Raw genomic sequence first — 125,000 nt, 5'->3', positions numbered from 1 at the left:
ACACATTCTGGCAAGGTAGGTCATTTCATTATGTGCACTAGTGTTGTCCCGATACCAATATTTAGGTACCGGTACCGGTACTAAAATTATTTCGATACTTTTCGGTACTTTTTGGTGCTTTTCTAAATAAAGGGGACCACAAAAAAATTGCGTTATTGGCTTAAATTTAACAAAAAATCCTAGGGTACATTAAACATATGTTTCTTATTGCAGTTAAAGGCCTACTGAAAGGCCTACTGAAATGCGATTTTCTTATTTAAACGGGGATAGCAGGTCCATTCTATGTGTAATACTTGATCATTTCGTGATATTGCCATATTTTTGCTGAAAGGATTTAGTAGAGAACATCGACGATAAAGTTCGCAACTTTTGGTCGCTGATAAAAAAGCCTTGCCTGTACCGGAAGTAGCAGACGATATGCGCGTGACGTCACCGGTTGTGGAGCTCCTCACATCTGCACATTGTTTACAATCATGGCCACCAGCAGCGAGAGCGATTCGGACCGAGAAAGCGACGATTTCCCCAATAATTTGAGCCAGGATGAAAGATTCGTGGATGAGGAAAGTGAGAGTGAAGGACTAGAAGGCAGTGGAAGCGATTCAGATAGGGAATATGCTGTGAGAGGCGGGTGGGACCTGATATTCAGCTGGGAATTACTAAAACAGTAAATAAACAAAAGACATATATATACTCTATTAGCCACAACACAACCAGGCTTATATTTAATATGCCACAAATTAATCCCGCATAACAAACACCTCCCCCCTCCCATCCATATAACCCGCCAATACAAATCAAACACCCGCACAACACACTCAATCCCACAGCCCAAAGTACCGTTCACCTCCCCAAAGTTCATACAGCACATATATTTCCCCAAAGTCCCCAAAGTTACGTACGTGACATGCACATAGAGGCACGCACGTACGGGCAAGCGATCAAATGTTTGGAAGCCGCAGCTGCGTACTCACGGTACCGCGTCTGCGTATCCAACTCAAAGTCCTCCTGGTAAGAGTCTCTGTTGTCCCAATTCTCCACAAGCCAATGGTAAAGCTTGACTGTCATCTTTCGGGAATGTAAACAATGAAACATCGGCTGTGTTTGTGTTGCTGCAGCTGGCCGCTAATACACCGCTTCCCACCTACAGCTTTCGTCTTTACTGTCTCCATTGTTAATTGAACAAATTGCAAAAGATTCACCAACACAGATGTCCAGAATACTGTGGAATTTTGCGATGAAAACAGACGACTTAATAGCTGGCCACAATGGTGTCCCAAAATGTCCTCTACAATCTGTGACGTCACGCGCAGGCGTCATCATACCGAGACGTTTTCAGCAGGATATTTCGCGCAAAATTTAAAATTGCACTTTACTAATCTAACCCGGCCGTATTGGCATGTGTTGCAATGTTAAGATTTCATCATTGATACATAAACTATCAGACTGCGTGGTCGGTAGTAGTGGGTTTCAGTCCTTAAATAAAATAGTGAACATACTAGACAACTTGTCTTTTAGTATTAAGTAAACAAACAAAGACTCCTAATTAGTCTGCTGACGTATGCAGTAACATATTGTGTCATTTATCATTCTATTATTTTGTCAACATTATTAAGGACAAGTGGTAGAAAATGAATTATTCATCTACTTGTTCATTTACTGTTAATATCTGCTTACTTTCTCTTTTAACATGTTCTATCTACACTTCTGTTAAAATGTAATAATCACTTATTCTTCTGTTGTTTGATACTTTACATTAGTTTTGGATTATACGAGAAATTGGGGTATCAATCCGATACCAAGTAGTTACAGGATCATACATTGGTCATATTCAAAGTTCTCATGTGTCCAGGGACATATTTTCTGGGTTTAAAAACATAATATACATTAAAACAAAAAACGAAAGAAGATGTTGTGATGCCAAAAAATATTGATGTAATCATAGTAGTATCGACGAGATACGCTCTTGTACTTGGACCGGCACTTTTCAGAGGCGGTAAAGTACCAAATATGATTAATTAGTATTGCGGTACTATACTAATACCGGTATACCGTACAACCCTAATGTGCACACTCTTATACTTTTATATTTATACTGTGCATTAGACAAAGCTTCTCAATGGACAAGCGGTAGAAGATGGATGGATGGATGGATGGACCCCTTGGAGGATAGAATTTCCCGCACCCCCCTTAATTAAATTGCTATTGAAAACTTGATCATATTGATGTATTTATCTTTACAACCATGTAGGGGCTAGTGGGGGCAGAGCCCCCTCAAATAAATGTCATGCCTCCTCAAATTAAAATGTTTGAAGTTGAGAAAGTACATTTTTCAATATACCCACAAAACGTGTATATTACAAGTAGACAAATCATCTGTCAGGTTACGCTAGTGTACACACACACACACACACACACACGCACACACACACACACACACACACACACACACACACACACACACACACACACACACACACACACACACACACACACACACACACACACACACACACACACACACACACACACACACACACACACACCTCCCCTCAGTAAAGCAGTGTTGACCAATTAAAGAACAATACTAAAAGTTGTCACAAACAAAATCCAATCATATTGAATATCGTCATGTAAATGGGTAAGAAAAGTTCAGAATATATCCAATCACAGTTTTTGAATAGCGTACACTGTGACAAAGGGTGGAAGTTAGCGAGGAAGGTGGTAAGTACATGGGAACATATGTGTACTTGCTATATCTACTCAATAGTAGTAGTAAGTAAATATGTGTTGTACTTACTACTTCTACTTAGAAGTAGTGCGTACACACATGTCACTGTGTACTTACTACTTGTATCCAGTAGGAGTAGTAGGTATACATGTGTCTCTGTATACTTACTAATCCTACCGGTTAGTGGTAGTAAGTAAACATGTGTTCCTGTGTACTTACTACTTTTACTGGGTAGATTTAGTCATTACACGTGTTCCTATGTACTTACTACCTTTATTTGTTAGAAGTAGTAACTACACATGTGTTCCTGTTTACTTACTACATCTACAGAGTACGGCAGCACAGTGGTACAGGGGTTTGTGCATGTGCCTCACAATACGAAGGTCCTGAGTTCAATCCCGGGCTCGGGATCTTTCGGTGTGGAGTTTGCATGTTCTCCCCGTGACTGCGTGGGTTCCCTCCGGGTACTCCGGCTTCCTCCCACCTCCAAAAACATGAGCTAGGGATAGGTTGATTGGCAACACTAAATTGGCCCTAGTGTGTGAATGTTGTCTGTCCATCTGTGTTGGCCCTGCGATGATACCCCGCCTATCGCCCGAATGCAGCTGAGATAGACTCCAGCACCCCCCGCGACCCCAAAAGGGACAAGCCGTAGAATATGGATGGATCTACCTAGTAAAAGAAGTAAAATAATTTGCTACTTCTACTTGATAGAGGTAGTGAATACCCATCTGTTCCTGTGTACTTACTACTGCTATTGGATAGAACTAGTAGTACATGTGCTCCTGAGTACTTACTACTCCTACTGGGTAGAGGTAGTAAGTACACAAATCCTATGTAGTTACTACTTTTACTCCATAGAAGTAGGAAATACGCATGTGTTTCTGTGTATTTACTTGTGCTACTGGCAACAACATAGAGGCTGTTGATTCAATTGAGCACTATAGGCTGTAGACTTGTGTATCGTTCTAACACGAAAACTAGAGCAGGCACAACAACAACCTTCTAACAAATATTGTAGGAGTATTCCTACAAACAGATAAATGATTTAGGGTTTTTTTTCAGTAAAAAATAAGATAATTATCTCACATTTTTTACAACTACATTTATATTTTTGAATTTTCACATTAAAAAGGCTTAAAATTATATTTATAACTAGTGGTGATTGCTCTAAGATTGCAAGGGAAGCTCAGCAAATGTCCAAGAAAAATGAGCGATCAGACTCCAATGTGTACTTTTGTGTTTACATTTCATTGACTAGATATGCGCTAAAATGTGTTCAGCTTTTGTGCAGAATCAGCTACTTTGGCGACAGCTAACGCGACTTTCTTCTCATTCACTGTGGTAGTGTTAAAATGCATTAAACAGTGTTGAAACTGAGTGTCCATTGACTTCAATTGGGGAGCATAGAGTGGACTGCTCCACTGCAGCCAAACCAGACAATCATTGGATGTCGAGCGTGCCTGGAAGTGTATGGAAAATTAGCATGTCTTTGGCTGCCCTGGACGCCGGGCTTTGGCATGATGATTGGATGATCTGTCTGTGGCTGAATCCCTTTTTGATTGACAGCAAAATGAGCAAATGAGCAATCTTGAAATATAAACCACTGCCAGAGCATTTTTTAACTGTCATTCCGTTGTTCCAAGTTGATATGGCAAATTTTGCAATCCTCTAAAATCTAGCACGCTTTGTCTTGTATCTGTTATTGGAGACTGTATTTGTTTTTGAAAATGAGCTTAACCTATTTGAAAGAGAAGCAGCTGCGTCTGTTTATAATATATATTATAATATACTGTATTTCTGTTTTGGTAAAACTACAATAAAAACACAAAAAAAGACCTAATTTACTGAATGTTTTTTTTAATATATCACTGACCTCTAGAGGGCAGCAGAGATTCAAAACAAGCGACTGCTTCATGTTACACGTTAGAAACGGACAAGTAAAAAAAAGGGATAGGACAATAATGAAAACTATTCATAATTATTATGAATATCGTGGTTATCATTATAAATAGTATTAATATGTTATATATTAATTAATATTACTATTATTATAAACATTATTATAACATTTTTATTATAAATATTATTTAATAAAATAAATAAAAATTACATTGTACCGGTGTACCTGTCTAAGTACCTCTATGGATAAATACTGTAAATCAATTACATTTTCTAATGTATATATATATGTGTGTGTGTGGGAAAAAATCACAAGACTATTTCATCTCTACAGGCCTGTTTCATGAGGGTTTCCTCAATCATCAGGAGATTTTAATGGAAGCATTCACATACCATGGTTTATATGAACCCACCCACAGTTGAGGAACTAAAGGATTTTGAGAACGACATGCTCAAAATGATACAATCAGTCAAATTCAAGCCAGTTTGCAACCCACTCCTCACCAAGCTGAAAAATGACACGGAGCGCATCAAGAAAGTAAGCAAAATCATCATAGCCGCCGATAAAACCACAAATTTCTACAGAATGAACATACAAGAACATAACACTTTACTGGACAGAAGCATCACCAAATCATACAAAAAAGCACAACCCAACACTTTACAGAGCATCCACCTGGAAAACAAACGGATTGCGGCTGAACTGGACATCGAGGACAGGGTGGACGCTACAGCCAACAAGGAAGCCTTCATCACATTGAAGGACCACAAACCCAACTTCGCAAATAACCCATCATGCCGACTAATAAACCCAACTAAATCCGAAATAGGAAAAATCAGCAAAATAATCCTGGACAGAATCAACACAAAAATTACGGACAAAACACCACTCAACCAATGGAGAAATACAGCAGCAGTAATCAAATGGTTCAGCAACATCCAAGATAAACAACAGCACAACTTTATCTCCTTCGATGTCGAAGAATTTTACCCTTCCATCAAACAAGACCTACTGACCAAAGCACTAGACTTTGCCTCGGACTACGACTCAATCACAGGCAACGAAAGAAACATCATCATCCATGCAAAGAACTCCATACTCTTCCGCAACGGTACACCATGGCAAAAAAAGAACAATTCAACATTCGACGTCACTATGGGGAGTTTTGACGGAGCAGAAACGTGCGAACTTGTTGGGAGTTTCCTCCTCTCCCAGCTCGCTAGCCTCAACCTGAACCTTGGTATTTACCGTCATGACGGACTGGCAGTGTGTCGCGCCTCGCCAAGGAGCAGCGAGAATACCAAGAAGCGTATATGCCAAATCTTCAAAGAGAATGGCCTACGGATCACGATTGAAGCCAACAAGCATTGATTGATTGATTGAGACTTTTATTAGTAGGTTGCACAGTGAAGTACATATTCCGTACAATTGACCACTAAATGGTCAATATATATATATATATATGTATATATATATATATATATATATATATATATATATATATATATATATATATATATATATATATATATATATATATATATATATATATATATATATATATATATATATATGTATATATATATATAAATGACTAAAGGGTAAATATAAAAAAATATGTGTAATGGTGTAGCTTCAGAAGCGTCATACACAAAAGTGCATTAAGCAGCTCATTCATCACAAAAACATCCTTTAAGACCTGCTAACAATCACACAATGGTTAAAAAATCATTCACAGTGATAGTACAAAATGTACTACAACAACTGTCAACACTGGTTTACTGAGGGGAAGTGTGTGCGTGTGTGCGTGTGTGCGTGTGTGCGTGTGTGTGTGTGTGTGCGTGTGTGTGTGTGTGCGTGTGTGTGTGTGTGTGTGTGTGTGGGTGTGTGTGTGTGTGTGTGTGTGTGCGTGTGTGCGCGCATGTTTTTTAACAAGAAGTATAGTTTAAGGCAGTGGTGCTCAAACTTTTTTCACCAAATACCACCTCAGAAAACACCTGGCTTTCCAAGTTCTGCCATAATGACCAACATTAAAATACAATAGCGTAGTAGGCCTAAATATTCATTAAAAACAAGGCAGAGGTTTTATTTAACAAGTATATTTAATAGTTTTGGTTACTGTACTATTACACAGTTTGAACATAACACTCTGAATATTTAATACCTTAAGTGATTATTAGGCCACCCACTTGATGGAGCCCGCGTACCACTAGTTGTATACGTACCACAGTTCGAGAATCACTGGTTTAAGGGATGTCCATGTTGACTTCAACACTAATTACCTCATTGAGTATAGATGATATTTAGTGCAAGGATATGATCAGGTGTACACTGCATCCTAAATCTATTCACGTGTCACCTATTCCACTTTTTGATATGCTACAGCCTTATACCAAAATAGAATACATTAATTTTTGTCCTCAAAATTCTACACACAATACCCCACAATGACAATTTTGATTATTTTTATTTTTTATTTTTTTTCAAACGTGTTAAAAAATAAATAAATAAATAAATAAATAAAAAATCACATTGACATAAGTATTCACAGCATTTGCTTAATACATTGTTGATGCACCTTTGGCAGCAATTGCAGCCTTAAGTCTTTTTGAATATGATGCCACAAGCTTGGCACACCTACCTTTGGGCAGTTTTGTCTATTCCTCTTTGCAGCACCTCTCAAGCTCCATCACGTTGGTGTTTATACCAGACATCATGTTTGGAGGAAACCAGGCACCGCTTATCACCCGGCCAATACCATCCCTACAGTTAAGCATGGTGGTGGCAGCATCATGCTGTGGGGGTGTTTTTTATTAGCAGGAACTGGGATACTGGTAAGGATAGAGGGACAAATGAATTCAGCAATATACAGAAACATCCTGGATGAAAACCAACGCTTCCCACCCAACCTGATGGAGATTAAGAGGTGAAATGGGTGAAACTGCCCAAAGATATTGATAAATATGCAATAAAAACAACTTTTCACATTGTCATTATGGGGTATTGTCTGTAGAATTTTAAGGCCCAACAGGAAGCCCAACATGAACTTATTCCATTTTAGAATAAGACTGTAACAAAATGTGGGAAAAGTAAAACGCTGTGAAGACTTTCCGGATGCACTGTATTAAAACTACAATAACCGTGGCAACAACTTGTTAACAATTAACCCTTTAACTTATTGTCTTTTTTCCATGACAGCTCAGTTCATTAATTAGCATCTCTGTGTTACCACTCCCATCTGCCTTCTGACCCCGCACACACACACACACACACACACACACACACACACACACACACACACACACACACACACACACACACACACACACACACACACACACACACACACACACACACACACACACACACACACACACACACTCACACACACACAGTTACAGTATATCTAAGGAATCCAAAGAATGAAGTCTATCATTGTCCTCCTTTCGTCTTTATGACAGCTTGCACAAAAATGTTTGTATGTTTCTCTGTGTAGACATCTTAAAATCATCCATTACTAACGGCCATAAAAGTTGGAATTCCACGTCTTAGTCAACTATAAAGTTGCGTATTTGTCATAAAGAGGATTTTTGATGTTTTTGCAGTAGGTACACAGTACAAGTTGTTAATTTAAACATTGTTAGAATAATTAATAAATATTTCATTGTGGCCACATGATCGTGGAACAAATGAAAACTATTTCCATGTTGTCCAATGAGACAGTTCCAAAAAGTAATAAAACATTACAGTATTATTTTTTTTTTTTATTTTTTTTTTTTTATTTTTTATTTTATTTATTTTTATTTTTTTTATAATGTCCTGCCCAGCTTCTCGGGCAAATCATATAGCAGATGTAGATGCCCATATCGGCTGTTCAGATTTACTTTACAAAAGAGAAGTGTAGGATACTTCTCTTGTTGCCTTACTTGTATTTTGACTTTATTAAATGTATTTATATTATCATTTGGTGCAGCCGGGCCGGAGCAGGAGGGGATAGAAAGAGAGAAAAAGGAAGACAGAGGGGGGAATTGTGGGGACAAGAGGGGGATTAGACAGAGAGACAAAAACAACAACAACAACAACAACAACAACAACAACAACAACAACAGAGCAACATCAGCAAATATGACATGTACAAATATGATGGTAAAAGTAATAGCAAATAAGCAGTTAGCGAAAATTAAAAAAAAAATAAAAATACAGAAATGACAATGAGCATTATTACACTAAAAATGGAGCAATATGAATACCAATAGAAATAGTGCTATTGATAATAAACAATACCAGTACTTTACCTTTATTATCAACAATACAATTGTTCAAATGCAACAATACATATACGTAATGATAACTTGAGATACGAAAGAATGCAGAAAAATGGAGGGGAAGAAAGAGAAGCAACCTTAACCTTGTAGATTGTTATAGTAGCAATAGGTTAAGCTTTGTCAGTGTGCCATGTGTTATACCCAGTTTACCCTAGGGCAACAACGTTAATATATGTTTGATGAAACGTGATTATGTGCATGAGTGTATGTGTGCATATGTACTTGTATATGTACAGTATGTGTATGTGTGCTTGTACAGTGAATGTATATGTACAGTATGTGTATATGTATGTTTGTACAGTGAATGTATATGTACAGTATGTGTATACAGTATGTGTGTTTGAACAGTGAATGTATATGTACAGTATGTGTAAATGTGTGTTTGTACAGTGAATGTATATGTACAGTATATGTATGTGTGTGTTTGTACAGTGAATGTATATGTACAGTATGTGTATATGTATGTTTTTACAGTGAATGTATATGTACAGTATGTGTATACAGTATGTTTGTATAATGAATGTGCGTGTGGATGTACGAACTTTGAGTGTGTAAATATGTACTGTATTTATTTGTATATGTATGTGGGAGCGTAGGTACCTATGTATGTCTCTATGTATGTGTGTGAGTATATGTGAATTTGCATGTACAATACATTTGACTCCAGTGTGTGCGGGAGCCAGAGTACGGCCCCAGCCTCCCCGAGAACCCATCCCACAAACAGTAGGTGTGGTGCCCAGGGAACCAGGGGCCACCGCCCCCACGCAGCCAAGCCGGACAGCGACAGGAACCCCAGAGCCTGGCCCACCGTGCCGCCCACAAGGGCCAGCAGCAGGCCGCAGACAGACGCACCCGGCAGAGGACAAGGCACGAGAAAAACAGGGGGAAGCCAGACCCCAAGCCAGCGAGAGACCACACCCCACACGGACAGAAAGGCGGGACGCCCCGCCCGAGGGGCCCGGAGACCCCCCGCAACCGGACGGGAAGACCGCCCCCGCCCCACCGGCAACAGGGCCCCCACGAGCCCCCCCCCCCCCCCCCCGGAGAGCGCGGCGAGGCCAGCCCACGGCCACCCCACCCAAGCCGGCCGCCACAGGACCACCCAGCACGGGGCCACAGGAACCACCCACCCCACCCGCAGGGACCCCAACGATGGAGATGGAACAACCAGCAACTGCCCCGCCGAGTCCCCCCCCCCTGAGGTAGGGGAATAAATAAATAAAATAAATAAATACATAATAATAATAATAATAATATTAATAAAATATTTTTTTTTTTAAAAAGGGGAAAAAAATAAATAAATAAATAATTAAATCTATTTATAAAATAAATAAATAAATAAATAAATAAAAAAAGAATTAAAAGAAGATCACAGACATGCTGACACACAAGGTCGCTACCCCAACAACTGGCCGACTCTCAGCACCTCGGAATACCCTGCAGCACCAAGCCACCACAGTAGACGCAGGGACCAGACCCAGCAGGCCCCAACCAAGACGGGCACCCGGAAGGGATGGACGGCGGGACCCAGGAGCTCCAGACACGCAGTCCGGATGCAGTAGCCTGAGGCGCCGACCCCCACCCGACAGGCAGGCCCAGAACGTACCCCCAGAAATATACATACATATATATATACATACACATAAACATACACATGTACACATACACACACATACACATGCATACACATACACATATATATACATACATACATACATACATACATACATACATACACACACACACATACACATACATATACATAGTTTGTCAGCCCCGACAACCACCACGCGCGCGCGCTGCCACCAGTCACAACATCAGCCACCCCCCTGCACCAGACCCAGCAGCCACGGGCGCCCACACCACAAACAAACAGCAGCAGAAACAGCAGCCACAACACCCACAGACAGCCAGCACCACCCAATCAAATCAAAGCGATCAAAAAAAAAAAACCCGACCGGCAACCACACGCCAACAGGATCACAGATACCAGCCAGCGCCAGCCCGCCTGCAAGCCCAAACACCAACACGCAAACAAGAGACACCAACACCCCCCCCCCCCGCCAAAAGACCCCACCACCCCAACCCAAACCCGCACAAACACACCACCGCCCAGACAACCGAGACACAGTATCCAGACCAGACACGGGCGCCGCGCCGCCACCACATCAAGTCGCCAACAGAGACCCCACAGCGCAAGGTCGGGCCACACGGGCACGGACCCCACCCAACAGGAAGCGAGACCCGCGCGACGCCACACACAAATAAATAATAATATTAAACAAAAATAACAATAATTTAAAAAAATAAAATAAAAAAATATAAAAAATAATAATAAAATGAAATACAAATTAAATTAAAAATAACAAATACAAATAATTAAATAAAATAAAGTAAGTAAATAATAAAAATTATTAAAAAATAATAATAAAATAAAATAAAAATAAATAAATATATATATATACATATATACATACACATACATACATATACACATACACATACATACATACACACATACATACATATATATACATACATATATATACACATAAAAAAAAAATAAAAAATAAAAAAATAAATTAATTAATAAAAGCCTGGCAGGCCACCAGAACGCAGTCCCCGGAATCCGCGCCGGCCGACGAGGCAATGAGGGGTGCGCCGAACCCCAACCCCCCCACATGCATGTGTACAAGGCCCCCAGAGTGTCTACTGTGTAGTTAAAATTAGGAGGTCAGCCATTACAGCCGACCTCCAGTCCCTATTGATGCGTGTACTGTAGCGTGAGTGAGATATGTATGCTTGTGGGAACTAATAATGCGATTAAAATTGGGGGACATCAAGGTCTTGGTGGGTTACAGTATTATTTTAATAAATGCTTCATATAGTTTATATATTGGATCTATGATTAAGTGTTTACTTCCTTCTGTGTACTATTCTCATATAAAACTTCCTTCTGTTGACAAACACACACATCCATCACACAAAAACATGCATCTCTCTGCTTTCTCACCACAACTAAGTCACTTACACAATACACATATATTTTTTTCCACATCAGGAGATAAACTCAAAATCCGCACTTGTCTCCTTTTTCCTTGAATTGCAGGAAAGACTGGATATCTGTGTGTGTATGTGTGTGTGTATGTGTGTGTGTGTGCCTGTGTGTAACAATAAGTCAAGAGGGTGTGTGCACGCATGTCCCCTTTATGCCACAAAAAGGAGCAAAAGGGAAGTGATGGGTTATTTTAGGGACAAGTCCTTCCTGGAAGTTCAAGGAAAAAGGAAGAAAATGCAGATTTTGTGCTTATCTGTGGATGAGGGAAAAAATATACATACATTATATTAGGGCTGTCAGACAACTAGAGTATTTAATCGCAATTCATCACCTTCTGTCCATAGTTAACTCATAATTAATCATGATTAATCGCATATAGGTCAAACGTTTTTAGCGTTCTCGCCTGGTTCTGCCCCTAGTCACTCCCCTTTATATTCTGGTGTTTTCCCTGTCTTAGTAGTCTTTGTTAGTTGGTTTTGTCGTTTGTGTCACGCTATGTACGTTTTTTCACTCTCACTATTTTCATGCCAGGCTAAACTAGCATCCAGTTTATGTTATGTTGCCAGTGGTGTGCCGTCAGGGCCAGCAAGGCCTTCTCTGCTGGCCTAACATAACCAGAAATCATGATCATAATTAAAGATCAAATTATTTTTTTATTTACTTTCCCTAAATATCTAAAAGTATTCATATTCTCTTCATGTCATATTATGCTTCTTACAGTAATGTTGTTTTTAGGTTACAGAGTTTTTATCCAATCAGAACTCAGACATATTATGTAGCCATGCTGTACCAAATATGTCAGAGGTCTTCAGAATCAACAATGCAGGCATCTGTGCACTGTAAGTGAACGGACACATACAGTTGATAGACAGTTGTGATAGCCAATCAGATCACGAGTTGTTGTCAGTTAGGCCTTCTCGATGGTCTAAGGTTGAACATGACATTTACGCGTCCTGTTATTGGAGACCGTTATTGGAGACCGTTAGCGGATGAATTTGGGAACACATAGAGTTGATAGACAGTTGCGATAGCCAATCAGATCACAAGTTGTTGACAGCAGCCTATCTCAGTAGCCTGATGTTAACGAGACTGGGATTGGATACTCACTTGTAACTCCAAAGTGAGTATCCATTCACAAGTTTCAATGTAGCAGGAAGCAGGATGTGTTGTGTCGTAGCCAGACGGGGATAGCAGAGAAGGCGAACGAAACGTTGATTAGGTGGCAGATATATATCTGCAAGGCCATTTTCAAGAAGGAGACCATGTTGGCCAACCCCGGAAGCTAGCTCAGCTGTTCTGGCGATGAAATGCTCGCCATTTCCACTCGAATAAGCCGATGACGAGGGGTACCACTGGCGTATACTCCGTTGAATAGGCCCTACTATTGTGAGTTCAAATATTTTATTTTGTGGGGATAACAATATCATAACTTTCAGCTAAAGCACAATTGCAAAAGCCACGACAAAAACAAATGCCACAACACAATGATAAAGCCGCAACAAAACTTTAAACCACAAAAGACGCAGCCGACACAATGGAAGTGATGGAGGTTATGTAACTTGTGCTGGGACAGTACGGCGTAGAGGCACCTTCCCCGGGTGGTGGATGAAGAAAGCCCTCTATTTGGGTGTTGGACGGAATACGACTGAAAAAGGTGCTGTGAACCCACACTGTCAAGGAAAAGTAAAACTCTGATTTCAAACCTGGGTAGGTGAGCTAATTAGCCTTGTCAGGCAATTCATGTAGGAGAAGGAAAACTCCTAAAGACAAACCTGGGTAGACAGAGCCCATGGCCTTGATAGGCAGTCTGCCCAGGAGGAGGACAACTCTGATTCCAAACCTGGCCAGATCAAGGTCGTTACAAGGTTTGAAGTTGGAGGTGTCGGGCCATCAGGCGGCCTGGATAAACCACAACACCACGCGTTATCGGCATAACAAAAATGTTTGGAGACCAGATCAACGTGAATTGTGCTTGCTTTGTGAGGATACCCCAGGCAGGTGCAGTGCCGGGCTCTCGGCCTTGAAAGAGCCCACCCATAGCCACTGGAGGTCCCTTTGTCTCATGTTGTGGAGTCAGGGGCACGAGCAAGTCAAGTCAAGTCAAGTCAACTTTATTTATATAGCACATTTTCAACAACTGTTTAGGTTGCACCAAAGTGCTTTACAGGTTAAAAAAGCATGGAGCAAACAAAAAACCAACAAAAAAAAAAAAAAAAAAAAAAAAAAAAAAAAAAAAAAAAAAAAAAAAACAACAACTAAGCAAAACAAAAAACAAACAAACAAAGAACATAAACAATGAGTGTGCTAAACAAGACAATGCAAATGCAATACGGTAAAAGGGGTCGAATAAAAAGTTTAAAAAAAAAAAAAAAAATTTGCAGGAAAAAAAAAAAATAATAATAATAATAATAAAAGTGCTACAAATTGAAAAATACAACTAAAGCGAAGGGGTGGGAGGGGGGGGGGACTAGAAATGGTGGCCTAGTGGGCGGACTCAGCTCGGGTCAAAGGCCAGCGAGAAGAGGTAGGTTTTAAGGAGGGTTTTGAAGACCCCCAGGCTCCGGGCTGACCTAATGTGGAGGGGAAGGCTGTTCCAGAGCTTAGGGGCGGCAACGGAAAAGGCTCTGTCCCCTCTGGTCTTTAGCCTGGATCTGGGGACCGCCAAAAGCATTTGGTCAGCTGACCTCAAGGCTCTAGACGAGGTATGGTGATGCAGCAGCTCGGTCAAGTATTGTGGGGCCAGACCATTTAGGGATTTAAAAACAATTAAAAGTAATTTAAAATCAATGCGGTGACGGACAGGGAGCCAGTGGAGTGAGGCCAGCACTGGGGTGATGTGCTCGCGTTTTTTGGTACTGGTGAGGAGACGGGCAGCCGCGTTTTGCACAAGCTGCAAACGGCGGAGTGATGCCTGATCAATGCCAGCGTACAGTGAGTTATTGTTGTCTAGCCGGTGTGTGATGAAGGCGTGGATAGCAGTCTCCAGGTCGCTCTGGGAGAGATAGGCCTTGGTCTTTGCTAGGGTTCTGAGATGGTAAAAGCTGGTACTAACCACTGAGCTGACCTGTTTGGTGAATTTGAAGGCACTATCAAAGATCACACCGAGATTTCTCACGGAGGACCGGATGTTTACACCCAGAGGACCAAGAGCACTGACAGACGAGACTGGAGATGTATCGCCGAAGATGATTATCTCGGTCTTGCTCTCATTAAGGTTGAGGAAGTTAGCACTCATCCATGCTTTAATGTCAGTCAGACAGTCAAGCAGTGGTTGAAGTGCGACCTGTCCTGTGGCCTTAAGAGGTAAATAGATCTGAACATCATCGGCATAACAGTGGAATGGGACATTGTGCTTGACCAGGATTTCACCTAAAGGTAGAATGTACAGTAGGAAGAGTATGGGACCCAGGATTGACCCCTGAGGAACACCACAGGTAAGGGGGGCCACCGAGGAGAGAAAGTCTCCTAGCTGCACAGAGAAACTCCGGTCAGTTAGGTAGGACTGAAACCAGCTTAGGGCTACACCTGAGATGCCCACGTACTGCTTCAGTCGTGACAGTAGAATCCTGTGATCCACTGTGTCAAAGGCAGCTGTGAGGTCCAGAAGCATCAGGATCACAGGACTACCAGAGTCAGCGGCAGAGCAAGGACAGCGACTGACCACAGAAACCGGAGTGATGCAGTGGCCATCCCTGGTTGGAAGACTGGGACTGACAGAGGAGTCGCCGCTGGAGGGACGGTTAGGGACGGCCAGAGGATTACCACTGGTGGAAAGGCCAAAGAGAAGCCCAACACTCAACATCATGCAATGGGATGCAGAAGGGGTTACTACCAAGAAGGAAGATCTACAACACTTTCTATGCGAAAAGAGTATTCACATCTGCTGTATCCAGGAAACGCACCTGAAAGAGGGGAAGCCCTTTAAGATCAAAGGCTATTAGATGATGCGGAACAATTGACCAGAGCAAAGTACGGGAGGAGTGGTAACTCTAGTGAGAAACAACCTACATGCCAGAGAAACATCCAGATACATGGGAGAAGCAGAATACTTAGTAATCAAGACCACCACCTCAGATCACACCTCACTCCTACACACTTCTCCAAAGTGGGCTGGCTCAGGGTGGAGGACAGAGTAAAACAACTTGCACTGAGCGTAGTCTATAAAATCTGCTACACCTCCTTGATACCGAAGTAATGTCAAACTACTTCCATAACGTAAATGACCGCCATAACCACAACACCAGGGGGAGCTCCACTATCCACGTTAAACCCAGATTCCGATCTAACAAAGGTCTTAACTCATTCTCCTTCTATGCCACATCGATATGGAATGCACTCCCAACAGGTGTAAAAGAAAGGGCATCTCCATCCTCCTTCAAACCCGCACTAAAAGAACACCTCCAGGCAACTTCAACCCTAAACTAACACCCTCCCTTCCACATCCTACCTCCCCGGATTGTAAATAATCAAATGTAAATAATCAAATGTAGATACTTATTCTTATGGTTCCTGATCTCTCTCTCTATGTCCACTACTTGCTGTACATATCCTACCAAGTCAGACCTACTCTGTTTCAATGTTCATTTCTCTGATGATGCAATTGTTGATGACTGAAGTGTTGATATCAACCAAACCTAACACCCCCCCCCCCCCCACCCCCCACCCCTCCCTCCACATCCCACACCCCGGATTGTAAATAATGTAAATAATTCAATGTATATACTCCGATGATTAACTTGTGTGATGACTGTATTATGATGATAGTATATATCTGTATCATGGATCGATTTAAGTGGACCCCTGTCATGTCTGTGTGATCATGTTTTGTTTTAGTCATGTTCGGTTTTGTTTTTGGACTTCTTGTGCACTTTTCTTTGTGTTGTCACCGTAGTAACCCATTAGTTTTCACCTGTCATGTCACGCACCTGTTTCACGTTTAGAGTCACGCACCTGTTTTCACTGATCATGTCACTATTTAAGCCTGTCTGTTTCTGTTGTTCGTCCTGGTGACATCCTCTATCATTTCATACCATGCTTCATCTATCCATCCATGCTACTGCTACCCACGAGATTAATGTTTATTATAGTTTATTCTTCATGCCATGCCAAGTAAGTTTTTGTTATTGTTCATAGTTTTTTGCCTTTGTGCATGTCTTTTGTTTTCATAGTCAAGTTTTGTACTTCCGCCATTGGGCGCGCTTTTTGTTTATTCTTTTTTTGAGTGTTAATATTAAATCATGTTTCTACATTCACGTCTTGCCCGCACCAACTTTCCGTTGCCTTCTGGAAAAACAAATCCCAAGGACCAAGTCTTGACAACCCGACTTAAACAAGTTGAAAAACTTATTCGGGTGATACCATTTAGTGGTCAATTGTACGGAATATGTACTGTACTGTGCAATCTACTAATAAAAGTTTCAATTAATCAATCAATGTTGAAAGGAGACTTTTATTGCAAACAGTCGATCCGACAATAAAACATGTCAAGACACTTTCTCAAAACAATCACACACTTTTCCGGCTTCAAAACAAAAGCGCTATGCTATACATGCGGTTTAACTACATTTAGGGTTTTTCCTTAATGTACGGCCTCATATTAGCTGCCACACCAAACAAAATAAAGTAATATATTGTATTGTAGCGTTGAGGAGAAAACAAACAAACTCTGACGCTCTTTTCAGCTTTTATTGCCAATTTTATGATTCCCAATTCCAACAAGTATTTCCTCCGTGCACACACGTCTGCGTCTGTGCTTCACTTCAAGACACACAACACTTGTTTATTCTCTGCCGACACGGTGTGTTCACAGACCATGGGGAAAATGACGACCATAACACACTAACATACACATATGCACAGGGTAGTCTGGAGCGGAGGCAGCGTGTCCGCACTGTGGACATACTTTAATATAATCGAGATGTACCAGCAGACCGCCATCTTCGCTCGATCACACTGGTGGCTTTTAATGAGAGAAAGGCTACCAGCAACGCGAAGCAGGTGTGACGTCAAGCTCTCTGCAACTCGCTTTTCGTTTACAGACATGACGCGACAGAAGTTTATAAACATGAGTACAGTCTCCAATAACACATACAATAGATGCTAGTTTTTATTACAGAAAAATGGACTAAAAGGATTGGAGAAAGCTCTTGAAAAATAAATAATAATAATTATCAACAAAGTACATTGTACAATAAGCAGCAACAACTTAAAAATAGAACAAAACAATATGTAAGAAAACTAGATGTTTATACTATACTTAATAATAACAGATTTGTTTTAAATGTATATTCAAATTTGATTTGCCTTTTTAAAAAATATATGTATCATAGCAAATCATGCAATGAAGTCATATCGACCACGCCCCTAACCACGCAAAACAAAATAAAAATGTCTTACATTACGATCATGCTTTGTCAGAGATGTTTTATAATGTTGTTCTGTGATATTTGCACCTAAATAAATGCTAGTACATCAGTTTAAGAATATGGGGGTTAAGGGGGTGGGGATTTTTTTGGCTGGATGAAATATTGTTTAAATTCTTTTCTTCTTTTAATACATGTTCTGGTCAAGTCCTCAATTACAGAATGATTAGCAAACTCAATATTACATTTAATTAATGAATGGAGAAGGTTAAAACGTTGTAATGCAGCAATATGAAGCCCCCCCCCCCCCTTTCCTGAAAATTATGTGTCGAGGGTACACTTATTAATGATCCATCCATCCATTTTCTATCGGGCGGTATAGCTCGGTTGGTAGAGCGGCCGTGCCGGCAACTTGAGGGTTCCAGGCTCGATCCCTGCTTCCGCCATCCTAGTCACTGCCGTCGTGTCCTTGGGCAAGACACTTCACCCACCTGCTCCCAGTGCCACCCACATTGGTTTAAATGTAACTTAGATATTGGGTTTCACTATGTAAAGCGCTTTGAGTCACTAGAGAAAAAGCGCTATATAAATATAATTTACTTCACTTCACTTCACTACCGCTTGTCCCTTTTGGGGTCGCGGGGGGTGCTGGAGCCTATCTCAGCTGCATTCGGGCGGAAGGCGGAGTACACCCTGGACAAGTCGCCACCTCATCACAGGCCCAACACAGATAGACAGACAACATTCACACTCACATTCACACACTAGGGCCAATTTAGTGTTGCCAATCAACCTTTGAAAAATTATATTTTGATTCATGTTGAGTTAACTATGACCAAAATGCGATTAATCGCGATTCAATATTTGAATCATTTGACAGCCCTAATATATACATATATAGATACACATTATTGTGTGATGGATGTGTGTGTTTGTTAGCACCAGGGAGTTTTACATGAGAATAGAACACAGAAAGAAGATACAAATTTATCACAGATCTAATATATAAACCACATGAAACATTTATAAAAATAATACTGTAATGTTTTATCACTTTTATGAATTGTCTCATTGGAAGTCATGAAAATAGTCTTCTTCTGCTCCAGGGTCAAACTGGGGCTTCAATGAAACCTTAATGGGCGTTTTGTTGAGTAAGACGTGGAATTCCAACTTTTATGGATGATTTTAAGATGTCTCCACGGAGATATATGCAAACTTTTTTGTGCTAGTTGTCATAAAGACATTAACGTAAGGAGGACAAAGATAGACTTCATTCTCTGGATTCTTTAGAAATACTGTGTGTGCGTGTGTGTGTGTGTGTGCGTGTGTGTGTGTGTGTGTGGATGTGGATGTGAGATGGTCAAGGCAAGACTGACAGGAAGTGGCAAACAGGACCAGAACTTCCTTTGTCACAGGAGCAAGTGATTCATCTTTCCAGCTTATACATTCACAAACGCACACGCATGCACGCACACACACACACAACACACACACACACACACACACACACACACACACACACACACACACACACACACACACACACCGCACGCACGCACGCACGCACGCACGCACGCCTGCACGCACGCACGCACGCACAAGCGCACGCACACATACACATGCAAACACACTCACACACAACCGCAGTGTCCACCCTGAGATCGGTAGGTTGTGAGTTCAAACGGCCGAGTCATACCAAAGACTATAAAAATGAATCAAAAGTGAAACCTTACTATACTTTCGAGTCCCTTCTTCTTGCTCTGTTGGCATGGACATTTGCAACATTACGCTACAAATAGGGCTGTTTGCTCGCCAACGTCATGTCACATGTAACAAAGAAATATAAATATTCTACCATTCAATTTCACGTAAATTGCATCTTGGTAGTATCAATCAATCAATCAATGTTTATTTATATAGCCCTAAATCACAAGTGTCTCAAAGGGCTGTACAAGCCACAACGACATCCTCGGTACAGAGCCCACATACGGGCAAGGAAAACTCACCCCAGTGGGACGTCAATGTGAATGACTATGAGAAACCTTGGAGAGGACCGCATATGTGGGTAACCCCCCCGGCCCCCTCTAGGGGAGACCGAAAGCAATGGATGTCGAGTGGGTCTGACATAATATTGTGAAAGTCCAACACATCAGCGAAAGTCCAGTCCATAGTGGGGCCAGCAGGAACCATCCCGAGCGGAGACGGGTCAGCAGCGTAGAGATGTCCCCATCTGATGGACAGGCTAGCGGTCCACCCCGGGTTGGGAGCAGAGTAGAAAAGAAAAGAAAAGAAACGGCAGATCAACTGGTCTAAAAAGGGAGTCTATTTAAAGGCTAGAGTATACAAATGAGTTTTAAGATGAGACTTAAATGCTTCTACTGAGGTAGCATCTGTAACTTTTACCGGGAGGGTATTCCATAGTATTGGAGCCCGAATAGAAAACGCTCTATAGCCCGCAGACTTTTTTTTGGGCTCTGGGAATCACTAATAAGCCGGAGTTCTTTGAACGCAGATTTCTTGCCGGGACATATGGTACAATACAATCGGCAAGATAGGCAGGAGCTTGACCGTGTAGTATTTTATACGTAAGTAGTAAAACCTTAAAGTCGCATCTTAGGTGCACAGGAAGCCAGTGCAGGTGAGCCAGTATAGGCGTAATATGATCAAACTTTCTTGTTTTTGTCAAAAGTCTAGCAGACGCATTTTGTACCAACTGTAATCTTTTAATGCTAGACATAGGGAGGCCCGAAAATAAAACGTTACAGTAATCGAGACGAGATGTAACGAACGCATGGATAATGATCTCAGCATCGCTTGTGGACAAAATGGAACGAATTTTAGCGATATTACGGAGATGAAAGAAGGCCGTTTTAGTAACACTCTTAATGTGTGACTCAAACGAGAGAGTTGGGTCGAAGATAATACCCAGATTCTTTACCGAGTCGCCTTTTTTAATTGATTGGTTGTCAAATGTTAAGGTGGTATTATTAAATAGATGTCGGTGTTGAGCAGGACCGATAATCAGCATTTGCGTTTTCTTAGCGTTGAGTTGCAAAAAGTTAGCGGACGTCCATTGTTTAATGTCATTAAGACACGCCTCCAGCTGACTACAATCCGGCGTGTTGGTCAGCTTTAGGGGCATGTAGAGTTGGGTGTCATCAGCATAACAGTGAAAGCTAACACCGTATTTGCGTATGATGTCACCTAGCGGCAGCATGTAAATACTAAAGAACCGAACCCTGGGGAACTCCGCACGTTACCTTAACATAGTCCGAGGTCACATTGTTATGGGAGACACACTGCATCCTGTCAGTAAGATAAGAGTTAAACCAAGACAAGGCTAAGTCTGTCATCCCAATACGCGTTTTGATACGCTCTAATAAAATATTATGATCAACAGTATCGAAAGCAGCGCTAAGATCAAGAAGCAGCAACATAGATGACGCATCAGAATCCATCGTTAGCAATAGATCATTAGTCATTTTTGCGAGGGCTGTCTCCGTAGAGTGATTTGCCCTGAAACCGGATTGAAAAGGTTCACAGAGATTGTTAGACGCTAAGTGTTCATTTAGTTGCTGTGCGACAATTTTTTCGAGGATTTTCGAGATAAACGGAAGGTGGGACACCGGCCGGTAGTTTACCAGGAGATCAGGATCGAGGTTAGGTCTTTTGAGTAGAGGATGAATAACCGCTTTTTTGAATGCTAGGGGAACAGTGCCAGAGGAAAGTGATACGTTTATAATATTTAACACTGATGGACCTAATAATACAAAAAGCTCCTTGATAAGTTTCCCAGGAATTGGGTCAAGTAAACATGTTGTTTGTTTTGTCCCATTTACACATTTTGACAATTCCTCCAATGTTATTTCATCAAAGAGAGAGAAACTATTTTGGAGGGCGGTATCCGTCGTATATACAGTCGTATTTGTGTTAATAGAACCCAGTTGTAGCTGAGATGCATTGTCTTTAATCTCTTTTCTAATGACTTCAATTTTCTTATTAAAGAAATTCATAAAGTCATCTGCTGAGTGGGTGGAGCTACTGGGAGAAGTCCCTTGTTGGGTTAGCGATGCTACTGTACTAAACAAAAATTTAGGATCATTTTTGTTGAGGTGGATGAGATTTGAGTAATCAACTTTAGCTTTAGCTGAGGTAAGCATGCGTTTATAAGTTATTAAACTATCACACCATGCTTGATGGAAAACCTCAAGTTTAGTCGCACGCCATTTGCGTTCCAGCTTTCTACATGATAATTTCTGGGCCTTAGTTTCTTCTGTAAACCATGGGGTACGCCTTTTAGGGGCCCTTTTTAGCTTTAGCGGTGCTACACTATCAATGGTGTCGCGCAGGGCGTCGTTAAAGTTATTAGTGAGGTTATCAATAGAGCCCACATAATTTGGGAATGGTGCCATTACCGAAGGCAGTAGGTCAGTAAGAGTCGTCGTTGTGGCATCATTAATGTTGCGGCTGCTATAGTAGTTATTATTATTATTATTAGTTTGTTGACAATGAGTCAGAACTTCGAATTTTATAAGGTAATGATCGGACATTACTTTAGTGTACGGGAGTATCGTAACTTTAGAGGTGGTGACACCCCTGACAAGCACTAGATCTATCGTATTACCGTTGCGACGCGTGGGTTCATTTATTATTTGTGTAAGACCACAGCTATCAATTATAGTCTGGAGCGCCACGCATGGAGGGTCCGATGGGGTATTCATATGGATATTAATGTCCCCCATTATGATTATATTGTCAGCGTGCGTCACTAGATCAGCAACAAACTCTGAGAATTCACTGATGAAGTCCAAATAGGGCCCAGGGGGGCGGTAGATAACAGCCAGGTGGAGAGGCAGCGGTGTGACAAACCTCAAAGTGAGCACCTCAAACGAGTTATATTTATTATTTAGGTTAGGTGTAAAATTATAGTTTTCATTGTATATTAGTGCGACACCCCCTCCCCTTTTCACTAGAAGTCCCAGAGAAGGGTCAATTTTACCTAGAAAACCCACAAGAGGGTCATTTGACCCATAGTCCCCCCTGTGGACACTCCTTTTGTTATGAAAATGTGGCTGTTAGTGGCACATGGCAGGGGCCACTTGAGCCTGTGTGGGGGAGGGGACCTTACAGCTCAGGAGGTTCTTTTGAGAGCAAGCTTTAGTTCTGAGGTAGGTTGTGTGTGTTTTTGCAAGGATCAACAAAGGATCAACAAGAATGAAGGGATCAACACTCTGACATTTATTGTTAAAAAAAATACAAAACAAAACATATTTACAAAGAATGAAAAAGCAACTGTTTTCCCAGTTTTGGTGTGGAGGGTTGTTGCAGAAGCAATTGTTATTTTTGTGTGCCAAAAATAGTTTAAAAAAAAATATTTACAAAGAAAAAAGCATATTTACAAAGAATGAAAAACCATGTCCATGTAAACGTGACTGACAAACATTTGAGCAGTCACTCACAATCCTGGCACTGCCATTGCTCCTTTCGGCATTTCCCACATGTATAACGGTAGCAGTCAACACAGCGCACAGTTGCACGATTGTCCTTGCATTGGATTTTAGCCTGACACTTGGCTCTTTTTCCTAGTTGTGGTGTGGAGGGTTGTTGCCGAAATAATTGTTCCTTTTGGGCCTTTTTCATACCCACGTGGGAGTGAGCCAACTCTTTTGCAAGTTCCAGCAGGAAATCCACCCGTCTCTCCTGCCTCCCGGTGCATAATTGATAGAGCACGTGGGCATTCAGTGCTGCAATATCAATCATGTTATAGAACACTGCTACTGGCCAGCGCCGTGTTCTGCGCGGACAGTGTACTCCCGCACCATCTGGTCCATGACATCGACGCCGCACTTTGTTGTGTTGTACTGTGTGATGATGTTTGGCTTCTTTTTGGTGGTATCCTGTGTCTGAATGGTGCTGTGCATGCTGCTGAGAACATATACAGTCTTCCTCCGCTTGGGCGCATACACCGTCAGTGTGGCACCAATGGTTGAAAATACCTGGGTGGTAAATTCATCGCGGTACATCTGTCGAGTTGACGGTGGAATTTCTTTACGAATCTTGTTGACTGTGCCGAGGATGGTTGTATTCCGGCTAAGTAGTCGTTTTGCAAGTGACAGCGATGTAAAGAAATTGTCCGTGGTAACATTTCTGCCCTTGTCCAAGAATGGTTCCATCAGCCTCATGACTACACTCTCAGACACTCTCTCCCCACGAGGCAGAGTGTCGTCCTTGCCAAGATATGGGAGGATGTTGCAAACGTATTTGGTTTTCAAGTCACACGCCACCCAGAACTTGATCCCAAACTTGTCTGGTTTAGATGCAATGTACTGTAGGAAACAGCAGCGAGTCTTGGACAGGAAAAGTTGTTCGTCGATGGTGATGTGTTGACCAGGGATGTAGGATGTGATGCAGTTGGTGGCAAACAATCCCCATATGTTTGAAATTGCAGCAAACTTATCGGTCTGTGCTCGCTCGCTGCGGGTGTCTCTGTCATCAAAGCGCAGGTGATGCATGATGTTTTGGAAACGCCCTCGGGACATGGTTTCGATGATCTGTGGGCTTCCCAGGTTTTTCGACCAGCAGTCACGCAGTGATGGCACCCTGATGATTCCCCGCATGATGGTGATGGAAATAAATGCCATTAGTTCAGGGAGGCCCATGAACCAATCCACATGCTCCGTTTGCTTTGCATGTTGAACTGTACAGTCTCGAATGATGCCAAGCATGTCCAGAGTGATGAAACACAGGAAGCTCTGAAGACGACTTGTGATTGACCTCCTGGCCTTAGCTGTTGGCTCTCCATCTGCGCTGTATGGCGATGGCGGGGTGAAATGTGGACCCGTTCCCACCTGTTCTTCATGCCATACTGTGCCATCTTTCACAGTCTCTGTCACATCAGTCCCCAGCCGAGCTCTCTTTGTTGGTTGGGGAGCAGTCTCCTCATCTGTAGTGTGAAAAAAAAATGTAATTATGAGCAATGGGAAAGTCAAATGATATCACAAATGCAAGCATAGAAGCAAATAATAATAATAATAATCACAGAACAAATTAATATATGGGAATTGGGAAACACTGATGATATGTGTCTGCAGGCAGTAGTACAGTATATATATTTATTTATATCATCTATTTATATCTATTTAATATATAATAACTAAATATAAATAATATTAAAAAATATTTATTTATATCCATTTATCTCTCTATATATTTATTTATTACATCCATTTATCTATATATATCCTGTCCATTTATTTATTTACCTATACCTATGTCTGTATAAATGTTCAATGAAAGTTTTGTAGTTCAATTCAAACTCTGTGTATATCTATATACTATATACTATATAGTATATAGATATACACAGAGTTTGAATTGAACTGAGTATTCGAACTGCGTGTTTTCTTGAGCCCCCCCCCCCCCCCCCCCTGAGCTGAGACAGCTCGGAGTCTGAATCCTCCTGAAGATTGATGTCTTCTCCATCCGAGTCGACAGGGTTAACATTGGAAAGGAGCATTTCCAATGCTTGTTGAGTGCTGAATCTCTGCATCTTCGTTCCTTGGAGAGAAGCTTCTTTCACCACAAAATTCTTGAGGGAAATGAAGCTATAGTCCACGTAAACTGGTATTTATGTCTTGGCCGTTACCTGTCTTGCCTGTAAGGTGTGACCCCCTCACCCCACAAACTGCCCCTAACAGCCTCAGTACCATAACAAAATGAGTGATTAGTGTATTCGGGAAAAGCGTCGGGCCAAATGACCCCTCTCTGGGTCTTCTAGGTAGACAGAAAAATGCTGGGACTTCTAGGTGGGGCAACATGTGTATTGGTATAGTTAGGAGGAGATGCCTCATTTAGCGCAAAAAAATCGTCTGGTTTGAGCCAGGTCTCGGCGAGACCAACGACATCAAGTTTGTTGTCTCTAATGATTTCATTAACTAATAACGTTTTGGAAGATAATGATCTTATGTTTAAAAAGCCCATATTATAGGTAGTGGGCTGTTTTGAGGATTGTTTGTTGAAATTATCCGAAGTAGCAATATTAATAATGTTGCGTTTATTATGCGTATTGCACTTTAAATAGTTTCGACCATATCTAGGAATTGATACGACGGGGATATTCAGATTGTTTGCTTGATGTTGCGATAAACTGAACGCATCATAGTTAGCTACCTCAGTACAATGTATGTCTGCCTCTGACACGGTCACAAAAGAAAAAACATTATGTGAGTGGTGTTTTATTCTAAGAGAATTGCTATGTGTGCAGGGATTATCCAGCCTGACGCCGGCTAGTTCTAGTTTAAATGGCTTCTTACCCGGAGACTCCACGCTTCTTTGGTTAGCTTTTCCCTTTGTTGTTAGCCCCGCTCGGCATCCCCGCGTCTGCTTCCGCTCACACCGCTTACGTCATCTCCATTGGCGGTCACCGCTAGCACTTGACTCCGCTGCTACAAAGGCCGCTCGATGTAGCCCGCGAAGTATTCCCATGCTAGCGAGGAGGTCCACCGTACATGCATCTTTCAGTCTATAACAACCCGATCCATCCACATCCAGAATTGTCTGTCGGTCGTATGTGATCACAGAGTGTTCACGCTTTGAGCCAGCCATGAAATTGACAGAAATGACGGTTGTTTTTTGCCAAATCGCTCTACACTCCCAAGAGCGTTAGCAAGCCGCTGCATAGCAATGCGCTGCCATCTTGTACTGACTGATACCTATAAAAGTAACAAATTTGATACCCACCCCTAAACGTGATAAATGTCTTAAATCCCGTACAACAACATGCCATTAAGGAGTGGGACACAAAAGCTAGCAACACTAGCACTGCTATGTGAGCTACATACTAACGTTATGCTTTAACATCATGCTAGGTTAGCATATTCGTTGAAGAAAAATAAAATGGTAAAACATATAGTTCCCACACCTCTAACTGACTGATTGTTGGCAGATATTTATTTCAAGATGTGTAGTGAAGCCTGCAGAAGGTCGTTTTACGACCATAATTTAAACATCACTTTTGCGTAAGAGGACCTTTAAAAAAAAAAGTGTGCAAACAATACTTTTGTGTCGATTTGTCGTTGTACAAACGTACTTTCACGATTGTGTTTTGGAGTTCAGACTTGAGATGGAACATATGTACTCTTTAGCCCCACCAATTGGTTCGGATCAGTTTGGATTGGTATGGTAATTTTTGTAAATATAATTGACAAACTTTGTAAAGGCAATAAAAATAACTGATTGGTACTACACCACTTTTTGGGACTCATTACCTCCCTGCTTGGCACTCAGCATCAAGGGTTGGAATTGGGGGTTAAATTACCAGAAATTATTACCGGGCACGGCCACCGCTGCTGCTCACTGCTCCCCTCACCTCCCAGGAGGTGATCAAGGGTGATGGGTCAAATGCAGAGAATAATTTCGCCACACCTAGTGTGTGTGTGACAATCATTGGTACTTTAACAGAGTGACTTAACTTTAACTCACACAAACATGTACTTGTGTTTATATTATTTTCCTCACCACCCTTCTAATATATAACACCGAATAATTTTCTTTGAACATTTCCACCCAATGGAAATATGAGTCATCTGTTCCAGGTTCAACAAAACCTTTATCAAGTGTACAGGCAATATATTCATTTATTAACTGTCGTAAAAGTTAAAAAAAATATATATATATTGTTGTTACAACTTAAGAAAAAACGTGTTCTCCACCTTATTGTGTGTGCTTAACTTCTTTTTACACTTTTAAAGGTGCGGCCCTCCCTTTACACAGATCACATGCTGTGCGCAGGGCTTCACAATCCTTGGGGTCCCCCTTTTTGCGTGAATAAGCACATGTAAAATGTCAATTAATGAAGGACAGGGCGCTTTATATGACATTTTACTACAAATGTATTCTTAGCCCCTTCCTGCTCCGTCACCGATAAAAATATGAGTGAGTATTCTCATTGTGACATGCAGCCCTAGTGCTATTTTGGTAAAGCAGTTTTACTTGGTGTGATCTCTGGTTGAAGGTATGTCAGGTTAGGTTTGGTTTGTGTTCTATTTATGTTCAATTTGTTATTTTGCACTAAATAAATATTGAACAATAAATTTTTTATTTATTTGTTTTGGTACAAAACTTGCATCAAATTAGATTCAAACTTGATAATATAAAAACAGTTCAAATAAATAAAAAAAGTGTTTAAATAAAAATGCAATTCTGCTTCGGGCCCCAACTTAGCGAGGGGCGTCACAGCACTTGTATGCCAATTAAGAGCGGTATAAATACATAGTTAGGTGAATTAGACGTTTAAACAGTGGTTATCCTTTTATCCTACACTTGTGTATGTCGTTAAAATGTGTAACCCACCCTATGAAAAAAAAAAATCAATAAATATCAAAAGTCATATTTGTTGTGGCGCTGTCACGTTAGCCATTGGCCTTGTACTGAGCAGCCAGGACAGAACAGTGCTTGTGTTTCCTTTCTGCTACATTAAATATGTGAATGATACAAACAATCGTCTCAAAAAACTGTGCTATAGTACTTATTTATTTCATGAGCAATTTATTAACTAATTTCATACATTCTTATAATTATTTTAAAAAAAAAAGACAATTAAAACTTTTAGACGTTGGTCCTGTTCATGATGCAGTTTATTGTGCTGATGCGACGAAACCGTAAAACCCACAACACAACATGGACCTCAGGGCGCACACACGAGCACACTTTACATTCACATTAAAGGAGACGCACACATACTGTTGAGTGCATTACATCAGTGTTGCATGGAAAAGATTAAAGTTTATTGTTTTAGTAGCAGTCAATTGTCTTAACAGCATGATATTGTTTCAGTCATATATGTATTAGCACGCTAAATATTAGTTTTGCATTCTTAAATGTGTGTATACTGGCATATTAGGACAGTAATGCAATTGATTAGTACTGTATAATAATCAGTCTGTTAGTCTTAATAATCCATAAATGGTATTGAAAACAAACAGAAGTTAGCCAAAAAATGATTAGCACAATGCATCAAAGATAGGATGAGTGCACATTTTCATACATTTATACTTAATGATGGTCACAGTATCTCATAAACATGTTTATTCATTGACACAACATTTGAGACATTTCCCTTACCTTTTACCATTCTTGCTGAACATTTGCAACACTTTTAAAGCGCTTCTTTTCCCACTGACTATCCCCTCAGTCCCCTCCTAAATGTTTCTTTTCTCAAACTAACAAGCATGAAGTCATTGAACATTTTGAACACGTTTGAGGCTCTTTTTCTTCCACACATGTGCTTAATTACCCCTCTCTCCCCTCTTAAATGTGTTTGTTACTCAAATTAATAAGCAGGACTTCAGTGGACATTCAGAACACTTTTGAGGCCGTTCTTGTTTAACGCTTCTGCTCACTAACTTTTTGTCCCCTCTTAAATGTCTTTTTCTCCCAAAGCGAACAAGCAGGAAGTCAGTATTGACCATGAAAAAAAAAGGCAAGTGTGCTTGAGTGGTGTCAGGACACCAAAAATAATCCGCTTTTTATGAGAATAAAACTATTTAAACCCCCTCCCCCCAAAATATTTTCCCCATCATCAAAACATTCTTCACATTGTTGCATGTTGTTATCTCCTGCTTGCAATTTGCTATTTCCAGTGTTTCTTGTTAGTAGATAACTGCAGACTAGTTCAATAAAGCACACTTTCTTATACACACACATTTCTTTTAAAGGTCCCATAATATTTAAAGTAAGACTGCAAACGTACAACAATAGTCAAGTGTGTTACTGTAGTCAGGAAGTAGTCTTTGCCATTAAGTTGAATGTGCCTGCCTTGTTTTTGTTGGGTTTTACAATGTTGATAGTGTTTATACTGTAAGTATTGCACTTATTACACACCAGCTGTTTGATTGTGACGTGCATGTTAGTTGTAGTTCTCATTACGAAATTTGAAGGAGTTGAAATCGCCATGTAAAATCACTAATGCTAATCGGTAGCATGTACATGGCAAATCCAATGTATATTAGTGTTCAGCTAACGCTTAATCAAAAGTGAAACCTTACTATACTTTCGAGTCCCTTCTTCTTGCTCTGTTGGCATGGAAATTTGCAACATTACGCTACAAATAGGGCTGTTTGCTCGCCAACGTCATGTCACATGTAACAAAGAAATATAAACATTCTACCATTCAATTTTACGTAAATCGCATCTTGGTAGTACCGACTGATACCTATAAAAAGTAACAAATTTGATACCCACCCCTAAACGTGATAAATGTCTTAAATCCCGTACAACAACATGCCATTAAGGAGTGGGACACAAAAGCTAGCAACACTAGCAATGCTATGTGAGCTACATACTAACGTTATGCTTTAACATCATGCTAGGTTAGCATATTTGTTGAAGAAAAATAAAATGGTAAAACATATAGTTCCCACACCTCTAAGTGACTGATGGTTGGCAGATATTTATTTCAAGATGTGTAGTGAAGCCTGCAGAAGGTTGTTTTACGACCATAATTTAAACATCACTTTTGCATAATAGAGGACCTTTAAAAAAAAGTGTGCAAACAATACTTTTGCGTCGATTTGTCGTTGGACTATCACGATTGTGTTTTGGAGTTCAGACTTGAAATGGAACATATGTACTCTTTAGCCCCACCAAGTGGTTCAGATCAGTTCAGATTGGTATGGTAATTTTTGTAAATATAATTGACAAACTTTGTAAAGGCAATAAAAATAACTGCTTGGTACTAAACCACTTTTTGGCACCTTTCAGTTGGGGTACCAATGGTGATGATGGGTACCAAAAAAGCTAGCCTGGTTCTAGATGTTCTCCATTGTTGTCCTTTGCTAACGTGCTATCCTCCTTTCACCAATCCAAACCACCCAATCCAAACGTATGAGCTGAACTGTACCAGGTGTAAACATGGCTTTGTTTTCATACAGTAGGTCTTCTTAGCGCTAATGCTAACTGCTAATGCTAACTGCTAATGGGTATTTTAGGGGGGCGATATTTACTCAGGTATTTTCCTCTTACAAGGAGGCACCAGGTGCGCTGGCAGCTCCGTGGGAAGTTCATGTCCCTCCAGCTTGACCTTAATCAGGTGATTGGCCAAAGCAAACTCCTCGTCGTCCAGCATCCCGTCCTTGTCGATGTCCGCCAGCTTCCAGATCTTTCCCAGCACCGTGTTGGGCAGCTTGGACTTGACCATCTCCCTCTTGGCGTTGGCGCCCGTCACCTTGCCATTGACGGGCGACAGCGTGTAGAAGATCTCGTCGTAGGCCGGCTTGTCACGCGCCACCACCCACTCGGCCTCATCGATGCCCTCGCCAGCTCCCTCGCCGTAGCCGTGGCCGAAGGGGCCGTTGAGGGTACCGTCGAAGGCGCCGCCCTTGACGACTGCATTGGGCCGCTGGTTCTCCTCCTGCCGCACCAGAACCATCAAACCTGCGATGTCGTGGGCCAGCATGTCTTCCACCGCCTCCAGGAGTTTGGACTTGAGAGGCTGGAACTTGGTGAGGTCCTGAGCTTGGAGTTGGTCCTGGAATAGAAGGAAACGCGTCACCGATAAAGTGATTACAACAACGAGCATGTACGAAACCTCACCTGCATCTTCCTGAGGTTTGGAAAGTCTCCAGGTGATATCTGATGTTCCCTCTCGATGCGCTTGTAGATATCTCCCAGGCTGCCAATCAGCTCCTTCTTCTTGTTTTCCTTGCCGAACACGGACGGCATCTCTTTCTTCAGGGAGCTGATGATGTAGGCGTGCACCTGCATGGCGGCAATACGAGATGCCAATCAGGACAACATGGAACATGCAGAACATTTTCACCGGCCACTTCATTAAGTAAACCTTTATGACTTACATTTAGTCTGGTTTGTGTTTCATTGTTGAAATGTTTGTTGTCGAAAAAAGTGAAAAATATATTTTATTAGTGTTTTATAGTTAACAAAAATACATGCATTGATATTAAATAATTGGATTAACAATTTGTATTTATCATTATTCAAATGTTTAATGACATGATATTGCTATGTCATTTTGTCAATACTGTATATAGTTCATATTTAATATATATTTTTAAACAGTTTCTTAATTTTGGTTACTTTTTTTTTTAAGGTACGCCATTCGCCAGCTGTCTGCAAATTTATATGTTTTTAATATGTATTAAATAAAATGATATATAAACCCAGTGTTTAAAATAATATTAATAATTTAATAATATTTTATGTATTTAATGTAAGACTCATGTGTATGTATTAAATATTGAATTTAATCGATTAAAAATATGAATTGTATTTAAATTGACATGCACCTGGGGATAGGTTGATTGGCAACACTAAATTGGCCCTAGTGTGTGAATGTGAGTGTGAATGTTGTCTGTCTATCTGTGTTGGCCCTGTGATGACGTGGCGTCTTGTCCAGGGTGTACCCCGCCTTCTGCCCGAATGCAGCTGAGATAGGCTCCAGCACCCACGCGACCCAGAAATGGACAAGCGGTAGAAAATGGATGGATGGAATTGTATTTAAATATTAAAACTATGGTATTATGAATGATTGGATTTGATGCATTTTATACAATTGTGGTTTAAAGTGTGCACTGTACTGTATAGTTCATGTATATTTATGTAGGACACAATCAGCTGTCAGACAGGAAGTGTGCTCTCCAGTCACTGAGTGAATGGGAACATCCTCCCTCAGGAAGGAAGAAATCATTGAGAAAAAGTCGTTATTAAAGTGACAAGGCTAACAGCTGGGTGGCAAGAGGAAATGTTTCTATCCTGGAAATGCCACGCGATGATGTTGACAAAAGAATTGGGGCACGTGGGCGTCACGTCAAAGTAAAGATGGATGGAGATAAATCAATAAACGTGTCTGCGTTACCTTGGCCAACCTGGCCCGCTTGATCAGGTCGTTAAGTTTCCTCAGCGCGGCGTTACGGGGCAGCGACTGAATGTCCTTAAAAAGATCTTGTTCCTCCGCCTCGAACAGCTTCCTGTTGTCGGGAATCAGCAGAGGATGCGACCAAAAGGATCCGATGTAGACGCGGATCACCTGCATGGATGGACATTAAGTTGAGTACTTTGTGAACATTGTCAAGGCAAGCGAATAAATTGCGTTAAAAAACTGCGCTGTGGTTATGTTTCTTCAAGGATGAGGTTGTCAGGTAGTCATGGTTGGTTGCATTGTGCCAGTTGCTGCCGCTCACCTCGGGTGTGTTGACGATTTTTCCCAGCGACCACATGAGCGCACCGTACACTCGCATCAGCTGTTGGGTCTCGATCTGGTCCGCCTTGTTCAGCACAACCCTAAACACATTAGGTTCACAATAATAACAGGATAATAATATCGATGATGCAGTAGTACTTCAGGATATGAGCTGTCTTTCGGCTAATTGTTATGCTTTAGGTTGCAATCCAAAAATTGGGTCACCAGCCTCCCAGCCCCTAGTTGGCATAGCGGATGTCACAGTGAACCAAAACATTTGGTTTAACTCGCTAGCATTAGCTTATAGCTAGAGATGGACATATAACGTTGCTTTCCAAAGCATTAGAAGCGGGAAAGTGAGTGCAAAAGACAGTGCTGAAAAGAAGTGGATGATAATCATTGAATTCAAGAAAAAATCATCAAAAACATGACAGCTTGTAGCTAGCTACCTTTTCTAAATCAGTTGGAATGTAGCACTGCCAGCCTTCACCATACCAAAGCAGAATGAGTCAAAAACGCCAGCCAAGGACGTTTAAATAATATCTAAACATTTATCCCAAAAAATATGGAGAAGCTGGTGATGGTGTTTGAAGAAGAAGCAGTTGGAAGGAGATACCGCTGAAATCCCCTCTCCAAAGTAAATGCTGTACATTGTTATTACATTACTTCACAAAATTACTGTACTTGTTTTGTACTACATTGTATTGTATTGTTTTTCATACAATATTTATTATCTAAGAGTTAGTTATGTTCTTTAAAAACATGTTACATGTTAAAATTGTGATGTTTTGGGGGTCTAAACACCAAATAAATTGATGGTAATTCATTTCAATGGGCGATGCTGTTTTGCAATGAGAGTTTTTTGAGATCTTCTACACGCGGTCACCAAGATAATACTGTACATACATGCATTCTTTCAATGCTTTACTTCAATTGGTGATGTTTTTGTTTTGTAAAAAAGGTCCAGTCTTGCAGTTACCTGATCTTGTCTTCGTGGTTCTTTAGGGCCTTGATCACTTCGGAAAACTCGTCGGAAATGTCCAGTTTGTGGGCATCGAACAGGAGGATGATCCTGTCCACCCGTTCTGCGAACCACTCCAGCACCGCCGCAAAGTCGTAGCCTGCGGAACATCTCTAACTGTTAGCATCATGAACAACACACACGTGCGCTTACCTGCAGGGCAACATGCTGTATAGTGGACACACCATGCAAAGTTAACTTTGTTAGCGCAGGAGTGTCCAAACATTTGACACTAAGGGTTACTTTGATACATTTTGTACTTTAAAGTCTTCCTATTTTACATAAGTTTAAAATGTTGTTCTACATAATGTGGAAGTAAAATATCATGAGCTTGTGTTTTTAAAGGATCCCTGATTTGGTTTTCATACCACTCCTAAATGTCCTGAACGGTCAGCTTCGAGAGCTTCACGAAATGTCCACCAGATCCTGTGAATTATGTCACGTCACAACTTTAGGAAGTTTGTTTATGACAACTTTTGGGGTGCAAAAAGTGTTTTTTCAGATGCAAAATGTGTTTTTAAGCAGGTGTAAGGCAGTAATGGGAAAATGTTCTTGTTTTTGGGGAGCTACTACTTCCTTACTCATGGTTAGAGTTGTCCAGATCCAATATCGGTCCGACCTCAGCAAAAAAACAAACGTGTGCTTGCATGTAAAATGAGTGATTTATTAATAATAATAATATTAATAATAATAATAATACATTTTATTTATAAGGCGCCTTTCTGGGCACTCAATGACACCATACAAAATCACAACAATAAAATCAAATTGGCTAAAAAAAATAAAATAATAATAATAATAATATAAATGCCGATACCAGCAGCCCTGCAGTGTGTTTACTTGTGCAAAGCTGGACAGCCAGTTAACATCTAAATGTTCTCCAAAAGGCACACAAAGTTGGTCTTGTATTTCTTGTATTTTAGTCAAGTCATTTACAAACGGTAAACATGGTAGCAGCTACACAACAGCTAAGCACACACACTAGACATATGTAAGAAGTGTCCTTTATTTAACTATGCTGCAGACTAAAACAGCACATTTGTCAATATAAAGTATCAAATAATTTTAGTTGCATATTACTTACACATACAATGTCTACAAGGCTGAATCGTGTTAGAATGTATCCAGTAACAAACGTGTCCACATCATTCAACTTACTGCCTCATGAGCATAATTTCATGAATGACTACTAGATGTTACCAATAAACAATTACCACTCAACTTCAACTTAAAGACAGCATAAGTCCATTTCAGACACTTAATATTAAATAGGCTACCGTTTGTAATACCTATCATTGTTTTCTGTCTGACTAAATTCACTTGATCAAACATTTTCTAACATAATTTCCACACTACAAAATTATAAAAGTATTTATGATTCCTGCTAATATCGTATCGGCTCAATACTCAAGGTTCAAATATCGGTATCGTATTGGGAGTGAAGAAGTTGTATCGGGACACTCCTACTCAAGGTCACTGCTCCTCTGCTCCCGCCAATTCATAGACAAGTGTTTGGTGAACAAAGCACCGTTCTTTGCCAAATCTTCCAATATTTGTCCAATATCCAATCTTTACTGTCTGCTGACAACCATTAGCACGTAGCCTCTGAGATAAGGCGGGAGGCTGGAGCAAACACACAAGCCTTGAACAATTGCAACAAAGTAGGCTTGGTCAGGGGAGCAAGGTACACAATTTGAGCATGTCAGCCAAAAGGGGAGGAATGCAGATTTTCCCTGTACACAACTTGATGTTTAAAGCTATTAAAATATTATTATAGTTTCCCATATCGTTTTAGAAACACATGAAATGAGCGCAATATAACCCTTTCAAAGATGCTAAAAGCAATTCAGTGTTGTTCAATATATATGCTAAGTTATCTTAGCATATTAGCTTTGTGTTATAGATATATTGTAATATTTATAAAATAGAGCTCGATAATTAGAGGGCCAATTAAAAAAACGCTGTCGGGCCGTACTTTGGACACCCTGTGTTAGTGTATTGTTAAGTATCACATATGAAAGTGAGCTGCATGGTAGTACTAAGTAATAGTAGTAGTAGTGGTCACAGCAACAGTAGTGTTAGTAACGCTTTTTTGAATGTTATTGCTGAGTTCCTTGTGCAAACCCACAAGGACCTTTTGGAGACCTTGATAGTTTTCATCAAGACTGCGAATTTGGTGGAGTAAATCTGCACATGGCATGACAAGAAAGGACAATTTTGCTGTTCATTTTTGAGGAGACCATGTGACAAGATTCTTTAAAAAACAAAGTCCACAAATTCTTCAAGGCTAATTTATCACATTATTTAGCAGCACTTTGATGCCTGCTTTGATAGACAATACCTCCATAAGGACATCTATGTAGGCAGCTATAGCCTGATAACACCTCCTCTAGACACACACAGAGGTACAAAATAAATGAACAGATAAATAACTGAACAGCATATCCACAACAAAAAAACATTAACATTTTATCATCCTGTTTTTCCAGAAGTAATGTCAATTTAGTGCTACCGTGAACCCTTGTATGTTGCTGTTAATTAGTTCCAGGCCTGATGGTGGTAAGTTATTTTGCACATATGAGACATTATTGATTATAAATTGAATATTTTCATAGCTAAAGCATACAAAACATAAATATGATCGTCTAAACATGTTTTTTACCATTATGAGAGCTCTCCCAACATGAAATAACACCCAAATATTACCTTTTACATTTGTGTAATCCAAATGAAGAAGTGTTTCGTCTGAAATTTAACCGCAAATGTATTTTTTTTAGCCCTTTCCTTCTCTATCACTATTATGAATATAATGGTAAATATCCCATAACAATCACATTGTCCACTGTGGCGTGCAGCATTACTGATAGTCTTGTAAACAGTTGTACTGGTTTAATATCTGGTTAAAATTCTAATTAAATGTGGTATTTTGCACTATATATATATATATATATATATATATATATATATATATATATATATATATATATATATATATATATATATATATATATATATATATATATATATATATATATAGAGCAATTTATTTACCATTAATTCGTTTTACTACAAAACATGCATCAAATTAAATTCAAGCTTGAGTCAAAACTGAATAAAAAGCATTTTACAGGAATAAAATAATAGTTTAATGGGGGGGATGAAAGGGGGAGGGGGGGCGGGGGGGGGGGGGGGGGATTCTGCTAAGGACCCCAATTTTGGCCCTGGCTGAAATATTCTTAACTGCACTATGCGTTTATAAGTCATATTCATATATGAAAACATGACACTTTCACATACAGCAGAAGTTCTAGTAGAACTCTTGTGTTAGACAGAGCGTAGGGAAAATGACTACAAGCGTGTGTAGAAGAAGAGTAGAACATTCAAAGATGGCGCCACAGTGAAATATCGCCGTCTCGGATTATCCTGATGCTTTTGTTGGCGTTGGTCGTTGTTATGGCGATGCTGTGCTTTAACTTTGAGAATGCTGGTCAAAGTTGAGACTGAAAGTATGTGCGGAATTTTTCTTTTCTATCTCTGTTGCGTGTTTGTTCTCTTTTTGCAGTCTTTGATTTAAAATAAACAAACAATTATTGAACAAAAGCTACAATATCTAGCATGTTTTCTTCTTCTTGGTTGAGCACCACATGAAGTAGTAGCACTTGAACATGAGGACACAAACATGCAAAGTGCCTTCAAACTTTTGACTGCTACTGGCTTTGTCCATCCATCCATCCATTTTCTTCCGCTTATCCGAGGTCGGGTCGCGGGGGCAGCAGCCTAAGCAGGAAGCCAAGACTTCCCTCTCCCCAGCCACTTCGGTGTGTCTTTACCACTTTTAAGCTATTTTAGGTTAAAAACAAAATACAAAATATTGAGAAGGGAATGAAATATAATATATTACAAACAAACAAAACCTTTTAAAATGTATTCCTATGTTGTGATTTAAGCTATATACAGTAGCTAGCATATACATTCATTACATTAGGATATTTAGCTTAAAGAGGTCATATTATGGAAAACCCACTTTTTTGCCTGTTGGCAACGGTTTTGTGTGTATTTCAGATCCCCATATGTGCTGCAAAGGTCAAATCAAACCATGGAGGCATTGAGGAGATTTTCAAAAAACATTTTTCTCTTCTTCCAAACAAGCCATTTGGGATTTTCCCCGACTTGTGACATCATAGTATATATCCATATATGGTAAAAGTTGGCCGCGAGACCTCAGCACGAACCCACCCTTTTTAATTCCTGTATCGCAGTTGTAATCCAAATGAAAATGCTTTGTTATTGTTTATATTAAAAATGTGCTTAAAATGTGCCTTTTGTTTGTCGTGGCAATTTACCTTCTCTGAATATTGGACGCTGGGCTCAGTGAGACACATGGAGCTTGGCTAAGAAACTTGCCTCGGCCCGATCGGAAACCTACAGAAGGATTTACCCAACACGACTACACCTAATCACGGGGAGAGTTCTCAAGTGCCAACTGAAGTGGTAAGTCCAATAACAGTAGATGACAATTTGTAATGATACATTAACATGAAGCATCCTACTGACCATTGATCCATCCATCCATTTACTACCGCTTGTCCCTTATGGGATCGCGGGGGGTGCTGGAGCCTATCTCAGCTACATTCAGGCGGTAGGCGGGGTACACTATTAGCAAATAGCAAGTAGTTGTTACAGAGTCAAGGTTTAGCATACATTGTTTGTTAGATTTTTATATTACATTCAAACAGTCTTTTTTGTCTGCACTGCACTATATAACTATTACTAGATAACTAGATTGACAAATGTAATGATATGTTAGCGATATAGCATTAACTTAACTTCACTACATATAGATGAGATAAACAGACTACGTATGATGCTATATTATTGCATGGATGTACATTCAAGTAGAGAGACAGGCATTGTACTAACACGTCGCCTATATACTTATAGCTTTATGGACTGTAAGGTGCTGAAAGAGAAAACTAATTAACCAACCTTTGAGATGCTTTCATCTCCTTGGTTCTGAAATGTGTTCTTCTTTACATTCCTCTCGCTGCAGGTCAGACTCTGGCTCGTACATGTAGGGTTGGATGATAAAATCCTACGCTGATGTCAATACAAAAGTGCACCACTAAAACTACATTGAGGGGGAAAAGCATAGAGGATGTCTTTTGCATTTAAATTTGCCTTGTATTTGTAGACACTCAAAAAGTGGCTTAAAGGTGGTCTTTGAAGCAAAATGTATTCGAAAATTGGACCAAGGTACCACCATTACATGTTATGTAGATGTAGACCACAAGGAAGTGTTTTAAATGTATATTTAAAAAAATAATTTATTTTTCATTTGAAAGTGTCACTGAACACACACAACTCTTCATTATTACTTTCATTTCATCAGCTACCTTGATTTGGTAACTTGGCAAAAAGTTGTGCGCATGAGTGGACATATTGACCATGACTTTGTGGCCAGAGAGCATGCACGGTCAAAGCTCATCTTTTGGCCGCCACTTCCTGTTCTTTGCAGGCAAAGAGAGGCATAATCCTCCTGATGGTGGCGGACACCAGCATAAACACTGAAATGCTGACGTTGTTGCTCAGTATTCAATGAGACTGGACTGTTGTTGCTGAGTGCGTCCATTGAACACACGCACACACGTACGCACACGCACGCACACGCACGCACACGCACGCACACGCACGCACACGCACGCACACGCACGCACACGCACGCACAGCGGGAGGTAAGAGAGAGTACTTTACCTCGGCTGATTCTCTGTTTTTCTCCTGACAGGATCCCTGGGGTGTCAATCACACTGATGCTCTCCAGCACAGGGTTAGGCAGCTGGGCGCACACAAACCTGTGTAAGATCACACACACACACACACACACGCACACGCACACGCACACGCACACATCGCACACACAGAATCAAGACAGTGAAAAGTGTGAAAACAAACTTCACCCAGCAGTCAGCTGAACAAATACAAATACACAGTATTGTGCACACTTGGGAAAACATTGGTCATAGTCATAGACAACCACAACGTAACCCACCAAACCGCCTCCCTTCTGAGGTTATTCCTTGATCCAAACTCAATAAGGAGATCCCAAGTACTTTTAAATACACACTAAGGGCCTGGGGCCTCCAGGTATGTGTGAGCACACTTTGAGGAAAAAAAGAACATTTCTATCAGCACAAAGTGCAGCTACGTAAGCCCCAAAAGAACATTTTGAAAATCAAGACTACATTTCCTGCAATTGGGTGCATTTCTACACTATATTTTACCTTTTTTATTCTCATCTACCAACCTCTTACGGCTGTCTTTTTGACACTTACATGTCACATGTAATGTACCACATAATTTTTAGTTTTTTAGTAGATAATCTACTAACCTTATTACCATTGAATATGTAATGTAAAATGTTATAACATGCATGCAAAGAACTCAGACAACATACCAGAGTTTATATTATGAAGTTTGTAGAGCAAGGGTGTCCAAACATTGACTGGGGGGCCGTATTGGGCTTAAAAATTTACACATGTGGAGTTATGTACTTAACAAAAAGAGGTGAAATAACTGAAAACATGTTTTATATTCTAGTTTCTTCAAAATAGCCACCCTTTGCTCTGATTACTGCTTTGCACACTTTTGGCATTGCCTTGATGAGCTTCAAGAGGTAGTCACCTGAAATGGTTTGGTTTTCACTTCACAGGTGTCATAGTTTTGATGCCTTCAGTGACAATCTACAAGGTAAATAGTCTTGAAAATAAAGAAAACGCATTGAAATGAGAAGGTGTGTCCAAACTTTTGGCCTGTACATTATATATATATATATATATATATATATATATATATATATATATATATATATATATATATATATATATATATATATATATATATATATATATATATATATACATGTATATATATATATGTATATATGTATATATATATATATATATATATATATATATATATATATATATATATATATATATATATATATATATATATACATATATATATATATACATATATATATATACATGTATATATATATATATATATACATATATATATATATACATATATATATATACATGTATATATATATATATATATATATATATATATATATATATATATATATATATATATATATATATATATATATATATATATATATATATATATATATATATATATATGTATATATATATATATGTATATACATATATATATATATGTATATATATATATATATACATATATATATATATATATATATATATATATATATATACACACATATATACAGTATATATACATATATACATTATATATATATTATACATGTATGTATGTATGTATGTATGTATGTATGTATGTATATATATATATATATATATATATATATATATATATATATATATATATACATATATATACACATTCATATAAATATAATTTATCATTATTATAATTGGTTATTAACAGGGTGTGAGAGTTCAAACTAAGGCTGAAACGACGCGTCGACGTAGTAGACGTCATCGGTTACGTAAATACGTCGACGCCGTTTTTGTGCGTCGACGCGTCGCATATTTACGTCACACTACCGTCATGGCAAACCGCAAAGCAGACGATCAAAGCAGACGATGCGAGCGGTGCGAGCGGTGCGAGCGAAGGGGAAAAGCATGCCAAAAGTGGTCAAAAGTGTGGGAGTATTTCAATAAACGGCCTAATAATGTTGTTGTATGCACACTGTGTCGAGCGGAAATGGCCTATCATAGCAGCACAACGGCTATAAACGAACATTTGAAAAGAAAACCATGAACCATCAACTAGTCAATCGTCTGCGCGAGCATACGTTGTCATCATTACACAAAAACATGAATGTGTCATTTGTATCTGCTAGGGGTGTAATGGTACGTGTTTTGTATTGAACCGTTTCGGTACGGGGCTTTCGGTTCGGCACGGGGGTGTACCGAACGAGTTTCTAAGCTAAAGCTAACTTTAGCTGCTAAAGTCTTAACAAGCTGCTTCGCTCCTCTGCCTCTGTCTCAGCACGCAGCATTGTCTCACCCACACAACCATCTGATTGGTACACACGCAGCATTGTCCCACCCACACAACCATCTGATTGGTACACACGAAGCATTATCAGCCAATCAGCAGTGTGTATTCAGAGCGCATGTAGTCAGCGCTTCAGCGTGGAGCAGATAGGTAGGGATGGGCGATACCACACTTTTAGGATTCGATACGATACCGATACTTTTTCTTGCATTTTCATCGATACCGATACCGATACCGATACCGATACCAACAATTTCTTATTGGCAATTTTTTGTCTGTCAAAAATATTATTACTATTGTTATTATTTAAGACAAATCACAAGACAAATACAGACCATTTATACCACATTTATTATGGTCAATATATAATACAAGTAAAATTTAAATAAATAACATAAGTATGAAAAATAAATTAAATATTATATATAATAATAACTATATATTATATATAATAATAATTAAATATTAGGGCTTTCCAATTAACAGTCAAATCCGAATTGCAAGAAGCTGCAGTTATTTTTTAAAGTTTGTGATATAATTAGCAATTAATGAAATATTAAATATTAATATTAATATTAAATAGGCTAATGTTTTAAATAGGCTAATGTATTAAATAGGCTAATGTTTTCGAAATGTAAGAAATCATGTTACAGATTAAAACCAAAATCACATTCAATCATATATTCAAGATTTTCTTGGAAAAAAATAAAACTGTAATGCAAAGATGAACAATCTCCAAATTGTATCTCTTTCTTATCTTGTTTTAAATACTCAAGCAATTTTCAACTAACAGTAAATTCCCCTGTGTGGAAATTATTTGAATTTAGGATAATCATTTAAACAAAAATATTCAGTAAACATTACTAAAAAAAAACAAAACAATGCCTGTTTTAAGTCAACAATTGGACAACACTGGATATGCCTGGCTGCATCGCTGTCGGCTGGCTGTGTGTGTGTTGCACGTTGACGACGCTCATTCGCTGTCTCCTGTCACGTGACTGGGCCAGCTCTATACTCTGCCAGGTACAGGGGTGTCCCAGCACTTAGTAAGTTAAGTAAGTAATCAAAAACATCTGAAAGTGATGCTTGCACCCCCCACACGCCGTTTTTTGGTTTATATCGATACTTTTTTCAGAAAAGTGATGCCAAATGAGTAGCGTGTGAGTATCGATACATCTATACCACAGGATCGATACGCACATCCCTACAGATAGGTGTTTAGCAGGTGAGCATCAGGCAGCGGACTCTCCCCAAATGATAATAAACACCTCCCAGTCAACTACTAGTAACATCACTATGAGCCCGTTGACCTTCTAGAAATATAAACTGCAGCTCAGCTCACTTGCAGTCCTGGCTTGAGGTGAAGGCTACCGGTAATTACCTCTCAGTTCCAGCCACATCGACCCCTTCTGAGCGCTTATTTTCAGCTGCTGGGAATATTGTAAACAAGAAAAGAACCAGAGCATGTACACATGCTAACCTTTCTTCATTACAACTGTTAGTCACTCACTGGAATGAGTAGAATTGGTTATTGTGTACTGTGTTGGACTGGATGTTTTTTTTGCACATTTTAAAAGCAATACTTAATGTTAACAGTGCTCCAGAATACTTAGATTGGCAATTTTTTGTATTGGATGTTTATCTTTATTTTTGCACATTTTAGCAAATAAGCAATACTTTCACTTTTGTTGAAATGTTTACACTGTTCTTACAGAATATTTCGTTTTGCACTTTTTTGTATTGGATGTTTATCTTTATTTTTGCACATTTTAAAGCAAAAGAAGCAATACTTTTACTTTTGAAATGCTTATACTATTGCAGAATATTAAGATTTGCACTGGATGTTGACTTTTATATTTGCACATTAAAAAGCAAATAAGCTACTTTTAATTTTGTTAAATGTTAAAAGTTTTAAATGTTTACATTGTTACAGAATATTTAGTCATGTTGTTGTCAATGTTGACTGAGTGGCCATACTTCTTTTTTTTTTGTAAATAAAAGCCATGCCTTTTGAAAAAACGGGCCTACATTTATTTTTTCATCTTAATTTTGAATAAAAAATAATCGTTAAAAGGAAAAATAATCTATAGATTAATCGAAAAATAATCTATAGATTAACCGATTAATCGAAAACATAATCTATAGATTAATCGATAGAAAAATAATCGTTAGCTGCAACCTTAGTTCAAACTCTACCTTGTTTACTTCTGTGACAACCTCCTTAAGGTTTCCAGAAATATCAAGCAGCTAAAATGCGCCAAACATGGATAAGTGTTGACCGAGTGTTTTGCATTTTACCCTATCATCCCTTGTAATGAATGGGTGGCATTTTTATTTTTTTTATGTTGATTGGACATTGGACATACAATGAGCAAGATGGGTTATGTGTGACCATGTTTGTTGACTTTTTGTACTGGTTGATTTTTTTTCTGTATCGTGACTAGGGAAAGTTGTTTGGATTGGGTCATATAAATTAATGCTGCCCTTTGGTGTCTTGAAAGAACAATTAATGGCAATTAATACTTTCGTTGACCACCAGGTGGTGACAAAATGGCAGCAAACAGACATCTTGATATATAGGAGATATGGATACACGCTCATGGTCAAATTGCATATTAAACTCGTGCTGACTGGTGGGCCAAATTGAAGACAACGGCGGGCTGCATTTGGCCCGCGGGCCGTAGTTTGGACACCACTGTTCTAGAGCTTCATGCTTTTTCTTGTAGTTGAAAACAAAATCAGTTCACAGTTTCCCATTATCTATTTCCTTGCGGCAAATCTTACATTTCGCAAGAACGGTTTATCAATCTTGTCAAACACAAGACTTAGTTGTGTTTTATCAAAACAGTTTTCCAGCCAAGCTTTGCGCCAGGGATTTTTTTTACTCCCACATCAACTTTCGTAACATTAGAATTCCAGTTAACTTTCGCCATGTTCGTCCTTTGTTTAGGTTGAGCTCGCAACCTTGCATACTCCTTGCTTACTACCAACAGTACTGTGATATTGCCTCGGGCCCAATCCAAACAATCCCCCTTTCCCCTTGTCTTAGCCCTAAACACTTGGTTTTGCGCGTTCACATCAATCAAGTGGTGTCTGAATTCTCCCTCAGGTAAGGGGAAGGGTCAAGTTTAAGGTCCACAAAGCCCTTGAAACCAAGTGAGCTTGAATATCTCTCTAGATATTGAGTGTTGTACAGCTAACAAATGAATCACAAGAGTGTCCAAAAAATTTATATAATAATAAGTTAAATAGTGGACTTCATAAAATCTAGCCAAAACTTACATATAATAACTTCCCTCAATGAAACACATTTTACGTGCTGTAAGCTGATGTGCTAGCACTTTCATATTTCACAGAAAATGTTCTCTTCTCAACCGTCATCTTCTTGATGAAGACAGACAAAAGAAAATGAAAAGAGCCCAAACAAGGTCGAAAATCGCGTGTGACGGTATCTTAAAAGTAAACAAATATTTGTCGCAGGGTTGATGACGAAGCGAGACTCAAGTGTATTTTCAACACTTTGCCATGGCGCTAGATTCTAAGGGCCAAAGGGGAGGTTTATATGTCCTAACAGTAACGTTTACGACAAAGAAATGTGCTTGGATTTGTGCGTGCACACACTTTAATATATCAAAACATTTTCTTGCATATGTAGTTTTCTGGACTTAAATGTAGCCTATTTTTAGTAGGAAATACAAGCAACTTTTAATACATGAGGCTCCTGGTCTACTAAAGGTTTGCGTGAACTAAAACACGTGCAGGCTTGTTAGCAGACGCAAAGCTGATTTACTAAATGTGTGCTCAATAAGAAACACGATCCATTTAGCGTGTTTGTCTCCATGAATATGCAGAATATATACTGATTCTCAGAACACCCAAAATACTGGGATGAGAAGATGCAAATATAATTACTAGGGCTGTGAATCTTTGGGTGTCCCACGATTCGATTCAATATCGATTCTTGGGGTCACGATTCGATTCAAAATCAATTTTTTTTTTCAATTCAACACGATTCTCGATTGAAAAACAATTTTTGCCCAATTCAAAACGATTCTCTATTCATTCAATACATAGGATTTCAGCAGGATCTACCCCAGTCTGCTGACATGCAAGCAGAGTAGTAGATCTTTGTAAAAAGCTTTTATAATTGTAAAGGACAATGTTTTATCAACTGATTGCAATAATGTAAATTTGTTTTAACTATTAAACGAACCAAAAATATGACTTATTTTAGCTTTGTGAAAATATTGGACACGGTGTGTTGTCAAGCTTATGAGGTGCAATGCAAGTGTAAGCCACTGTGACACTATTGTTCTTTTTTAAAGTTTTTTTTATAAATGTCTAATGATAATGTAAATGAGGGATTTTTAATCACTGCTATGTTGAAATTGTAACTAATATTGATACTGTTGTTGATAATATTCATTTTTGTTTCACTACTTTTGGTTTGTTCTGTGTCGTGTTTGTGTCTCCTCTCAATTCAATCAATCAATCAATCAATGTTTATTTATATAGCCCTAAATCACAAGTGTCTCAAAAGGCTGCACAAGCCACAACGACATCCTCGGTGCAGAGCCCACATACGGGCAAGGAAAAACTCACCCCAGTGGGACGTCGATGCAATTGCTCTGTTGATTGCAGTTCTGAGTGTTGCTGGGTCGGGTTTGATTTTGGAATTGGATTGCATTGTTATGGTATTGCTGTATATTGTTTTGTTGGATTGAATAATAAAAAATAAAAAATAAATAAATTTAAAAATAAATAAATAAATCGATTTTTTAAAAATGAGAATCGATTCTGAATCGCACAACGTGAGAATCGCGATTCGAATTCGAATCGATTTTTTCCCACACCCCTAATAATTACTGTATTTAGTACAAACCGTGTGATTTACATACTTGCCAACCTTGAGACCTCCGATTTCAGGAGGTGGGGGGCAGAGGGGGTGTGGTTGGGGGCGTGGTTAAGAGGGGATGAGTGTATCTACAGCTAGAATTCACCAAGTCAAGAATTTCATATATATATATATATATATATATATATATATATATATATATATATATATATATATATATATATATATATATATATATATATATATATATATATATATATCCTGAAAATATGCAAACAAAACTGTGTTTAGATAATTGATACTTCAAACTTGCATAAATAAATCTTAAGGAATATAACATAACTTGGCTTCTGAGAGCTTCAAAATGTAATGAATAAAATGCTAAAGTTGTTGATAAACAAGCAATTATTTTAATAAATAAATATGGTCATTTTAAATGAATTATTATGATCAATTAAAATGATTATTTCAAATATGTTTATTTTAAAGGCCTACTGAAACCCACTACTACCAACCACGCAGTCTGATAGTTTATATATCAATGATGAAATCTTAACATTGCAACACATGCCAATACGGCCGGGTTAACTTATAAAGTGCAATTTTAAAATTCTCGCCACACTTCCGGTTGAAAAACTCCTTTGGATATGATTTATGCGCGTGACGTCACAAAAGCAACGGAAGTGGTTGGACCCCATCGGACCCGATAGAAAAGCCTCTTGTTTTCTTTGACAAAATTCGACAGTATTCTGGACATCTGTGTTGGTGAATCTTTTGCAATTTGTTTAATGAACAATGGAGACTGCAAAGAAGAACGTTGTAGGTGGGATCGATCGGTGTCTTAGCGGCTAAGTACAATACTGTAATATCTGCGATATTTGCATGAGTGTACTGTGTCTTTAAGGGTTTGGGGAACGCGCATGCGCGAGTGAGTTGGCGGAGAACTTGAGTGTGTGTGAGCGTGAGTTTTGGCTAACAGCAGCTCGTGTATGTGTGTGCGTTACTTTTTGAACTACAACCAGTTACCGCTTGTTAATAAAGCGATTGAGCAGCGCATCCTCGTCTGTGTGACTCCTTCTCCACTGCGGGGCATTACAATACTTACAGCAACACAACAAGGACTACTTACTACGCCTAGCCGATGCTTGCCGCCAAACCCACGGATGAAGTCCTTCGTCGTGCCGTTGATCGCTGGAATGCAGGTGAGCACGGCTGTTGATGGGTTTCTATCTTCATTTGAGAACGATGCTATCGCGCTAGCTCAGTAGCTAAGTGTGTCACCAATGTATTGTCTTGGAGATAAGTCACTTTAAATGTCCATTTCGCGTGCTCGACTCTCATTTTCCAGTTGATATAGTATCCGAGGTGGTTTAAAATACAAATCCGTGATTCACAATAGAAAAAGGAGAGAGTACATAGTTCTGTGAGGTCTGGTTGCTAAGTTAGCTTCAATGGCGTCGTTAGCACAGCATTGTTAACCTTCGCCAGCCTGGAAAGCATTAACCGTGTATTTACATGTCCACGGTTTAATAGTATTGTTGATTTTCTATCTATCCTTCCAGTCAGGGGTTTATTTATTTTGTTTCTATCTTCATTTGAGAACGATGCTATCGCGCTAGCTCAGTAGCTAAGTGTGTCACCGATGTATTGTCTTGGAGATAAGTCACTTTAAATGTCCATTTCGCGTGCTCGACTCTCATTTTCAAGAGGATATATTATCCGAGGTGGTTTAAAATACAAATCCGTGATTCACAATAGAAAAAGGAGAGAGTACATAGTTCTGTGAGGTCTGGTTGCTAAGTTGCTAAGTTAGCTTCAATGGCGTCGTTAGCACAGCATTGTTAACTTTCGCCAGCCTGGAAAGCATTAACCGTGTATTTACATGTCCACGGTTTAATAGTATTGTTGATTTTCTATCTATCCTTCCAGTCAGGGGTTTATTTTTTTTGTTTCTATATGCATTTAAAGCACAATGCTATCACGTTAGCTCGTAGCTAAAGCATTTCGCCGATGTATTGTCGTGGAGATAAAAGGCACTGAATGTCCATTTCGCGTTCTCGACTCTCATTTTCAAGAGGATATAGTATCCGAGGTGGTTTAAAATACAAATCCGTGATCCACAATAGAAAAAGGAGAGTGTGGAATCCAATGAGCCAGCTTGTACCTAAGTTACGGTCAGAGCGAAAAAAGATACGTCCATCACTGCCTCTCAAGTCCTTCACTGTAACGTTCCTCATCTACGAATCTTTCATCCTCGCTCAAATTAATGGGGTAATCGTCACTTTCTCGGTCCGAATCTCTCTCGCTCCATTGTAAACAATGGGGAATTGTGAGGAATACTAGCTCCTGTGACGTCACGCTACTTCCGGTACAGGCAAGGCTTTTTTTTTTTTTTTTTTCTTTATCGTCGATTTTCTCTACTAAATCCTTTCAGCAAAAATATGGCAATATCACGAAATGATCAAGTATGACACATAGAATGGATCTGCTATTCCCGTTTAAATAAAAAAAATCATTTCAGTAGGCCTTTAATGTATAATTCTATGGCTGGATGTAATAAGGAGTCAGAAAAAATACAAATAAAAATACAATTAATTTTGATGTTTTTAGCAAAATATAGTAAAAAAGTATTTAGGTTTTTTTTTTAAATTAATAAATATTTTTATTTTTAGGTAAGATAAACATAATAATACAATGTATCTCTAGTCTGGATGATTTAGTTCTTGTCACCCTGTTGTCCTCCCGTCTCTTCCCCGAGGATGGCTCCATGAGCTGGGCAAACGCCTGGAGATGCCCTACGTCAACAACACGGTCGGCGGCCCGTCGGTGCGCAGCTCGTACATCGCCGCCCTCTACTTCACCCTCAGCAGCCTGACCAGCGTCGGCTTTGGCAACGTGTGCGCCAACACGGACGCCGAAGAAGATCTTCTCCATCTGCACCATGCTCATCGGCGGTATGCCGGACGCCTCGTATGGAATAACGTGATTGGGCAGGCACGCTGTTTATATTGTGAGAAAGCAGAAGTGAAAAAAGGCTGTCCTCACTCAGGTCCGCACGGAGCTGGAGGGGGCGTGGCCTCCAGCTCCGGCTGAAAATCGGGAGATTTTCGGGAGAATATTTGTCCCTGGAGGTTTTCGGGAGAGGCGCTGAATTTCGGGAGTCTCCCGGAAAATTCGGGAGGGTTGGCAAGTATGGTGATTTATCAAGAATAAAACTCAACAGCGTGCGTTAATTTGTGTCTTTATATAGAATGTCTGAAAAGTATGTGCAAACTGACATAGTTACACACGTGGCTGTGAGAAAGGAGAGGATTGTGCTGCAGCTCCATCCTACTATGCTTGCCAACATACTGTACAGACGAGGGGTGTCCAAACTTTTTCCACTGAGGGCCGCACATGGAAAAATTAAAGCAAGCGGGGCCATTTTTATATTTTTCATTTTCAAACCATAACAAAATATATGGATTTTTTTTACCTTTAGGGTAAAAAAAAGGGTCTCAGTCATTAAAATGTTAAAAATAAGTCAAATTATTATTTTTCATTTTAACGCTTACAGTAAATCTCTATATCAACTTCAGGTTGATATGAAGTAAAAAAAAAAAAAAGGTTTTATTCCTTTTTTGTCAAAGACAACTTTGTTTTTTATAGTAAAACTAAAATATGCAGTATTTAGTAATTAGAGCCATAAAAGATCAATAATGCAGGACACCATTGATTTTAATTCATTATTATTTTTGAGTTATCACAGTGTAAAGATGAATAAAATCCCATTAAATATATTTGGGATCCAAAAGGTGCCCCACTCATAAAGTGATACATTTTTATTAGTTGTTTTTTTTACTTTCAACACTTAAGTTACGAGATCAACTTCAGATATATCTGTCGATTTTACGTTTGAACTATTATTTTGTTTGTTTTAAAAAGAACTTTGATGTTTTTATATGGCAACCACACAATATATGCAATATTTTCTCCACATAAAACATTTTAAAGTGACATTTTTGAAGTAATTGGAGCCTCGAAAATAATTCATTATAACATTGATTTTTTTGTCTTTTTTTGAGCAATGGCAAAAAAAGAAAAATTAAGACAAAAAAAAAAAAACAGCCTGCATGGCAGCTTTGTGTCAACATTGCAACTTTTTCTCGTTAGATTTCACCTCATTCCACTTTTTTAAATGTTTTTTAAAAAATTGCAATAGCTGCTCGCTGTACATATCATACGAAGTCAGACCTACACTGTTTCAATGTCCATTTCTCAGATGATATAATTGTTGATGACTGAAGTGCTGATACCAACCAAACCTAACCCCCCGCCCCAACCCTCTCCACATCCCACCCCCCGGATTGTAAATAATGTAAATAATTCAATGACCAACTTTATTGGATTTTTGCGTATTGATTATTGCTTATTGAAAGACATTACAAGTTAACTGGCTGCCCAGCTTGGCACTAGTAAACACACTGCAGGACTGCTTGTATCGGACATTATATCTGAAAGTTTAATGCAAGGCAGCCGATACTTATTTTTTGCTGATATCAGACCGATATCAATATTGGATCGGGACACTCCTGCTTTTTACTGCACCACGTTCCTATAAAGTGAGCATTAAAATGTATTGATGCAAATACTGAATTAAATTATCTGACCCCTTTAAGTCCGCTCTCTTCTGTATTTCATAGAAAGATGTGAGCGTTGAACTTAAAACGACTTGGATGGAGAGCGCTACAAAACAAATAAAAACATGTCTTCCATTCATTTGAGCGAGGACAACACTTTGTCACAAAAGCAAAAGTGAATTTAGAATTTGTTTTCTTTTCAAGTGTGGTATTACAGACACACGCACATGCGACACACATGACGCAGACTGACCGGTGGAGGGAAATTCAATCACACAGGAATGTAGAACCATGCTGTGGATTCTCACTTTCTCGTTTTTTCCACCTCCTTCCCTCCCTAAATGGGCGTCAGAATGAGGAGGAAGAAGGCGTACCTGTTGAGGAAGGCATTCCCAAAAGCATTCAGCTTTCTGAAGGGTTTCTTTGGGTCCACGACCAGGGCGTTGCCGGGCACCACGCCCTCGTTGTCGCCGTGCATCACCGCGATGAAGGAATCTGTGGTGGGTTCGGGGCCGATGCGCATGCCGGGAAAATCCTGCTCCAACAGGTAGCTGTGGGCGAAGTGAGGCGTTCAATGACAAGATGTTGCAGATAAGACAACGTGAAAACTATTAAAACAACGTTCCAAAGTCACCAACAAGCAGTGCAGTTGATTTCAGGCACTTTTCAGCACCCTTCGCTTGTCTTTTGTTTTAATAACCACTTATGTAGTCTACATTCAAGTATAAGATACTATTTTCTAATATGTCATTTATAATATCTAATATCCTATTTTACCTCAACCTAATATGTATAATGAAATTTTTACTAAGCATGTGTCGCATTACTGATTTTTGCTGGTCATGTGACGCTGCTAGGCAGAATTTGTGGGAAAAGGGATTTGGTTTTGCAACATCTACGGTTTCAAAATGTGTGTAAACAAAAAAACATGGCTGACGGCTACAATAAGCTTGTATGTGACAAAGACGATCATAATTTTTTGTAAATAATAAACCAATTACCATGCATAAACTCTTTTATAGTGTATTTAATTCATATATTTTGATACAAATATATTTGCCTTAATTTGCCCTCGACAGTTGTTTCTGCTCATAGTCAGCAGTGCAGGGGAGTTTGTGTACTAATTTAATGCAGGAAATAACCAGGCATTGACTCATGCTCTGCTTTACAATGTCACTGGATATGTTGGAATTCATGCATCACTGAACCACAGCTCCCCAATGCCGGCAGCACTCATGCAGCTCCAAACCATTACATAGCTTGACTGTAGACACGACACAATTATCTTGCTACTCACATGTGTAATGTATCTGCTTCATAATGTCACAGTACATGCTGGAATACATCCAACATGCTCCTCAAGGAACCGCAGCTTCGCACACAATTATCTTGCTACCAGTTTGTGTTGTGTGTCTGCTTCACAATGTCACGGTGCATGTTGGAATACATCCAATAAGCCCTTCACTGAACCGCAGCTTTCTAGTACCAGCAGCACTCGTGCAAGCTACCACCACCATACTTGACTGTAGGAATGACAAAATGATCTTGCAACTTACGTGTATTGCCAGCTATTCAGACAACAACTGTGTATTGACAGTCCATCTATACATGCAGTACACTGACTACTCTAAAATATACCCAAGTTAACTTTCTATATTACACTGAGAGTAAAGTCTTTCCTTGGTAACCTGGGACAGATGGCTCCTGGTGGCTTTAAAGGTTATGTCTAATCCCTGGTAGAAAATCCCAATTGAAACTAATGCTCTTTAGTGACAAGATGTTTTAAGTCAAAGAATAAAAGTCCGTAAACAAACCACAGCACAGTTAAAATGCATCGCTTTAAACAACCTCATCTGTGTGGTTTCCCTTCAGTCCACAGCAAAAAATATTTGGAAGAACTCCACTCAGCGTGTTTAGATGTACGGCTGCTGATGATGCAATAAAACAGTGGTCCCCAACCACCGGGCCGCAGCCCGGTACCGGTCCGTGGATCGATTGGTACAGGGCCGCACAAGAAATTAAAAAAAAAAAATAAAAATGTATTTTTTATTTTTTATTAAATCAACATAAAAAAACACAAGATACACTTACAATTAGTGCACCAACCCAAAAAACCTCCCTCCACCATTTACACTCATTCACACTCATTCGCACAAAAGGGTTGTTTCTTTCAGTTATTAATATTTCTGGTTCCTACGGCATATATCAATATAGATCAATACAGTCTGCATGGATACAGTCTGTAAGTACGCATGATTTTATTTTTTTATGACAAAAATGGGTTGTACTTGTATAGCGCTTTTCTACCTTCAAGGTACTCAAAGCGCTTTGACAGTATTTCCACATTTACCCATTCACACACTGATGGCGGGAGCTGCCATGCAAGGCGCTAACCAGCAGCCATCAGAGGCAAAGGGTGAAGTGTCTTGCCCAAGGACACAACGAATGTGACTAGGAAGGTAGAAGGTGGGAATTGAACCCCAGTAACCAGCAACACTCCGATTGCTGGCACAGCCACTCTACCAACTTCGCCACGCCGTCCCTAAAAAGATAAATAAAAAAATGTCATACCACACCCCACCCAGTATGTGCTCCATTCACTCTATCACAAAAAAATAAGAGTTATAGAAATTATTGGAAACTCAAGACAGCCATGACATTATGTTCTTTACAAGTGTATGTAAACTTTTGACCACGACTGTATATGTATTTATACATTCATATCATGTTAATTTTGTTATATGCCACAGTTAAATTGGTACATATTTCTTTTTTTTAAATAAGTCATGTGCTTAAACTGATCTTTTTTTTTTTTATTTAAAGAAATATCTTAAAATTTAACTATGCAACAATTCTTGAGGCACTATATTAGAAACTTGTTTTTATGTTATAAGTTTGATATTTCCATTAGTTTCCTTTCCCCTGCCTCCACAGTCTATTTTTACAGACTAAGGTTACTTTAAATTATTTTTTTGTCCAATAATTTATCCGGAGTACAAGTTGTACATCATGTCTAACATGTAAACACTGGCCTGCGTGTGACTTACGACCTTAAAGCCAAGGGATTGCTGTCAGCATTTTAAGTGCTAACAGATCTAAGGATGGTCGTCTTTTTTAACGTCTATACCATAAACACTTTGCTGAACAGCAAGCGGTGCCTGGTGGGGCCATCACCAGCCCTCCTGCCGACACGTTGTGTAAGAACAACGTACATGTACGGCTGCATACCACCTTAAAAGTGTTTGATAACACTTCACATTTATCACTTTTCCTTCCCTTCTTAGTTTGTTTTCTGCTACAAATGAAGCTTTCAACCCCAAAAAGATTCACTGGAACGCAACAATGGAGCATCTGCTAGGATTGCTGTTAATGTAACAATTCAAAACCTCAAGTTATCACTTTTATTTTGATAAATTGATACTTTTTTAGGTGTTGGCACCAAGACAACCAAAAAAAGTGACCAAAAAATGAACTTCAGACTGTTAGCTGACAGGCCAATGTCAAAAACAATTATAAGATCACTTTTTAAAGTGGAAAAATACATTGGTAATGGTGTGAAAAACCTGAAAAGCCAAAGCCAAACAGAAAGGCTAACAGTTAGATCGTTAGCCAGACAACGTCACCAAAATATGCGACTCTTCGGTCTACACCTACGAAATGAGAAAAAAAAGCTTGCTTGGTAACAGCATGCGTGAAGTAACAAATATTTGACTCCGATGTGTATACCTACTCAACAAGGTACAAAGCTAGCATTCTAACTGTTAAAATGTTAGCATGCTAACTGTTAACATTTTTGCATGCTAACAGGTAACGTGTCAAATAACAACATATTTGACTCTAAATGCTAAAATGCTAGCATGCTAACAGTTAACATGTTTCAGGTAACAAAATATTTGAATTTGAGGTGTATACCTGCAAAATTAGCTAAAATACTAGCATGCTAACAGTTAACATGTTTAAGTAACATATATGACTTTGAGGAGTATGTCTGCACAAATAAGTAAAAAACTTGCATGGCAATGTTATATGCTAGCTTTTTAGCTAATTTTGCAGGTATACACCATCAATATGATTGTATATATCTGTATCATGAATCAATTTAAGTGGACCCCGACTTAAACAAGTTGAAAAACTTATTCGGGTGTTACCATTTAGTGGTCAATTGTACGGAATATGTACTTCACTGTGCAACCTACTAATAAAAGTCTCAATCAATCAATCAATCAATCAATCAATACATCCATCCGCAGATGAGCCATCCTAATAGTGGCCGTTGTGTCTTGGATTTATATATATATATATATATATATATATATATATATATATATATATATATATATATATATATATATATATATATATATATATATATATATATATATATATATATATATATATATAGTTGAGCTCATACGTTTACATACCCTGGGAGATATATATATATATATATATATATATATATATATATATATATATATATATATATATATATATATATATATATATATATATATATATATATATATATATATATATATATATATATATTGGATATATATATATATTTTATATATATTTTATATATATTGGATATATATATATATATATATATATATATATATATATATATATATATATATATATATATATATATATATATATATATATATATATATATATATATATATATATATATATATATTTTATATATATATATATATATATATATGTATATATATATATATACACACAGTTGAGCTCATACGTTTACATACCCTGGGAGATTTTATATATATATATATATATATATATATATATATATATATATATATATATATATATATATATATATACACAGTTGAGCTCATACGTTTACATACCCTGGGAGAATTTATGATTTCTTGGCCATTCTTCAGAGAATATGAATGATAACACAAAAACCTTTCTTCCACTCATGCTTAATGGTTGTGTGAAGCTATGTATTGGCAAACAACTGTGTTTACTCTTTTTAAATCAAAATGACAAAAGAAAGTACTTAAATGACCCTGATCAAAAGTTTACATACCCCAGTGACTTTGATCTTATAACATGCACAAAAGTTGACACAAACAGGTTTGAATGGCTAATCAAGGTTCCAATCCTCACCTGTGATATGTTTGTTTGTAATTAATGTGTGTGTGTAAAAGGTCAGTGAGTTTCTGGGCTTCTGACAGACCATTGAATCTTTCATCCAGTGCTGCACAGATGTTACTGGATTCTGAGTCATGGGGAAGGCAAAAGAATTGTCAAAGGATCTGCGAGAGAAGGTAATTGAACTGCATAAAACAGGAAAGGGGTATAAAAAGATATCCAAGGAATTGAGAATGCCAATCAGCAGTGTTCAAACGCTGATTAAGAAGTGGAAAATGAGGGATTCAGATAGACCAGCAAAGATTTCAGCCACAATTGCCAGGAAAATTGTTCGAGATGCAAAGAAAAATCCACAAAGAACTTCAGCTGAAATACAGGACTCTCTGAAAAATTGTGGTGTGGCTGTTTCAAGATGCACAATAAGGAGGCACTTGAAGAAAAATGGGCTGCATGGTCGAGTCGCCAAAGAATAAACCCTGAATGTCCTGAATAAGTGGAATGTTTGGTGGTTGAATAGTTGAACAATGGGAGCAGTTTTTTGAAAGAAAAAATGGTGGAAATAGTGATACTGAAAAGCGGGAATTTGGGGAAAAGGAGGACTTTTTGGAACTTTGAAAATTCTTAAGATTAAATGTCATAAAATATTTGAATGTGTTGATGGTGGAATGGTTTGAATTGGTTGAGAAATGTGACATTTCAAAAATTGTCTTTTAATTTTGAATGGGAATAAAAAAAAAATGGTAGTGCGTGTGACATTTTTTATTTAAAAGTGGAATAGTTTGTGTGGGAGAGGAAGTGGACAAAAAAAGGCCGGAATACTAATTTGAATACTATATGTGTGAATGTTGTTTGCTCTTACAAAAACAATTAATTAACCTTAAAAATCTATTTTTAGTAAAAATGCTTTGCACTTCCCGGTCAGTGGAGCTGTGGCTTGCTGTAGAAAGACAGCAGCTCACGTACCCCCTGCACTCCTTTACAGTGAGGAAGGAGAACTGTCATTGCATGACATCACCTGCAATTTGTAGTTAGATTAGCAAGAAAAACAATGTCATATTGTTGCTGAAGACCAAATTAGACAGGCTGTAGAAAGTCGAAATGCTTAGTAAATGTTTCTGCAAACATATATGAGCGACGTGCTGACAATCTGAAACGAGTACTCGCCAAAACTCACAGGCTGGCCCATTGCAGCCTCATGTCAGGTTTCTGCCCTACATTTGATAAAAAATGTGCAAATTCAGCAATTTTTACTTAAAATGTTTAAAATGATTGGAATGATACATAAAATACATATATAACACAATTCAATTCATTTGATGTGATCATTATTCATTTTTTTATTTTTCATCTCTCTCCCCATACAGTACATCACTGCATCCCGGCTATAATTAAAGCATTTACAGTATTTGTACAATTTTGTAATGACATTTGTAAATAAATACACCTGAGAGTGATGGAATGATTAGCACGACAGCGGTTGTTGTGACCGAAGGTTAACTCGGCCTTTTGGAAATTCCTCACTGTCGCGTTACAATGTCACTGCTCAGTATGCTGACTGGTGGCAGGCGGGTTGGGGGGCAGGGGGGCGGCATTCAAGGGGATTTTCGCAGGGTGCTAGTAAAGGAGGAATGAAGAGAGAGAAAGAAAGAGAAGGGAGGAGTAGGGAAGACGACAATCAGGAAGTCAGTAAGAGCATCCTCTCTGTCTTCAAACCACTAATTAGGCTGCCTTGGTGAGTCTGTGCATGTGTCAGAGGCCCGACACCAATCTGCTAATATTGTATCTTCCTGTTAGACGACCCCTATGTGTGTTCTTCAGCTATAGGAATGATGGAAACTGATTTCATCTGTCCCAGGGTCAAACTCCTGCCATCGTGAAACCTGTATTAGCCCTACATGACATGCTTAAAGTAACATTTTGACATTTTTAACAGCCCAAAAAAGTGTGGAAAGACGTTAACTTCTGATGTTCCAAGTGACAAACATACATAGCGACCACCCCGTGTGCCTGGGAGGGAAGTCCCTTTATGTGAAGACTAAGCACAGCTGACGTGATGTGGAAAACGCAACAAAAATAGGCAACCTAGCTTTGATAACAAGCATGTCTCTTCACACTGGTTCACGTGACTTAATGTTAAAAAGTTAAAGTACCACTGATAGTCAGACACACACTAGGTGTGGTGAAATTACTCTCTGCATTTGACCCATCCCCATGTTTGCCCCCTGGGAGGTGAGGGAAGCAGTGAGCAGCAGCGGTGGCTGATGCTGAGTGCCAAACAGGGAGGTAACGGGTCCCATTTTTATAGTCTTTGGTATGACTCGGCCGAGATTTGAACTCACGACCTACCGATCTCAGGGCGGACACTCTAACCACTTCCCTCCACACTTACACAGTTTTTGGGGGTTAAAAAAAGCGAAAGAAAAATCCATTAACCTCCAAAATGTGTTTTTTTTGTGCTCTTGTGTTGTAAATAATAAATGATAAATGGGTTATACTTGTATAGCGCTTTTCTACCTTCAAGGTACTCAAAGCGCTTTGACAGTATTTCCACATTTACCCATTCACACACACAGTCACACACTGATGGTGGGAGCTGCCATGCAAGGCGCTAACCAGCAGCCATCAGAGGCAAAGGGTGAAGTGTCTTGCCCAAGGACACAACGGACGTGACTAGGAAGGTAGAAGGTGGGAATTGAACCCCAGTAACCAGCAACACTCCGATTGCTTACACAGTTTTTGGGGGTTAAAAAAAGCGAAAGAAAAATCCATTAACCTCCAAAATGTGTGTTTTTTTGTGCTCTTGTGTTGTACACTTTTTTCTTTTTTTTTCACATTCAAACAGAGGGCTTTAATACTGTAGAGAAGCCTCTCTCAAGTGACATTCCCCAAACATCCTGCTTAGGGTCAGTTTGAATAGACATAATTCAAATGTCCATTTTGGTGACACTCCTAAGACTTCCTGTGCCTTTAGGGACCCCACACATCCGGCAAAATGTTGATCTTAAAAAAAAAATATATATATATATACATTTTACAATAAAAATCTGTCAGTTCAGTCATAAAATTCATGGTGTTTTTTTTTCACTGAAAATGGAAAAACAGTACAACTTTTATTTTTACAGTAAAAATTCTGGCTGCCAGTTTCTTAAGAGTAAAATCCACTGTTGATGTTTTTACAGGGCATTATTGTAAATAGAAAAACGGCCACAGTTTTATTTTTATGATAAAATTCTGGCAACTGAGCTGCCAGGTTTTTTTTAAACTATAAAATCTACTGATTTTTTTTGTTGCTGTTGGGATTTGTGCCCTGAAAGACAACAAACTATAAAATATTGAAAACAAAATAATGAAATAGCTGCCTACTCCACTGGACACTTTAATAATAATACACGATTCTACCTTTACAAAGATAACACGAAGGAGTGTGTGCATGGGATTTCTTCTCACCGTATGAAGCTAGTCTTGCCCGTGGAGTACTGACCCACCAGCAGGACCATGGGCTTGTTGTCAAAGTCTGCATCCTCCAAGGCCGGCGAGTGGAACTCGTGGAACTTGTAGCTGTCCTCGAGAGGCAGCAGCTTGGTCTTGTAGAGCTTCTTCAGGCCTTCGCTGACCGTCTGGAAGACTTCAGGCTCCTTCTTCCTGCGGTCATCGCTTCCCAGCCAGCTGAACATGGTGGAGGCTCTTCTACTTCTGCTTGGCTTTTTCTGTGGGAGTCCTAATCTTTGAGGTCAAGGGTGCGGCTCCTCATATACGAGGCATTAAAAAAAAAGTAAAAACTCTAATCAAACAAAGCACTAAGTTGTTTAACTGCAGTCACTTCAAGGGGTTAGTTTTAGCCTTTATCTCTATTTTTAATCTATTTATGCTAGATCATATCTGGAATAGAACATCAACTAGTAGACTCACTGTTGTTTAATTGGTGCAGATTGTGGTTCTCAGCTGTAATTGGGATGCTGTTTTGAAAAAAACTACTCATAAACCAGACTGTGTTGTTAATTAGAGACAATAAACTAATTGCATTCCCTTCATCCGGGTTCTTCTAGACTGTAATGATCAAAAAATGACTTTTGCTCTTCAATTTGATTCAAAACCAAATATTGTTGAATAATACCGCTAACGGGCCGAGGGCGAGCACAGGAATCCCGTCAATGATGCTCCGCCAAGCTCCGTTATCCTCCTTTCAAACAAAACCGGAAGCAATCAAGATGCTCACAGGCCGAACGATTATTTTAATGGTATAGGATACAAGTTAAAGAGGACATAAACACCCGCCAGATGAGCCGTTGGTGAGTGAGAGCAGCTTATATCCTCTCCTCAGCAGCTCTTATTTAAATGCCGACTCGCTGCTGCGAAACCCGAGTCCTACCGGAAGTGGACCACAGGCGGCCAATGGTCCCTCCCAGTGATGCGGCAGCTGGGTGGAGCTGAGAGAGAGGTGCGCCATCTAGAGGCGAAAAGGCACTTTACATAAATGTAACAGTACGATTGATGGTTTTCAATCGATTGATTGCTTGAAACTTTTATTAGATGATAACAAATATGAATGAAGTGGCAAACGGATTCAATTCTTTTTTTGTGAATGTTGGACCCAAATTGGCAGAGAGTATTGGAGAACATAAAGATATACAGAGTGGATGGAGAGGGGGAAGCAAAGTGCTACAGTCCATGCTTCTAGGAGATGTTAGTGAAAATGAAATTGTATCGGTGGTAACAAAACTGAAAAATAAGACATCAACAGACAGTGATGGTATAGACATGATAATTGTAAAAAAGACTATTGACTATATCATCAAACCTCTTTGTTATATTTTTAATCTTTCTTTTCAAACAGGGACCTTTCCAAATAAAATGAAGGTAGCAAAGGTAATTCCACTCTTTAAAACGGGAGATAAACATAGATTCACTAATTACAGACCAGTGTCACTGCTGTCACAATTTTCTAAAATAATTGAAAAAATATTTGTAAAAAAATTAGATAGTTTTATTGAAAAGAACATGCTGTTGAGTGAGAGCCAGTATGGATTCCGGACCAATAGATCCACTGCTTCAGCTGTAATGAATATATTTGAGGATATAGCAACAGCAACTGATAATAAGAAATACACTATAGGGGTATTTATCGATCTTAAAAAAGCATTTGATACTATAGATCATTCTATATTATTGTCCAAGTTGTATTCATTTGGTGTGAGAGGAGTAGTTTTAGACTGGCTAAGAAGTTATTTAGATAATAGACAAGAGTTTGTGGATTTTATGGGTAATACAGCTGAACAAATGAGGATTGAATGTGGAATTCCACAAGGTTCGGTTTTGGGACCAAAATTGTTTATTTTATATATTAATGATATATGTGAGGTATCAAAGTTATTGAAATGTATATTATTTGCGGACGACACCAACTTTTATAGTTCGGGACTATCTTAAAAGCATTATCAAAAATTATTGAACAGGAAATGATTAAACTTAAGAGATGGTTTGATGCCAATAAATTATCATTAAATGTAGAAAAAACAAAGTTCATGATTTTTTGTAAGAGGAAAAGGGAGGAAACGATCAAATTGTCAATAGATGGAATTGATATTGAAAGGGTTTCTGAACTTATATTTTTAGGAGTGATACTGGATGACGGTCTGACATGGAAATCTCATATTGCACATGTACGGAAAAAGATGTCTAAGAGTATTTTGATATTAAATAAGGTAAAATATGTGTTAGATTATAGGGCAATGCGCATATTGTATTGTGCACTTATATTGCCATATATCAGCTACTGTGTGGAAGTGTGGGGGAACACATACAAGAGTAACATAAAGGCATTGTATCAACTACAGAAAAGAGCTATAAGGATTATTCATAAAGTAGATTACTTAGAACACACTAACATATTATTCATTAATTCAGGTTTATTGAAATTACAGGAGCTAGTAAAGTTACAGACATTATGTGTCATGTTTAAGGCTAAAAGCAAAACATTACCAGCAAATTTACAAAAAATGTTTGTCATCACTTGTGAGAATGAAGAGCATAGAAGAAAAGGTCATTTCCAACATCAGTATTCAAGGACAACTTTAAAACAAATGTGTATATCAGTGGTGGGGGTTAAACTATGGAATTCTCTTTACAATGAGATAAAAGATTGTAAAAATATATTCCAATTGAAAAAAATATATAAAGACAGAACAATAAAATCATATGGACAGCCATAAGTGTTTACATTTTGCTTTATATTTATTAATTTACTTGTTTTTTGCCTGGTTTTGTATTTGTTTTGTATCATCCCGTGAGGTGTATATTACTTCTTTTGTTTTTTTGTTCGGTTTGTACTTCATGAAGTTTTGCACTTGTGTTTTTTGTTGTTGTTTTGTTTTGTTTTCGTTATATTTGGATGTAATTGTTGGTTCACATATCATTAAGTAAGACTATGTATTATGTGAAGGGGGCGGGAAAATATAAGATTTTTCTTCATCCTGCTCCTTCTCAGGCATTGGTGTGTAACGGTGTAACTGAATAATTGTGTTATAATTGTCTATCAAAGATGCACATCAATGAAGGAGATAAATAAAAATGAAATGAAATGAAATGAAACTTTTATTAGTAGATTGCACAGTTCAATACATATTCCGTACAATTGACCACTAAATGGTAACACCCGAATAAGTTTTTCAACTCGTTTAAGTCGGGGTCCACGTTATGCACGCTATGTAGGAATATGTATATTTTTAAACAACATAACGATTATTTCGGTTTAAAAAATTAAATAAATAAATATATATACAATGCAATAATATGTTTTGTTTGCATTTTCTTAAGTTTTGTTTCCATCTCTTCAAGTTTGGATATTGGCTAAAAATACAAATTAAAACATTTTGTTTGCTTTAAAAAAAAAAAGATTTAAATCCATATAATTGATTTTTTTTTACAAATCAAATTTCTTGATTTCATGAAAGCACGGTGGGACAGGGGTTAGTGCATATGCCTCACAATATGAAGGTCCTGAGTTCAATCCCGGGCTCGGAATCGTTCTGTGTGGAGTTTGCATGTTCTCCCCGTTACTGTGTGGGCTCCCTTCGGGTACTCTGGCTTCCTCCCACCCCCAAAGACATGCACCTGGGGATAGGTTGATTGGCAACAACAATGTCAGTCTACCCCAGGGCAGCTGTGGCTATGAAAGTAGCTTACCACCACCAGGTGTGAATGAATGATGGGTTTTTAACATGTAAAGCGACTTTGGGTACTTAGAAAAGCGCTATATAAATCCCAGGTATTATTATTATTATTATTATTAACACTAAATTGGCCCTAGTGTGTGAATGTGAGTGTGAATGGTGTCTGTCTATCTGTGGTGGCCCTGTGATGAGGTGGCGACTTTTCTAGGGTGTACCCCACCTTCCGCCCGAATGCAGCTGAGACAGGCTCCAGCACCCCCCGCGTCCCCCAAAGGGACAAGTGGTAGAAAATGGATGGATGGATGTATTATGAAAGCAGTTTTCTCAGAACTTGCAGTAAATGTCCTGCCAAAAATATTTTGGATATATGATAAACAGGATGATAGATATGCATATAGGCGCCAAAATGTCTACCTGGCAACAGTGGTAAATTAAGACAACCCCTTAATAACATAATTAACAGGGGTGTCCTGACTCCCGATACAACTTTTTCACTTCCGACACAATACCAATATTGAAGCCTTGAGAATTGGCCTATACTGATATTTAGCCGATACGATATCAGCAAGAATCATACAAAATTGTATTACTTTGTAGTGTGGAATGTTAGAAAAGGTTTGATCAAGTGAAATTAGTCAAACAAAGAAAAATGGTGGGCATAAAAAACACTAACTTATTTATTGTCAGCCATCTGGAATGGGCTTACGCTGTCTTTAAATTGAAGTGGTAATTGTTTTAGGCTACATCGAGTGGTTCAATAGTTCATGACGTTAAGCTCATGACGCAGTAAGTTGAATGATGCGGACACGTTTGTTACTGGCTACTTTCTAAAAGGCTTCTGCCTCGGAGACTTTGTATGTGTAAGTAATATGCAACTATAATTATTTGATACTTGTTTATATTGACAAATGTGCTGTTTTAGACTGCAATATTGTTCAATAAAAGACAATTGTGTACGTGTGTCTGGCATAATTTTTTTCTCTGCTTTCGTGTGCATTATGTGCATATTCAAAGGATAAAGTGATCTACAAACCTAATCGAGCTAAAAACGCTGCTGTCATGACTTCTAGCTAAAGTACGGTTCCCCTAAAGAGTCATAAATCCTCATACAGAGGACAGAGGGGCCACAGGGGTACAAGTAAAGCTGTTGGCATTAGGGGTGCTGGAAAAAATTGATTCCCATCACAATTTTTATTTATTACGATTCTGAATTTAGAAAAAGTGTTTTTTAGGCCATGTTTATGCTGTGCATATACATCAGACCTGGGCATTGTACGGCCCGCGGGCCGCATCCGGCCCTTTGCGCAACCCTGTCCGGCCCGCGTGAGGCCAATCATAAATTACAAAATAAATTTCAAAAAGTATCTATGTCGAGTGTGCAATACAACGGTGCTGCTTTTGTTTTGAAAAGCGTTATTTGTATTACTTCCGCGTGTGCGATTGTGAGTGAATTGAACGGCGCAATTACAAATTACAAAATAAAGTTTAAAAAACATCTATGTCGTGCGCGCAATACAACTGTGCTGCTTTTATTTTGAAATGTGTTATTTATGCCGTATGTCCGGGGGGAACCTGTGAGTGAAGGTGCATAGAGACAAGTGATGAGACGCTAAAAAAAGAAAAGTTGATGAGGAATGGCGTGTTTCCAACAAGACATGGACTGCCAAGTATTTCTTTACATAAATTAATGGTAAAGCCGTGTGCTTAATGTGTGGTACACAGGTTGCTGTGTTTAAATATCATTTTAATCGCCACTACACGAAGAAACACGAGGGAAAATACCGGAATGTGTCTGATGAAGCGCGCGCAAGGGAGGCTGATGCGTTGATGGTAAAACTGCAAACCCAACAAGGACTTTGTGCCATATTTCACACCCCCAGAGATGCAGCCGTCAGGACAAGTTTCGTCATTTCTCACAAAAGCGCCAGAAAAAGTAAGGCGTTTTCTGACGGAGAGTTTATTAAGGAGTGCTTATTGGACTTTGTTGCGCTGATAATGCCCGGAGACATGGACTGTTTTTCGCTAACTTTGGATGAGAGCTCTGATGCAGTCAATTAAAGAGACAACCCCAGGTAATGACTTGTTCACAGAAGTAAATGCGTGTTGGGACAAGCTGGCAGGTGTGACAATCCAATCCACTTTATTTATATAGCACATTTAAACAACAAAATGTTTCCAAAGTGCTTCACAACAATATTACAAACAATATTCAAATATTATCCTTAGCTCCACCAATGACTGAATAAAAAGAAAAAACAATTACATATAAAACCAATATAAAAAACAATATAAAATAAATATGATTAAAAACTATTTTTAACAACAGATGGTTGTCCAAATCTGATGGGGAAAAATGTTGGATAATGCAGGATAAAGTGACCATCAAAAGCAATCTGCTTTTGTATAAAGTTAAGTTAGGTTAAATTAAATTATTATTATTAATTATTATTATTATTATCATCATTATTATTTATCTTACGGTATATCAAAAATAATATTGAGCAAAATTTAATTGAAATATTGTCGTGTGGCCCTCCAGCAGTGCTCGGGTTGCTTATGCGGCCCCTGGTGAAAATTAATTGCCCACCCCTGATATACATCAATAGACAAAATAAATTATTTTAACATGCAACCTGTTTTGAAAATGTTTTATTATCATCTATATACCAAATCATAAATTGCCAGACTTGTGTTGAATGGGGAATGGATTCTGAATCGTAGCCTCATCCAAAAAAATGTAATCCAATTAAATCGTGAGTTGTTGCAAGATTCACATCCTTAATCGACATAATCAACCGTTACAAGAGTTTTGCGATACAGAAGTTTTGCAAAAATCCATATCCCGATACGGTATTGATGTGACTGCAGAAAAAAGAAAATGTCTTTATTCACAATAGAATTTAGGGCCTGATCTACTAAAGGCTTGCCTGTGTTAATATACTTGCCTCTCCTAAGTGAGACGAATATGGAACCCAACGCATTTAGCATGACATATTCATAAATATGCAAACTATATCAGAATGCCCACAATGTCGGGAAGAGATGCAAATATTATGATTTAGCACACACAATGTAATTGATAATGTGAGTATGAATGTTGTCTGTCTATCTGTGTTGGCCCTGTGATGAGGTGGCGACTTGTCCACGGTGTACCCCGCCTACCGCCCGAATGCAGCTGAGATAGGCTCCAGCACCCCTTGCGACCCCGAAAAGGACAAGCGGTAGAAAATGGATGGAATGTGATTGATCAAGAATGAAATTGTTCTGCAGCCGTGTTTTACGTATTTGTTTAGTATGTCTAGAAAGGGCGTGCAAACTGGCATTTGTGCAGCTCCATCTTACATACGTGTGGCAACATATATGGAGTTAGTTAGCATAGTTGCGATAGTTGTGACCCCAAGATGCGGAAACAGGCGACAATTTGCAAGTAAGAACATTCTTTAATTCCCAAAAGCCACAGGGAAGCACACATGAAACATGAAGCAAAAATATAATGTCCTTTGCAAAGCATAATTGAAGCAAACATGAAACAAAGGGAGAGTTACAAATCCACATGAATGTTTCAGCCCTGACTGACCGGTGAGGCTGGCATATAAACCTCTCTGATTAGTGACCAGAAGCAGGTGAGCATCGTGATCACTAAACAGAGGCAGGTGTGCTCAATCAGCGCTCAGAGCAAGAAGTGGCAGGTTAACAAAAGGAGGGACGGAGCGCTTTAATAGAAATAAACCCTAAACAGCGGAAAAACAATGTACAAAGTCTGACCTGGCCATATCAGGTCATGACAGTACCCACACTACACCCTCCACCCCTTCCAGAAACGGATTCCAGACGTCCCAGAGTCCCCAAACAAGAACAATATCTCAACTCATGGGAGGGCGCATGGAGGATTTGGTGGCGGGTGTCCAGGCCATGTGTCCCCGAAGCCAGCGGGGAAGCGACAGGTGGCTACGGCGAGTGGCTACTGCGAGTGGAACGCCGCTGCAGCTGGCGAGAAAGAGGACGAGAGGCGTAGGATCACTGTCCCAGCAGCAGCGAAAAGCCGTGCCCAGATCCTGCGTGATGCTGCTGTTGGCGAAGCGATCATCTATGATCTGGCCACATCAAAGACAGACGGTCTGCACAACTTTTTAATTGCACACACAGTCTTAGGAGATAACACACAACACGCTAGGGCTGGGCGATATGGCCTTTTTTTAATATCGCAATATTTTAAGGCCATATCGCAATACACGATATATATCTCGATATTTTGTCTTAGCCTTAAATAAACACTTGATGCATATAATCACAGCAGTATGATGATTAAAACATTCTTCTTCATACTGCATTAATATATGCTACTTTTAAACTTTCATGCAGAGAAGGAAATCACAACTAAAAAAATCACTATTTTTTTCATACGGTGTTGATCTGGAAATGTTTGCCTCTCCATTTTGATGGTGTGGTCGTGTGGCACCGAACGGAGATGTTGACATGCAGAGTAAGCACTCTTCATTCTCTAGCAGGTGACTTTTCCAATGATGCTACATATTAGCAGTAATGCTACTTTTTATAGCAACGCTTTTGCCCCACACTTGACAAATTGCGGTTGTCTGTTCGACATATTCCCACTTGAGGCCAAACCACCGCCAGACGATGGACCCCCTGCTGTTTTTTGGGGGAATTCATTCCTCCTTCATTTGTTACCAGATTCGCACCTTCTCTCTCACGTATTACCACTCGCACCACTCCGCTAGCATCACAGCTAACTTTAGCCATGCTGCTACCTCTCTGCTCCACGAGGGCGTATACGTATGTGACGTATGACGTGACAGTATGTGACGTATGTGAGAAGGTGCGCTTGTCTGTCTGTGAGAAGGTGTGCTTGTCTGTCTGTGAGAAGGAGACACAGGAAAGAGCGAGGAGAGCCTGTAGTGTAATGCCCGCAGCTAAAAGCAACTGCGTGAGAACGTATACTCCAATATCACGATATAGTCATTTTCTATATCGCACAGAGACAAACCCACGATATATCGAGTATATCGATATATCGCCCAGTCCTACAACACGCCCACTAATGGTACACACTATTTTAGAGTTTGCGCATGCTTTTAGTGCGTGGTATTTGGATCTTAGTAGATCAGGCCCTAAGTGTTTTGGCGTATACATGTTTGGACACTTTTTGTAGTAAAACAAGTTTTTAGTTAGTTTTTATTACAGTGGTGACCATTCTATAGTGCTAGATTTATTTTATTTATTATCATTATTTTTAATTTTTCCAAAATAGTTATAATGTAATAATTAAATATGAAAATGTATATTAAACAACATAGAATATTTGTATTTTTCTAAAAACATTATTCTAACTAAATTGATTAAAATAATTTAATAATTAATTTATATTAAATGTATAATTTTGTATTTTATTTGATTAATATTATGATTATTTTAAGTGAGGCAGGTACAGATGTTGTCTTACTCCTCCATGGAGATAACCAAATTCCATTTGCTGACAATATCCTCCAGACACAAGCCTGGATCGTCCGCCTGCTGTGGCCCCGCCTCTTCCTCGGACACCTGTCGAAGGAGCACGTTGTCCAACCGCAGCTCCTCCTCTTCCTCGGACACCTGTCGAAGGAGCACGTTGTCCAACCGCAGCTCCTCCTCTTCCTCGGACACCTGTCGAAGGAGCACGTTGTCCAACCGCAGCTCCTCCTCTTCCTCCTGTTTGTTATCTGTCCCTGGCAACAACAGTTTTCTCAACTGAGGGTCCCAGTTGATGTGGAGAGACACGTCCTCTTCATCTTCGTCCACTGCCATCACCGAGAGGACAGCATAGTCTTCGGTTGAGACGTTTGAGGGTGCACAGTAGGAGCAAGGAAGGAAGGGTTCTCTTGGAACATCTTCGACAAGGGTCCTGTTTGTTTCCACGTCTTGCTCCATCAAACCCTCGGAGGGTGTCTCGACGTTTGGAGGGCTATTGGTCACATAAGACCTTGAAAAGTCTCCCTCCTCCACAATGTTCACATCGGGCACAGGAGAAAACGATGGCGTTTGGGTCTGCACACTTTTTTCTAACACAGTTTGTGTGCACTCCTGCGGGATGTAGCACTCGGAGACGGTATGGCGAGCAGGAACATCCACGGACCTGACAACACCTTTTGATGTGTCGGACAAAAGATCGCTTGTGACAATGGGGATGAGGATAGGGTAGAACCTGTCGGGCAGGAGGGTCTGGGGTCGAATTGAAAGCCAAGGTTGATCCTTAAGGGGACAAAAGAATGAAGTATGAGAAAGTGACAACACTTCCCTCTCATTCAATGGATTAGATAGTCGTCAGTGTGCAGCTTCATCCATCCATCCATCTTCAACCGCTTATCCGGAATCGGGTCGCGGGGACAGCAGCTCCAGCAAAGACCCCCAGACTTCCCTCTCCAGAGCAACATTTGCGACTTCCTCCTGGGGAATCCCGAAGCGTTCCCAGGCCAGAGAGGAGATGTAATCCCCCCATCTGGTCCTTGGCCTGCCGCGGGGCCTCCTCCCAGTGGGACGTGCAACGAGGACCTCCCTAGGGAGACGCTCGTGAGGCATCCGCACGAGATGCCCGAACCACCTAAGCTGGCTCCTTTCCAAGCGAAGGAGCAGCAGCTCTACTCCGAGTCTCTCTCGGGTGACTGCACTTCTCACCCTATCTCTAAGGGAGATGCCAGCCACCCTTCTGAGGAAACTCATTTCAGCCGCTTCTATCCGCGATCTTATTCTTTCGGTCATTACCCACACTTCATGACCATAGGTGAGAGTAGGAATGTAGATAGCTCGGTAGACCGAGAGCTTTGCCTTCTGGCTCAGCTCCCGTTTCGTCACAACAGTGCGGCAGAGAGAGGGTGCGCTGCCAAGTGGATGGCAGTGAAAGTGGAGGCTCCAGACGGACCAGTGTGCAGCTTGAAAAATAAATTCCAACATGTACTGTGACATTGTGAAGCAGAGCCTGATCCCTCCCTGGGGATACTACTTAGTTTTGACAAGGGCAGTAGAAACGAATGCACTTTAGAGTAGTCGTGTTCAGCTTGTATCACAGAATGTGGCCAGGATAAGCGGTATTGAAAATGGATGAATAAATGAATACTTAAGAGTAAATATTTTGCTACTTCAAGCATGCTAATCTTTGAATGTTAAAATTAACATGTTAGCTTTTTAGCTCATTAGCAGGTATACATAGTATAATATTTTGTTACCTAACTGTTAACATGCTAACTTTAACATGTTAATATGTATCTTTTTTCCTCATAATGCAGGTATACACCCAAGGGTCGTTATATTTTGTTCTTTGACGCCACCCTCAACTGGTTCCGGTCGTACCTAACAGACAGGAGTTTTTGTGTAAAAGTAGACAGTTTTATGTCTTCCACAGCTCCTCTACCACATGGGGTCCCCCAGGGCTCAATCCTTGGCCCAATTTTATTTGCACTTTACCTTCTCCCCCTTGGTTCTGTTTTTAGGAAGTACGGTATTGCATTTCATTTTTATGCCGATGATTGCCAGATCTACTTTCCCATGGCACAAAATACCACGGTCCAACATCTTATTGACTGCCTGCACGACATCAAAACTTGGCTTTCAGTTAACTTCCTGAGCCTAAATGAAAACAAAACAGAAGTTAATGTTGTTCGGTCCAAGTCGCTCTCCCTCCACCAACGTTGACCTCTGCACTCTGTCCTAGTATCTTAGTGACTGTGTCACAAACCTGGGGGTAAAGTTTGACTCAGATTTTAAGTTTGAAAAACAAATCAGCAGCGTCATACAAAAAAGCTTTTATCAACTACGCCAAATAGCGAAAGTGAAACCGTTTCTGTCAGTACATGATCTTGAGAAATTAATCCACGCCTTTATCTCAACTCGTCTTGACTACTGCAATGCCCTGAACGTAGGCATCAGCCAGGCCTCCCTCGCCCGCCTGCAGCTCGTGCAGAACTCTGCTGCTCGTCTGCTAACACAGACCCGCAGGCGTGAGCACATTACCCCTATACTAGCGTCTCTTCACTGGCTCCCTGTGCGTTACCGAATACATTTTAAACTCCTACTATTTGTTTTTAAAAGTCTAAACAACACCTCGCTCCAACATATCTCTCCGACCTCCTTCAGCCTTAGTGCCCCCCCCCCCCCCCCCCGATCCTTAAGATCAGCCGATCAGCTGCTATTGACGGTCCCTGACACAAGGCTGAAGCTTAGAGGTGACAGAGCTTTCGCCGCTGCTGCTCCCAAGCTCTGGAACGGCTTACCTTTAAGTGTTAGACAGGCCTCCTCTCTTCCTGTTTTTATATCGCTCTTAAAAACCTACATTTATTCCATGGCTTTTAACACTGAGTGAGCTCCATCCTGCTATGGTGTCCCACAATGCACCTGCTGTGAACCTGTTTTTATGTTTTATTTTATTATTATTTTTGTCGTGCTCTGTTTGTGTTGTGGTGTGCTTGCTTGTTTATTTTGTGTTATCTTTCAACCTGCCCACTGTACAGCACTTTGGCTACCCCTGTGGTAAATGTTAAATGGGCTTTATAAATAAAGTTGATTTGATTTGATATCTGGCTAGCGTGCTAAATTTTAGCATTTTAGTTCAGCTTCGCCTTTTAAGCATTCACAACCAATTTCTATCAAAATTACTTTTTCTAGTTTTCTATAATATTGTCCCTTGACAACATCTACTGGTATAAAACTGCCCATTTTCCGTTTCCCATGGTCACAGTACATGTTATAATGTATCTTTAAACTCAATGAAACGCATCTACCCGGTGTCGGTGGCACTTGTGCAGCCCCAGCTCATGTCTGACTGCAGGAAAGACACAATTATCTTTTTACTCACTTGTGTAAACAACAATGGCTGTGTGTTTCAGTGGATAGCAAACGTATACTCAATGATGGGCAAGCTACTCAGAAAATGTAGTAAACTAAGCTACAAGTTACTCTTGATAAAATGTAGCTACAGGGGAAGATATCCCCAGAGAATTGCAGCGAGCTACACTACAAGCTACACGGCAAAAGTAGCTTGCTACATTAAAGCTACATTATATAAATATTTAACTTAATGTACAACTTTCCACAAAACAAGAGAAAACATTTATTTGTTTATTAAAATAAACACTAGCTACAAACATGCCCTTTGTCTTTCATTTAAATTGCTTACTATGTACAAAATGAGGGAAAAAACAGAAAACAAATTAAATAAAAGACAATGACAAAATAATAATAATGATGAATAAACATCATAATTTATACTTTTCAGCACAGGATAAGTTACTGTTTTAACAGCAGCCACAATGGCAACATGACAATAACCTGGCCAAAGGAACAAACTGCTTGTCTCACAAAAGAGACATTAAAGGGGAACTGCACTTTTTTTTCGAATTTTGCCTATCGTTCACAATCATTATGAAAGACATGACGGGTGGGTTTTTATTTTCCTGCATTCTAACTTGTAAATAAACGTAAATAAAAGTCAGTTTACACCAGAGCCATTGGGAGGTCCTTTATTCCTCCCAAAAACCCCAATAAATAACCATACAAAAAATGCCAAAAATACAACATTTTCCTTATTGTGACTTGAATATTAACCAAGTATTCAAAATATTGTTATTATAAGCGCTAACGCAGACAAACTTTTTATAGCAGAGCCGTGATCACAAGCTTGTGTGCCAATGTTTATATAATCGAGTAGTCAGCTGTTTTCTCGCTTCCCTGCTCCTAGGAAGTTTATTGTAGATCATAAATCTTGCATCTCACCTGTCTAGAAGAAGGCTGAGGCAAATTCCAACAAGTTGGTACATTTTGACAGCCAATTTAGACCAGCTAATGCCGAGAGTGACACAAAAAGACGCTTGGCTCAACATCCACAGGAATATAACAAAATTCTATTAGTCAGCATCTTAAAGACAGCAGACCTTGTAGAGTAAGTGATGTTTTCTTATTTTGTTATGTTTGTTGGCTCTCATGAAGTCTGCAGTGAGCAGTAATTAGTTATGGTGTTGGGAAAAAAAGCAAACGTTGTGATGCGTTCTTGAAATTAATGCGCTGCGCATGCTTAAAATTAGAGATGTCCGATAATGGCTTTTTTGCCAATATCCGATATTCCGATATTGTCCAACTCTTAATTACCGATACCGAAATCAACCGATAACGATATATATAGTCCTGGAATTAACACATTAGTATGCTTAATTTTGTTGTGATGCCCCGCTGGATGCATTAAACAATGTAACAAGGTTTTCCAAAATAAATCAACTCAAGTTATGGAAAAAATGCCAACATGGCATATTTGTTATTGAAGTCACAAAGTGCATTATATTTTTTAACATGCCTCAAAACAGCAGCTTGGAATTTGGGACATGCTCTCCCTGAGAGAGCATGAGGAGGTTGAGGTGGGTGGGGTTGAGGTGGGGGGGGGTGGGGTTTTAGGTAGCGGGGGGTGTATATTGTAGCGTCCCGGAAGAGTTAGTGCTGCAAGGGGTTCTGGGTATTTGTTCTGTTGTGTTTATGTTGTGTAACGGTGCGGATGTTCTCCCGAAATGTGTTTGTCATTCTTGTTTGGTGTAGGTTCACAGTGTGGCGCATATTTGTAACAGTGTTAAAGTTGTTTATACGGCCACCCTCAGTGTGACCTGTATGGCTGTTGATCAAGTATGCCTTGCATTCACGTGTGTGTGAAAAGCCGTAGATATTATGTGACTGGGCAGGCACGCAAAGGCAGTGCCTTGGTTTATTGGCGCTCTGTACTTCTCCCTATGTCTGCGTGCACAGCAGCGTTTTAAAAAGTCATGAATTTTACTTTTTGAAACCGATACCGATCATTTCGATATTACATTTTAAAGCATTTATTGGCCGATAGTATCTGCAGTCAGATAAAATGATCAAAATATGAAAATATTACATCTTATTATACATGTGCCTGTTACTACATTACATATATACTTAGAATACATTAATGTATTATAGAATACATTTAAAAATACATCCGTCATCATCACGTCTTTCATAATGATTGTGAACGGTAGGCAAAACATTTTTTAAAGTGCACTTCCCCTGTAACAAACTCCATCTTTACATGAACGGAAATCAATAAAACTGAACATATTTAAAGTAAACATATTTTTCTGACTGTGGAACAGAGTCAAACAAAAATTCCTCCTCAACTTCTACATTTGAAGTTCTTATATTGATAATAATGTTAATGTAACCAAGAGTGTACATATGGAACTAAATGGCCCAATAAGGGTCCATCCCCTTATTACCCACATATGCGGTCCTCTCCAAGGTTTCTCATAGTCATTCACATCGACATCCCACTGGGGTGAGTTTTTTCTGTACCGAGGATGTCGTTGTGGCTTGTGCAGCCCTTTGAGACACTTGTGATTTAGGGCTATATAAATAAACATTGATTGATGATTGATTACTATTAACTGTCATTTACAACTCCTTCTGGCCCCACACCCCACTGTATGTATTTATTTTAGTGTGCCTTTTCTTTGGCCTAACCCAGGGGTCGGCAACCCGCGGTTCCGGAGCCGCATGCGGCTCTTTGATCACTCTGATGCGGCTCAGCTGCATACTTGCCAACCCTCACGATTTTTCCGGGAGACCCGAATTTCAGAGCCCCTCCCGAAAATTTCCCGGGGCAACCATTCTCCGATTTTCACCCGGATAACAACATTGAGGGCGTGCCGTGATGGCACTGCCTTAAGCGTCCTCTACGACCTGTCATCGCATTCAGTTTTACACCATACTAACTGCGTGCCGGCCCAGTCATATGTTGTATGCGGCTTCTGCTGACACACATGAGTAACTGCAAGGCATACTTGATCAATAGCCTTACAGGTCACACTGAGGGTTGCCGTATAAACAACTTTAACAATGTTACAAATATGCGCCACATTGTGAACCCAAACCAAACAAGAATGACAAACACATTTCGGGAGAACATCCGCACCATAACACAACATAAACACAACAGAACAAATACCCAGAATCCCTTGCAGCCCAAACTCTTCCTGGCTACAATACACCCCCCCCCCCCACCACGCTACCACCAACATCGCACACGCCTCACAGATGACAGTTTACAATCCTGTGTGAAGATAAAGGTGACGTCATACAGCCCTAATGTGGAGACACTGTGCGCTGAGCTTCAGGAGCAGAAATCACATTGACCAAGTATGATAAATATATTAATTTCCTATAATTTTGCATATATTAATATTTTTTAACTGTTCAGTGAAATAGACATTTTAATATTCAGGTTGGCAGCTGACTGCACGGCGCCAGTAAAAGGATGACGGCACAGAGATAGAGGACGGCATTTTTGGTTCTCTGCCAGTGGATAATTTAAGTTTGGCGTTTAGTTTTTTCATTACTACAAGGAGGACTTAAATAGACATTAAGTATTTTACTTAACCTTCAACCCGACGTCTTTTTCGGAGTTAAAAACGTTTTGTTGCATGCAGAAATTCATTTTTTCATTTTCTCTGCAGACGTTCATTGATTTCATAAATGTAACCCATAATAGTTTGTTTATACATAGCACAAAGCAAAAAAAAACTTTATATGCAGTGTTATTTAATTTTAAATTTCAAAAGAGTTTTGTGGCTACCATTGTTTTCTTTAATTTGTGAAACGGGTCAAAATGGCTCTTTGAGTGGTAAAGGTTGCCGACCCGTGGCCTAACCCTATGCTAACGAATGCTATTCATTTTCTCTACCTACAGTAAATGAAAAACAGCATATATCTATCTTAACATAAAAACAATGACTTGCGTGTTGTTTGGGAGCAGTTGAGAATATTTATGTGCCATAACACTTTGAACTCAACTCCCCTTAATGTGTGTTCTTAAATGTGTGTTCTACGTCTTCCATGTCGAGAGCAGTTATGATTTAGGCTTACAAGGTAAACAACTAAAATGAATATTTTGGGCATTGTTTTATCCACACGCATACATTTGTCCAAATGTGGCCAAGTAGACTCATTGTGGGTTTTCTGGACGCCGTCTGCATCGCTAAAAGAAAAATCTAAGGAATAGAATGTTTTTTTTCTTTTATATCGCCCGCTTGAATATTCCCAATTCTCTTCTCCGACTCCATCGTCATCATTTGGGATGTCCGTGTCTGTTGTGATTTCTCTTCATGGTTCGATGACCCACCCTAACTTGCCTCTACTAGGCCTGTCTGTAATGTTTTGCCCTAATCTTAACCAATCGTGACTCATCATAGAAAACATACCAATCATCATGGATTTTCTTATACGTAAACCAACCAATCATCATGAATTTTTCCCGTATTTTTTTGTCCCCTGCCTATGGAGTTGCAGTAGTCCATTTCTCCCTTTCTTTTCTCTTTCTCTTCTCGCTCTCTCTTCTTTTGCAGCTTGTAGCTTTGTATCTATGCTACCCGCTACATGGATCTAAAAAAAGCTAAACAACGGAAATTGCTACTTGTTTAAAAAGTAGCGAAGCTACTGTCAAGCTACTGGGAAATGTAGTTAAGCTACGTAGCTTCGCTACATGTAACGAGCCACCGCCCAACACTGCGGATACTACTATACAAGCTGCACACTGACTACTCAGAAGTTATACTGTAATTAAAATGTGTATGAGAGCTGTAGATAGTGTAACAAAGTAAAATGTGTATGAGAGCTGTAGATAGTGTAAGAAAGTTACCAGAATGAAGGGTGTCTTCTGTTCTTTGCCTGTCAGGTAGTGGTAGAGAAAGTAACCCACCACGAGAGGAATACAGATGCACACCGACAGAACCACAATACCCACAACCACCCTCTGCAGCTGGTTTGATCTGGGATCTAGGGGAATAACCGAGCGATATAAGCATCAGTTGACAGGGTGACAGGCAGATTAATAATTGATTTGCACCTTTGCTGCTGGTTAGGCAGTAACGCTCAGATGGCTGGCACTGAAAGCGCAGGGCGCTTCTGGCTTCGGCGGAGAAGCAGTATTCGGCGTCGTAATCCATCATCCGGTATGTGTACGGGGTGGATATGACTGGGAAGTGATGCTGCCAGCATACAGCCCCACTTTCTTTAAGAACACATCTTTTCATGCGCAGACAATTTATTTTACACTCATTTAAGCACTCACCACCTGGTCATGACGGCTGTTGTGCACCGAGAGGTTATAAGTCATCCTGGGGTACAGTGTTGCCATGTAAATGGGCGGAGCATGGTCATCTGTCTGGTATCTGATTGGACCTTTCAGATGGATGATGGCCTTGTTGTCCTCAACCTCCACTGACAGCAGAGGCGGTCCAAATGTCGCTAAGAAAAAAAGATGTTTACTGTCTGAGAACAATATTTGTACATATAAATATTATATCACAAACTAGAAAATTATGTAAAAATTGCTTGTGAATGCTGAAAAACTGAAGCCGAAGTGATATGCTAACAATTATCACAGTAACTAAATGTATAACTCTTGGGTGTATACTTACACAATAAGCAAATGAAGCAAGCATGCTAACATGAGTGTTCTAAAAGTTAGCATGCATGAAAAAAATGTTTGATTCTGACGTATGGGCCGCAGTGGTGTAATACTCTTTTCTTTAAAAGTGTATTTTAACTAAGTTTAAACCATCAGAAGAAGTCTGGAGCAAAAGTCATAGAAACGTTTCTTAAGCACAAAAAATATGACCAAGTGATTACTGAGTTGTGATTGTTTGCTTGTCACATAAATTAACAGCAACCTTAAACAACGTTAAAAACTATTTCAAGTTTGAATTTGGAGATTATAAGGCTGTATTTGTATTTGCACTTTAATTTCATTGACAGTTTTTAAGATCCCTATTTATTATGTATTTGATATTATTATTTATTTATTTATTATTATTCATTATGAACTTAGTTAAAATATATCTATTTCAGCACTGCATCCGGGATGGCTGTAAGCTTTTTGTGGCCCTCAACAAGTTTTTATTTGTGGCCTCATTTAATATAATTATAAATTTGTCAAGTTACCCTTCACTTCATAATAAGGTAGATATTAGCTGATTCATGTAGGATTATCATCAGGAGTCCAGTGGATAATAATCATATAAATCATTATGATAATAGGAATTATTATATCATTATAAGTGCATCTGTTGGGAGTTACTAGTGAATTCAAACTTTAATCAAGGGTCCTTTAACACACCACAACTATGAGATGAAAAAGTGAAACCTAATCATAACTTTCTCCGATGCTGCCACAAATAGATTAATTATATCCATCCATGCATCTTTTTTCTACCGCTTGTCCCTTTCATTTTTACATTTATTCTATTGTGCTGCTTCCCAAATGTTGGTGGTGTGTGTGAATTCATAAATGTGAGCTTTGATTACATTATTTGTCTTTAATGAAGAGTGAAGTGTTCCATATAGTTATACAGCTATTAATAGTGTTCCACAGTTTAGGTATTGTTCCACATTCATAATTTGAGTCGAACAATTTTATTATTAAACTTTGACAGCAAAATTGTTTTATCTTAACGTCTTATTTTATAACTGTGGGCCTACACAATTGTATAAAGCGGTTCTCAGACTTTTTTAGTACCGCCTCAGAAAAAGCGTGGCTGTCCTAGTACCACAATAATGACCAACATTAAAATACAGTAGCGTATTAGGCCTAGGTATTCATTAAAAACGAGGCAGAGGTTTCATTTAACAGGTATATTTCATATTTTTGGCCACTGTAACATTACACACAGTTTGAACAGTAACACTGTGTTAGAATATAGGAAAATAAAACACTGTACTTTAAAGGCCTACTGAAAGCCACTACTACCGACCACGCAGTCTGATAGTTTATATATCAATGATGAAATCTTAACATTGCAACACATGCCAATACGGCCGGGTTAACTTATAAAGTGCAATTTTAAATTTCCCGCTAAACTTCCGGTTCGAAACGCCTCTGAGGGTTGACGTATGCGCGTGACGTCAATCATTGAAACGGAAGTATTCGGACACCATTGAAGTCAATACGAAATAGCTCTGTTTTCATCTCATTATTCCACAGTATTCTGGACATCTGTGTTGGTGAATCTGTTGCAATTTGTTCATTGCATTATGGAGAAAGAAGCTGAGCAAGCAAAGAAGAAAGTTGTCGGTGCGAAGTGTCTATTTTGCGAGGGAAGTCAGCAACAACACGTACACAGCCGGCGCTTCTTTGTTTACATTCCCGAAAGATGCAGTCAAGATGGAAGAACTCGGACAACAGAGACTCTTACCAGGAGGACTTTGATTTGGATACACAGTTGCGATAACGTGAGTACACAGCTGCGCTTCCAAACATTTGATCGCTTGCTATAACTAGCTCGAGCTAGTAGCTAGGAGCTAGGAGCTAGCATTAGGATTAATTTGTGGCATATTAAATATAAGCCTGGTTGTGTTGTGACTAATAGAGTATATATATGTCTTGTGTTTATTTATTGTTGTAGTCATTCCCAGCTGAATATCAGGTCCCACCCGCGCACTTCCAAACATTTGATTGCTTGCCCGTACGTGCGTGTCATGTACGTAACTTTGATTAAATATATAAGCTTTATGAACCTTGGGTTAGGTGAACGGTTGTTTGGGCTGAGTGAGTGTGTGTGTTGTGCAGGTGTTTGAATTGTATTGGCGGGTTATATATACAGGATCCCGTCCATATTACCCGCTCGAGCTATAACTAGCTCGAGCTAGTAGCTAGGAGCTAGCATAACAAACACCTAGGTGTTTTTATGCGGGATTAATTTGTGGCATATTAAATATAAGCCTGGTTGTGTTGTGGCTAATAGAGTATATATATGTCTTGTGTTTATTTACTGTTGTAGTCATTCCCAGCTGAATATCAGGTCCCACCCGCGCGCTTCCAAACATTTGATTGCTTGCCAGTACGTGCGTGTCATGTACGTAACTTTGATTAAATATATAAGCTTTATGAACCTTGGGTTAGGTGAACGGTTGTTTGGGCTGAGTGAGTGTGTGTGTTGTGCAGGTGTTTGAATTGTATTGGCGGGTTATATATACAGGATCCCGTCCATATTACCCGCTCGAGCTATAACTAGCTCGAGCTAGTAGCTAGGAGCTAGCATAACAAACACCTAGGTGTTTTTATGCGGGATTAATTTGTGGCATATTAAATATAAGCCTGGTTGTGTTGTGGCTAATAGAGTATATATATGTCTTGTGTTTATTTACTGTTGTAGTCATTTCCAGCTGAATATCAGGTCACCCCCGGCTCTCACAGCATCTTCCACTCCCCAGTAGTCCTTCACTTGCACTTTCCTCATTTAAAAATATTTCATCCTCGCTCAAATTAATGGGGAAATCGTCGCTTTCTCGGTCCGAATCTCTCTCACTTCACGCGGCCATCATTGTAAACAATAGGGAACTTTGCGTATATGTTCAATTGACTACGTCACACTACTTCCGGTAGGGGCAAGCCTTTTTTTATCAGATACCAAAAGTTGCGATCTTTATCGTCGTTGTTCTATACTAAATCCTTTCAGCAAAAATATGGCAATATCGCGAAATGATCAAGTATGACACATAGAATAGATCTGCTATCCCCGTTTAAATAAAAAAATTTCATTTCAGTAGGCCTTTAATCAAGTGATTCTTAACCTGGGTTCGATCGAACCCTATGGGTTCGGTGAGTCGGCCTCAGGGGTTCGGCGGAGCCTCCGCTGTGGAGGTCAAGACACACCCGACTCATCGTGAAAATAAAAACGTCTCCCTATCGGCGTATTATGGATACGGCAACAGCAGAAGTCACACTGATTTGCAGGTGTGTAATTTGTTGTGAGTTTATGCACTGTGTTGGTTTTGTTCTTTGAACAAGGTGATGTTCATGCACGGTTCATTTTGTGTTCATTTTGTGCACCAGTAGAAAAAACATAACTTTGTCTTATATTTGAAAAAAACAAAACATTTTATTTTTCACTAAAGAAGGGTTCGGTGAAGGCGCATATGAAACTGGTGGGGTTCGGTACCTCCAACAAGGTTAAGAACCACTGCACTAGATGAAGCCCGTGTACCGTACCACAGTTTGAGAATCACTGGCACAGAGTGTTTATGCCATGGGCTGGCCATGTCAAAAAGGTTAAGAACCCATGATCTAGACCACAAGGAAGTTGTCTATATCAGGTGCCCTTTAATATCTTCATTTATGTGAGATTATTTTCTATGTATTTATTTTTGAGTAACTGAATTAAATATTACAGCATATTATGATCATTTAATGTGAATAATATTTTTTTAATTAATGTAGTTTTTTTATTATTATTTATTTACTCATTTAATTCATTTATTTACATCTTTCTTTCATGCATCCATCCATCCATTTTCCTACCGCTTATTCCCTTCGGGATCGCGGGGGGCGCTGGAGCCTATCTCAGCTACAATCGGGTGGAAGGCGGGGTACACCCTGGACAAGTCAACACCTCATCGCAGGGCCAACAAAGATAGACAGACAACATTCACACTCACATTCACACACTAGGGCCAATTTAGTGTTGCCAATCAACCTATCCCCAGGTGCATGTCTTTGGAAGTGGGAGGAAGCCGGAGTACCCGGAGGGAACCCACGCAGTCACGGGGAGGACATGCAAACTCCTCACAGAAAGATCCCGAGCGCAGGAGCGAACCCAGGACCTTTGTATTGTGAGGCAGACGCACTAACCCCTCTTTCACCGTGCTGCAGTAACTGCATGCAGTAAGCCATTAAACTATTGTTCCACATTCTCTTTTCCTTTCCCTCCCTTAACGGTAACATTTCAACACAGAGTGAACACACAAACGATCAATAATAAGCTCTGCTTTTTCCTACTCCTATTGGAACAGTGAATGATTAAGATGTGATGTTTGTCAATCAAACTAAACCCGTTATTGTGCAAGTCTGCATGTCCTGCGTTTATCTTACTGTCAGACTTCGGATTGAATCTCCTTTGAGTCACAGCCCACTTGGAGAAGACCCTGGAGCCCACAACCGAGCGTACTCTTCCATAGTAGTTGTTCTTCTCATCCCACGTTTCGCGCGTCAAGTCGCAGTGTGTCTCCGTTTTTCCCTTGCACTTTTCCACGGGCCTCCAGTTGACCCTACTCCCTTTGCTGTCTCCGTACCTACAAGGAAAGGAAACATGAAGCTAAAAAGTATTGTCATGTCTTGTCACTTGGCGTCTTTGCTTACAAGGCATACTGCACGATGAAGCGAGTGCCATCCAGCGTCGTGTTTCCAGGGAGCCACTGGAGAACGTTTCTCAGGTTCACCGAAGAGAAGCTGACGTTAACAGGGCTGGGGGATTGGGTGGTGCCTGTCGTAGTGCAAAGGTAGTCAAAAAAAACAATAGGTCTATTGGCACTCTTGTACTTGTGTTGTCTAGGATAACAAAAGTAGGGCAACAAGGACTAATGGCATCCATTGTAAGTAAAAACCTGGGCACACAATCATCCATGGCCGAATTTGTTCTAATGTAGGGGTTCTCAACATTTTCCACATCCCCAAACTGATGGAGAGATGGATCAGGGACCCCCTACCTGTAAAAAAGTGTCCGCTAATAGCTAGCTGGCAGCTAGCACGCTAATCGCTAGCTGGCAACAAGCCCGTTAATTCTTAGCTGTCAACTAGAGCGCCAATCACCAGCTACCTTAAAGGTGTTGTTTGCAACTTCCTCACAATAACATTTTTCAAAACAAAAATATAACAAGAACACCACCCGCTAGCTTATTACCATTAATGGTTTAACAGAACACATTTGTTTGACAATTGTCTATATTTGACCAATTACAAAGTTTATGTAATAAACATTTTTACCGACCTAAATTAAATGATTGATGTTTACAGTGGTAACTCAGTCTGGCTCGTCAACACGTACGCACATGGAGCGCGTGCACACATACAAAAGCAGTCCAAGAGAAGCAAAGAACAATTTAACAGTCATGTTGTTGTTATGATAGAATATACATTTAATGACAGCTAACGCTAGCTATCCAAATTGCTATCATTAGCTAACAACACTTAAAGCTAATGCGCATGCATATGTAACGTACATACATAGTTATGCCGTTACGTACGAGAAGCCGTATGAGGGCGGGATTTACTGTATAAAATACATTGGAATGTGTAAATGTAAATGTTTTTTTAAACCTGCAAGGTACAGTGGGTCTTTTAAGATGTTTAAATTTGTGGAATAATTGTGGTAGGAAAATAAAGATATATACCTCTTAAAAGGCTAATCAACCAAAAATTTCACAAACTCCTGCAGCACCTGTGTGGACCCCCTGTTGAAGACCCCTGATTTAATTAGTTAATACAAAGGGACAGATACAACTACTGTAGGGATGTAACAATTATTGATATTGATGATAACCCGAAGTTAAAATTCCAGATGTTTATTATTACTGTTTCAAATTTTAGTTATCGTAAAACCGTGATTGATTAGCCCACTTTCATAAACCCATGGTGATACCGCTTATTTCCTAGAGAAGTAGTAAGCACGCTGACCCCTAATTTTCACACGATGCGGAATGCCAGCGAAACGTGACCTCCACGGAACGGCACCGCCATCTGCCGTCCGGCAATCCCCACCGCTGTTCTGGTGCGTCTCCGCCGTGCAGCGATACAGCAACAGACTTTTACGAGATCTTGCGAATCTGCGCATGAAGTAAACACCGCAGAACATCTCAAGCTTTGCCGTCCATCAATACCCAGAAGCGGGTCTTTGTGACGGCATTGACTTGACTCATGGAAACGTTGACAGTTTTGCCTTGCAGAATGACAATTATTTTTGTAGTAAGCAACAACACAACAGTAACATCATCCCTGGCGAACGTTGTACACACACACACACAGACACACACACACACACACATTCTTATAATTGTTGCCTTCTTGAGACCTCTTTAGGACTACCCTTTCTAGATATATAAAGATATGTATTTACAACATTAATAATGTATACATGCTATGCAAATATAAAAAAAGGTAAGCGTTTAGTTAATTTTTTGGAGTGGGAATTTTACTCAGTAACAGTCGCAATTTTACAAGAAAAGCTTAACATTTTGGCAATTTTATGAAAAGAAAAGAGTTGTGATATTACTCAACAAAAGTCACAATTTTATAAGAAAACTTTAAAATTTTGGCAATATTGTAATGATAATCGGAATTTTACTGGGCAAAATTGTGAAAAAAGTCTGAATTTTACACGACAAATGTCGCCATTTTGCATTAAAAAGGAATAATTTTACATAAAAAAGTAATACTTTTACGAGAAAATATTGCAGTCTTACAGAAACAGAAAGAATATGAGAAATCATTCCCAATTTGATAAGAAAAAAGTCGACACATTGTGAGAAAAAGACTGCTTTTAGTAAAAAAAAAAAATTTTTGTATTTTTGTTGGTAATTGTTTTTTTATCTTCATTATTTACTTCAAGTTATTACAGTCATACATGCCTCTATATCAGGGGTCGGCAACCCGCGGCTCCGGAGGATGTTAATGAAACTGCCTAACAATAAACCCACATAAGAAACCAAGAACTCGCCCTCGATCATTGTATAGTTATAACGTGATTGGGCAGGCACGCTGTTTATATTGTGGGAAAGCGGACGTGAAAACAGGCTGTCCTCAATCAGGTCCGCATGGAGCTGGAGGGGGCGTGGCCTCCAGCTCCGCCTGAATTTCGGGAGATTTTCGGGAGAAAATTTGTCCCGGGAGGTTTTCGGGAGAGGCGCTGAATTTCGGGAGTCTCCTGGAAAATCCGGGAGGGTTGGCAAGTATGCCCGGAAGAGTTTGGGATGCATGGGATTCTGGGTATTTGTTCTGTTGCGTTTTTGTTGTGTCACGGTGCGGATGTTCTCCCAAAATTTGTTTGTCATTCTTGTTTGGTGTGGGTTCACATTGTGGCGCAATTGTCCAAGCAGTGCTTGGACCAGAGGTGTCAAACTTATTTTAGCTCAGGGGCCACATGGAGGAAAATCTATTCCCAGGTGTGCCGGACAGGTAAAATCATGGCATGATAATTAAAAAGTAAAGACAGCTTCAGATTGTTTTCTTTGACCAAAAATAGAACAAGCACATTCTGAAAATGTACAAATCACAAATAATCCTTTTGACAAAGCACTTCAAATTCTGAGGGAAAAAAATGTGTGCAGTTTGAAAAACACAATCAACTTAGACTTCGTCTCAGTGTATCTACAAAATAAATAACAAACTTCTGTCCAGGTATTAACACGGTGCTAACTCAACAAACTACACACATGAAGATAGAAACTGTTGAAGATGGTTGAGTTACACTCACTTTTCTCATTTTTGACAGAGACATTTAGGGGCAATCAGGGTGTCAATGCGTTCGAAGCAGAAGACCTAAAACTGCAGGTTTTGCATTTCATTTGTTCGAGGGGAGGAGCAAAGCTATATGCGCTTTGCTGCGTACCTCTTGCTTGGCCCCGGTATAAAGCGTTTGCTTGCCCAACAGAATTGTTATTGCGACACCCAGTGGACACATTTAAATCAGCAGTTTCTTTCATTAAACAATTTCAGCTCAATTTTATACTTAACAAACTCATCTCGCCGGCCGCATATAACCTGTTCGCTGGCCTGATCCGGCCCATGGGCCGTACGTTTGACACTCCTGGCTTGGACACATTGTAGGATATATCCACCGCAGTGTTGTCAACAAAAGTACCATAGTTAAGTTAAGCAAAGCTTTTGTAACAACTGTGATTAATCATGATTAATTTAAATTATTGTGTGCATATACATATATTTTTTAATATTTTAATAGGCATTATAGTGAAGATTGTCAATAGAATTTCCCTGTGCCATACAAGGAAAATAGCTGCACCCAGAATATATAATGTATTCACAAACCCACACAGACACATTAGTCGGCCTTTCAATGGCACACCTTGATCATCCACACACTAATTATGAACCTATTGTTGTCCCTTAACAAACACACCTCAATGAGCATTTTTGTAGTGGGATGTTGCGTTCAAGTACAGTGGTAAATAGTTTGCATATACTGTAATTCATACACAATTGAGTAATACGTGAAAAAATAGGCTTATTGCAAAGAAACAAACGCGTACGTAGTTAGGACACATACCTGTAGGAGAGTACAAAGCCCCGATAAGAAACAAGACAATCTTCATGAGTGGAGGAGCGCTCATGTTTCCACAAGGAAGCCCGGGATGCCTCACCTGCTCGCAGAGCGGCCGCAATGAGAGAAAAAGAAAAGATAAAAAAAGTTTACAATAAGAAAGAACATCGGCAGGGTCTTTAAATACATAATAGTTGATTGTGTGTGGCTAAAAACAGAGAGCAAATGTGTCTGTGTACCTGTAAAGGTGTTCCAAGTTCCTGTACAAGTGTTGTTGCGGAAAGAATGTGACCTCACTAGTTTACTTTGCAGCGCCGCAGATTGATCCAAATATCAACACTTTCGATACCAATGGTATCGTCCGTATCGGATAGAGTGATATTTTTCAGTTATCTTCTGTTTATTTCCCCACTTCTTCTCAAGCGGGGAGAGGGGGGGGCTGACACTGATCCCTTGCAACACGCTTTATCAGAATCATGCAGTATCATGCTTTAAACCACGCTTCCAAATTATGTGTATTACAAAATGTGCTCATTGTAGCCATTAATTCTGACTTCCTTATTTTCATTAGAAAAATATTACCGAATTGTTTTATTTGTTTTTGTTTTGTAAGTAAAGTCTTTTATATATGGTGTTCCTGCAATGTTGCTGATCAATTTGAATGTATTATTATTTATTGAGTTTGTTTAATGTCATTTTTCAGTATCAGATGGTTCAAGTTGCTCGTAAAATGTTTAAAATAAAGATTATATTTTTTTTAAATTTAATTTCAGGTAAATTAATGTACTTTAAATATTTTCTGTTACAGACTAAAATATGTTGATATAGACGTGATTGGTTCAAGCGGTAGAAACTGGATGGCTGGATGGTTGTAAGTTGATCTACAGCAGTGGTCTCAAACACGCGGCCCGTGGGCCAATTGCGGCCCGTGAGACGTTATTTTGCGGCCCCCACCTTAATATGAAAGTTTAACGTTAGTGCGGCCCGCGAGTTTTAAATGAATACCGCTTGACAGCGTTTTGTGCGGCGCTGAAGGGATCTACCAATCACGGTGTGGCGAGTAGTGTTGTGTCGTTCGCGAACGATTCGTTCGAACGAACAAATCTTTTGAGTGAACGTACTGAACCGAATCACTTCATGAACTGATTCGTTCCTTTCTCAGTTCAGTTGAGCTCCGCCGCGACCATGCCGGTATGAGTGGAACTGGCGCATTCTGTGACTCACTGAACCCTCGACGTCGGCGAACGACGCAGCCAGCTACTCATCATGGGGGCGGGGGGAGGGACTGAGCGAACGATTCGTTCACCGCGGATTAACGACATGAATCACTCAGTGAACGACAACGCTCTCGCTCTCTGTTCTGCTTACCCCAATGCCGCGAGTGATTCTCCTCCCGTCGCGGGGATATGTTTCATGCCATTGGCATCCGTTCTCCATTCATTCTCCAAGCTAACGGCTAATGTTGACTCAAGCCACATGAAAACAAACACACACACACGCCCCGTCCCCATAATCTCAACACATAAAGTTATGAGAGTAGAGGAGACAGAAAGAAACTCAGTGCAGACAGGGCAAGACTGAGCAGCGACGCGAGGGGGAGGGGCGGTAGTGTTGTGTCGTTCGCGAACATGATTCAGGTTCGCGCTGCACTCACTCACTCATTCAGAATCAGGACTCGCGAACCTACTGACACAGAGAACTGACTGTGTCGCGGAGGAGAACGTCACATTGAGGCTCTTGTTCAGTCACTGTGCGCGTCGTTCATTGGGTGCTGAGGGCTTGTGTCGTTCGTGAACTGACACACCCCGAGATCTGCCGCTGGGGAAGCTGTTACTGACTGACTCATGATTCGCCGACCTGCACACAGAACTGCTGCTGCAGAAGTGATTCAGGTTCACGTACTGAACTGTGCTGACTGTGGCGCTGTGTCAGTCACTCGCTGCCTGGTGTACTGCATGCACAGAGCTGTGTAGGGACTCGCGTTCACCCTATTTGCTGCTTCTCCCGCGAATGTCTATGTCTATGCTCTTCATTCTCAGAAGTGATGACAAACATTTTTTGTAAATTTGCTGGTAATGTTTTACTTTTAGCCTTAAACATGACACATAATGTCTGTAACTTTACTAGCTCCTGTAATTTCAATAAACCCGAATTAATAAATAATATGTTAGTGTGTTCTAAGTATATGAATAATCCTTATGGCTCTTTTCTGTAGTTGATACAGAGAAAGTTGCGGTGCACAAGCAATACAATTTGAAACATCATTATACAACTAGACATGCTGAGGAGTATGCAAAATACCAGGGAGATGAGAGAGTGAACCAGGTTGCAAATTTTAAAACCAGTCTACTGAGGCAACAAGATTTTGTCAAGAAAGCAAGCGAAAAGAGCGATGCAGCAGTGAAAGCCAGCTACATGGTGAGTGAGATGGTTGCTAGGGCGGGAAAGCCATTCAAAGAAGGTGAATTCATTAAAAAGTGAATGTTAGATTTTTTTTAAGAAATCTTTTCTTGCGGCCCAGCCTCACCCAGTTTCTGCATCCAGTGGCCCCCAGGTAAATTGAGTTTGAGACCCCTGATCTACAGTATCCATCCATCCATTTTCTACCGCTTGCCCCTTTTGGGGTCGCAGGGGGTCACTGGAGCCTATCTCAGCTACAATCGATCGAAAGGCGGGGTACACTCTGGACAAGTCGCCACCTCAATCTACAGTATATTTCTTTCTTTTTTCTTTATTGTTTTCTTTAATGTTAATAAGGATAGAATGTTATGGAGAGGTGTACTTATAACAATTCTAAAGACGAATGATACTCTTTAGAGTCGCAGCGGATAGTGGGAAGGGGGCCTCAAAATGTTTTATTTTTTCTTGGGGGGGCGTAACAGAAAACAACTGAGAAGCACAGACATATTGTTAAACTCAAACCCAGGTCCCCTGATTGCGAGTCGAGTGCACTAGCCAATAAGTTAATTAACCATCTATTGATTATTGCTTGCAAAGACATATTCATTTGGCTCGTCAGCGAGGGACTATCACTTGATTCTGTTTCACCAATCCAACATAACACTAGTGACCTTTGACTCCATTTAACAAATCAAACAGAGCCTTGCATACTATCTGGCGAAGTAGAAGGGAGGGAGGGACTGACACTGTTTACCCCCACAAGCATTAACTACATATATAGAAGCAGAAAAAAGTAAGTATTTTTAAAGTGTAGGTTAAAATAAAAACTGACTTGTTTAATAAGTGTCAGGATGTTCTCAAAGAAGACACTTACATAACATGACATGATGGCAGCACATTTCGGCTGGTGGAGAGAACTGGTGGACAAAAACTTCTTGACACACATATTTTGACACTAAAACTTTTTTGTATACACAATAAAATTAACAAAGAGTAAAAATAATGGGTATGTTTTGTTAGTCAATAGACACAAATAATAAATAGTGGTAGATGCCATGACTTGAATCAAATCATCCACAACAATATTGTTATTCATGCTTTATTTAGTGATGTAGGAACAATTTAGACAACAATGTTAACATGTAAATCAGCAATTAGAAATAGTTTACTGCTTAGTTTTTACTAACATAAATAGCCTAAGCAGTTCACCTAAATTGCGATCTTATTGTATGTCTCTGATTACATTATCATGTGTCATTTGAACACACTAAAACATTACCAGCAACACTAAATAGTAAAAAGTTGTCTGTTAGATCCAGACTTTGAGAGTTACTAGCGCTACTTTATTGGCTATTCTTTTCTTCTACTATATTTATGGTGCGTTCTGTTTGTACTGGGTAGTCAAAATTTCCGAGTTTCTAGTCGGAAGTTTCAACAAGAACAATTGAAGGTCAGATTTGGAGAGTTGGAGCATTCTCACCACCCTTAAAGGCCTACTGAAACCCACTACTACCGACCACGCAGTCTGATAGTTTATATATCAATGATGAAATCTTAACATTATAACACATGCCAATACGGCCGGGTTAACTTATAAAGTGACATTTTAAATTTGCCGCTAAACTTCCGGTTCGAAACGCCTCTGAGGATGACGTATGCGCGTGACGTAGACCGGGGAACACGGGTATGCCTTCCACATTGAAGCCAATACGAAAAAGCTCTGTTTTCATTTCATAATTCCACAGTATTCTGGACATCTGTGTTCGTGAATCTGTTTCAATCATGTTCATTGCATTATGGAGAAGGAAGCTAAGCAAGCAAAGAAGAAAGTTGTCGGTGCGAAATGGACGTATTTTTCGAACGTAGTCAGCCACAACAGTACACAGCCGGCGCTTCTTTGTTTACATTCCCGAAAGATGCAGTCAAGATGGAAGAACTCGGATAACAGAGACTCTAACCAGGAGGACTTTTGACTTCGATACACAGACGCCTGTAGAGAACTGGGACAACACAGACTCTTACCAGGATTACTTTGATTTGGATGACAAAGACGCAGACGTGCTACTGTGAGTATGCAGCTTTGGCTTCTAAACATTTGATCGCTTGACCGTATGTGCGCAACTTTTTTTTGCGTATGTACGTAACTTTTTTAAAATATATAAGCTTTATGAACCTTGGGTTAGGTGAACGGTCTTTTGGGCTGAGTGATTGTGTGTGTTGATCAGGTGTTTGAATTGTATTGGCGTGTTCTATGGAGCTAGGAGCTAGCATAGGAGCTAGGAGCTAGCACAACACGTACCGTACCGTACGTGCGCGTCACGTACGTGCGCGTCACGTACGTAACTTTTTAAAAATATATAAGCTTTATGAACCTTGGGTTAGGTGAACGGTCTTTTGGGCTGAGTGATTGTGTGTGTTGATCAGGTGTTTGAATTGTATTGGCGTGTTCTATGGAGCTAGGAGCTAGCAGAGGAGCTAGGAGCTAGCATAACACGTACCGTACCGTACGTGCGCGTCACGTACGTAACTTTTTAAAAATATATAAGCTTTATGAACCTTGGGTTAGGTGAACGGTCTTTTGGGCTGAGTGATTGTGTGTGTTGATCAGGTGTTTGAATTGTATTGGCGTGTTCTATGGAGCTAGGAGCTAGCATAGGAGCTAGGAGCTAGCATAACACGTACCGTACCGTACGTGCGCGTCACGTACGTAACTTTTTAAAAATATATAAGCTTTATGAACCTTGGGTTAGGTGAACGGTCTTTTGGGCTGAGTGATTGTGTGTGTTGATCAGGTGTTTGAATTGTATTGGCGTGTTCTATGGAGCTAGGAGCTAGCAGAGGAGCTAGGAGCTAGCATAACAAACACGCAGGTGTTTTTATGCAGGATTAATTTGTGGCATATTAAATATAAGCCTGGTTGTGTTGTGGCTAATAGAGTATATATATGTCTTGTGTTTATTTACTGTTGTAGTCATTCCCAGCTGAATATCAGGTCACCCCCGGCTCTCACAGCATCTTCCCTATCTGAATAGCTTCAACTCCCCACTAGTCCTTCACTTGCACTTTACTCATCCACAAATCTTTCATCCTCGCTCAAATTAATGGGGAAATTGTCGCTTTCTCGGTCCGAATCTCTCTCACTTCATGCGGCCATCATTGTAAACAATAGGGAACTTTGCGTATATGTTCAACTGACTACGTCACGCTACTTCCGGTAGGGGCAAGCCTTTTTTTTAATCAGATACCAAAAGTTGCAATCTTTATCGTCGTTGTTCTATACTAAATCCTTTCAGCAAAAATATGGCAATATCGCGAAATGATCAAGTATGACACATAGAATAGATCTGCTATCCCCGTTTAAATAAAAAAAATTCATTTCAGTAGGCCTTTAAGTTGGTTTCAAAGATGGCTGCTCTGAATGAAAACAATAACATAAACTTCTATAATATCCGTTATTAGCACTTCTGATTAGGTTTTGTCGCACCAAATCAACCATATGGACATGTATATATGATAATATTACTGTAGTGTAAACTACATTTTTTAAATTTAGTATACCTTCTACATTGATAGCAAAAACACATGTTTCATCTTCACCCACTGTTTTTGAAGGTTGCACAAAGAGTGCATATTTTACCATAATTTGTATTCAGACAAGGCCATTTTGAATAGAGTAGCTGAAAAACGTCAACTAGGCTGTGATGGCATTCCCAACTAAGACTTCCAACTTCCTAGGTAAATGGAATGCACCAGTGGCGTGCAGTCACTAGAGGCAGGGGAGGCACAGCCTCACCTGCCATCATGGAAAGAAAAAAAAAGTAAAAAGAAAAAAAAAAAACATTAAATTGTTATATGTATCCAGTGATTATACTAAAGTGATTTTCCATTTAACTTCACCAGTTTTAGATTATTTTTATTTTTATTTTCACATTTGCCATTCAAATACTGAGAAGAGATGGTGCGATGTCAGCAGCCAGTTGAGACACGTCACTGCGTTGTGCCTCGCCCTCTACATGGATTGTGCGCAATGACTCGGCTAACTGCTGGCCTGCTGTGCAGTGAGACCGTATTGCTATATGAATTATATTATACATTTCCATAGTTTAGTTAGCTGAGGTATATAATGTACAGTGTATTTTGTCAACAACTGTATGTGTGTAACGTATTTTTAGTGCTGAGCGATCATAAAACTGCTGCCAAGACACACTGTGTGAGGCTCGTCTCACAACCCCGCCTCCTGGTGCCGGTTAACACTCCCGCCGCAGAATGCATCGCCCGACGGGAGCGCCCGACGGGAGCGCCCGACGGGAGCGCCCGACGGGAGCGCCCGACGGGAGCGCCCGACGGGAGCGCCCGACGGGAGCGCCACACCAACCAAAGCCCACACCCAAACCCTCCACGTGCAAGACCGAATCCACCCAAAAAAAGTCACTTAACAAGAAGCCAAAAAGTGCAAAAACAACAATGCTCGCGCGGCGCGCCGGAGGAGCCGTGAACAGGGACACAACATTAGGTACACCTGCAGAATGCAGCGCGGATTTCATATTTCATTCATTCACAACGCTCCCGCATTTATAAGTAAAGGTAAGACCATAATAACGTTTTTTTAAATAAAATGTGCTTTATTGTGTGCTACAGTTTGTAAGTGTAAAGTTAAAGTTAGGTTAAAGTACCAATGATTGTCACACACACAATAGGTGTGGTGAAATTTGTACTCTGCATTTGACCCATCCCCTTGTTCACCCCCTGGGAGGTGAGGGGAGCAGTGGGCAGCAGCGGCGCCGTGCCTGGGAATAATTTTTGGTGATTTAACCCCCAATTCCAACCCTTGATGCTGAGTGCCAAGCAGGGAAGAATGCTGGTATGAGCTTTTAAACATAACCCGTTAACTGCTGCCTATCAAATTGTGAATAAGATACTCTTTAGGGTTCATATGTTTGTAAATCTGACTGTGATAAAGTCAGTGCCTCACCTGACATGAACGTCACCGCACGCCACTGGAATGCACCATTACATTCTGTTGCATTTGACCAGATGTTCCTCCAAGTGGGATGTAAAACGCTGGTCAGTCCCAAGTTCCTTAGATGACATATAAACTGAACTCAAATGTACCACCAAACACAGGATAGGTATTTTGTAATTTATTTTCAAATATTTGAGAATAGAGACCAGCCTCGAACAACACATACAAATGCATAGCCCAAGTTGATCTGACCACATCCCGGAATGCACTCTCCTCTTCAATATCTCCCCACCCCCCCGCCCTCACGGCCGCACAGATGCCCATTGTGTCCGTTATCTCAAGTCGGCCCGAGAAGGGAAGCAGGGAGGACTCCTCTTCTCTGCCTCCAACTTCAAGGCCGTCCACAGTGCAAGCACTTTGTCATGAGACGATCAAAACAATTAAAAGAGTACAAGATGGAACATTAGCTATTTAAAATATGACTATAGAAATATAGAAAGAAGTAACTCTTAATTATGGATACATGTGGATATATGAATCCGTCAATTCCCCCTTCAAGATCTTCTAAAAAGATCTTCATCACTAGTTCAACACTTCTAAAGCACGCCCCTTTTTGAGCAAGCTAGCAATGAAACAACAGCATAGTTACATGGAAGATAGATGGAGGGAGTCCACATCAATGTCGTCATGGTCAGGGAAGGAAACCAACAATTCTCGAAAGTCTCCATTTTGCTTGACCCCCTTCAGAGACATAGCAAACCTAGAAACAGGGTGGGGTTGACCTTTGACAGCTCTAACAAAGATGCGGGTGCATGGGCGATAAAGCAACCGCATGAGGCTATAATGGCCAAGAAAACTTTAAAGGAGACTAGGGCAGACTTAATTATGTCAGTCCACCTGCCAAAGGTGGTCTAGAGCCAATCTTTAAAGGGGTCAGAGACACCGGAAACTTCAGTAAGTTCCTTAGACAGGGCTTGGAGGCCTTCTAAGGCCTTCTGAACCAAGCCATTTATGTCAGTCAACTTAAAGGGGGCGGGATAAGTGTGGGGAAAGGGGACGTCCAGCGGAACAAGCAACACAGCCACCCAGGTTTTGGCATCCACCTGAGCCACAGGTTTACCTGTACCCGCTCCTAAGGTCAAAGTTACCAGGCCTTCGGTGGTGTCATTAGCACGCACAGATGTGAGAGCCTTTGAAACACCACCGAGGTGGGGTGGTACTTTAGGTGCTACAGAGGGTGTAGAGGTAGTTAACGCCCTCTCAAGGACATTAATTTGAATAATTCCTTTAGAGTCTGTATCAGTCAGGTCAACCCCCAAAACAACATAAAAGGGACGATGGGCACCACTTACCATAGTATGTTGTCTGCATCCGACACCAATGGTTCAGGGTTGGGTCGTAACAAATATAGAGGTTATTACCACGGTAATTGCTATTGTGTCCCCCGTAATTAATCACACTGCACAGGTCAAAAAAATAAGTCTTGCTATCCCCTTTGACCCAGTCTATTTAAAGTCCGCTGTATGTTCTAAGACATTTGTCAGTCACTGTCGTCAGGAAGGAAGAACTGAGACACAAAGACAGTAGAACAAGCCCAAGCAGCAGTCTGTCAGGGAATACTATTCGGGTGTAACATCCTGCCTTTCGTCTATCAAAATCAGAGTAATTTAGGTAACAAAACGGGGATAAACATCAAACTTTTCACATAATGTAACGACACAGATAGTTATGCTGCAAACAAGCAAGAGAAATTGGATAACTTCGAGTATAAAGGCTGGTCTCAAATAAGGATATACAATATAGAAGTTGAAAAGAGTAATATAGGTAGAAAATCTCTCTCTCAGCGTCGTCTTCTGGGCTGTAGGATTATGTGCGTGTAATTAAAGCCTCGCTCTTCTATGACCTAGAGGGGGAGAGGTTACTAGCACAATCACCCCTTATGCGTGTTACCTCGTTAACACACACACTAAAAATGAGCCGTTTTCTGCTCCCGTTCTTCTTCAGATGCCTCAGGCTCAAAAGGCGCTGCTGGGGGGTCGAGTGGGGCAGATGTAGTGGCGATGTCAGCAATGACATCCGCTGGTAATCTGTCAGGTTCTTCAGCAGGAGTGTAGAGGGAGAGGTGGTACCAGGTGTCCCCTTTTCCAGCTAGTCGAAGGGCGTGAGACGTCCGTTCCACGACCTTGAAGGGACCAGTCCACCTGGGCTCCGTCCACTTGCGTTTGATGACCTAGATCTTGACCCTCTCAGCGGCCGGAAGGGAATCTGGAGTGGCGGGCTGTCATCCTCGTATCTGTACAGAAGAACTGGCACACAAATTCTGCATTTTTTGTGTAAAATACCATTTTGGTTTTACGCTGAGTCCTCCTTCCATGGCGGCTGCTGGTCCTGGGCTGACCTGTATGCAGCTCATAGGGTGAAAAACTCAAAGGGCGGTAAAACAGTTTTATTCACGGACCTTCGAATGATCATTAACGCTAATTGCAACATGTCAATCCAATTAAATTTGGTCTGTGCACAGATTTTAGCCAATTAGTTTTTAATGTTCTGGTCCATCCTTTCAACCTTACCTTGGGACTCAGGATGGTACCCCAAACCTGTGTTCTAGTCCGAAAGCCTTTTCGACCAAGGCTAAGTGAGTTTTTTTTTTTTTAAATGGTTGCCGTTGTCTGACCTAATCTTTTTGGGGAAACCATGTACTAGATCATTCACAAGTCATTTAATTACTGATGTTGCATCCTCTTTTGAGGCTGTTGTTGCTTCCGGCCAACCACTGTAATTGTCAAAACAAGTCAGTACGTACCTTTTCCCTTGTACCGTATTGATCATATCAGTGAAATCAAAGACTATACATGGTTCACCCTCACCTCCTCCATATTCTAAATTTGATCTACTAAAGTACTATCGATGTGTAAAATCGTTATTTTCAAATTAAAATTAGTTATAACTTCTTACCCACGGGAAAAACGTTAAAACTATGGAATGTGTCAGAGTCGGATGATTGTTGATTTTGTTCCAAGGAGTCTGTATCTACCCTCACTCACCCCCTTCTGTTTCTGAAAAAAGGACTGTGTTAGTAATACTATCACTTTCAGAAACATCTAAGAAAAAGGTCAACTAATAGCCAAGTAGCGGAGGACAAGTCATGTTTGAGGTCAATGATAGTCTCTTTAGCCTCTGTGGTCCACTGGGGGGTGTTGTTAGGGTAGGGGACCCCTTAGCAATATCACAAATAACTCAAACTCCACTAAATATGCTTATATTTTATATTGTCACAAATACTAGAAAAATACTACCCGTATGGCGGATGCTTTATCAATAGTATTTTGAAATTTTACCACACCTGGTGGCCCCAATAATTGATTAAGTCAAGCTCATGTTGTAGAAAGTCGAATGATGCGGACACGTTTGTTACTGAATACTTTCTATCAGACTTCTGCCATGGCAACTTTGTGTATGTAATGAGCAACTATAATTATTTGATATGCTTAAATGTGTAATGTGTCGTTTTAGCTCAGCTGTTGTGTAGCTGCTAGCTCCTCGTAGCCTACAGGTGTCTAAAGTGCAGCCCATAGTTATGTGTTTAACACAACTATGTGCTAAACCTAAACAATTGAAAATGTGGTATTTGGGTGTCGGTGTAATGTTTGGCAGCTACGCCGTGTCTTATCATTGCACCTAAGTTCTTTGGTTTTGTAGGCGAGACAGAGAGCAAGTGAACAATGTGGGACACAATTGTGTCCATCTTATACCATGCTAGTTGTTTCAAAGATAGGTCAACATGAGCAACCACACCTTGAGTTCCAACATATATAAATATACAAAGGAGTCAAAGGTCTCCTGGTATGAGTGTCTAACTGGTGATCATAACATATGGTGAGTCGGGTGGCAGAACACACGGAAGCATCTCAGCCAGTCAGGGTTTTCACTGTTAGAGCAGTTGGATGTCAGCCATTCCTGTTTTTTCAGGCTGTGGTATGAGCTCATGGAGGAGCCTTGGTAGTGGTGTCGCAGCTTGGTGGTTGAGCCGTCAGGTAACACAAGGAATGTTCCTTCTGTGCGATTTGAATGTCAGGGTACAGTCTGTAAAGGAGGTCCAGCAATCTGAACCGGAAGTGGTTTGGTGACAGGTAACCTTCTTGTGACCCCAGCGAAGCCTTCGACTTTTAAAGAGGAAGCACACAGTTTCTTTGGTACCTCTGCATTCAGAATCGAATGGGTGGCGCCAGTGTCAATCACAAACTGATAACATTGTCGTTGACACTCATGTACAGCAGGGGGCCAGTCTGTATCTCCTGCTGGGGATCCTGCGGTGGGCGTCCTTTGCCACGCTTTTGTGTTCGTTTGTTGGCACTACGGAACCTTTCCTGTTCGAAAATGTTCGGACAGTCACGACTCCAGTGACCAGGCTGGTCACAGCCGAAACAGTTTCCACCCCATACTGGCTTTGAAGCACCGTATTGTCCACCACCCGAGTCCAACCGTCTGGTCGCACGTCTGTTGAGGATTCTTTCCTCCACCTGTTGGAACTCAGAAGCAAGGTCACCCAGTGCTGAATATACCCTAGCTGATTTTTTACTAATTAGTTCTTTTGACCTTTTATCTTCAGCGATCTGTAAATTAAGGAGTTGCTTCCTTGCTGCTCTGTCATTAGCCTTATCATCCTCATCTTGAGGAAAGAGACTACGCATAGCAGTAGCTATGTTTGTAACGTATGGTGTTATCGGTGAGGTCGAAGATTCAGCCATTAATCCTGCTTGTTGTTCTGTATTTTTGCCATCTTGTGTGGAAACACAACGATACAAAATGCTTCTAAAGTCTGCTACGGAGAGAGTGTATCCTGCTGTTAGCTTGTCTAATGTGTTGAGCCAAAGACTCCCACCTTCAGACACAGGTGGAAGTTTGTCAACAATGGCTTGCATGTCTGCCACAGCAAAAGGCTTATATTGAAATCTGCCGCTTTTATCAGGAAAAAGTGGATATGTGTGTCCCTCCAGCTTTTTTGAGCGTGTGTTGTATGCATGTGGTTCATGTGGGTGTTGGTCAATGTAGCCTTCCATTGAGCCATTAACAGTTACAGGAGACCACAAAGTCTGTCTCTGTTGTGTGTTGTTCAAGAATGTCTGATGTGCACGTGAGAGGCTGTCATCTACTGGGGGAGGGCATTTGTTTATGGCAAAAAAATGGTCTGGCGTGTAAAGTGAGGAGTTTTGCGTTGACTCATGCATTATCTGCTGTCTAGTAAGATTAGGCATATTCGGAAGGTTTTCCGCTGGGTGGATGTTATTTTGGGGCTTAGGCACCAGAGGTGATTTACACTCAGGAGACAGCGTTAGTTTTGGAGGAGGGTTCAATCTTAGAGATGCTGTGTGAGCACCGCCCTCATTTGTCACAGGAGTAGGGGGTGGACCAGAGAGCTTTGTTTCTGTTTCGACCACCAGGGCTCCTCCTGTGACTGTCAAAAGTGGGTATAAAGACGCCTCCGGCTTTACGTCATAGGGCGGTGGCTTAGTCAAAGTCTGGGCGGGTCGTTTGAATTGTCTTACGCATGCGCGGCAGGCAAAAGACCAATCAATCCATCTGTCATATTTGTCTCATTAATCATCTGTTCTTTTGCTGCATTTCATTTTTCCACGTAATCCCCGTTTACTTTTATCATACGCCAAACTCTTAAATTCTCGAGCACCAACCCTGCTCTTTTTTCTCTTGACCTGCCTGTTCCATTTTCACCAGCGCACACACACACACACACACATGATCACGCGCATCCAGCACACACACACACACATGCACGTGTAAGCACTCACGCACACACAAGCAAGTGCCTATGGCCCTACGCACACACACACACGCACACGTAAGCACTCTCTCTGCGTTTCACTTTACCATAAAACTTCCAGTTACTTTTTTATTTTATTTTTTATTTTACCAGACGTTTGAGTTCACAACTTTTCGAGTATTGTAAACTCCCTCTTAACCCTTTCAAGGAACGTTCTCTTTTTTTTTTCTTTTTTTTTTTTCTTTTCTTTTTTTAAACTCTACCTGCTAATTCCATTGTCAACAACAGTGCATTCAATTGATCATTAAACAGTAATGATTCATCACATTTTCCCCAGCCGCCATCACATTCTTGTCCGTCACACTCCTTGGCCATTGTGTCCATTTTTTTTCAGGAGGGCCTTTAACCCTGGAAATTTATCGTACAATACGCAGCTAGAGCCTCTAACTCTAACCCGTGCAATTTATCGTACAATACGCAGCTAGAGCCTCTAACTCTAACCCGTGCAATTTATTGTACAATACGCAGCTAGAGCCTCTAACTCTACCCCGTGCACTTTATCGTACAATACGCAGCTAGAGCCTCTAACTCTAACCCGTTACTATTTGCTTACTCGTCAGTGAAGCAGCCCGTCACGGTAATCTTGACACAATGACGTGAGTGGTATTCACAACTTTTATGCAATGGTGGCTACGGCAAAATGCAACCAATCTATCAAAATCACCACTCTGTGTCTGGGGTACAATTCTGTGTTTGACTTACAGACCTCAGGACAGACTCTTAATGCAGATTTTATCTAAAAAGAAAGGTTCTGCTTACCTTGAATTATGTTTTGGCCATGTGAGTCTGTCCAGAAGATTGCAAGAGAAGATCCAATTGTCAGCGTGTCATCTCGGACGAAGCCCCCAAATTGTTGCGTTTGACCAGATGTTCCTCCAAGTGGGATGTAAAACGCTGGTCAGTCCCAAGTTCCTTAGATGACATATAAACTGAACTCAAATGTACCACCAAACACAGGATAGGTATTTTGTAATTTATTTTCAAATATTTGAGAATAGAGACCAGCCTCGAACAACACATACAAATGCATAGCCCAAGTTGATCTGACCACATCCCGGAATGCACTCTCCTCTTCAATACCCCCCCCCCCCCCCCGCCCTCACGGCCGCACAGATGCCCATTGTGTCCGTTATCTCAAGTCGGCCCGAGAAGGGAAGCAGGGAGGACTCCTCTTCTCTGCCTCCTACTTCAAGGCCGTCCACAGTGCAAGCACTTTGTCATGAGACGATCAAAACAATGAAAAGAGTACAAGATGTAACATTAGCTATTTAAAATATGACTATAGAAATATAGAAAGAAGTAACTCTTAATTATGGATAAATGTGGATATATGAATCCGTCAATTCCCATAGCTAAACAAGCTACGCAACAAAAGGCACACTGCGTATTACCATAGAGCAGGGGTGTCAAACTCATTTCGCATCGTGGGCCACATACGGCCTAGGGAGATGTCAAGTGGGCCGGACCATTAAAATTATACCATACTCTGCTATAAATAACCAAAATATCATGTCTTTCCTTTGTTTTGGTGTAAAGAAGCACAAGAACATTAGGAAAATATTGAAATTTAATGAACTATCCTTTTACAAAACATTTCATGAAACACCTCATATTTCCTTAGACAAATGTGCAATTTACTTTTATCATTCACAAATATGCATTGCAACTGATCCCACTGATTGTACAAAGGCACAAAACTTTAATTGGTACTGAAAAATATAGTAATGCACTTTAAGATTAAATGAGACTTTTAAAGAAAGGAATTTTTAAACCACTTACACATACGCATATAAAATCTAAATGTAATCCCTGCGTACACCTTACAAACTAAGGAGAGTGATTTTAAATGTGTAATGAAGAAAGTGTTCGCCTGTCCTGTAAATCTGTAAACTTCATACATGAAACATACATACACATACAATACATACTGAAAATTTATGGAGTTGTATTAACAGTAGAATTCCATCACACAACTTTTGTTTTGAAGCTGCTGACTAACATTAAAGTGCACATTTTTTAAATCACCACATTAAGGATTCATCTTCACAGAGCTGTATTCTTTCAATGCAAACAGTATCTAAGGCAGCATTTTAAAGGTGTTAACTTGGCATCTTTTGGCCTGTACAAGTGCATCAACACCAGGTGTCATGTCCTGACTAGCTGTCACTTTCAGAATGTCATTTAAGTGCTTGTTTGTGAGCCTTGAACGCATTTTTGTTTTATTGATATTCATCACTGAGAAAATTTGTTCACAAAGGTAGGTTGTCCCAAACATGCACAAAATTTTAGCAGCCAGGGCTGTTAATTTGGGGTACCCTGGTAGTAGATATTGATAAAATCTGTCCAGACCTACAGAGGCAAATTTGCCCTTCAAATCTGCATCACACTGCAAATCAATTATCTCTAGCTGAATTTCGACCGGCAGATCAGAAGCTCAATGTCTCATCAACTCCTCGAATAAATATGGCCAGTTGGGCCACGTCTGTGATGTCAGTGCTCTCGTCAATTGCCACGGAAAATGCAATAAATGACTTAACTCTCTGTTTCAATTGACTGTCTAAATCTGCCGATAGTTCCGAAATCCTCTCTGCTATAGTATTCCTCGTCAGGCTAATATTGGCAAAAGCTTGTCGCTTCTCGGGACATACAAGTTCAGCCGCCTTCATCATGCATCGTTTAACAAAGTCACCGTCGGAATACGGCTTCGATGCTAATGCTATTTCGCTAGCAATTAGGTAGCTGGCTTTTACCGCTGCTTCACTGACTTCTCGGCTCTGGATGAAAGTTGACTGCTGTTTCCTCAGACCCGCCAGCAATTCGTTAATCTTATCTCTTCTCAGTTGTCCTTGCAAGCCGTCATATTTTTCGCTGTGATGAGTCTCGTAGTGGCGTCGAATATTATATTCCTTCAATACCGAAACTTGTTGCAAACACACCAAGCACGAAGGTTTTCCGTGCATCTCTGTAAATAAATAGGACGTGGTCCATTTTTCTTTGAAAATTCTACACTCCTTATCTACTTTTCTCCGTTTGGATAACGACATTTTGGCTAATGAGGGTGTAGCGGAGAGGTAGAGACCAAGGTATTAACGTCGTAACAAGCAGCAGATGGCGCATTGATACCGTCTGCTGTTTTCAGTCTGTCTCAGTGATGCGGCTTGTCTTCTACTCTGATGGAAAGAGTGCGCCCCTTAGCGGATAATCCATGAATTGCAGCGAATTTAAAATATTAATTCCATGTCTTTTATGCATTTTTTCCACTTTCAAATTATCCTGCGGGCCTGATCGAACCTCCTTGGGGGCCGGTTCCGGCCCGCGGGCCGTATGTTTGACACCCCTGCCATAGAGCATGGAAACTAAAAGGGCACATGTTGGTGTAAAAATATATACACGCACACACACAAGTTGATTTTTGATTGATTGATTGAGACTTTTATTAGTAGGTTGCACAGTGAAGTACATATTCCGTACAATTGACCACTAAATGGTAACACCCGAATAAGTTTTTCAACTTGTTTAAGTCGGGGTCCACTTAAATTGATTCATGATACAGATATATACTATCATATATACTATCATCATAATACAGTCATCACACAAGATAATCACATTGAATTATTTACATTATTTACAATCAGGAGTGTGGAGGGGGGGTGGGGTGGGGGGGGTGGGGATATGGACATCAAGTAGTGGACATAGAGAGATAGAGAGAGAGAGAGAGGGATCAGAAGGCATAAGAAAAAGAATCTGCATTTGATTGTTTACATTTGATTATTAGCAATCCGGGGAGGGTGTTAGTTTAGGGTTGTAGCTGCCTGGAGGTGAACTTTTATAGCGGTTTTGAAGGAGGATAGAGATGCCCTTTCTTTTATACCTGTTGGGAGCGCATTCCACATTGATGTGGCATAGAAAGAGAATGAGTTAAGACCTTTGTTAGTTCGGAATCTGGGTTTAACGTGGTTAGTGGAGCACCCCCTGGTGTTGTGGTTATGGCGGTCATTTACGTTAAGGAAGTAGTTTGACATGTACTTCGGTATCAGGGAGGTGTAGCGGATTTTATAGACTAGGCTCAGTGCAAGTTGTTTAACTCTGTCCTCCACCTTGAGCCAGCCCACTTTAGAGAAGTGGGTAGGAGTGAGGTGGGATCTGGGGTGGAAGTCTAGAAGTAACCTGACTAGCTTGTTCTGAGATGTTTGGAGTTTAGATTTGAGGGTTTTGGAGGTGCTAGGGTACCAGGAGGTGCATGCGTAATCGAAAAAGGGTTGAACGAGTCTTGAGGGCTTTGGTGGGGAAAAACCAAAATACTTGAATAAGAGTCAGTATTTTTTTTGTTTGCTTTGTTGTATGTCATAAAAGTGAATCATTTTATTTTGTTGATGTTGTTACATTGTCTGATATTTTTTACAAGTTTGTTGACAAGAATACTTTTCTTGTATGCCTAAAATAGATTATTTTACTGTTTTATTGACAATTTTACAGTTTATATTGTAACAGTGACAATAAAGTAATCTTAAATTACTCTGATCATAATCATGAATAAGAAACGAATAATTTTGTAATAATGATCAACAAAATCAAATACACGTCCAAAACGGTCTTAAACATCCATCCATCCATTTTTTATTTTTTTTTTAACCCCTTCTCCCTTTCTGGCTCACGGGGGATCACTGGAGGCTATCTCACCTGCATTCGGGCGGTAGGCAAGGTACACCCTGGACAAGTCGCCCCTCATAGGTGAAATTATTGATATTGATGTCGTATCGAACCGATACCCAAATTGGCAATATCTTCAACTATGTTTGTGCTCAGACGTGCAGGTTCTGCGCATGCGTCAATGTGTAACCTAAACAACAGCAGTTCTTGAAGGGATTTGGCACTTTTGTTTAGTTCAGTATGGGTTTTTGAAATAAGATGCACCAGCAAATACAACAACTTTTAATGCAGATGCAGACATGCAAATACTTCGTTTACCCATATTTCTACACATGTTGTGGTGACACCTGTTGGATAATATTTTCGCTAACAAATCACACCGATTTGCCAAATTAAAGGAAACGTCAAAATTAATGGAATTATTTAAACGTGTGTAGATTGAATACACAAAAATAACATAATGTAGTTAAGTCCCAACAACGGTGGCTGAAAAAATCAAAACAATGCAAAAGTTGTCTTTACTGTTAAAGCAACCCCGTATTTTGGTGACCATTTTACGGGAGATTTAAATGTTCAAAAACTAAAAGATGACTGTAGTAATGTTCCAAAAATAAACATAAACGGACAAGCAGTAGAAAATGGATGGATGGGTGTTTATTTTAGAGATGGTCAGAACCATGTATAGAGTTTTGTTGGTTGTGATGCCGGACTGTTTTTACGGTTGCACTTGACTCGCAGGCGTTTTTGTTAGCATTCAAGCTAACAGCGAGGGAAAATAAAGCTACAGGTTTTATGTGACGACTCGCGCCAAAACAAGCTCTTTGTTTGCAGCAAACATGGTGCTTACGATGGAAACGCAGCTGCAGAGCATCTTTGAGGACGTTGTGGTATTTTTAAACACACAATTTGGCATGTTTTGCATCTTTATCAACTGTGATGTCTAATGTGGTTGTGCTGCTCAGTCTTTAAATGGATGCTGGTAGTGATAAATAATGGATTCCTAGTAAATGCCTTGCTAAATATCTCATAACTATTATATTTTTAAACAGTACTTATCACATAAACTACCCATGATTACAATCAATCTAATAAAATCCAATACAGGATCAAATATATTTTGGTCAGATTTGCATTACTTACAGTAATTAAACATAGTTGAATGATCGTGAATGTAGTACTTGGAAGTGTGTCAAATATTTTGGTTAGCTGCATGTGAGGGACAATACATTAGAAACAGCTGTTAGTATAAGAATATTTAAGCCAGGGGTGCTCACACTTTTTCTGCAGGCGAGCTACTTTTCAATTGATATTATTATCTATAATAATAATGGATTAGATTTTATATCGCGCTTTTCTATTGTTAGATACTCAAAGCGCTCACAGAGAAGTGGGAACCCATCATTCATTCACACCTGGTGGTGGTAAGCTACATTTGTAGCCACAGCTGCCCTGGGGTAGACTGACGGAAGCGAGGCTGGCAGTTTGCGCCTACGGCCCCTCCGACCACCACCTACCATTCATTCATCATCCATTTCACCGGTGTGAGCGGCACCGGGGTCAAAGGGTGAAGTGTCCTGCCCAAGGACACAACGGCAGCGATTTTTTTTGGATGGTAAGAGGCGGGGAGCGAACCTGCAACCCTCAGGTTTCTGGCACGGTTGCTCTACCCACTACGCCACGCCGTCCCATATATACTGTATATAATTTATATTTACTTATTTATGAAATATATGTTTTTGTTAACAATGTGTAATACATATAGTTAATATTGTTAACAAGTTAAAGGTGTTTAAAGATAATGCAAACATGTTTAACACATATAGTTAATATTGTTAACAAGTTAAAAGTGTTTAAAGATAATGCAAGCATGTTTAACGCAAATAGATTCCTTTCTTTCATGAAGACAGGAATATAAGTTGGTGTATTACCTGATTCTGATGACTTGCTTTGATAGGAATCAGACAGTGGTGCTGATAACGTCCGCATTTTCAAATGGAGGAGAAAAAAGTCCTCCTTTCTGTCCAATACCACATGAAAGTGGTTGGTTTTTGGCATCTTATTTGTCCAGCTTCCGTACTCTTTTGTATATATATTTTTTCATCGCTATATTAGTCTATTTATACCTGCATTGTCCTTTCCATCCTTACACTTTCCATCATTGTAACTGAGCTACTGTGTTGAACAATTTCCCTTGTGGATCATTAAAGTTTGTCTAAGTCTAAGTCTATACAGTGCACACTTTACAAGAAATACATTGGCGGCAAACTCCGTAGCTTGCTAGCTTGTGCACACCAGCTTTCTGAGACTCTTATTTTGTTAGCGCACGCAGGATGAAGCAGCGCTTTTATTGTGCAACTGTGCAGTCGGTCTTTGGAGTTTTGACGACAGGTACGGCGCCAGAGTCTGTTGAAATAAAAAGTGTTTCTCGCCTTGCTGTCGGTAATTTTTTCTTAATAATGAGCTGGCAGCAGCCAGCGTCATCTCAGAAGACTCGGGTGCCGTGAATGTCAATCAAGTGACGAAAGTGACGTCATAGTGACGATTTATGATAGCTCATTTTTAGGACTATTTTTTTATGCCTGGCTGCCGATCGACTGACACATCCTCCGGGATCGACCGGTAGCTCGCGATCGACGTAATGAGCACCCCTGATTTAAGCAATAGACATACACTATTGTTAAATTACCGTAGTACCTCAAAACCCATGCATCTTTGTTAATATACTGTGTCCCTCCCATTGTCTTAGAAAACTGAGATGGTTGAAGAGGCGTTCGCTGGGTAATGTCATTCACACACACTCAATAACATGTCACTAAGTTATTATTTTCAGTGTGTCACGTGTTTGTTGTGATTTTCAGAATGTGTATGGACTCTCCTGAGGATGAGAGGACAAAGTTGATCAGTTGTCTCGGAGCCTTCCAGCAATACTGGGGAACTTTGCCTCAGGTTTGTAGTCCACATATTTAAATGAAATGAACATAGATTGACATGTGACCAGAAAGACCTGTGGTCTACCTGCAGGAGTCTCACGAACAGTGCGTGCAGTGGATTGTACGGTTCATACACAGCCAGCATAGTCCCAAAAGAATCTCCTTCCTATACGACTGTTTGGTGATGGCTGTGGAGACAAGTCTCTTACCACCCAGGTACATCAAATACAAGCAGATACATATTGTCCTACAAAGATTATAATATTCATTTTTCTTTGACACAGTCAGATTGGTGTACATTAAACAATACATTTACGTTTCAGGATGGTTTGTGTTGCCCTGATCAGTTCCGATAACTTGGAGTGGGAGCGGACTCAGCTGTGGGCGTTGACATTCAAGCTCATCCGCAAAATCATTGGAGGCGTGGACTACAAGGTCTCTCATCACATGTCTAACAGACGTCAGCTAGCTTAGTTGTCCTACAGCACGATAAGTAAAGCTCACAGCCGATGTCTTAAGAGTTGTGTTAGTCAGTGGGTTGAGAGACTCGTCTTTTAGCCTACTGGCAAATGTGCTCCACTCTCAAATCAGTGAGGAGGTGTATCCAGTTGGGTGGACCACGCAGGAAAAGCATACACGTTTCTATTTCCTTTTGTTTTTGCAGATAGACAGACCAATAGACTGTTATAAATAAATAAATGATAAATGGGTTATACTTGTATAGCGCTTTTCTACCTTCAAGGTACTCAAAGCGCTTTGACAGTTTTTCCACATTCACCCATTCACACACTCACTCACACACTGATGGCGGGAGCTGCCATGCAAGGCGCTAACCAGCAGCCATCAGGAGCAAGGGTGAAGTGTCTTGCCCAAGGACACAACGGACGTGACTAGGATGGTAGAAGGTGGGGATTGAACCCCAGTAACTAGCAACCCTCCGATTGCTGGCACGGCCACTCTACCAACTTCGCCACGCCGCCCCTTGTTATTGTCATTCTGATTGTAACATTTGGCTTGTACAAAAATATTCAAAAAGTGTCACAGTCAAGCAGAGGTGAACTGGGACACATTTTTGTCCTGGACTTTTTAGTCCAGACCGGCCTACTACAATCTGCGTGCATATATTGTGCCACCTCACCCTATTTATTGATGGACGTTTATATGCACACAAACCCGTAATAAGACCTCTATACTGAATAATATCCCCGACGTGGCGAAGTTGGTAGAGTGGCTGTGCCAGCAATCGGAGGGTTGCTGGTTACTGGGGTTCAATCCCCACCTTCTACCATCCTAGTCACGTCCGTTGTGTCCTTGGGCAAGACACTTCACCCTTGCTCCTGATGGGTGCTGGTAGCGCCTTGCATGGCAGCTCCCTCCATCAGTGTGTGAATGTGTGTGTGAATGGGTGAATGTGGCAATACTGTCAAAGCGCTTTGAGTACCTTGAAGGTAGAAAAGCGCTATACAAGTATAACCCATTTATCATTTATCAATTATATTCTGGAGCCTTGAATAAACGAATGATAACTCCACTGTCATGCTCTTAAAAAGGGTGATCAAGTTATCATTGTATTGGCAGGCTGGCAGGTACTATAGGTGTTGGGGTCACTAGTGATATCATCTCCACAGTTGATGTTGTACTGGGCCTGCCGCCTATCAAAAATATAGACATTAAAAATATAGCAAAAAGTGTGGAATAGGTTTGAACCACATTATATTTAAAAAAATGTAACTGTATACAGTCAAAACTTTGACAAGTTGGCTAAAGTATTGAGAACAATAACATAATGATCTGAAAAATGAAAAAAATGCAAATTTTATTTTTGAGGAGACAGTACAGTGCAACATAATGCATAATGGTAAAATTAAATTAAATTTCCATTATTTAAGGGTAAAGGTAGAAATTACCAAAAGACAACACATTGCAACATGTGACTTTTAAGCTTGTAGATCTACAATGTGTCATGAAGTGATAAAATCATAAAGTAGGGCTTAATGAAAGCAAATAATATAGTATTGTTATTGTTTTCCAATACTTAGCAGCAAACATACATTCAAATATCTAAAAATCCAGACTTAAAATAGATAAAATAATTTAAAAACAAAACAAATACTCTCACGCAGTCATTTTTAAATTCATTTTATGTGTTTGACATATTTTTTTCTTAAATTTTGTAATACTTTCTAGTTGTTCTTTATTTTGTTTGAAAAATACACTTTTAAAAACAAATACATATATTTAAGTGAGGGGTGTTCCTAATATTTTGGCACTCTGTAGTGAGTTATGCTATTTATATTTTTCACTTAACTGATCATTTTACGGTTGTCCCTCGCAGCATCAAAAGTCTGCTGTTTCACTCGATCGTAGAAATTTGAAATATGCTTTAAAAAATTAAAGCATATATCACACATTTCTGGCCTAAATTAAGCATTTTTAATCATGAATATGACTACCGGTAGATGAAATGTAAATATCAAGACTACAGTACTATTGGTCACTAGCTCAAACTAATCAGAGTGCACTGTTCAGTATCATGGCCACTGATTGGCTGAGTCTCATGCAGCGTTACTGTATTGGATTGAAGGAGTGTAAAGGTGACTATATGGGTGTTATTTCATATCTAGAGGGCTCTCGTAATATTAAAAACTATTTAATACTGTAGTGTGTAAACAAGTTTTTATGCTGTAGCTATGAAAATATAAGATTAACAATTCCTACTTGGCAGAAATTCATTTACCACGGTTTTGGCGGGAACCAAATAAAAGTGTTAAAAAAGGGTTTCCTAGTACAGTAATTGGAATATAAATAGAAATAAATGTCAGTAAATAAACGATTTATCTAAATAATTTTCATGATTAAATAAAGTATGCTGTTTTAATAATTATATTATAACTATGAAAATTATAATAATTATGATCAAAATAAAACTGGAAAAAAATCACAAACATCAATGTAATTGGGATGTATTTTAATTGTTGGCTCTGTCGGAATTTTTTCTGATTTGGTTTACTATTTCTTATAGGGCTGCATGATTATGACCAAAATAATAATCCTGATTATTTTATCAATATTGAAATTACTATATACCTACATATATGAGGTAAACAGTGTTGGGGTGACGTGTGAACGTGGCGCCATCATGTCATTTGTAATGTCTAATAAGAAGGCTATAGACAAACGTCATGTATATATTTAAATACAAATATTTGTGTTTTAGTTCATTAATAGTATCAATGTGTCAGCTTTTTGTCGTTACATGTTGCCTTAGCTGTATTTTCCATTATGTTCATTTTGTGTACATTTACAAGGTAAAACGTATGTACATTAACATGTACATGCTGTATCTGGACAGACCCTTTAAAAGTTTCAGCAGAAATATGTTGCATAGGAATTAACTATACACCGTAATACATGAACAAAATGCTATGTCACATAAATGGTTTTAAAGTAATAACTTTGTGACATGAGAAAGTAATGTAAAAAAAACATGCAATTTCGTTATTGCTATCAATATAAAAATAAAAGCAGATTGGCTAATAAAGATAGGTAATAAACCAGCTTTGTTATTTTCCAACAACACCATGTGGTCCAGTGCAACAGTTTGGCCCCCAAAAAATAAGCAAGAGTGATACCGCTCACACCTAATACACAATCTTCGTGCCTCACCGACAACTCAGCATGCTGACACTTTATAGCCTGCATTCAATTCGATGAGATGACAACACATTTGAGCCAGTAATTATGTTATTTGAACATTGACAAAGTTAGCAGTTAAATAAAGCACGAGTGACTATCCCAGAAATTAAGCAAGATGTTATAAACAAGCTGTGGCAACGTTCCACACATATCGCCTGTGGCATGTTTCCTCATATCATAACGCTCAGTCACAGCAGCTGAGTGAAGGAGCGACCAGTGACACTGCATTGTGTTGCTATTTCAAAACCAAAGCAACAACAAATTATTATTTTTCCTCCACGGCATGCTTTTGGATGGGACAAATGCATTTGTTTATTGTCCACACCTGTTGCCATCTAATAACAGCAGTGCGGTCTTAAATGCACGCCGAGACTCCATGGAAGTGAAGCGAGTGAAATGTAGTGAAATAAAGCGATTGGCTGGAGCAATCCCGGGAAAAGTGTTTAAATGTTAATGTCATTAATAATGTTGTAATCAGTTTGGCTTGGTGATAAAATTTTGTGCTTATATACAATCAATGGCCTCTGGTGTGGATGCGGGCGCGGGCTTTATGGGGCTGTTATCTGCTGCCGAAGTTGTGAAAGTGCTTGTTGGATATGCAGCAGAGCATGCCTTTTTAAACGTTAATATCACCGAAGATCACCCTCATTAAAACATGATTAACATTTAATTATTTGTGCATCCCTAATTTCTTACTGTTATTGTGTAGAAAATGGATTACAAAAACAACTGTAGGTATTTTATATATTTCTCAGGTCTTTGATTTAGTGAATGTGACCATAGTTGTTTGACATGTGATTTAACAGTTTCTACACATGATGGGTGCACCTTTGTTTTTGTGTTTGTGTTGCAGGGCGTTCGAGACTTACTGAAAGCTGTGCTGGACAAAATCCAGAGCGTCCCCGTCACCGTCAGCTCGGCTATAGTGCGACAGCTGCTGACAGCCCGAGAGGTGCGTAACGTAAACACAATTAAATATATGATGCATTTTTCATGTAAATAATCGATAGGTGGTGGAGTATATCCTCGACAGAAACGCCTGCCTGCTTCCCGCCTACTTTGCTGTCACAGAGATTCGAAAACTGTATCCAGAAGGACAACTGTCACACTGGGTGAGAACATTTGGTGTCCTTTTGATATTGTATTTTTCCTAACTCAGACCCTTGTGTTTGTAGCTTCTCGGGAGCTTGATATCAGACTTTGTGGACAGTTTCCGACCTACAGCCAGAATCAACTCCATCTGTGGTAATAAAATGAGCACTCTTGTGTACTTTAGCCACTTTTTAAATTAACACTGTAACTCTTGATGTCATAAATCACATACAGCAACATGTTAGGTGTCATATATTACATTCAAGAATGTAATACTGTAGATGTCATATATCATATACAACAAAGTAATACATTTCATGTCACATACAACGTATTAGATGTGGTATATCATATCACATACAACAATGTAATAAATGTGATATATTATATCACATACAACAACATAATATATGTCATTTATCACATACAGCAACGTAATCAAAATATGTGATGTCACATACAATAACATAATAGATAGAAGTGGGAGAAATGATTGATTCTCCGATGCATCACAATTAAAATGTGGGTAATTCATTAATCGATGGACAAATGTCCTAACATCTATTATTTCTGGATGTTAAATAAAGTATTTCAGAAAAAATGCTGCATTATTGCAAATGTTTTTTAAAGTATAGTTACCGTATTTTTTGGAATATAAGGCGCATTTAAAATCCTTTCTTTTTCTATAAAATCGACAGTGCGCCTTACAACCCGGTGCACCTAATGTACGGAACAATTTTGGTTGTGCTTACTGACCTCGAAGCTATTTTATTTGGTACATAGTGTAATGATAAGTGTGACCAGTAGATGGCAGTCACACACAGGAGATACGTGCAAACTGCAAGATGACGCTAGTAAACAACACCAAAACTTTAAATGTTCCATTGAGAATATAGAACATTACACACAGCGCTCAAAAATTTGTCAAAATGTTTTAGTACGACTTTGGTAAGCTGTAAAGTCGCACCGCTTGATGAATTGTTGGAGCTTTGCAGCTATCGTCGTCAGACGTACTGTGTTCCATACGGGTATTAGTATGGTGTGTGTATAAGGACCGCAAAATAGCACTCATTATACATATTATCTCATGTTTTGTTTCGCAATTTTATGCAAAACCATCTTTTCTTACTTTCTGGTACCTGCCGATGTATATTTGGGATCTGCATAAGTCCTGAAAATTTGCGCGCATCCGCCTTTGTAGTCCGTGGCGACACCATAGTCGGTAAGCTTTGTCTTTTTCTCTATGTTCTTGTTATAGGGCATTCATCCTCCGCTGTAGCCATTTCTAATACAAAGTAGCGTAATGTTTGAACTAGGACTGGGCGATATGGCCTTTTTTTAATATCTCGATATTTTTAGGCCATGTCGCGATACACGATATATATCGTGATATTTTGCCTTAGCCTTGAATGAACACTTGATGCATATAATCACAGCAGTATGATGATTCTATGTGTCTATACTAAAGGCCTACTGAAACCCACTACTACCGACCACGCAGTCTGATAGTTTATATATCAATGATGAAATCTTAACATTGCAACACATGCCAATTCGGCCGGGTTAACTTATAAAGTGCAATTTTAAATTTCCCGCTAAACTTCTGGTTGAAAACGTTTATGTATGATAACGTATGCGCGTGACGTCAATCGTTGAAACGGAAGTATTCGGCCCCATTGAATCCAATACAAAAAGCTCTGTTTTCATCTCAAAATTCCACAGTATTCTAGACATCTGTGTTGGTGAATCTTTTGCAATTTGTTTAATTAACAATGAAGACTGCAAAGAAGAAAGTTGTATGTGTGATCGGTGTATTAGCGGCGGACTACAGCAACACAACCAGGAGGACTTTGAGATGGATATCAGACGCGCTAGGCGCCGACCCCTTTAATGCGCCTTCTTGTATGAAAATACACCCGCTCATCGGCAGTGCGCCTTATATTCCGTTGCGCCCTCCATCCATCCATTTTCTATCGCTTGTCCCTTTTGGGGTCGCGGGGGTGCTGGAGCCTATCTCAGCTGCGTTCGGGCAGTAGGCGCCCTATGCTCCGAAAAATACGGTATATGGTTCTAACTGATCATGGCAGAACCATTAGCTAACATTATTTTAACGTCATGTGTTTGCTGGGTTAGCGTACACACACAATTGGAGGAGGGAAAAGAAAGTACAAGCTATGCTTTCCACAGCGCTAAACTAGTTTGAATGTGAAAAAGTGAAACACGAAATGAATAAATGCTTTGTACACTTTCACAGAAGGCTAATAGGAACCACGTTACAGCAGAGAGTAGCCGCACGTTTATGGCAACTAGGGCCAAAGTGTCAGAAGAGTCTGGGGTTTTAGAAGTCACAAAAAAAAAAAAAGATGCCTTCTTGCCAAGTAGGGACTTTAATTTTTTTTTTCACTTAGCAGGCAGCACGTAATTGCATCTAGTCTCATATATATATATATATATATATATATATATATATATATATATATATATATATATATATATATATATATATATATATATATATATACATATATATATATATATATATAGAAATACATATATATAGTCTCATATATATATATACATGAGACTAGATGCGATTACGTGTGTGTGTGTGTATATATATATATATATATATAAATACATATATATAGTCTCATATATATATATGAGGTTAGATGCGATTACGTGTGTGTGTGTGTATGTATATATATATATATATATATATATATATATATATATATATATATATATATATACATATATATATATATATATATATATCACATACTATATATGTGTATATATAAATAAATATATATATACATAGTATGTGATATATATATATACATATATATGTATATAGTATGTGATATATATATATATATATAGTATGTGATATATGTATTTATATATATATATATATATATATATATATATATATATATATATATATATACATACACATACAGTTAGGTCCATAAATATTTGGACATTGACACAATTTTCAGTATTTCAGCTCTGTACGAAACCACGATGGCTTTGAAATGAAACAATCAAGATGTGCTTTAAGTGTACACTCTGAGCTTCAATTTGAGGGTATTTACATCCAAATCAGGTGAACGGTGTAGGAATTACAACACATTTTATATGTGCCTTCCACTTTTTAAGGCACCAAAAGTAATTGGACAAACTAACATAATCATAAATCAAATTGTCACTTTTTAATACTTTGTTGCAAATCCTTTGCAGTCAATGACAGCCTGAAGTGTGGAACCCATAGACATCACCAGACGCTGGGTTTGGTCCATGTTGATGCTCTGCCGGGCCTCTGTTGCAGCGGTCTTCACTTCCTGCTTGTTCTTTGGGCATTTTCCCTTCATTTGTGTCTTCAGCAAGTGAAATACATGCTCAATCGGATTCAGGTCAGGTGATTGACTTGGCCATTGCAGAACATTCCACTTCTTTGCCTTAAAAAACTCTTTGGTTGCTTTCGCAGTGTGCTTCGGGTCAGTGTCCATCTGCACTGTGAAGCACCGTCCAATGAGTTTTGAAGCATTTGGCTGAATACGAGCAAATAATATTGCCCCAAACACTTCAGAATTAATTCTGCTGCTTTTGTCAGCTGTCACATCATCAATAAATATAAGAGATCCAGTTCCACTGGCAGCCATGCATGCCACTACCACCACCATGCTTCACTGATGAGGTGGTATGCTTTGGATCTTGAGCAGTTCCTTGCCTTCTCCATACTCTTCTCTTTCCATCATTCAGCTACAAGTTGATATTTGTCTCATCTGTCCATAAGATGTTGTTCCAGAACTGCACAGGCTCTTTTACATGTTTCTTGGCAAACTCTAATCTGGCCTTCCTGTTTTTGAGGCTCACCAATGGTTTACACCTTGTGATGAAACCTCTGTATTTCCTCTGGTGAAGTCTTTTCTTAATTGTTGACTTGGACACAGATACACCTACCCCCTGGAGAGTTTTCTTCATCTGGCCAACTGTTCTGAAGGGGTTTTTCTTGACAAGGAAAGGTATTTTTCTGTCATCCACCACACTTGTTTTCCGTGGTCTTCCGTGTCTTTTGGTGTTGCTGAGCTTAGCAGTGCATTCTCTCTTTTTAAGAATGTACCAAACAGTTGATTTGGCCACACCTCATGTTTTTGCTATCTCTCTGATGGCTTTGTTTTGATTTTTCAGCCTAATGATGGCTTGCTTCACTGATAGTGACAGCTCTTTGGACTTCATATTGAGAGATGACCTCCCCAGATTCCAAATGAATATACCACATTTGAAATGACATCCAGGCCTTTTATCTGCTCTTTGTAAATGAAATAAATGAAAAAAAAATAATAAGGGAATAACACACACCTGGCCATGGAACAGCTGAGTAGCCAATTGTCCAATTACTTTTGGTCCCTTAAAAAGTGGAAGGCACATATAAAATATTTTGTAATTCCTACACCGTTCACCTGATTTGGATGTAAATACCCTCAAATTAAAGCTCAAAGTCTGCAATTAAAGCACATCTTGATTGTTTCATTTCAAATCCATTGTGGTGTTGTACAGAGCTGGAATACTGAAAATTGTGTCAATGTCCAAATATTTATGGACCTAACTGTATATATATATATAGTATGTGCACCATCCATCCATCTTCAACCACTTATCCGGAATCGGGTCGCGGGGACAGCAGCTCCAGCAAAGACCCCCAGACTTCCCTCTCCAGAGCAACATTTGCGACTTCCTCCTGGGGAATCCCGAAGCGTTCCCAGGCCAGAGAGGCGATGTAATCCCCCCATCTGGTCCTTGGCCTGCCGCGGGGCCTCCTCCCAGTGGGACGTGCAACGAGGACCTCCCTAGGGAGACGCTCGTGAGGCATCCGCACGAGATGCCCGAACCACCTAAGCTGGCTCCTTTCCAAGCGAAGGAGCAGCGGCTCTACTCCGAGTCTCTCTCGGGTGACTGCACTTCTCACCCTATCTCTAAGGGAGATGCCAGCCACCCTTCTGAGGAAACTCATTTCGGCCGCTTGTATCCGCGATCTTATTCTTTCGGTCATTACCCACACTTCATGACCATAGGTGAGAGTAGGAATGTAGATAGCTCGGTAGACCGAGAGCTTTGCCTTCTGGCTCAGCTCCCGTTTCGTCACAACAGTGCGGCAGAGAGACTGCAATACTGCCCCAGCTGCTCCGATTCTCCGGCTGATTTCCTTCTCCATCTTTCCCTCACTCGTGAACAAGACCCCGAGATACTTAAACTCCTCCACCTGGGACAGAGTCCTGTCCCCTACCCGGACTGTACAAACCATCGGTTTCCTGCTGAGAACCATGGCCTCAGATTTGGAGATGCTGATCCTGATTCCAGCCGCTGAACACTCGGCTGCGAACCGATCCAGTGAGAGCTGAAGGTCACGAACCGTAGGTGCCATCAGGACCACATCATCTGCAAACAGCAGTGACGCAACCTTTAGCCCCCCGAGACGTATACCCTCTCCGCCATGGCCACGACTCCGCCTAGAAATCCTGTCCATGAAAATCACAAACAGGATAGGTGACAGAGCGCAGCCCTGGCGGAGACCAACCCCCACTGGAAACAGATCCGACTTACATCCAAGCACCCGGACACAACTCTCGCTTTGGTTGTACAGAGATTGGATGGCCCTCAGCAGGGTTCCCCTCACTCCGTACTCCCTCAGCACCTCCCACAAGATATCCCTTGAGGGACGCGGTCATACGCCTTCTCCAAATCCACAAAACACATGTAGACTGCATAGGCATACTCCCAGGCCCTCTCCAGGATTCCCGCAAGCGTAAAGAGTTGGTCAGTTGTTCCACGACCAGGACGGAATCCACATTGCTCCTCTTGAATCTGAGGTTCGACTATCGGCCGGACCCTCCTTTCCAGTACCTTGGCGTAAACTTTCCCAGGGAGGCTGAGTAGTGTGACACCCCTGTAATTAGCACACACCCTCTGGTCCCCCTTTTTGAAAAGGGGAACCACCACCCCAGTCTGCCACTCCCTCGGCACTGTCCCAGACTTCCACGCAATGTTGAAAAGGCGTATCAACCAAGACAGCCCATCAACACCCAGAGCCTTCAGCATTTCTGGACGGATCTCGTCAACCCCCGGAGCTTTGCCACCGTGGAGTTGTCTAACTACCTCAGTGACTTCACTCCGAGAGATCGACGTCGATCCCCCATCATCCTCAGGCCCTGCTCCTATCAGGGAGGGTGTGTCTGATGTATTTGGGTTCAGGAGTTCCTCAAAGTGCTCTTTCCAACGCCCTACGACTTCCTCACTTGAAGTCAGCAAAGTCCCATCCTTGCCGTACACAGCTTGGATGGTTCCCTGCTTCCCCCTCCTGAGGTGCCGTATGGTCTTCCAGAACAGCTTTGGTGCCGCCCGATAGTCCTTCTCCATGGATTCCCCGAACTGCTCCCACACCCTCTGCTTAGCCTCGTCCACAGCCACGGCCGCTGCCCTTCGGGCCCGTCGGTACCTTGCAACTGCCTCCGGAGTCCCCTGGGATAACATACCCCGGTAGGACTCCTTCTTCAGTCGGACGGCTTCCCTGACCACCACTGTCCACCAAGGTGTTCGAGGGTTACCGCCCATTGAGGCACCTAAGACCTTCTGGCCACAGCTCGCAGCTGCAGCTTTAGCAATAGAGGCTTTGAACATTGCCCATTCCTGTTCAATGTCCCCAACCTCCACAGGGATGGCAGAGAAGTCCCGCCGGAGGTGGGAGTTGAAGTCCTTCCGGACAGAGGACTCCTCCAAACGTTCCCAGTTCACCCGCACTACACGCTTGGGTTTGCCAGGTCTGTCCAGAGGTTTCCCCCGCCATCTAACCCAACTCACCACCAGATGGTGATCAGTTGACAATTCAGCCCCTCTCTTCACCCGAGTGTCCAAAACATACGGCCTCAGATCAGCTGATACGATTACAAAATCGATCATTGATCTTTGGCCTAGGGTGCTCTGGTACCAGGTACACCTATGAGCATCCTTATGCTTGAACATGGTGTTTGTTATCGCAAGTCCGTGACTAGCACAGAAGTCCAATAACAATCCACCACTCAGGTTCAGATCAGGGAGACCGTTCCTCCCAATCACGCCAGTCCAAGTATCACTGTCATTGCCCACGTGCGCGTTGAAGTCCCCCAGCAAGACTATGGAATCCCCTGCCGGCGCCCCATACAGGACCCCATGCAAGGTATCCAAGAAGGCTGAATACTCTGAACTCCTGTTTGGTGCGTATGCACAAACAACAGTCAGAGTTTTCCCCCCTCCAACCTTAAGGCGAAGTGAGGCGACCCTCTTGTCCACTGGGGTGAACTCCAACGTACAGGCACTCAACCGGGGACTCGTGAGTATCCCCACACCCGCCTGTGCCCTCACACCCTGAGCAACTCCAGAAGTGAACAAGGTCCATCCCTTGTCCAGGAGTGTGGTTTCAGAGCCCTTGCTATGCGTAGAGGTAAGCCCCACCAGATCCAACCGGTAGCGCTCCACCTCTCACACCAGCTCAGGCTCCTTCCCCACCAGCGTAGAGACGTTCCACGTCCCGAAAGTCAGCCTCTGCTGCCCCGAATTGGTCCGTCTGGAGCCTCCACTTTCACTGCCATCCACTTGGCAGCGCACCCGACCCCACTGGTTCCGACCGCGGGTGGTGGGCCCACGTGGCAGAGAAGATGGTGTGTCCACGCAGCTTCTTCGGGTTGTGCCCGGCCGGGCTCCGTGGCAAGCCCGGCCACCAGGCGCTCGCTGACGAGCCCTACCTCCGGGCCTAGCTCCGGAGGAGGGCCCCGGGCTTCCTCCGGGCCGGGTAACGCATCCTCTTTTAGTGTAGTTCATGGGCGGTATCGTAACCCTGATGGGGGGGGCATTCGTGTGCTACACCTTGCCCAAGGGTGACCCGGAACTATGTAAGGCAGGGGCGTTCAACTCCCTGAGGCTTAATACAAGCCCACATACCTTGATATAGTATGTGACTAGATGCAATTACGTTTATGTATATATATCATACACTATATATAGTATGTGATATATATATGTATATAGTATGAGATATATATGTATGTATATGTATAATATATGTGTATATATATATACTGTATGTATATGTATATATATATGTATATATATATATATATATATGTATGTACAGTACACGGAGGGGGGTGGGGGGGGGGTTGATGTGTGGGGGCGCAGTGTAGGGGGGGCGGGGTTTGGTGGTAGCGGGGGTGTATATTTCAGCCAGGAAGAGTTAGGACTGCAAGGTGTTCTGGGTATTTGTTCTTTTGTGTTTATGTTGTCTCACGGTGCGGATGTTCTCCCGAAATGTGTTTGTCATTCTTGTTTGGTGTGGGTTCACAGTGTGGCACAAATTAAGAGTGTTAAAGTTGTTTTCTACGCCCACCGTCAGTGTAACCTGTATGGCTGTGGACCAGGTATGCCTTGCTGTCACTTATGTGTGCAAGCAGAAGCCGCCTACAACATGTGACTGGGCTGTCACGCTGTCTGTACATGTTGTTGAGGGTGATAAAGGCAGTACCATTACAGCACGCCCTAATTATTGCTGATAGGGTGCGACCCCTGGTCTATATTATATATATAACAACGGGTGGGTGGCGGGCGGGCAGTTTTGGTTTTGATAAAATGTTAGTTCGGTTGGATGGCGGGTGGATGACGACTTTTGTGATGCGGATGAAATAATTGCCTATCCGCGCATCTCTAGTATGTATGTATTCATATATATATATATGTGTATGTGTGTGTGTATATATATATATATATATATATATATATATATATATATGTATGTGTATATATATATACAAACCCCGTTTCCATATGAGTTGGGAAATTGTGTTAGATGTAAACATAAACGGAATACAATGATTTGCAAATCCTTTTCAACCCATATTCAATTGAATGCACTACAAAGACAAGATATTTGATGTTCAAACTCATAAACTTTATTTTTTTTTGCAAATAATAAGTAACTTAGAATTTCATGGCTGCAACACGGGCCAAAGTAGTTGGGAAAGGGCATGTTCACCACTGTGTTACATGGCCTTTCCTTTTAACAACACTCAGTAAACGTTTGGGAACTGAGGAGACACATTTTTTAAACTTCTCAGGTGGAATTCTTTCCCATTCTTGCTTGATGTACAGCTTAAGTTGTTCAACAGTCCGGGGGTCTTAGTTGTGGTATTTTAGGCTTCATAATGCGCCACACATTTTCAATGGGAGACAGGTCTGGACTAAAGGCAGGTCAGTCTAGTACCCGCACTCTTTTACTTAGGTACAAGCTGGCTCGTTGGATTCCACACTCTCGCCTTTTTCTATTGTGGATCACGGGTTTGTGTTTTAAATCACGTTGATGTAACACGTGGCTTGGCATTGTCTTGCTGAAATAAGCAGGGGCGTCCATGACAATGTTGCTTGGATGGCAACATATGTTGCTCCAAAACCTGTATGTACCTTTCAGCATTAATGGTGCCTTCACAGATGTGTAAGTTACCCATGTCTTGGGCACTAATACACCCCTATACCATCACAGATGCTGGCTTTTCAACTTTGCGCCTATAACAAACCGGATGGTTCTTTTCCTCTTTGGTTCGGAGGACACGACGTCCACAGTTTCCAAAAACAATTTGAAATGTGGACTCGTCAGACCACAGAAAACTTTTCCACTTTGTATCACTCCATCTTAGATAAGCTCAGGCCCAGCGAAGCCGACGGCGTTTCTGGGTGTTGTTGATAAAAGGTTTTCGCCTTGCATAGGAGAGTTTTAACTTGCACTTACAGATGTAGCGACCAACTGTAGTTACTGACAGTGGGTTTCTGAAGTGTTCCTGAGCCCATGTGGTGATATCATTTACACACTGATGTCGCTTGTTGATGCAGTACAGCCTGAGGGATCGAAGGTCACAGGCTTAGCTGCTGCAATAGCTGGTTGAGAAAGGTTTTTCTTAAACTGTTCAACAATTTGCTCACGCATTTGTTGACAAAGTGGTGACCCTCGCCCCATCCTTGTTTGTGAATGACTGAGCATTTCATGGAATCTACTTTTATACCCAATCATGGCACCCACCTGTTCCCAATTTGCCTGTTCACCTGTGGGATGTTCCAAATAAGTGTTTGATGAGCATTCCTCAACTTTATCAGTATTTATTGCCACCTTTCCCAACTTCTTTTTCACGTGTTGCTGGCATCAAATTCTAAAGTTAATAATTATTTGCAAAAATTAATGTTTATCAGTTTGAACATCAAATATGTTGTCTTTGTAGCATATTCAACTGAATATGGGTTGAAAATGATTTGCAAATCATTGTATTCTGTTTATATTTACATCTAACACAATTTCCCAACTCTTATGGAAACGGGGTTTGTACATACATATATATATATATATATATATATATATATATATATATATATATATATATATATATATATATATCATACTATATACATATATATCACATACTATATATATGTGTATATATACACACAAACACACATATATAGTATGTGATTTTATATATATATATATATATATATATATATATATATATATATATATACATTAGGGCTGCAACAACTAATCGATTAAATATCGATTAAAATCTATTATAAAAATAGTTGGCGGTTAATTTAGTCATCGATTCGTTGGATCTATGCTATGCGCATGCGCTGAGGCAATTTATATACTTTTTATTATATTTAATTTTTTTAATTTTTTTATAAACCTTTATTTATAAACTGTAACCTGTACAAACAGCTGAGAAAGTTAAGTATGGTGCCAGTATGCTGTTTTTTTCCAATAAAATACTGGAAAGGATAGAAATTTACTTTGTCCCTTTAATCGATTAATACATATATATACACTACCGTTCAAAAGTTTGGGGTCACCCAAACAATTTTGTGGAATAGCCTTCATTTCTAAGAACAAGAATAGACTGTCGAGTTTCAGATGAAAGTTCTCTTTTTCTGGCCATTTTGAGCGTTTAATTGACCCCACAAATGTGATGCTTCTGAAACTTAATCTGCTCAAAGGAAGGTCAGTTTTGCAGCTTCTGTAATGAGCTAAACTGTTTTCAGATGTGTGAACATGATTGCACAAGGGTTTTCTAATCATTAATTAGCCTTCTGAGCCAATGAGCAAACACATTGTACCATTAGAACACTGGAGTGATAGTTGCTGGAAATGGGCCTCTATACACCTATGTAGATATTGCACCAAAAACCAGACATTTGCAGCCAGAATAGTCATTTACCACATTAGCAATGTATAGAGTTTATTTCTTTAAAGTTAAAGGCCTACTGAAATGAATTTTTTTTATTTAAACGGGGATAGCAGATCTATTCTATGTGTCATACTTGATCATTTCGCGATATTGCCATATTTTTGCTGAAAGGATTTAGTATAGAACAACGACGATAAAGATTGCAACTTTTGGTATCTGATAAAAAAAAGGCTTGCACCTACCGGAAGTAGCGTGACGTAGTCAGTTGAACATATACGCAAAGTTCCCTATTGTTTACAATGATGGCCGCATGAAGTGAGAGAGATTCGGACCGAGAAAGCGACAATTTCCCCATTAATTTGAGCGAGGATGAAAGATTTGTGGATGAGTAAAGTGCAAGTGAAGGACTAGTGGGGAGTTGAAGCTATTCAGATAGGGAAGATGCTGTGAGAGCCGGGGGTGACCTGATATTCAGCTGGGAATGACTACAACAGTAAATAAACACAAGACATATATATACTCTATTAGCCACAACACAACCAGGCTTATATTTAATATGCCACAAATTAATCCTGCATAAAAACACCTGCGTGTTTGTTATGCTAGCTCCTAGCTCCTCTGCTAGCTCCTAGCTCCATAGAAC

The 125,000-nt window shown here is 40.0% G+C and overlaps 4 protein-coding genes across 8 annotated transcripts in view; 1 reads left to right on the top strand and 3 right to left on the bottom strand.

Annotated features, from left to right (window-relative positions):
• Window positions 1-24,150: 24,150 nt before the first annotated feature.
• On the bottom strand, window positions 24,151-26,735 carry LOC133649203 (uncharacterized). The gene is made up of 2 exons (XM_062046038.1): window positions 26,689-26,735; window positions 24,151-25,319 (listed from the first exon to the last, which is right to left on the bottom strand). The coding sequence occupies exon 2, from the start codon at window positions 25,099-25,101 to the stop codon at window positions 24,151-24,153; it is 951 nt and encodes a 316-aa protein (XP_061902022.1). The 5' UTR covers window positions 25,102-25,319; window positions 26,689-26,735.
• A 2,223-nt stretch (window positions 26,736-28,958) lies between these two features.
• On the bottom strand, window positions 28,959-61,650 carry ehd3 (EH-domain containing 3). Of its 4 annotated transcripts, none has more exons than XM_062045086.1 (9): window positions 61,514-61,650; window positions 60,712-60,982; window positions 52,509-52,685; window positions 40,342-40,439; window positions 34,549-34,690; window positions 33,571-33,670; window positions 33,246-33,416; window positions 31,967-32,131; window positions 28,959-31,901 (listed from the first exon to the last, which is right to left on the bottom strand). In XM_062045086.1, the coding sequence occupies exons 2-9, from the start codon at window positions 60,936-60,938 to the stop codon at window positions 31,374-31,376; spliced, it is 1,608 nt and encodes a 535-aa protein (XP_061901070.1). In that variant the 5' UTR covers window positions 60,939-60,982; window positions 61,514-61,650; the 3' UTR covers window positions 28,959-31,373. The 4 variants fall into 4 exon arrangements, with proteins under 4 accessions (XP_061901070.1, XP_061901066.1, XP_061901069.1 ...); XM_062045082.1 differs by having other exon boundaries at window positions 61,174-61,580; XM_062045085.1 differs by having other exon boundaries at window positions 60,712-60,971; window positions 61,174-61,580.
• Window positions 61,651-66,663: 5,013 nt separating this feature from the next.
• il20ra (interleukin 20 receptor, alpha) lies at window positions 66,664-87,826 on the bottom strand. Its single transcript, XM_062045081.1, has 9 exons — window positions 87,763-87,826; window positions 87,530-87,623; window positions 83,611-83,734; window positions 83,344-83,543; window positions 78,547-78,722; window positions 78,322-78,463; window positions 78,115-78,251; window positions 69,895-70,679; window positions 66,664-68,420 (listed from the first exon to the last, which is right to left on the bottom strand). The coding sequence occupies exons 2-9, from the start codon at window positions 87,591-87,593 to the stop codon at window positions 68,297-68,299; spliced, it is 1,752 nt and encodes a 583-aa protein (XP_061901065.1). The 5' UTR covers window positions 87,594-87,623; window positions 87,763-87,826; the 3' UTR covers window positions 66,664-68,296.
• An 18,240-nt stretch (window positions 87,827-106,066) lies between these two features.
• med23 (mediator complex subunit 23) overlaps window positions 106,067-125,000 on the top strand; it is a 61,122-nt gene continuing 42,188 nt past the window's right edge. For both annotated transcript variants that reach the window (XM_062045080.1, XM_062045079.1), the window contains exons 1-8: window positions 106,067-106,265; window positions 108,125-108,156; window positions 108,237-108,324; window positions 108,400-108,524; window positions 108,632-108,743; window positions 112,858-112,956; window positions 113,015-113,116; window positions 113,180-113,249. In XM_062045080.1, coding sequence (XP_061901064.1) covers window positions 106,215-106,265; window positions 108,125-108,156; window positions 108,237-108,324; window positions 108,400-108,524; window positions 108,632-108,743; window positions 112,858-112,956; window positions 113,015-113,116; window positions 113,180-113,249 — 679 coding nt within the window. In that variant the 5' untranslated portion in view covers window positions 106,067-106,214. The remainder of the gene's footprint in view (window positions 106,266-108,124; window positions 108,157-108,236; window positions 108,325-108,399; window positions 108,525-108,631; window positions 108,744-112,857; window positions 112,957-113,014; window positions 113,117-113,179; window positions 113,250-125,000) is intronic.

Source organism: Entelurus aequoreus, linkage group LG04 (assembly GCF_033978785.1).
Source record: "Entelurus aequoreus isolate RoL-2023_Sb linkage group LG04, RoL_Eaeq_v1.1, whole genome shotgun sequence".
Lineage (NCBI taxonomy): Eukaryota > Metazoa > Chordata > Actinopteri > Syngnathiformes > Syngnathidae > Entelurus > Entelurus aequoreus.
This window is presented reverse-complemented; position numbering and strand designations above follow the sequence as displayed.

Excerpts from the sequence above, each read along its gene's own strand:
- il20ra (XM_062045081.1), bottom strand. The coding sequence starts at position 87,593 with ATGAGCGCTCCTCCACTCATGAAGATTGTCTTGTTTCTTATCGGGGCT. Across the intron at positions 83,735-87,529 it reads GGCTTTGTACTCTCCTACAG|GCACCACCCAATCCCCCAGC; the intron begins GTATGTGTCCTA and ends GCACTACGACAG. Across the intron at positions 70,680-78,114 it reads AGAAGACACCCTTCATTCTG|GATCAACCTTGGCTTTCAAT; the intron begins GTAACTTTCTTA and ends TGTCCCCTTAAG.
- ehd3 (XM_062045082.1), bottom strand. The coding sequence starts at position 61,243 with ATGAGTAGTTTTTTTCAAAACAGCATCCCAATTACAGCTGAGAACCAC. Across the intron at positions 40,440-52,508 it reads GGGAATGCCTTCCTCAACAG|GTTTGTGTGCGCCCAGCTGC; the intron begins GTACGCCTTCTT and ends GATCTTACACAG. Across the intron at positions 32,132-33,245 it reads AGCGGGCCAGGTTGGCCAAG|GTGCACGCCTACATCATCAG; the intron begins GTAACGCAGACA and ends GCCGCCATGCAG.
- LOC133649203 (XM_062046038.1), bottom strand. The coding sequence starts at position 25,101 with ATGCTTGGCATCATTCGAGACTGTACAGTTCAACATGCAAAGCAAACG.